The following is a 143,067-nucleotide window of genomic DNA, read 5'->3' as shown; positions in this document are numbered from 1 at the left end:
TAGGTCTTTAAACCCTACATGGCCGAACCTCATCAAGCACGGAATTTGTTCAAATGGCATAAAAGCATAGAAAGTCATAACACATTTCATAACATGTATAAAAGTCAAGTACTATAAGCATACATTTAAATTGTGTCTTAGGTTTCCTAGGTTTTTCCTTTCTTTATCTCATAGCATATGTTTGGCCGAAACCTTCCAAGTCTTTAAACTAGGTTTTAGGTGGCCTAAAGTATGGAAAACCTAAACAAGTTTTATGGCAAAAACATCAAAGGAACTATACATATAAGTTTGGTTTACAAACAAGCTAGGACCCTTGTGGTCATAATTATCATATATCATGCAACCAATTTTCCTATACTCTAATTAAGCATGGGAGCATCAAACAACTTTCATATCTTATTGTCATGGAGGTTTTGAGCATGTTAAAAAAATCTGTTTAAGCTATTCTAAACCATCCACCTTACCATGGCCGAAACATTAAAAGTGATGTTCATGAGTTTCTATCAACATACAAGCATGCAACTCTTTAAGAAACTCTATATTCTATCATATAAACATGGTGAGTTTAAATTCAAAGTCTTCCTAACCCTAAACCCTTCCTTGGCCGAAACTTGTGAGTGGGGTACTTTTGGTTCCAAGTAACCTTCAAGTATGAAAACAATAATGGATCCTTAACCATTTATTTAGAGGGTTTTGTGCAAGTTAGGTAAACAAATAAATTCCCTAGCCCTTATAAAACCTTTTTGGCCGAAACTCTATGGTTAGGTACATCTCTAATCCAGCATCACATATATATAAAAATATGAGAGAAAACCTTCTTACAAAGCATAGAAAAATTATCATGAATCAAGGCTTATATTAAACATTCCTAGGATCAACAAGTCCTTTCTTTGGCCGAATTTTCACAACTTTGTTTCTAGGTTTTAAAATCCACATAAAATCCAAAAACACATTAAAACCACTTGTACCACAGGTGAGGGGATACTTACTTCCTTTTCGCTTGTGATTCTAAAGTGTGGTGATGGAAGAAAGGGTCTCTTCTTCTTGTTCTCCTCCTTTGATTTCCCTTGGTAGCCTTCCTTGTATCCTAGAAGGAACCTTGTTTTGGGGGCCAAAAATGGAGGAGAGGGGGCTGAGGCTCTCGGTGGTGGAGAGGAGAGAATGAGAGAGATGAGAGAAAAATAAAATCTTCTCTTTACATGCTCCCTTTTATGTTAAGGGGGAAGAGGTAGCAAAATTGGTTTTTGCTTTCCTTCTCCCTTAGCCCCTTTTTTTTCTTTTTATTTTATTTATTTATTTGTTCTCATCATTCATGATGAAACAAGGGGGAATGAATCCCCTTAATTGTCCTCTTTAAGTCACGGCAAAGGGAGAGGAAGAGGGAGAGAAAAGAAGGAAGGCAAGTTGTCTTTCTCTTGCTCTTTTCTTGCTTTCTTTTGGCTAGCTTTTACTCTCATCCTTATCATGAGTTTCCCTCCTTTGCTATCAATTTATCATTCCTATCCCAACTGGTTATTACCCATTAATCCTATCATTTACATCATGAGAGGTTCAAGGTTCAATCCTTGACCACTCCCTATTTTTATTTCTTTTTATTTCTTTTTGGTTCAACATTCTACTAATATTTTTCTAAGGCAAATTCATCATTCTCATATTTATCTTAAAAGCTTAGTGGGTGTTACAAGTGAAGCCAGGCAGAAGAGAAATCCTGGTGAGTGAAGCCAGGTGAAAATCCTAGTGAGTGAAGCTAGGTGAAAGACCTGGTGAGTGAAGCCAGGCAGAAGAGAAGTCCTAGTGAGTGAAGCTAGGAAAAAGGGAAGTCCTGGTGAGTAAAGTCAGGCACGGGGAAATCCAGATGTGTCAAGGTTGACCAGACATTTGGTGAAAGTCCAAGTAGGTCAAAGGGATTGACCGGATACTTGGCACGAGGAAGAAAAGTCCAAGTAGGTCAAAGGGATTGACCGGATACTTGGCAAGATGAGGAAAAGTCCAAGTCGGTCAAAGGGATTGACCGGACACTTGGTGAGGGAGTCCTAGCAAGTCAAGGATGACCGGATGCTAGGCATGATGAACCAACAGGTCATGGATTGACCGGATGTTGGTTTGGGGCTTGGGACTTGGTTTTGGGCAAAAACCAATGTCTGGATCGATCAGCCGATCGATTGGCTGATGCCCAATCGATCGGACGATCGATTGGGAAGGTCCCCGCGACAAGCCTCGAGTGGGCAAGTCGCAGAGCGCACAGAACGCCTCTGGATCGATCAGTCGATCAATCCAGAGCTCCCAATCGATCAGTGGATCGATTGGGAGATGGCGATGTTGTGCGATAAGCCCTGGATCAATTAGCCGATCGATCCAGGCAATTCCTGAGAGCACTGAGGCGCTCTGGATCGATCAGCCGATCGATCCAATGTAACGCCCGCCCTCCCTGCTACCCTAAGGGACGGGGCTACAATACTCTACGTATAAATTTTTATTTTTAAAACAGCGAAAGACTTAAAATAATTTTCATAGTTTTAATAAAACTTTTCTTTTAAATTTCTTTTGAACTATACTATCACATGGCATCAAAATCATAACATCAAATCCAGTGGAACCATAATGTCAAGCCACACATGTTTAGGTATCACAAGTCATAAAATACCAATGCATAGTTCTTTAAAGAAACTTTAAGCAGGTTCTTATTTATTTGGTTGCCTAGCCACTGCCACACACATCTTCGTTGCCCCTCCTGCTGCTCCTCTAACTCATCCAGCTTTTTCCTTTATCTGTGGTACAAGGAAAGTAAGCTATGAGCACTCATGGCTCAGTAAGTTCCTTTCCTACTCACTAAAACCAACAATCAGCACATAATCAAGAATGCATCAACAAGTCATAATCTCAACTAATCATGGCATAACATAGCATTCTATTCAAGCATATCATGCATCATAATATAATCACAACTAGTCATAGCATATCAAGCATCACCATGGCCGAAACATATACATAGTGCATTGCATAAAACATAGCTAGACATGGCATAACAAACAAGTATTATGGTATATCAAAGCATGGCCGAAACATGTATATCAAAGCATCATACTATGGCCGAAACATGTACATCAAGGCATCATCATATCTATGGCCGAAATCTATATATCAAGCATCAACAAATCCATGGCCGAAACATGTCTATAAGGTATAGCATGAACATAACATAATCATACCTTATCATGGCATATCATAATCAAGAGCATAACATGAAACATAGCATAATCATAAGGTGTATGCAATATGATTTTGGAAAACATGTATCCGAAAAACATGTGTATGTCTCATGATCTTTAAAACCATTTTCTTTTACATATATACTTGAAAGTAATCTCAACATAAGGGGGATCCCGGCTATGTACCACTTACATATTGCGCGCAACCTTGTAGGTCCAAGGTAGCAAGTCTTGAACCCTACGAGGCAAACATACTAGGCCCTTAGTCCTAGGGGCACTTAGGAGCCCATCCCTAACGAGGTCCTTAGTCCCCGGGGCGCTTATGGAGCCCACCCTTGGTACAAGCCACTCACATATAAAGTAAAGTACATGTCATACATATCATGTATCATAAAAGCATGCATCACTTAGGCACACATCATATCGTAAAAGTATGCATCACTTAGGCATACATCATGTCATAAAAGTATGCATCACTTAGGCATACATCATATCATAAAGGTATGCATCACTTAGGCATACATCATGTCATAAAGGTATGCATCACTTAGGCATACATCTCATCATAAAGGCATGCATCACTTAGGCATACATCATGTCATAACAATATGCATCACTTAGGCATAGATCATAAAACATGCATATCTTAAGCATAAAGCATATCATCAAGCATGCATGATTTAACCACATAGCATATCATGAAAGCATGCATATTTTAAGCACTAAACATAGCATTAAAGCATGCATAATTTAACCACATATCATAACATAAGCATGCATATTTTTAGCACAAAGCATATCATATCATAAAAGCATGCATATCATATCATAAGTCATAAATCACAAGCATACATATTGAGCATAAGGGTGTATCTTGTGATTATCCTATCATAGGAAACATGGTATCATATTTATCTTGGTTTTAAGCTTCCTAAACCCTTGTGGCCGAAACCCTTTAGAGCTCAATTTAGGTTAAACACAACATCCAAGCATGTGGCACCTAAATTATCATCATAACATTTTCATAGGAAGCATTATAAACATGATTAACTTAGTTTCTAAGTTCCTCAAGTCCCTAATTTCATATGGCCGAAACCTTAAGGTGTGAAACAAGGTTCCATATGATATAAAAGCATGGACAACTTTAAATCATATTTATAACATTTTTACCAAGGAACAAGGTAAACACATTTGACACATTTGAAGTAGTTCCTAAGTTCTTTAAGCCCTTAACATATGTCATGGCTGAAATTTAACAAGTTCTCATTAGGGCTACAAACAAGCATACAAGCATGTGAACTTGGACTAACATTATGTATAAATTCATACAAGGCATCATACAATAGTTATGGACGAAACATACTCTAGCATCATTTTAGGTCATAAAACAACATATAGCAATTGAACCTTGGCTTTCTACTTATCATATTTCATGTAGAGTGGCATGAGCATATTTAATTTAAGTCCTAGGGTTTCTAGGGCATCTATTCCTTCATGACCGAAACATTCAAGGGTTCATTTAGGTCATGGAAAAATTATACAAGCATGTGAAACAATCAACACATTATCCTATTTTCATAAGAAGTACTTTTAACACATTTGGTTTCATTTCTAAGGCCTCTAGGTCTTTTAAACCCTACTTGGCCGAAACTCACAGAATATAAAATTGCTTCAAATAGCCTAAAAGCATGAGAATTTATACAAGTTTCATAGCATGTATAAGGACAAGCATAATGAGTATACATATGAATTGTGTCTTAGGCTTTCTAGGTTTCTTTTTCTCTTTTTCTTTTATTTTTTTTTCTCATGGCCGAAACCTACCATTCCTTAGCTAGGTTTTTAAGTGGCCTAAAGCATGAAAAACCTATGTAAGTTTCATGGAAAAAGTTACTAAGAAACATATATACAAATTTGTTCATGAATAAGCTAGGACCCCTTGTGGTCATACATATTATATGTCATGCAACTAATTTTTCTACACCCTAATTAAGCATGAGGGCATTAAACAACTTTCATATCTAAATAGCACAGAGGTCTTGAGCATATTAAAATTTTTTTTAAGCTTTTCTAAGCTATCCATCTCATCATGGCCGAAAACCCCTAAGAAGGAGTTCATGAAATTCTAGCAATATTCAAGCATACAAATCCTTTAAGATCTTTGTATTCTATCACATGAGCATGGTTATTTAAATTTAAAGGTCTTCCTAACCCTAAACCCCTTCTTGAACGAATCATATGTGTGGGTTTTCTTTTAGTTTCAAATATCTTCTAAGGAAGAAAAACTAATACATGATCCTTAATATTTTATAGGGAGAACCTTGTACTAGTTGGGTAAAACAATAAATTTCCCTAGCCTCTTAAGAATATTTTTGGCCGAAATTCTAGGGTTCAGTACTCCTCTGATCAAGCATCATATAGGTATAAAATCATGAAGAAGAACCCCTTTACATAGCATAGAAAAATCTATCATGTAGTGAAGACTAGTTTAAACACCATTAGATTTTGAAAGCTCTTCTTGGCCGAATTTTCTCAAACTTGTTTCTAGGTTTTAAAATCTTCATAAAATCCGAAAAGCACATAAAAGCCTTGTACCACAGGTGAGGGGAATCTTACATCCTTTTTCGCTTGTGGATCTAAGGTATGAAGAAGAAGAAGTAGCCTCTTCTTCTAGTTCCTTTCCCTTGATTCCTTTGCTAAGTCCTCCTTGTATCTTAGGCTTTCTTAGGGAAAAATTTGGCTTTGAGGCTGAAGATGGAGGAGAGGGGGAACTGAGGTTTTGGTGAGGGAGAGGAGAGAATGAGAAAAATGAGAGAAAATAGAACTTTCCCTTTACATATTCCCTTTTATGTTAAGGGGGAAGAGGTAGCAAACTTAGTTTTTGCTTTCCTTCTCCCTTAGCCCCTTTTTTTTCTTTTTTTTATTTTTATTTATTTATCCTCATCATTCATGGTGAAATAAGGGGGAATGAATCCCCTTAATCCCTCTTTAAGTTTTCGGCAAAACCAAAGAGGAAGAAGGAGAGAAAGGGAGGAAGACAAGTTGCCTTTCTCTTGCTCCTTTCTTGTTTTCTTTTGGCTAGCTTTTACTCTTACCTTTATCATGAGTTTTCCTCCTTTGTTATCAACATATTATTCCTATCCCAACTGGTTATTACCCATTAATTCTATGAAATATAATATAAGGGGTTCAAGGTTCAATCCTTGACCTTCATTTCTTTTTATTTCATTTTATTTCTTTTTGCTTCAACTCACTTCCTATTATTTTTCTAAGGCAAAATCCCACATTCATATATTTATCTTACAAGCTTAGTGGGTATTACATCCAAAGCCTCCCCAATCGATTGGGAGCAATCCAATCAATCAAGATTCGACCGTTGTGTCGTATTTAGGTTGCTGGCGAGCGTCTTCTTCGGCAGAATATATACGATTCATCTCAGATCCTTTTCTGTGCTTTCATCTCTTCTCCACAAAGTTCAGATCGCCAGTTCTTGAAGGTTTTTGGAGGTCTTCCAAGTCAAGAGGCGGATCTATAGCTGAGGAAGAAAGCTAGGGTTAGGGTTTTCTATACTCGTTGTAAGCTTTTGCTTGTATTTGTGTAACCTTTCTTCTTGTAGTGTGAACTTGTAGGGCTCCTCCGCCTTCGGTAGTTACCGAAAAGGAGTGTTTATTAGTGGAGGTGTGTGTGAGTGTGTGGATCCTTGCACTAGTCACCTCCTTTGGAGGTGGATACCAAGTAAATCTACTTGTTAGCATTGTGTGTGTTGTTTCTTGTATATTTCCGCTGCACATCTTTGAAGAAACAAGCAACGCCGACCACAAGCACGCGACAAGCTATTCACCCCCCCCCCTAGCTACATTTCGGTCCCATCAAGTGGTATCAGAGTGAGGCCGCTCTTCACCGGAATCATCGCCGGAAAGGGAAAAAGCTAGAGGGTGAAGAAGTTGGAGCAAATTCATCAAAGTTAAAGAATTCAAGAAGCTCAACTTCAAGATGCAATTCCAAGATGGACTTGGATTTGACACAAGGGTGGCTCCACCATACGTTTCAACAAACTTTGATCTTTGGAAATCAAGGATCGAGAATTTCTTAATGGTGGAGATAGAGCAATGGTTTGCTCTCATAGAAGGTTTCGAAGCTCCAAAGAACTCGAAGGGAAAAGTCCTCAAGAAAAGAAAATGGAGCAAAGAGCAGATTCAAAGGAGCGAGGCAAATGATAAAGTGACCAAGTTTTTGGTCAACTTATTGCCTAGCCACATTTTGGCTCAAATTGGAGAATTCAAGGATGCCAAGGAGCTTTGGAGGAAGTTGGTAATTATTCATGAGATCCCCTCCACTGTACCAATCCAAGAAAAATCCATAGAGGGTGACTCATTGGAGCAAGACCAAGAGGAGGAGAATTCCGAAGTTGAGAGATGCTCAACTTTCGAAGAAGAAGTCCAAGAAGAAGCTTCATCTTCGAGGGAATGTAATGAAGGGAACAAGGAGGGAGCATACTCCTTGTTCCATGTACAAGATGATGAAGGCACCACCTCTAGGATTGAGGGGGAGTGTAGATCATTGACCCCGGAGCAAAAAGAAGTTTCTACATCCGGGTCAAATGGAGAAGAAGAGGATGAAGTAGCTTCCACCTCCACAAGTCGAGTCAAATCTACTGGAGAAGTATCATCATCAGATCAAGAGGAAGCATCTACCTCCGGATCAAATGGAGGATCATGTGTCATCCCTACACATGAAGGTATAAGTGTGTCAATTAATAATAAAAATCATATTATATGTTTTGAGTGTAGGGAGAATGGGCACTACAAGAGCAAGTGTCCCAACTTGGCCAAGAAGAAGAGCAAAGTGGCACCAAAGGGCAAGGAGAATCCCAAGGAGACCATCCCCACAACAAAGAAGAGCAAGGAGCACATTGTGTGCTTCTTGTGCCAACAAAGAGGGCATTACCGAAGTCAATGCCCTAAGGGGAAGAAGGTGGTGGTCAAGGCTCTTGGAGGAAGCACAAATCAAGGGGGAGCCTCCAAGGTAAAGAGAAAGGTATCATTTATTGAGCCTATCCCCTTAAATAATGGTAAAAATCATGCTAGGTCTAATCTTTATCATTTTAATGCTATTTACCATGAAAATAGGAGACATGATAAAGTTAAGGATAATCATGTAGCTTATCATGCTAAAACCTCTCAATCTAGGTTTAGAAAGGTAGATAGGAATTTAGGCAAGAACCCTAAGGATTCTAGGTATTTGCCTAAGAAGAAGAAAAATCAAGGTTTTAGTGAAAAACCTAAGGTTGAAGAATTATGGAAGGAAAATCAAGTCTTGAGGTCAAGACTTGACAAATTAGAGAGGACTCTTAGAAAAATCACAAATATGACACAAGGGTCCAAGAGTCAAAACCTAGGTCTAGAAGTATCAAAGTCATCCAATGGTCATAAGGGTTTGGGATACAAACATAAAACCAAGAAGGATGTAATTTCTTACCATAGGGTTCCATATAGCTATGGAACCAACCCTAAGCCTAGTGGGCAAGCCAAAAATACTAGGGAGGTCACCCCTAAGAGTATTTTTGCAATAAATGTGACTAAGACTTCCAAGAAGTCTAAGAAAGTCACTAAGAAGGTCACAAGGGAAGAAATCCCTAGAATTGACCTAGAGAAAGTGACCAAGGCTTCTAAGAAGTCAAACAAGGTCACTAGGAAGGTATCTAGGGAAGTTATCCCTAGTGAGTACCTAGAGCATCCAAGGAGCACCAATAGGTTTTGGGTTCCTAGGAGCATCTTCTCTACCCCATAGATGGGTTAGATAGTGTCAACTCTAAGTGGAAGGGTGGTTAACCCAATCATGATGAGTTTGACACTCAAGGAGCATTTTCAAGGTTATTATTAACCTTTGAAAATGAAATGGATTTATGGTTTACTCTTGGAAAGAGTAAAATGTGTCATATTTTCAGAAATTGGATGAAATTTTAAATGACACAATTTGAGAAAATCATAAGAACTACCAAGTTGGGATTTTGGTATGTTCTTAAGGAATTAAAGGCAATCCGGGCCTCAATATCAAATGATTACTCTTGTGGAAGAATGAAATATGTCAACATTTGAGGAATAAGCTTAATTTCAATTGGCATAAGTTAATCAAGAGAACTAGAAATGCCAATTCAGGTTTTGGCATTTTCTTGAAATATAAGGGGCAATCTATGTTTAAATTTTTAGGTTAGCTAAGGTTTAAGGATACTTAGATAGGTAATCTAGGTATTTTATCTATGCTAACTTGCCATGCTTTGTTTGCCCATCAAATGTCATGACATCATATTTATTTATTTGTGGTTGCACTCATACCTTATGATGAAAAACACAAAAATACCATGTCATGACATACATACATCATGTAGTTATAGTAAATTTTCTTTTGAAAATTATTTCTTTTTGATGTATGCCATAACATTATCATGCATTATGTTTATTTCCTTAAAATTAAGGACAAATGGCATTTATCAACAGGTGGTATCAACAAGTGACATCTTAGGTGGATGTTCAATATCCACAAAATGCCTAGATAGATATGCATGATCCCTAGATTAGGGCAAAACCAAAATCTACATCTCACAAAGACCTATAAGGTGACTTGTATGTGTTTTAGTGCACATTAGATACAAGTGAGATGTTAGGATGATGAACAAAACTCAAGATGTTGATTTAGTACATTCTTTTGAGTTTTAGATTCATCAAAACACATAGTTATGTGTTTTCCCATCATTGGGAAAGCTAATGTACAAGTCATGTGCATTAAGGCCAAGGAACATGGTGGGATATTGATTTTGAAAATCATTTTAAAATGCTTTTGGAAAACCTTGGTGAAGGCTATCTTTTGATAGTAATCACCATTGAAAAGTTAAGCACAAACTTGGAAGAAAACACTACGATTTTTACAAGTTTTCAAGTTTGTGTCAATCTTTGAAAATATGATGTATTTTCTTAGAAAACTATTTTTTTCATGATAAAGTATACCCTAAATAATGTCTATTTCTAGGGGTTTCTGAAATTCACTGAAAGTGAATTTCAGAACTATCAGGCCTTCAATCGATCACCCGATCGATTGAAGGGTCTCAATCGATCGGGCGATCGATTGAGAGCAGGCTTCTCGCGAACAGAAGCCTTCTGGATCGATCCACCGATCGATCCAGTCCTCCTGAATCGATTAGTGGATCGATTCAAGCTGGTTCAATCGATTGGAACCCAACTCCAATCGATTGACGATGCTGATTTTGGCTGGGAAAGCTTATTTTCAGCATTTTGAACCTATCTAAGTCTAGGGAACCATTCCAAACCCATAAAAATACATTTGTATACATAAAAAGGGTGTTTTCATGTTGAAAACAAGGATGGATTGGTTAAGGGAGACTAAGTAGAAGATTACGTTGAGGTTGATTCAAATTTTGAACTTTTGAACCTCAAAACTTCTAAATTTGGATTTCCTAAAGGTTTAGGGATTCCAAGTCATTGTTGGTGCAATGACAGAAGGTGCGACCATGTCTTTAGGGGGAGGTACTTTTTAAAGACATGAAAATTATTTTTCATACACCTTGGAAGATGGTTAACCTTCTATCATGAAAATGCTCAAGGTTGGGCATTTGTTTACAATGGAGAGTGGATATCTTCATTGTTTAAGTTGTAAATGCTCAAGGTTGGGCATTTGTCTACATTGGGGGAGAATGTACGATTAAAAATAAATGAAAGGTATGGGACTTTCATTATCGTGTTGATCACAACGAGTGAAGTTGTGAACAACGATGAGCAACCCTTCTGGGGGAGAGTCTCAAAGTGGAGAGTTTTCAACAAGTGAATTTGTTGATGTGTGCCAATAGGGGGAGAATGAAAGGGTGTAAGTTAGGCTTTCTTTATCTAAGAGGGAGTTTGCCCTCTTAGGGGGAGAATAAAGGGTTTAACTTATGTATTCATTACCTAGTGGCATGAAGAAGGTTTAGGCTATGGGATTAGCCTAACTTACAAGTGGTATTGTCAAACATCAAAAAGGGGGAGATTGTTGGGAGATTGTTGGTGCAATATTCCCCAGGTCAGGGTTGACCTAGTTTGACTAAGCTTGAATTAGTTCAAGCTCGAGTCTTAATATTTATGTTTTGATAGTTTGACAATATATGTTGACAATACATGTTGACAATACATGTTTGACAATACATGAAGATTGTAGGTGCAATTGTTCATGTGTGAAGGAGAGTCAAGTAGGTCAAGGTTGACTGGATACTTGATGGGGAAATCCTAGTGAGTGAAGTTGTTTGAAAGTCCTAGTGAGTGAAGCTAGGCAGTTTGAAAGTCCTGGTGACTGAAGCCAGGTAGAAGGAAAGTCCTGGTGAGTGAAGCCAGGCAGAAGGAAAATCCTGGTGAGTGAAGCCAAGTGAAAGACCTAGTGAGTGAAGCTAGGCAGTGAAGAAATCTTAGTGAGTGAAGCTAGGTGAAAGACCTGGTGAGTGAAGCCAGGCAGAAGAGAAATCCTGGTGAGTGAAGCCAGGTGAAAATCCTAGTGAGTGAAGCTAGGTGAAAGACCTGGTGAGTGAAGTCAGGCAGAAGAGAAGTCCTAGTGAATGAAGCTAGGCAGAAGAGAAGTCATGGTGAGTAAAGTCAGGCACGGGGAAATCCAGATGGATCAAGGTTGACCAGACATCTAGTGAAAGTCCAAGTAGGTCAAAGGGATTGACCGGATACTTGGCACGAGGAAGAAAAGTCCAAGTAGGTCAAAGGGATTGATTGGATACTTGGCAAGATGAGGAAAAGTCCAAGTGGGTCAAAGGGATTGACCGGACACTTGGTGAGAGAGTCCTAGCAGGTCAAGGCTGACCGGATGCTAGGCATGATGAACTAACAGGTCATGGATTGACCGGATGTTGGTTTGGGGCTTGGGACTTTGTTTTGGGCAAAAACCAATGTCTGGATCGATCAGCCGATCGATTGGCTGATGCCCAATCGATCGGCCGATCGATTGGGAAGGTCCCCGCGACAAGCCTCGAGTGGGCAAGTCGCAGAGCGCACAGAACGCCTCTGGATCGATCAGCCGATCGATCCAGAGCTCCCAATCGATCAGTGGATCGATTGGGAGATGGTGATGTTGCGCGATAAGACTTGGATCGATCAGCCGATCGATCCAGGCAATTCCTGAGAGCACAGAGGCGCTCTGGATCGATCAGTCGATCTATCCAAAGCCTCCCCTATTGATTGGGAGCAATCCAATCGATTGGGATTCGATCGTTATGTCATATTTAGGTTGCTGGCGAGCGTCTTCTTCGGCAGAATATATACGATTCATCTCCGATACTTTTCTGCAATATCAGCTCTTCTCCACAAAGTTCAGATCGCCAGTTCTTGAAGGTTCTTGGAGGTCTTCCAAGTCAAGAGGCGGATCTACAACTGAGGAAGAATGCTAGGGTTAGGGTTTTCTATACTCATTGTAAGCTTTTGCTTGTATTTGTGTATCCTTTCCCTTTCTTCTTGTAGTGTGAACTTGTAGGGCTTCTTCGCCTTCGGTAGTTACCGAAAAGGAGTGTTTATTAGTGGAGGTGTGTGTGAGTGTGTGGATCCTTGGACTAGTCACCTCCTTTGGAGGTGGATACCAAGTAAATCTACTTGTTAGCATTGTGTGTGTTGTTTCTTGTATATTTCCGCTGCACATCTTTGAAGAAACAAGCAATGCCGACCACAAGCACGAGACGAGCTATTCCCCCCCCCCCCCCCCCTCTAGCTACGTTTTGGTCCCAACGTCCTGCTGACGAGGGCTCAAGGTGGGGCCACTATCTCCTACTAGTGGGGGAATAAACTCAGGAGTTGTGTCAGTAATAACCCAATTAGCGGGGTTGCAAACTGAGGTACACTCGGGATAAGGTAGAGGTATCGGAAAACCATCCTTTTTAGGAAAGGAAAATTCAATCTCATCCCACAAATCATCTTCATGTCAAGACAAGAATCGATATCGACATTGTTCTTTCCATGAATGACTTCCAATTTATCAAGTTCAGAACCCAAATTTATAGTTATTTGGGTGATCAAACTGCCAAAGACTATCAACCCCGAGATTGCTTTCTCGGCTCTCACAAGGTTTTATAAAAAATAGAAACTGAAATCAAAATCAACTTTATTGAGCATAGCCCAAAAAGAGTAAAGTTTCACCTTTCTAACTACTCCATCACTATCCCTTCTACCAAATATGGTTTTACTCATAACAAGGTGAAGGTATCTGAATACGGGATTTTGTATATGGGAAGCCTTATCTCTAGAGGGCTCATAAGAATTGTTTGACCTGGTATTAGAGGTCCAAAACTCATTCTAACTAAAAGTCAAATCAAATCTACAAGAACCACCGGTAGGTAAGCTGAAATAATTATTAAACTCACTAAATATCCATTAAAATTCTATATTCATTAGTCTAAAGCTGATATTGCCAATATAATCATCTTAAAAAGAGAAATGGATATCAATTGAACTTAAAAACTTAAGGACAATGCATGGGTATGTTGGTAGATGCGTGTACATCATGTCATTCCAATCAAAAGCGCTAATCAACCAATTTACATCATCCTTAATACCCAAAACATCCATGGTAGTTGGATCCATATATCTAGTACACATAATTTTTCTAACAATAAGAGAATTATATCTAAATTTATGTACTTCATTTCTAAAAATAATACAATACTCATTGTCGTTACCTTCATCGCGTGCACTCCTCTTGCCTTTGCCCTTTGATGTAGCTTTTTCCTTGCCTTTGTCCCCTCCTAGTTCTTTTCCTCTACTAGATTCGCCACTTTCTTGTCAGATTCTTTTCAAAAGATGAGACATGATAGTAAGATAAGGGAGAGTGATTGATTTGTGATTGATTGAAGAAAAAGGAGGAGAGATCTTGTGAGAAATAGTAGATCTTGAGGAAGAAGGGGAAAAAGATTAGGGTTTCTTGGATTTGAAATTAGGTTTTGGATCTAGATCTAGATCTGGATCTTGGAGAAAATGAGTCTAAGATCTAGACTTGTGAGGTGGATGAAGAAGGATTGAGAAGAAAAAGGATTGGAGAGAAGAAAGAAGTGAAGAGGGTGATCTTGGTAAGGTAGTGCGGCGGACACGGCCTCGACATGGTCGTGTCTTAAAGACATGGCCTAGTCAAGGGCATCTTCACACGGCAGTGTCGATTGACACGGCCCGGTTCTTTCTCCTTTCAGTTTGATCCACACGGTCATGTCTATTGACACGGGCCATGTCGGCTTCCTCTCTGCTAGCTTCACACGACTGTGTGGAGTCACACGGTCATGTTCTTCTTCCTCTTGACTGGGTTCACACGGCCGTGTGAAGTCACATGTACAAAATTTTTGTACAGTGGAACCGATAGGTTTTCCGAGTAGCAACCAACAATTGGTATCAGAGCTAGGGTTTTGCCTCTGTGTATTTGGTATTAGTTTAATTATGCACATGTCATACATAATTTAGGCAGGATAATAGTAGAATGTGCTAACTTTGTGGATGCAGGATCCAATTATTATGGCTTATAGATATTGTGTGTGTGATTGGACCCTTGGACATGTCAAGGGCATTTTATTGTGTGTGCATGATTGTATTATAAAATACAGCAGGAGCTGTATTTAGTTTTATTAGGATTTTATTTTTTAATCTAGTTATATGTACATTCCTTTTATGGAATTTAGGATCGATGGATGTAAATTTTATTTTATGTTCGATCTAGTTTACATGTACATTCCTTCGAGGAATATAGGATAGAAAAATGTAAAATTCTATTTATGTCGCGGATCGAATCTTGCATGGCGTGGAACCTTTTGAGGACCAGAGGCGCAGCGGAACAAGGAGCAAGATGGATGCGACAACTAGACCCAGTGGCGGTGGCCAAAGATGGCAGCAGCTAGGGTTGGCGACACACGGAGGACAGCAATAGATAAAAGCCATAATAGTTGAAAATCAGTTTTTCTATTTATTGCTTTTTATGCTGTGCTGTGCGTGCTTGTTAGTATGCATGCTAAGTAGGCTAGCATAGTCAAAATTCCTCACTTTAAATAACTAAGTAGGAGAGGGATTTATTTTTTAATAAATTCCACGGTCTCCATTACTGGTTTATAAGTGATGCAACAAACTTGCACGTTGGCTCTGAGTGCCTTCCTCCATATCGGATGAGCTTCTTTACGGATCACTAGCTTAAACTTCCATTTTGGATGACTATAGGAAGTTAATTAAGAGCGTGTGATCTTCCCCATCGGAAGGGGAACAATCTTATTGATGGAGTTAGTGTCAAGTAATGGTATACACTTAGGCACGTCTAATAGTATCCTCCCCATCGGAGTCACTGCTATAATTTGTGTGACCGAAGAAAACCAACTATTAATTTGTCAAATAAATAGGTTGACAAGATAATAAAATTAAAAACTCCTCTTACAAATGTTTGATTTTGTATACGTCCACACTATCGTGGCATACAAAATTCAACGGTGTTTGAGGTAATTTTATTTTATCATAAAGATTTATTGACAAGATAATTAATGGGTAAAACCCTCCTCTTACAAATGTTTAAATTTTGTATACGTCCACACTATCGTGGCATGCAAAATTCACGGTGTTTGAGGTGTTGGTGAATTTAATTAATATTGTTTGAGGAATCAATGTTATTTTAAATTCAAAAAGTTTTGACCAAATATTTGATTAAAGACAGATCAACTATTAATTTTATTCGTCATAAAGTAAAGTTGACGAGATAATAAAATTAATGGATAAAATCTCCTCTTTGATTTTGTATACGTCCACACTATCGTGGCATACAAAATTCATGGGGATTTTAAAGAATTGATCTTGACCAAATATTTTTTGTGATTGTCAATTCCCTAGTTGTTATACTATAGAAAAGACTTAGTAGTCCCAATTGTAATGATTGGAAATAGGACTTGGACATTAAGGTAGACTGTCTTCTTAGAACTAAGAACAATATAGGTGTATTTAATTCATTAGTTGAAACATGTTTAGTGGTGTTATCTACTAGAACCTGGAGTGTAGATATAGATGCCATTAATCATGTCCGCAATTCATTGCAGGGTTCCAGGAAACCCGACAACTAAATGAAAATAAAAACACCGTCCACATGGGCACTGCTGTAAAAGTGGTAGCCGTTGCAGTGGGAGATGTTTATCCTTTGATAAGAATAAAACATGGATTTTTGAGTAATTGTCTTTACGTACCAAGTTTAGAAAGAACTAGTTTTCAGTTTCTAAACTATTCAGAGAACTTGATATTTCGCCTCTTTTAATAAAGTTGTTATCAAGAAAAAGAGGGAAGTTATCTGTTCTAGTACGTTGGTTGACAATTTATAAATCCAATAACTCTCACGATGCAACAAATGGAAATTAGTAACACATCTTCTAACTTTAAGAGAAAGCAACCTTCGAAAATGAACCAATTATATCTTTGGCATCTAAGGCTAGGTTATATTAACTTGAGTATGATTCATTGGTAGCTGATGAACTTTTGGGTTCATTGGTGGTGGAAATCTTTCCAACCTGCGAGTCTTACTTAGAAGGAAAAATAACCGAGAAGCTTTTAAGTATAAGGGGTATGGAGCCAAAGATACATTAGAATTGGTTCATTCTTATTTGTGTGATCCTATGACTATCCAGACAAGAGGTAGTATCGAATATTTCATCTATTTTATAGACAACTATTTAAGATACAAATACATTTACTTAATGTGCCGCAAGACTAAGTGCTTTGATTAGTTCAAAGAGTATAACGCTGATGCGGAGAAACATTAAAGTAAAAGTATCAAGTCACTATGGTAAGATCGTAGTGGCAAGTACCTCTTGGGACAATTTAGGAGTCACTTATCAAAAGTAGGGATTCAATCCCAACTAACTGCACCTGGTACACCCCAACAGAATGGTGTAGTAGAAAGAAGGTATAGGACTCTTATGGAAATAATTAGATTGATGATGAGTTATTCAGAAAATTACCAAGTTCGTTTTAAAGATATACTCTGAAAAAGAAAGTGAACATAGTACCTTCCAAAGTCAGAACTCTCTACTCATATAGAATTGCTGAATAGGCGTAAGCCTATTTTGAAGCATATTCAGATTTGGTTAGTCCAGCACATATGCTGAAGAGAGACAATGATAAGTTGGATAGGAATTCACTTGGTTATGGGTTATCATAGAGAAACGAAAGTAGGTTTATAGTCTTAAAAATTAGAAGGTCATTGTTAGCATCAATGACTGATTTTTAGAAGAGAACTATATAAACTACAAGTGCATAAGTAAATTTGTTCTTAATAAAAGACACGTCTAATCTAGTACCAATTGTACAAGATAAAATATCACAAGAAACTGCAATACGTATCACAATTGATACACAATTATAGATAGTGCATCATCGTAGTGGGAGGGTTGTCAAAAAACCTAAAAGATTCATGTTTTGGAAAAATCTTTAGACTTGATCCCAAATGAACATGAGCCTGATCCCGGACATATGATAAAGCACTCCAAGATAAAGATGCAGCATCTTGGCAAAGAGCAATGAATACAGAATATATGTATTCTAATCAAATCTGGAAGCTTGTAGAACCATCAGATGGTGTAAAAGCCATTGGGTGAAAATAGGTCTACAATAGGAAAAGATGGATAGACAAGAAGGTGGAAACTTTCAAAGCAAGGCTTGATGAAAAAGGAAACTTTTTCACTAGTAGTCATGCTTAAGTCTATCCGGATTCTTTTATCTATTTGGCAAGTGGATGTCAAGACAGCATTCCTTAATGGAAGTCTTGAAGAAAGCATCCATATAAAGCAACCAGAAGGGTTCATTGCAAAGGGCAAAGAGCATCTTGTGTGCAAGCACAATCAGTCTATGGACTGAGGCAAAGCTTCAAGGTCTTGGAACATCCGGTTTATCAAAGTAATCCTGACCTATGGATTTATTTAGTAACCGTATAAGTCTTGTGTATACAAAAAGTGTGATGGAAACGTGGTGGTATTTCTTGTACTATACGTAGATAACATTTTTGGTAGTTGGAAACAATATCAAAGTGTTGTCAGAAGTAAGGGTATGGTTGTCCAAACAATTCGATATGAAGGACTTGGGAGAATGTATATATTCTTGGGATCAAAGTAATAACATATCACAAGAAAAGAATATTTTGTTGGATCGAGACCACGCTAGAGGGGGGAAGAATAGCGTTCGTGGCTATTTCTTTCGATTCATAAAACAAATGAGTAAAAGCGCAGCGGAATGAAGAAATAACAAACACAGAGAGACAAGGAGATTTACTTCGTTCGGAGCCTAAGACGACTCCTACTCGAAGGCCCGCGATCCTTGATCGCTTTCCGTGGGCAACAACTATAAGCACGATAAAAATATTACAGACTAATTACAATTCAAAGCAGTAAACAGATTATACCGACAACAAAAACTAAATCTGAAGCTCCGGGTTGTCGGGGTGTCGTTGCAGCACTTTCTGGATCGAGTCGTTAGCAGCTTGTCGCAGAGAGATTGCTTCGAAAATTGTTATACTGAAGCTGCACCTCGACCCTTCTTTTATATGAAGTTCCGGGCGCCTGGATCCCTTCCGGGCGCTTGGAGTGTGACGTGGCCAACCAACCAGGATGCTCCACGTGGCGAAGTCGTGGCAGGGATAAAGTTTGGTCCCGGGCGCCCGGACCTCCGGGCGCCCGGATCCATCCCGGGCGCCCGGACAGCCTTTTCTAGCAGGTTCCTCACCTGGAAACAAAGGTTAGTCCGAGCAAAATCCCCTGCAAGACAGTGTTAGAATATGATAAAACATTGTAAAGAAGAATTGACAGTCTTCGGACTATCCGAGTCTGACTTCGGATTTCCAACCGGAAATCCTAGGTCGACCCGACGCCTACTGTTCCCTCTACGGGGAGCGCGTCCTCACCTACTCCACTCAGGAGATTTACCTGTTTCCAGTCGATCCTCCAGATTGACTGGACTTTTGCTTAGCACTCGACGCTTCCGACTCGCTCCCCGATCCGTCCAGTCTTTCACCTGGTTCGCGACACCAGGACTTTCCACCTAGGGTTACCACCCCCTAGGATTTTTGCCTGAAGCCATCGACCTGCCAAGACTTTCCGCATAGGGTTACCATCCCCTATGACCTAGGGTTACCACCCCCTAGGGTTTTCCACCTGCCTAACCGCAGCTAGGACTTTCCTGAAATACTCATTCAAACATGTTAGATCACACACTAACTTAACTTTGAATCCTTTGCCATTATCAAAACTAAGGTTCGATCGTCGGATGCTTCTGCACCAACAATCTCCCCCTTTTTTATAATGGCAACCGAAATTCAATGTTAAGTAAAAATTATGCAGTTATATATAAGCACAAGAAGCATGATATAAAAAATAAGCATAAACATAGCTCCCCCTTAATACAGGCTCCCTTTAAAATATTTTCTTTGAATTTCTATTTTATTTCTTTCTTTGAATTTCTCTACTCTCCCCCTTTGCCATATATCAAAAATGAGCTAGTTTTGAAAAACCTAATTTTTCAAGATAGAATTTTAGCAGAAAACCTTTTAACTTAGGCAAGGAGCGAGGTAATATAGCAATATTTTTCAAAATTTTTAACCTCAGAAATTTAACAAAGTTTTCAACTTCAGAAATTTAACAAAGTTTTCAACTTCAGGAATTTAACAAAGTTTTCAACTTCAGAAATTTTAAGCAAAAAAAAGTTTTTAACTTCAGAAATTTTCTAACAAAAATATTCGACTTCAAAAATTTGCTAACAAGATTTTCAACTTCAGAAATTTTCAAACAAAATTTTCAGCTTTAAAGATTTTCAAGCAGAATTTTCAAAAAAAATTTCTTGAAAGAAAATATTCAGGTTTTTAAAGAAAATTTCCAAAGGAAAAATTTTTTCAAAGCTTTAAATAATTTTCAAAAACCTTGACAAATTTTCGAAGATGTTTCAGCTTAAATAACTTTTTAAGAAAACAATTCAGAATAGAGGATACTAGAAAATTTGGAGAAAGTTTTTGAAAAGGCTACTTTGAAATGTGTTTCAAAAATACTTAAGGCAAAGGAGAAGCGATAACCTTATTTGCTAATAGCTTGTCATTTTGTTTTAGTAAGGTATCAGAGCCCTAAAGTCCAAGCATGAGTAAAGATTTGGTTTTGATCAGGTATCAGAGCCCTTAAGTACAAGCATGCTTAAACTTTAATATTGCCTCTAGAGAACATCTTGCCAATTAGCTAAGTTTAGAAAATAATTTAACTAAGTTTAGTTAGAGAAAACTTAATTAAGCTTTGAAAACATTTAGCTTATATAATTTGAAGGTCAGGTCATAAATAATTTTAATTTTTAAAATAGCTTGAATTTTCGAAGATATGCCGAAACTAGTTTTTAATTTTGAGGTCAAGTCAAAAATTTTAAAAAAAAACTAATTTTAAAACCGACTCAAAATCACTCCCCCTTAATTAATGCCTTAATTAATTTTTGAGTTCAGGAGTTCAAGCATGAGAGGTCAAAAAATTATTTTCCTAATTTTCCATCTCACTCATTCTAGATTAACAAGCATGTTTAGCATATGAGTGAGTGTGAGATGGAGTTTACTTTAATTTACAACATTGAAAGTATCAGTTAGAATTCCAAATAGGTGACCATTATTTTGAAGATTTAAAAATTAATTGAGTTTAGAATTTTAAAGAATTTAATAACTTCTGAAAAGGGTTTTAAAATTAATTTTTTTTTCAGAGGATATTTCAAATGATTTTTAAAGGATTTTTCAAATAATTTTTTAAAGAATTTTGAAATTAAGTTTTAAAGATTTTGAAATGATTTTGCAAATATTCTTCAAATAATTTTTTAAATAATTTTGAAATTAAGTTTTAAGGAGTTTTAAAATGATTTTGAAAGGATTTTTCAAATAATTTTTTCTAAAGAATTTTGAAATTAAGTTTTAAAGATTTTGAAATGATTTTGAAAAGATTCTTCAAATAATTTTTTAAAGAATTTTGAAATTAAGTTTTAAGGATTTTTAAAATGATTTTGAAAGGATTTTTCAAATAATAATTTTTTAAAGAATTTTGAAATTAAGTTTTAAAGATTTTGAAATGATTTTAAAAAGATTCTTCGAATAATTTTTTAAAGAATTTTGAAATTAAGTTTTAAGGAACTTTAAATGATTTTGCAAATAATTTTTTAATAGAATTTTAAATAAGTTTTAAAGATTTTGAAATGATTTTGCAAATAATTTTTTAAAAAAATTTTAAATAAGTTTTAAAGATTTTGAAATGATTTTTCAAATAATTTTTTAAAGAATTTTGAAATTAAGTTTTAAGGATTTTTAAAATGATTTTGAAAGGATTATTCAAATAATTTTTTAAAGAATTTTGAAATTAAGTTTTAAAGATTTTGAAATGATTTTTCAAATAATTTTTAAAAGAATTTTAAATAAGTTTTAAAGATTTTGAAATGATTTTGCAAATAATTTTTAAAAGAATTTTAAATAAGATTTAAAGATTTTGAAATGATTTTTCAAATAATTTTTAAAAGAATTTTAAAAGATTTTGAAATGATTTTGAAATTGAGTTTGAAAGATTTTTTGAAATAATTTTGAAATTGAGTTTAAAGTACTTAGTCATCTCACCCGATCTAAATTTTCGATCAGGTAATCCTATAATTGTTGTGAGATGAATTGAGGTTCAGTTTAAGGAGTTGGTTTAACTTTGTGTTAGATTCAGGTTTAGCTTTGGGTTTAACAAGTAAGCATTCTTTGGATAAATTTCTGGGCTATGGTGAGTCACAAGGAACTCATTAAAGTAACCATGCCTTCGAGGTTTTCCAAATAGTCCTACCCATTGAGCTTAATACTAAACCTTGGTCTAACTAGTTAGGATCCATTTAAGGGTAGCTTCGGTCAGTTCCACTTGGCCAAATGCACCAGGTCGAAGCCATATCTTCCTAGACATGCGATGCCCAAGCTTCCCTAACGTACTATCATCCAAAACTTCACCAGGACCGTGGGTCAAGTTAAACCTAGCCCATTTTATCTAACCTTAATTACTCTGTCGGGTAGTCTGCTCTTGGTTACCCTTATCGGGTGGATTAAGTTCGGAGGTGCCAGATAATCTGGAGCCTTCCTTTGGATTTTAATTTGATTAAATTCTAATTTAACTTGATTTTAATTTGATTTAATTTAATTTGCATTTTAATTAATTTAATTTTGATATTTTGAATTTCTGAATTTAATTTCGAATTTTGAATTTTATAGGTTAATTTTAATATATTTTTTTAATTTAAATTTTTAATATCGTTTTTCTTTTTGCTCCCCCTGGATCTTGGCCTCGATATGGTCTATCGAGGTAGTGTATTTGATCCTTCGGGACCCAGTATTGACCAAGTCCAACTTGATTGATCAATTTGGACTTGGGGACCCATGCTTGGACTGAGTTACTACTTTGTTTGTATATTAAGGATAAGTAAGATTTATATTTACTTTTATATCCCAGCCCAGTTCTGTTGTAAATGGTCCTTTGTGTCCCAAGAATTAAGTCCAAGTTCTTGGAGCCCAAAGAAAACCGTTCTAAGGTAGTTTTTAAATCTTTAACCTGATTTTTTAGACTTGAATTTTCTTCCTCAATTTTTTGAACTTGAGTTGGAAATTCAGTCTGACTCTGGTCAGGTAAGGGTTTAGTGTCAGCCACTTCTTTAAGGACAGTTATTTCCTTTAGAAGTGACTTAACTTTTAGGTTTGACTTAGCTAATTTGCGCAATAAATAACTAACTAAAATGTTTAACCGGGAGATGCTTACAGCGGGGTCTGGTCCTTCGGAAATGGATACGGATCCGTGGCTTTGCTCGGACTCCACCTCAGACTCGCTCTCGCTTCCGGATTCGACGATTTGGTCCCGGGCCATTAATGCGAGTAGACTCGTCTGTTCGAGCTCCTCGTCGTCGTCCTCCGATGAAGATTCGTCCCATGTTACCTTAAGGACCTTTTTCTTTCTTTGCTTTTTGACCTCCTTCAGGTTAGGGCAGTTGGATTTGATGTGCCCTTTTTGGTTGCACCCGTAGCATGTAACTTCAAACTTCATCTTTGAGTCTGGTTCATCTTCCGACTCCGGTTCCGTTCTTCGTCGTGATCTCGGTTCCCGTGTTCGACTTGTACCTGCAACCAACGCAATACCTTTCTCGGTTGGCTGTGCATTAGTCTGCTCATGAAGTTCAAATTCACAAAATAGTTCGTCTAATTTTAATGAAGACAAGTCCTTGGAAACTTTGTAGGCATCTACCATTGATGCCCACAATGTATTCCTTGGAAATAAGTTTAAAGCATACCTTATGACGCCCCGATTCTCTATCTTCTGCCCGATTCCTTGAAGAGAATTGAGGATGTCTTGGATTCTCGCATGTAGGGAATTCGCCGTTTCGCCTTCCTGCATCTTTAGATTATATAATTTATTAAGTAAAAGATCTCTTTTACTTACCTTGGCGTCATTAGTGCCTTCGTGGAGTTCGACTAGCTTTTCCCAGAGCTCCTTTGCGGAAGAGAACGGGCCGACCCTGTTGAGTTCTTCTTTGGAAAGGCCGCACTGGAGGGTGTAGGTAGCTTTGGCGTCGGCTTCCACCTTTTTGATTAGAGGGGCGTCCCACTTCTCGCAGGGAGTTGGTTTGCCGTCGTCATCGGAAGGTAGCTGAAGACCCATCTTAATGATCATCCATGTTTCGAACTGGATATTCAGATACGTCTCCATTCTTCCCTTCCAGTAGCCGAAATCATCTCCGGAGAATAGTGGGGGACGAACAGTACTGAACCCCTCTTGTTGAGCCATTTGTATTATGCAACAAGAACAACAAAAATATATGTTCCAAGACTAAGTCTTGGATTAGTAGTGCGGGAATAAAGAATAGTAACAATAACGAGCTCGAGTGGTGTTGTACCAACTTCGAGCAAAAGCCGATTCGATAAAAGAATTAGAATAAAGCTATAAGGCTAGATTCTAATTGACTCCAAAAAATATAAAATACCACGAAAAATTTGTTTTGAAAGGTGGTTGCACCAATTCAAAACGACCCCGCTCTGATACCAATTGTTGGATCGAGACCACGCTAGAGGGGGGGAGAATAGAGTTCGTGGCTATTTCTTTCGATTCGTAAAACAAATGAGTAAAAGCGTAGCGGAATGAAGAAATAACAAACACAGAGAGACAAGGAGATTTACTTCGTTCGGAGCCTAAGGCGACTCCTACTCGAAGGCCCGCGATCCTTGATCGCTTTCCGTGGGCAACAACTATAAAAATATTACAGACTAATTACAATTCAAAGCAGTAAACAGATTATACCAACAACAAAAACTAAATCTGAAGCTCCGGGTTGTCGGGGTGTCGTTGCAGCACTTTCTGGATCGAGTCGTTAGCAGCTTGTCGCAGAGAGATTGCTTCGAAAATTGTTATACTGAAGCTGCACCTCGACCCTTCTTTTATATGAAGTTCCGGGCACCTGGATCCCTTCCGAGCGCCTGGAGTGTGACGTGGCCAACCAACCAGGATGCTCCACGTGGCGAAGTCGCGGCAGGGATAAAGTTTGGTCCCGGGCGCCAGGACAGCCTTTTTCCAGCAGGTTCCTCACCTGCAAACAAAGGTTAGTCCGAGAAAAATCCCCTGCAAGACAGTGTTAGAATAAGATAAAACATTGTAAAGAAGAATTGACAGTCTTCGGACTATCCGAGTCTGACTTCGGATTTCCAACCGGAAATCCTAGGTCGACCCGACGCCTACTGTTCCCTCTACGGGGAACGCGTCCTCACCTACTCCACTCAGGAGATTTACCTATTGCCAGTCGATCCTCCAGATTGACTGGACTTTTGCTTAGCACTCGACGCTTCCGGACTTCCTGCTGGACATCCGCTTCCCGGCTAGTCCAGTCTTTCACCTGGTTCGCGACACCAGGACTTTCCACCTAGGGTTACCACCCCCTAGGATTTTTGCCTGAAGCCATCGACCTGCCAAGACTTTCCGCATAGGGTTACCACCCCCTAGGGTTTTCCACCTGCCTAACCGTAGCTAGGACTTTCCTGAAATACTCATTCAAACATGTTAGATCACACACTAACTTAACTTTGAATCCTTTGCCATTATCAAAACTAAGGTTCGATCGTCGGATGCTTCTGCACCAACATATTTTACTTATCCCAAGCTTCATATATCGGAAAAAAAATCCTTGCTCGTTTTAAGTATGCAGAACTCCAAGAAAGGTTTCTTACCTTTTGGGCTTGGAATAGCTTTATCTAAAGAGATGTCTCCGAAGACATCAAAGGAGATAGAGGAAATGAAGGCAGTTCTTTATGCTTCGGCTGTCGGAAGCCTAATATATGCTATGCACGAGATCAGAAATCTATTTTGCCAAGGGCATAGTTAGCAGATATCAAAGTAACCCTGGACAAGGACATTGGACTGCAGTAAAGCATATATTGAAGTTCCTTAGAGGCACTTGAGATTATATGCTAGCTTACAAGGTAGTTAATTTGGTCCCTGTGGGTTGTACGGATTTTAACTTCCAATCGGATAGGGACAATAGTAAGTCAACCTTGGGGTTTTGTGTTTACTTTAGGAGGTAAAGTCATAACTATGGATGAGTGATAAGCATAGGTGTTTTTCTGGACTCCACCATAGAAGCTGAGTATATGGCAAGCCTCTGAGGTAGTCATAAAAGATGAATGACTCAATAACCTCAAGATAGACTTAGATATGATTTCTTGTTTGTTCAAAGATTATTACAATTTATTGTATTAATAGTGGTGCAGTAGCAAACTCGAAGAAACCATGAGTCTATAAGGCAAGTAAACACAATAGAGAGCAAGTACCACCCAATACGAGAAATCGTATAAATGAGGAGAAGTTGTTGCTGCCTAGATTGCATTAGATGATGACCTATAGATCTTTTCACTAAGGCCCTTAAGGCAAGAGCTTTTGATGGGCATGTTGAAGGGTTGGGATTCAGATGTATGGCAGCAGATATGGCAGCGTAGTCTTTTAGTATAAGTGGAAGATTGTTAGGATGTATACTAAAAGCCTAGCTTTTGGTATAAACATTTATCTAGAAATAAGAATCACATCGGTCAAATGTCTATATTTATGATAAATGTAGTTGTTCAATTAATTTATATTGTAGATAACATGGTGTGTGGTGTCACACACAGAGGATCATGTTATCAGTATCTTATAAATTATAAACAGTAGATCACGACCAAGATGGAAAGGAACAAACCATTGGAAGGTCGTAGTGTAATTAGGTATTAGTTTATCTTAACTATATAATTACACTAGTACACTTAGAGTGTATTGAGTAGGACCATTAGAGGTCGTTTCTTTTATTCTGACTTTATAAAGGAACAAAGACCTCAGTTATTATGGAAGTGTGTGCTCTTAATCCTAATATAATAACAAGCACATATATTTAATATTTATTTCTTTAATTTATCAATGGGTGAGATTTAGTTTGATAAATCAATAAGCCCGATAAGTTGGGAAATGATATCACTTGTAGTGTGCGTTGTTGATTATAGAAGGAAACTGTGTCCTAGTAATCTAGGTTGAGAATATCCCCAAGAGGAGCTCATAAGGATTGTCATGTTTAACCCTGCAGGTGGACTTAGTCCGACATGACGATAAGGTTTAGTGGTACTACTCTTGACTAAGATATTAATTAAATGAGTTGTCAGTAACTCACTTAATTAATGGACATTCGACATCTTAAACATAGAGAGACTAACACACTCATAATAAGAAGGAGATCAAAAATGTAATTTGGGATTGGTGCGGTAGTTCAATAATAGTTCTCTAGTGGAATGAATTATTATTGATAAAATTAAGTTGTGTGTTCGGGGCGAACGCGGGATGCTTAATTTATCGGGAGACTAAAACCAATTCCTCCTCTCGGTCTCTATCGTAGCCTCTTAATTATAGAGTACTATACGCACCTATATACCCACCTTCTTACCCATCCTATAGGGGTCGGCCAAGCTAGCTTGGAGACCAAGCTAGGGCCGGCCATGGCTTGGTTCATGGGTGAATTCATGTGGCCGGCCCTAACTTGAACTCAAGCTTAGGTGGCCGGCCCTATTAAAATAAAAAGGAATTTTAATTTTAAAAATTTTTCTTATGTGGATAATGTAACACCCCAAATTTCACGATTTGGAGTCCTAAAAGTTCTTATTAAAATCTAGAAATGCTTTAGAAAAATTCTAGAGATTTTTAGGAATTTATAGAATATTTTAATGCAATTTTTGGAGGTCGTTTGGTATTTTTACTAAACGAAAGAAGTTTCGACAAAAAAATGTCCAAGCTGAGGCTTGAAACGGCAACCCCTGACCCGAGCAAAACCCAGCTAACCAACTGGGCTAGCAGTTATTACTTGATCAAATAAGGGTCGAATTGTATTTAAGTAATAAATAGTTAATAGCAGAATAAAAAGAGAATAAAAGGCTCGGCTGGGGATTTGAACCTGCGGCCTTTGGCTCAGTCAAATCCCGGCTGACCAGGTGATCCAACCACCGATTCTGTTTAGAAAAGGTAGGAAATTTTATTTAAGGAAGTTAATGGAATCCGGGAATATAAAAGGGAAACTTAAGGCTTAATTGTCCCGTGACCTAAACCTAATCTTTTCCCTCCTCCCGATTCTGTCTGCGTGCGGCGCTTCTGCTCGGGCGACGACGAAGAAGGAGCTGGGTTTTGGTCTCCGGCAGCCGGCCTAGGATCAAAGCCGAGAGTTTTCTACGCCATTGTGATCCTCTCGTCGAGGAGAGCTTGTGGGCACGAGGAGGAACCGGGAACTCAAGTATCTCGGAAACCCTAGAGCTGCCTTTCTCCTTTGGTAGTGAGCTCAAGAACAGCAAGGTAAGTTGCTACTCACCTGCAGTAGGATAGCTCTGATTGTTCCTTTCTTTTCCGAAAGCTTTGGGATAAATTGTAGGTGGTTTGTGTTTTTGATCGGATTCTTGTTTTCCATGATTTCGTAGCATGTTGTTAAGGATGGTTGGTTTTGTTTTTCTGCCGTGAATCACATAAAGAAGATAGAAGGGTTTTTGTTTTGGTGTTTCCTTGCTTGTTCGAGTTTTGCTGTGAAGCATGTTTAGGAATTTTGTTTGCTGCCGTGAGGTTCAGGGAAGAACATGAAATGGTTTAATTCGGAGCATGCAGTTTAGTGGCATTAGGAAGCATCTTAGTTTAGATTTTTCCTTTGTTTTGGAACTTGCTGTACAGAATTGAGGAATTGATAGAGCTTTAGTTTCCTTTCATGTTTTGGATCATGCTATATATAATTGTTGCTAGGGATTTAGTCTTCCTTTCATGACTTCGGAACAGTTTTGGATTGGTTTCAAGATTGTTTTTATTTCCTAAAGATTCTTTAGACTTATGATTTAGCATGTTGTTGGACTTTTCTATTTGTTATTAGTTAAGCATGTGTAGTTTCTTTATTACTAGAAGAGCACGAGCAGTATTGAATTATAATGTTTCTCCTTACTATTAGAATAACATGAACAGACTTAGGTTTGGTTTATCTTGAAGCTTGCTACCATAAAACCAGATTTAGTTGTTTAGATTCGGAAATGAGAGCATGAAACATCCTAGTATTTGATTTTCTTCTTTGCTGCCATGTGTAGGAACAGGCCTTTTTATGAGCATGCAGTAGAGTGGTTTTGTGCTGTTAGCATTTTCATTGCTTAGTTTTGATACAGATCCTTCCTTATTAGTTTTATGCATGCAGATATCAAGTTTATGTAACTCCAATGAGTAGGAACAACTATGTCAGTTCACATTGCAGTTTGGGGTTTCCTTTGCATTCATTTTAGCATGCTTAAAGATCTCAGAATTGTTTCCTTTGTTTTAAATCTGTTGTAGCATGTTTGAAGAAGTTAGATATGCTTTCTTTTGATTTGTCTCTGATATAGCATGCTTATAGAAGTCAGATTTTCTTTCCTTTAATTTAATTATGTTGTAGCATGCCTATGTTCTTTTTAAGAGTTTAAGAAAAATATAAGAAAGATAAAGAAAAGAAAGAAAAAGGCCGAGGCCTTAAGTAGATCTCAAAGTCAAGACTTTAGGGATTTTGACACACAAGGTGCTTAAGAAAATGCCGAGGCATTATATAGAAGTATTAAAAGATAACAAGTATTTTACTTTTATCAGTGGCACTGTACTGGACTCTCTGTCCTTGGGCTGGGCTCCCATAGTCGTCCCTAGGTTTAGATAACCTAGTAGTAGCGGCTCGGCCGACGGTCGACGGTCGACGACCATAGGGTCGCCAAATGGGCCGCCAAATGGGCCGCCGAATGGGTCGGGTCGTTACAAAAGTAAAAGCACAGTTGCCGGGCCCAAGAGAAGTTGATTATTATTTTGAAGTATTATAAGTATAAGTTTTTGAAAGTTTTACATAAGTATAAAGTATTAAAGAATAAGTCTTTAAACAAGTGGAATAAGATTCAGAAGGTGTTTAGAATTCAGTAAGTTAAGTTCTTTATTCTACCATGTTTATCTAGTGGATGAGTAGTTTTCATCTTTACCTATTAGATGAGTAGCATGATTAGCGAGTAGAATTACATGAGTAGATTCTTAGCTTTTCTTTGCTATTAGTTTGACATTAGCAGTTATGTTTATGCTTTATTTCTTTTTAGAGCATATAGTTTTTAGTTCCTTTCGTATACATGCACATTCGTGATTTTGTGAGTTAGATTGCGCTTACTAAGCAAATTTTGCTAATAGACTACACTTCCTCTTACTGCAGATACAGGAAAGGAAAAGATATAGAAAGGAAGGTGACAAGGTGGCGCGGATGGTGTGTGATGCCAGGACTATGGAAGCCTTGGGACTTAGTTTAAGAATTTATTAAGATTGTCATTTATTAAGAATGTATTAGATGAGTCATTTAGTCTTCCGCTGTTAGTTAATTGTATGTTTTTATTTTGTTTCCGCTATTTATTACTTGCATGATTTGATTTCATTAAACTGCGTGGTGATGTTATTCCTTTTGTGTGTTTGATATGTGTTCCAGCCGCCTGTGGCTGTGTATATTATGTTATGTATGTCAGTTTAAGGTCACCGGTACAGGGGAGATTCTGCCGAAATTTTTCGGTAGGGTTTCCATATCATACCGGTTAAGTAGAGTTAGTAGATAAGTAACGGTCATTCTTAGAGAGTAGTAGTAGTAAGAAGGGTGGTCGTTACAGATAACATGATTTAAAAGAGAGTTTAAAAATTTAAATCTTTCCTTTTATAAGATTCTACAAAAGATTAAGAGAAGAGCTAAATTTCATTCCTTATTTGTAGATTAAAAGGTTGATTTTAATTTTGGTAAAAACTTTACTTTTAATCATGTTCATGATTTAAAATAAAGTTTAAAAATTAAAAATTCTCTTTTATTAGTTTCTACAAAAGATTAAGAAAAGATTTAATATCTTTCCTTATTTGTAGATTGAAAGGAGATTTTAATTTTTAGAGATAACTTTCCTTTTTGGAAATTATCCACATGTTTAAGAGAAAGATTTTAATTTATAAAATTTCCTTTTTTTTAACCAATCATGAAGGGATAAAAATTATTGGAGAAATTTTTATAAATTTCCGGAAACAAATTTGGAAGTTTTAATTCTTGTTTTAATTAAAACTCTCCTTGTTTTGGGGAAAGAGGTGGCCGGCCATTGTAATTGAAAAAAGAAAATTGTTTTAATTAAAATAATTTTTATTTTTCATGGCAAAAGAATTAAGGAAATTTTTATTTAAATTTCCTTATTTGCCAAAACCAAGGATTATAAAAGAGGAGGTAGAGGTGCTTTCATGGGGAACGACTCTATGCTTTTTCTTCCTCTCTTTTCTTCCTAGGTGTGGCCGACCCCTAGAGGTTCCCCTTCCCCTTCTCTCTTCTCCTTCTTGTGGCCGAGACTTCATCACCTCTTGGAGACATAGAAGTGGCCGGATCTAGCTTGGAGAAAAGGAGAGAAAGGAGGCTTGTTTCTTGCATCCCTTGGAGCTTGGTTGGTGGAAAAAGTTCTTCATCCTTTGGAAGTTTTTGCTTGGCCGAAACTTGAAGGAAGGAAGAAGAAGGTGCCTTGGTGGTTCTCATCTCGGAAGATCATTGTCCACACAATGTCCGAGGTTAGAAGAGGAATACGGTAGAAGATCAAGAGGTCATTAAAAGTTCACAAAGAAAGGTATAACTAGTAAATGTTTTCCGCATCATACTAGTTTTATTTCTTTGTAAAAATACCAAATACAAGAGGCATGTGATTCTAGGTTTCAAATTAGTTTTCGATGTTGTGTTCTTTTGTTTTCTTTTCAAACTTGTGCTTCGATTGTTCTTTTTGGTTAACCTAGAGTTATTTAAGGAAATTAAATATTAACTTTCCTTAAGAGGCTTTGTCTAGGTGGTGGTGGTTGCTCCCATATCCAAGAAGGCCATGTGCCTCGCCATGCAGTCCTGGATGCCAAATTTGGAAATTAATATTTAATCAACTTTGTGACCTAGGTGATTTGGATCGAACGTGTTAAGTTCCGCAGGAGATCCAAGTCTAAACCTAAAAGAACAAATAAATTAAACTTAGGATCAAACGTGTTAAGTTCCGCAGGCGATCCAAGTTTAATTTAAAAGAACACATGGTAGCTAGGAAAAGGTTCAGACCTTTGTACAAATTTTTTGTACAGTGGAACCGATAGGTTTTTCGAGTAGCAACCAACAGTGTGAGGTCACACGGCTGGCTCTGTAGGGTGTATAAAGGTTGAGTTTTCTCCTTTTTGACTTCGCCTACGCCTCCACACCTATGAGATGATCATGGCTAGCTCATGGAGACTGCTCACAACCTGGAAATAAAATTAAGAAACACTTAGATAAACTAATTAAGAAAAGAAAATTGTAAACTAAACTAACTAAAAAGAACCTTTGGGTTGCCTCCCAAGAAACGTTTGTTTTAGGTCTTTAGCTCGACCCTGTCTCTGGTGACACGGATTATACCCATGGAGGCACGGTTTTCCCTCCTTGGGTTGGTGTTGCTAATTCTTCCTTCATTTTGGCCCCTAGCAGGGCAGATATACTTCTCGTTCTTTGTTGGGGGCCTTCTCCCAATTATTATCGGATCATGTACTACATCCGAAGGCCTCCCATGAGAATGGAAGTTCCATTCCTCAATTTTATGGGCATCCGCCCCACTGCAATTGCTTACAAGAAAAGAAGAGACATGATTAGGAGATTCAGATAGATTAAATTCTAACCTTTCTTTACCAACAACCAGAGATAACTTATAATTTTTTATATCTATAATAGCTTCGACAGTTGTAAGAAAGGGTCTTCCCAGAATTATTGAAATATTGGGATCCTCCTCCATGTCTAAAATAACAAAATCGGTGATGCAAGTGTATCGTTACATCGTCAGTAATAAAAGAATATCAAATCCATAGGGACTGGTTATAACCACTAAAGATGTCTCAAAATGAATTAGCTAAACAATCGATCAAAGAATTATATGATCTAAGTACCAATTAGAAAACAGAAATAAAAGGTAGATGCAAAAAACTAGGTTTAATGAAGGTTCTAGGAGTTTTGGTTTCTTTGTGATACTCATCAATGTAATATGACCTACCAATCCTCATACTCAATCACAATGTATTTGTAAGAAATCACCGATTATTTCCTGCAGAAAACATCGGACAAGGGACTCTTGTCTACACCTCAAGCAATCAAATAGTTATGACTCCTATGAAGTTCGTTAGCGAGACAGCCCTGTCATGACGCCCCTCGGTCATACAACATAGAAATTCTTCACTAATCAATTTACATTAAGACATAGAATTCAGTTCATCTATCTATCCCACTTCTTTGTAGGTTCTTACTTCACCCCTTCAAGATGATCCCCTAAATGTTCGTTAACGGGGCAGCCCTGTCACGACATCCCTCGGTCATACAATCTAGCAAATTACTCTCCAAGATTCCTCAAGAAATACAAACAATCAATCAAGAATGGTAAATAGATTCAAAACACAACAATCCACTCAAGATTGAATTGATACAAAACATAACAATGTCATCGAAACAAGAAGATGGCAAATCCTTGAAATCTTACATCAATTGACATCACAAATACTCCCTCCATCCTAGAACAAGGAGATTTACTCCATGATACAAAAGAAAAGAACCGAAGACAAGAAGATCGTAAATATTTCTATCCAAATCAAGATGATAGAAAAGAAATGCTTATCTAAAGATGATGAGTAATCTTCGAAACCAATCCTTGCTACCAGAGTCGAATCTTAGATGGAAACGTCTCTTGATCGCCGGCAAGAAGTGAAAGAAAGTCTCAAGAATTGGATCTCCCTAAAGGGAGAGCCTCCTCTTTTCAAAGAGGAGAAAGCCCTTTATATAGAAGAGGGTGTTTGGGCGCCACACGACCCGTGGCACGGCCGTGTGAATCTCACACGGCCTTGCCTACTTCCTTCTCGGTCAGGATCACACGGCCGTGTGACTCTCACACGACTATGCCATGCCTTGTCTTGGGTAGCTTGCACGATCGTGCAGATCTATACGGCCTAGACAGTCTCTATCTCTGGAAATGTCACACGACTATGTCATGCTTGGCCTCTGGAAATGTTGCACGACCATGTAAATCTACATGGTTGTGTTCTGATTGGCTTCAAAAGTGACACGGCCATGTGGCTCCCACACGGCCATGTTGTTCTCCTCCTCTGTTGAAGCTACACGACCCTGTCAGCTCCACACGGCCAAGGCCATTTCCCTTTGGCATGGTCGTGTGGCACTCATGGTTGGTGTCATTTTCCTTCGTTTGTTCATTTCTTCTCCAAATTCGACTCCTGTAGACAGAAAAATACACAAGAACATATCTCCAAACAAAGAAGAGTAAATATGCTAAAAGCAAGCGAGTATGGAAATGTATAGATAAAGCATGCATAAAATATAGTAATGTGCGTCAAAACATGCTAAACAAGCGTACACAATCTACGCACATCACACATCTTCAACATTACCCATAGGGTACCTACAAGAATGGTCAGCTAACCAAAGTACCATAGTAGTTATTTTAAAGTTTTTGAGACCTAGCTTATTATAAATTGAATATGGAATGAGGCTAATACTTGCCCCCCAAACATAAAAAGCTCTATTTATAAATTTAGTTCCTATAGTGCATGGAATTGAGAAGCTTCATGGATCTTTAAGCTTTGGGAGAACAGTTGACAAGAATAAAGTGTTACATTCTTCCATTTATGCCACAGTCTCGAATTCTCCTTTCTTTCTTTGATTGGACATGATATCCTTTAAAAATTTGGTAAACATAGGCATTTGATGAAGAGCATCCATCAGAGGGACCTCAATACAAAGCTCTTTGACCTTTTCTAGAAATTTATTAAATTCTTCATCCTTTTGGGTCATAGCTAATCTTTGCAGAAAAAGAATTATTTGACTTTGAAGTGGTAGTGGAAGAATCCCTTCAGCATTCTTGGTAATCTCCTCATTATCTTCGATCTTAATTGGGTTTGGTGTGGGAGGAGAGGGCTCTTCTTAAATATCAATCCCTTTAGGAGCAGTTACTTAGGGATCTCCCAAGGTTCGTCCACTCCATAGTTCTATTCTGTTGCAGTGTTCCACTGGATTTACATCAGGCTTACCTAGGAATGCTCTTGGTGCTCTTGAAGAAGATGACGCTATCTGGTAATTTGGCTATCTTGCATCTTTTGATATTTTTCATTGTTATCCATTCTTTGAGTGAATTGCTTGAGTTCATTTTTTTTTCATTTCCTTTTGCTCGGCAAGAATTTCTTCAAGCATCTTTTCTATCCTGGAAAATTGATAGTCTTGTGATGGTTGTTGTTGATAGCTTTGTTGTCCAAGTTGGTAACTTGGCCTTGCCCTGTGGATGGTCCTTGATCTTGATTGTTCTGGTAAGAAAAGTTTAGATGATTCTTCCACCTAGGGTTGTATGTGTTAGAGTACGGATTATTTTGTCTTTGATTATAACTCACTATTGCATCACATTACTCAAGTTGATCCATTTGTGCAGAGATGGCCCCCAAAGAATAAGTGTCTTGAGCATGATCCGTGCTTTCACAAGTGTCACATACACATACAATTGCATTGGTCGTACTAGTTCCCATATTCTCAAGCTTTTTAGTCAGAGCATCTAATTTTGCAAACATAAGAGTAATTGTATCCACGTCAAATTTTCCTGATACTTTGATAGGGTTTCTAAAGAAAGAGCCTCCACATCTTTCTTATGCCCACTGATGATGGTTCTGAGCTACATTCTCTATAATATCTTCGACCTCATCTAGACTTTTGTTTATTAATGCCCCTCCAGCTACAGAGTCCAGGGACACCTTCATGTGATAGTTGATTCCATTATGAAAAGTGTGTAACACTAACCACTTCTCAAGTCTATGATGTGGTCATTGCCTAAGCATATTTTTGAATCTATCTCATGCTTCAAATAATGATTCTGAGTCTGACTATCTAAAACTTTCTATAAGATTCCTCATGTGAGCAATTTTACTGGGAGGATAGAATTTATCAAGAAATTATTTCTCGCATTGTTCCCAAGATGTGATGTTGTTAGCTGGTAAGGAGTTAAGCCACTGTTTGGCTCTATCTCTTAAGGAAAACCCAAATAACAATAACTTTACTGCTTCCACTAGAACTCCATTCATTTTCATAAAACTGCAAATTTCATAAAAGACTTCTAGGCGTTGGTTTGGGTCTTCATGTGGTTCGTCTCCAAATTGATTCTGTTGAGCTATTGTGATCACCACAGGCTTAATCTCAAAATTCTTGGCTTCAATAGGTGGTCTGGTGATGCTAGACCGAAGCTCATGTGCGTATAGTGTTGCGTAATTTTTGAGAGGTTTGTTTTCCATTTCAAATTATTCTTGTTCTTCTTGATGTCTTTGCAAATTTCTTCTTCTTTGGCATGTTCTATCAATCTCAGGATCAAGTGGTAGTAGATTTCCTGCAAAATTAGATCTTCACATACAAGAACAAGATTATAAATATTCCAAACACAAATTATGAATGCAAAAGAAATAGAATTTTTAGTTTTTTAAAGTACAATCAAAATGCTGAAAATCCAAAGTGTAGAATTTAAATTGTAAAAATAAAATTACAGAAATAAAAGTAAACAAATGCAAGATGTAATTACATAAATAAAACTATAAAATATTTACAATATAAGAAAAGAAAATATGTTTAGACTAACTCAAATGATTATCTTCTAAGGTTATAAGCGTAGTCCCCGGCAATGGTGCCAAAAACTTATTATGTTACTGTAATTGCACAGTTACGTCATCAGTAATATAAAAGATTGTCGAACTCACATGGATCGGTTATAAGCACTAGTGATCTCTCACGTAGAATTAGCTAAACAATTGACAGTTGCAAGTTACATGCTAAGTAAGAGGAACAAGATTAAGAATAGGAAAGAGAGAGAGAAACTTGGTTTTAGAAATGTTCTAGGAGTTCAATTTCATTGTGATGTTTATCAATGTATCATGGTTCACCAATTGTCTATCCTCAATTCGCATGCACCTGTAGGAAGTTAAATTCGTTACTGACTCTCCCCTGCAGTGGACAACCCGACATGATATTTGGATCAATATCTCTTGCTACTAAATAGGAATGATTCCTATGAAGTCCATTAACTAATTACCCCTGTTACTAGGGTCCCTCAGTCATGCATCACAAGAACACACTCATACTTAATAACCATGAGATGAAGATGAAAATTACATACAAATACCTACTTCCTTGTGGAGAGTAGCTTCTCCTTTTAAGGTGATACCCTAGACGTCCGTTAACGGGTTACCCTTGTCACTAAGGCCCTTGATTATACAATCTAGGACATTTACCTACGGGATCAACAATTCTACAAAACCATTCAATCAAATATGAGAATTAAGCTCAAATACATGCATTCATATAAGATCAAATAGATACAAGGCATAATAATATCATCTAGATAGGAAATCGGCATATCCATGAGTTCTTACATCAAACCACACCATAATTACTCTCTTAATCCTATAACAAAAGATCTACTCTATGGCAAGAAGAAAAAGATCCAAAGATATAAGAATTACAAGCATCCAAACCCCAACTAGAAGAAGAAGGGAAGAGAATCTTATCCAATCATGTAGAGTGGTCTTCAAATCAAATCTTTTGCTTCCGGAGTCGATAAGGTGATGGCAACAACTTCAAATCGTTGAACGGAGACTGGGAAGGACAGAAATCGACACCAAGATGGATCTCCCCAAAGAGAGAACCCTTCTCCCCTTGGAAAGGGAAAGAGACCCTGTAAAATATCGAAGATAGGCGAATATTAATAAGGGAATTTATCGGAATTTTTGGAAAATTTTCGAAAAATTTTCGGAGCTCGTACGGACGAGATAACGGGGATAAAAACGGGGCCCCGGAAAAGCCTATTTAGGCTACCCCGCTTTAAAGAGGAAAAGTTTTATTTTTATTTTTTTCTTTTCTTATTTATTTCCTCTCGTCACTGTTCTTCCTCCCCCCGCGTGCCCGAGCCCCTCACGCGATTTCCCTTCTCCTCCGAGCCCTAACCGCCGAGCGGTTTTCCCTCGCCTCTCCTCCATTTCCTTCCCGAGCCGCCGCTCTTCCTCACCTCACACCGAGACCCCCTTCCTCCTCCTTGTCCAAGCGACGGCGACGCGCAAGCACAGCCGAGCAGAGACCTTCCTTCTGCCCTAGCCGACTTCACTCTCCGCCGTGCCGATCTCCTCTCCTCCGCCGACGTCGAGCAGTGTCGGCCTTCTTTCCTCTTCCTCCTTCCCGAGTCGCCACCACCGCCGACACCGCACGAGCAGTGCCGATCAAGCTGACCCCTTGTGCCCTAATCACTGACGCCGACGCCTTCCTCCTCTCCTCTGCCCGATGCCGACGCTGTGAGAGTCATCACCGGTCGATTCTCTGTGCCGGCACCCGAGCCCTAGACTCACTCAGCGCCGCCTTTGCTCGTGCCCTAGTTTGGTTTTCACTGTCGTGCCCTAACTCCGCCCGTTGTAGTCACCAACTTCTGATTCTTGCTGTTATCATCGAAGAAGAGGTAATGGGAACAAATTTTTACTGGAATTTAATTATTAGTAGAGTGTCTTGTTATTTCTTGATCATTTCTTCTTGATCCGGTTGGTGGACAGCAACTTGATCAGGGCAGTAGGTTGTTACTTCTGGCCAGTAGGTTTGATTTGGGGATGTTGGAGTTTGACGTGGCAATCTTGCTTTAGTTGAGGACATCAAGGAAGAGGTAAGGTCAGTAGGTTATGTCTTGAATTGGATTGTTTTTTTTATCAGTGTGTTTCCTTCTTGATTGTTAAGTGTAAGTGGATTTCCATCCACTCACCTTGTTCCAGCAGCAAACACACTCCTTGATTGTGGATCAATCACGGCTGTGAATTGAGGTAAGGGTAGAAATTTGATACGTTTTGTAGTTAGATGTTTATGTGTTAAGGGAATTAGGTTTGGATTTAATCAAATGGGTTGATTGGGGATTTAGTTCCTAACCCTAATTAACTATTAGATTTAAAAAGGTAAATTGAGGATATGTGATTAGGGTTTTACCCTAAATTAGTCCTAGGGATTTTATTTAGCTGTTCTTATGAAGTTAGCAAAATAAAATATTTGTATATTGTTTGGCGCAGGATTCTGATTCGAGACGGGTGTCTCGACTTTGGATTTGACTAGATTGGACTTTACGATTGGAGGCGGGTACTTTTGACTTTATGTCTTTGATATGCATAGTAGTGAATTTAACAAATAGCAACAATTATGTTTCTTAATTGTTTTGGTTAGTCACTACCCGATACCTGTTACATGTTTAATTGATTGCTTGTTTTGCATCTCATGTTATTGCTTACCTGATTATACATGATTAGGGGTAGTGATATAACCATACTTCACCATGTTCAGGACCTTGGTGTGATACCTTTTCTGATCTGTGTACCCTTGATATGATTTATTGACTATGGTGCACATCATATATGTATATAGATTGGTTCAGTATATTAACATGCTTAGTGTCATGCACCATTCGTATGATTGCATGCTGTGTGATAGATTGCTCCATTATTGTCGAGCACATCACCAGTTTCATCACTGTTCGGTGCTCCGTTGTTAACGCTCATGGGTAGTGTGACGCAGCGTAGTAGCACGTCAGTTTGCTCGTTCGGTGCTCCGTTGGTCCGCTCATGGGTAGTGTGATTGCAGCGTAGTAGCACGTCGAGATCCCTTCCCGTCATTGTGTACCGGGAGATGAGAGCATTCCGCTCCCCCATTTATGATTTGGGGTAGGAGTATGTGTGTACTCCGATAGCATCCCGTCCACTCGGTCACTCATCAAGAGTAGTGATGCAGAGTGCACGGTTGTCACAGCCCTACCCACTCGGTCCCACTATTGGGTGTGAGATGGCTGACTGGCGTCAGGGGTGACCATGACTGCATTGGCATCATACACATTGATGCATTTATTTCTTGTGATTGTGTTTGCTGCATTTATTTGCTGCATATTGGTTGGATGCCCATGCTTGACATGCATACAGGATTATGACACCCTCGGTCTGACGACCCTATTACCCTTGTACCAGGTCCTGGTTAGTACAGTATTCTCCTGTTCATTTCAGATGGCATTTACCTTTATTACGTCAGGAGACTGTATGCATGATTAGTGCTAGATGTTACTTCCTTACTATGTATATCAGTTGTTACCCACTGAGCATTGGACTCACCCCCGCCTCCATTATTATTTTCAGGTTGATGCTGTCAGGAGAGAGTTCCAGTCGCTAGTCCCCTGCAGACCACGAGGGCTTATTGACCTTTTGGTTTTCTTCTTTACTAGACTATGTTTCGAACTTGTTATGTTTTGGATACTTTGGATCTTGTATGGATTGTTTACTTGTGGATGACTTTTATTTGGATTTTCTTTTACTACATGCCTGCCTAGATGGCAGAAGAGGTAAGTTGGTTTTATCGTCGGTTTTGAGCTTTATGAGTGTAGTTGAGTAGGGTTATTTTCGAGTCATCGTACTACTATTCAGTTTGATTGTTATTAAACTGCGTGGTTGTGTCAGCCAGAGGCTGAAATTTATATAAACTGCGTGGTTGTCTGTGTTGTTGTATTTTTATTATTGCTATTATTCCAGCCGTATGTGGCTGAGATATATGGTGATGTAGAAAGTTTCAGATTGTCCGCCGTACAGGGGAGATGCTGCCGAAATTTCTTCGGACAGGGACTCCTCCGGGGCGTGACAATTTAGTGGTATCAGAACTTAAGTTTTACGATCTTTGTTTTCGTATTTTGGATATTTGTGATAACCTGATACCAATTGATATGGTATCAGAGCGTCAAAGTTTGGCGATACTTGTTTGATTTCCGTGTGTTGGATTTTCGAGATTTATTGGTATCAGAGTGTAATACCCACGAATTTCTTAAGCTAAGTATGTGAAGATTTAAGATAGAACCAAAAATATATAAAAGAAAAGGAATTGGTCAAGGATTGAACCTTGAACCTTTTTAAGCTAGGGATTATGGAATTACCACTAGACCATCATAATTTATTGTTAAAGGAGGAATGGAAATTCTAGATAAAGTTAAGAGCATGATAAAAAGAAGGAAGCAAGAAAAATTCAATTAGTTTTCTTTCTCCTTCTCTTGATTAAGAAGAAAACAAGAAAAAGACAAATTGTCTTCTTCTCCTTCCTTCTCCTTTAATTTTCGTGGGTTGATGAGATGAGGGATTTGGAGAGCAAAGGGGGATGGATGAAGACATTTTTCATCATTAAGAGAATAAGGGATGAGTTAAGAAGAAGGGAAGGCAAAGTTTCTTTTTGCTTCTTACTCCCACCTAGCATAAGAGGAAAAACAAAGAAGGGATTTGATTTTTCTTCCCTTTCCTCACCATTGTCGTGACCTAGAGCCTCCCCTCTCCCCTTTCCAAAAATCCAACTAAGGTTTTCTCCCTAAGAAAACCAAACCACAAGAAGGGGTCCTCAAGATCTATCTCTCACAAGCAAGAGAAGCAAAAGGGAGCACTAGAAGGAGAAGCTCTCTTCTTCCTCTTCACAAAGGGTATCTTCTCTTAGGGAAAAGACCAAGCAAGAGGATGTGAGTATCCCCTCACCTGTGGTACAAGTTGTTATATGATTTTGTTCGAGTGTAGATGGATTAACAACCTAGGGTTTCTTTTGGAAACTTTCGGCCATGACACCTTGTAAGGCCTATGGAAGCTCAAAACCAAAACCAACATGCTTAAGGTTTTTCTCATGATATGCTATGAATATGACCTTGATATTTCATGCTTGTATGTGGCTTGGAGTTAGGTAATACCCCACCTTAGGGTTCAGTCATGAAGAGACTTAAAAATCTAGAGAAGCTCAACTTAAAGACTATCATGCTTATGATCTCTTCTATGACATGATATGAATATTTTCTTGTCGTTTCATGCTTGTATGTTGCTTGGAATTTGTAGAACCTCACCTTAGGGTTTCGGCCATGAAAGGAATAAAAACCCTAGAAGAAGCTCAACTCAAAAAAAAAAAAAAAAAAAAAAACCAACATGCTTATGAACTTCCCCATAATATGTTATGAATGTTCCCTTGATGTTTTATACTTGTATGTTGCTTGGAACTAGTAGAACCTTACCTTAGGGTTTCGGCCATGAAGGGATTAAATACCTTAGGGAGGCTCAACCTCAAATCTAGCTTGCTTATGATTTACCTTATGATAGGATATGGAGATAACTTGATGCACTTGTGATTTCATGTTGCTTAGGGTTAGGTTTTCACATGGTGAACTTTCGGCCAAAATGAAATGTAGAGCTTAGGCAAGCCTAAATTCAACCCTAACATGTTTATGTTCTTCTCCATGATATGCTATGAAATTTATAGGGTATTCACATGCTTGTATTTGGTTGAAAAAAAAAAACTTAGAGTCACATTGATGGCATTCGGCCACCTATGATTTGTGGACTTAGGAAGCTTGAAACTTAAACTCAATATGCTCATGTAGTTGCCTATGATAAATGCATGGAAATTGTTTAGGGTTCACATGTTTACATGCTATTTGTAACCAAATTTTGGACCTTGTATGTTTCGGCCAATGTGGATTTCTAAACCTAGGAAGCATAGAACCTAAATCAAACATGCTTATGATGTTCTTTATGATAAATGTTATGGAAATGAATTAGGGTTTATATGCTTGTATGATTTCATGCAACCTAAGTGAGCCTATGCATGTTTCGGCCACCCTTAGTTGGTTGAGGATTGAGACCAAATTATGACTCATTATGTGCTTCACCTTGCAATGATATGAATTAGGAGAAGTTAACTCGTGATCCATGCATGATTATGTTTTCTTTTTCTTCCATGATATATTATATATGCTCGTTTAAGTATACTTATGAACCATGCATGAGAATGATACCTATGTTGGCTATGTGCCCAATTGTGATGGCTACGTGCCCAAATATGATGGCTATGTGCCCAAGACGAGTATGATGGCTATGTGCCCAAGTATGCATGGCTATGTGCCCATTTATGCATACCTTATGAATGGCATGAACATGATATGCTATGAATGACATGAATGTGATATGCTATGAATGACATGAACATGATATGCTATGAATGACATGGACATGATATGCTATGAATGACATGAATATGATACGCTATGAATGACATAAATATGTTATGCAATGATAAAGATATGATATGACATGTATTTTACTTTGAATGGCTTGTACCAAAAGGGTGGGCTCCTTATGCGCCCCTAGGTCGAATTACGGGCCTAGTAAAGGGTGGGCTCCTTACGTGCCCCTAGGTCGAGCTACGGGCCTAGTTTCCTTGTAGGTTCAAGACTAGCTACCTTGGGTCTACTTAGGATGCGCGCATTTATGTATGTATATGGTTCTAAGCCGGGCCCCTCTCATGTTGAGATTATTTTTAAGTACTATATGATATTATTTTAAGACATTTCACACATGACATAAATCATGTTTTGAAAGGCATATAGCACATGACATTACCCATGTTTTAAAGGACATCTTGCATCCATGCTTACGATATGATATGAAATAATGCTTACAGTTATGCTATGATATGATGCCTTGATGTTATGAAAATAAATGTCATGATACTTTCACTTATGCTATGATATGATTCATGCCATGATATGATGTTTACTTATGCTATGATATGATCTATGACATGCTATGATGTTCACTTATGCTATGATATGATCTATGCCATGCTATGATGTTCACTTATGCTATGATATGATTCATGCCATGATATGATGATTACTTATGCCATGATATGATTTATGCCATGATATGATGTTACTTATACTATGATAAGATTTATGCCATGATATGTTGTTTACTTTATGTTACGATATTATTAAAAATTATGCCATGATATGATGTGTTTTTAATTATATGATGATATGAGCGTCATTTATTCTACGATGTATGATATGATGATTTTACATGATATGTTGGCTTTTGTGAGTAGGAAAGGATCTCACTAAGCCTTGAGTGCTTACAGATACTTTTCCTTGTACCACAGATAAAGGTAAAGGATGGATAAACTAGAGGAGCAGCAGGAAGGGGCAAGAGATGTGTGATGGTGACTTGGCTAAAGAAATAAAATGACCTGCTTAAGTGAACTTATGAATAATATGTTATTTTATGTTGATGTCTTACATGATTCCCTATGCATGTGTTAGAAATGAATAATATGACTTTTTAAGTTGAACCATGCTATTTCATACTCATATGCTTAGTATGATTTTAGAAAAAAAAAAAAGAATATGCTTCCGCTGTATGTATGTATATGTATGCTAAGTCAAAGTGAGTAACCCCGCCCCCCACTAGCAGGAGGAGGGGGCGGGCGTTACACAGAGAGGGTGTGATACCTGCTTTTAGTATTCTGGATATATGTGCTAACCCTAGTTTGCGAGTCAAACTGGGTAGTTATTTTTGGTTGCACGGGTTTTCCATTTCGTATATGTTTTGGACTTTCGTTTCGGATTTATATGGATTTCCGGTGATTTTCTCGTACGAAATTCCGAGATCAATTTGGGGACTGGACAGCGACAGAACATCTCCAGACAACAATTAGGTATGAAATTATTTTGGTAATTGTTGATACTTGTAGTAATATCTGTGATATAATTTAACAGATATGAGGAGATCTACACATATTGCTGCGAGACGTGGTGCTGGACGACCACGTACGAGGACCTCGGGATCTCTGGATATGCCAGAGATGCCTACTGTTGATGAGCCTGTCAGTCAGGAACAGACTCAGGGTACTGCGGGCGCGTCGGGCTCTCAGACCCCGATGGCTCCTTTAGAAGTACCTACTTCGGCTGCACCGACGGTATCCACTCCTACGTTATTTACGGTACCATCAAGGGTACCATTGGCATACCCGACACCTGCTCCAGCGCAGCCTACGGCGTACCCGGCACCACCGCCACCTGGACCCACCGTGTATCCGGCACCAGCAGCACCTGTGCCCCTAGTACATACAGTGTACCCAGCAGCACCTACATCAGGGATATCGGCTGCTCCACATCCGGTACCATTACCTACTGTACCTCCAGTCGCGGCCACCTATGTTCACCCTACAGTGCCACCGATGGCATATGCTCCAGTTTACCCAGCAGCACCGGGAGTACCTCCTCCGGTTTATGCAGCGGTACCACCTGTAGCACCAGCTCCAGTGGTTCCGCCAGTCCCGACAACCGCTCCGACACACCTCACTTACATTGTTGCGGCACGAGCCAGGATTCCAGCGTTGGCAGAGTCGATGAAGAGTCGATTTACACTCTTCCGAGGAGACCGTGATCCGAGTGTGGCCCTGTCTTGGATTGAGACTATGGAGCGGACCTTCTTCTATATGGCTTGCTCCGAGTGGGAGAAAGCAGAGCTGGCTGCTTTTCATTTACGGGACGCGGCTGACACCTGGTGGATTACTCAGCGTTCCATCATCGGTGAGCAGAACATCACGTGGGCCAGATTCAGAGAGGCTTTTGAGAGTCGTTTCTTTTCATGAGTTTATCAGATGGCTCGCCGGCAGGATTTTCTGAGTTTGCGACAGAACAACCGGTCGGTGACAGAGTATAATACAGAGTTTGACAGATTGGCCAGATTTTGTCCAGAGCTAGTTGTTGAGGACAGTTCACGTATGCAGCAGTTCATTCAGGGGCTGGATGGACATTTGCAACTAAGACTTGCCGGTCTTGGTATCACATCTTATGCAGAGATGTTGGACAGAGCCCTCATTATTGAGTCAGCTCAGCAGAGAGTTTTTCCGGATAGGAAAAGAAAATAGCCGAGTCAGACATCTGGACAGATCCAGTAGTCACAGGCTACACCACAGCAGAGCAGGCGCAGTCGGTTAGATCAGGGTACTTCTGGGGTATCTCGTAGGTCTCATAAATTAGGGTAGTCTTCTTCAGGACGTTTCCGGTCTCCACAGCAGAACCGGAAACAACCCGCCAGCGACATTCGGTGTTTCAGATGTGGGTCCAGAGATCACATCACCACAGCCTGTAGTATGGGACAGTAAGTTTGCTTTTATTGCAAACTGTCTGGGCACCAGAGTCGAGATTTTCAGCTGAAGGCTCAGCATACTTCTTCCAGAGTTACTGCTCAGGGAAGACAGCACAGTCAGGCAGGGGCTCAACGAGGAGGGCGGAGATTTTCACCCTCACATCGCCAGCAGGGGACAGCTTCCCCTTCAGCAGCTGCATTTGGCATGCTTGGAGAGGAGTACCCCAGTACTCCTATAGTACCCCAGAGCTCCGTTCCGGGACCTCATTATCTGACACAAGGGCAGTATCAGTCGCAGCCCCAGCCACATGCTCAGTATCGGACGTAGTCTCAGCCATCGGTACAGTATCAGTCGTCACCCTTGCAGACTTCTCTGGCGCAGTATCCAGTACCACTTCAGTGGCAGGCTCCTGCCTAGACGCAGTAGTCGCAGGCAGCGTTACCACCTCTTGCTCCGCCAGAGACTTGGCGTATTCATGCGATGACTAGAGAGGATGCGCAGCGAGCCGACGGATCCGTTTTCCGCGGTATGATTTCTATTTATGCCTTATCTGCAGATATACTGATAGATACTGGTAGCTCGCATTCTTTTATATCTCGTACTTTTATGTGGGAGATTGGTAGATTACCCACTTGCAGACCCCAGCGATTGACTGTCTCTCTACCGTCTGGTGATACTTTAGGCATCACCCAAGAGGTCGCCCGTTAGATTTTGGCAACCTAATACTTACGGTGGATCTTTTAGTATTGGAAATGGTCGATTTTGATATTATACTTGGCATGGACTGTTTGTCAGCATATCATGCTACAGTTGATTGCCAGACGAGGGTGGTCACATTCAGGCCTCCGAACCAACCCTCGTGGGATTTCACTGGCATCAGAGACGACAGCATATCGATCATTTCGGTGATTCAGGCTCAGAAGCTGCTGTCACATGGCTGTCGGGGTTTTCTGTTATCTTTGATTAGTACTGAGGACAGCGGTAGTTCGCATCTCTCCGACGTTCCGGTAGTCCGAGAGTATCCGGATGTATTCCCATAGGAGTTACCAGGTTTGCCTCCCAGAAGGCAAGTCGAGTTCGCTATTGAGCTAATTCCGGGGACCGCACCGACATCGAAAGCTCCATATCGTTTGGCACCAAAAGAGTTGAACGAGCTGAAGGTTCAACTCCAGGAGCTTTTGGATAGGGTATTTATTCGCCCTAGTGTTTCTCCATGGGGTTCTCCGATATTATTTGTCAAGAAAAAGGACGGCACTATGAGGTTATGTATAGACTACAGACAGCTGAATGCAGTGACCGTCAGAAATAAATATCCTTTACCACGGATCAAGGATTTGTTTGATCAGCTCAGAGGTACATCAGTGTATTCTAAGGTTGATCTGCAATCCAGATATCATCAGCTAAGAGTCAGAGACTCAGATATTCAGAAGACAGCTTTTCGTACTAGATACGGTCATTATGAGTTTTTGGTAATGTCATTTGGGCTTACAAATGCTCCAGCGGTGTTTATGGACTTGATGAACCGCATCTTTCTAGAGTATCTGTATCAGTTTGTTAACGTTTTCATTGATGACATATTGGTCTACTCGCATTCCGAGGAGGAGCATGCACAGCATCTTCACATAGACTTGGAGACACTTAGACGACATCAGCTGTACGCGAAGTTCAGCAAGTGTGCATTCTGGCTATCCTCAGTCGGTTTTCTGGGACATGTGGTCTCTAGCAGAGGTATTTCAGTAGACCCTCAGAAGATCGAGGCTGTCACCAGTTGGGAGCAGCCGAAATCAGTTCAGGAGATCCGCAGTTTTCTGGGACTAGCAGGATATTACCGACGTTTTGTCGAGGGTTTCTCGCGTATTGCTATGCCGCTGACACGTCTTACCAGGAAAGGCGTGAAGTTCACGTGGTCCGAGGATTGCGAGACCAGCTTTCAAGAGCTGAAGCGGAGATTAGTGTCGGCTCCAGTTTTGGTTTTACCTTTTGGAGAAGATGGATTTGTACTCTACACCGACGCGTCTCTTCAGGGTTTGGGAGCTGTTCTGATGCAGCACGGTAGAGTAGTCTCTTATGCTTTTCGACAGTTGAAGGAGCATGAGAAGAACTACCCAGTTCATGATCTGGAGTTAGCTGCCATCATCTTTGCTCTGAAGCTTTGGCGGCATCATTTATACGGTATTACATTTGAGATTCTCACTGATCATAAGAGTCTCAAATATATTTTCACTTAGAAGGAGCTTAATCTCCGACAGAGGAGATGGATGGAGTTCCTGAAGGACTACGATTGTACCATTAGCTACCACCCGGGGAAAGCCAATGTGGTTGCAGATGCACTCAGCAGGAAGTCTAGAGGGACTTTGGCTTGCCACCGAGTTTCAATTACAGACTTGGTTCAGGGTTTCTCCAAGTTAGACCTTGAGGAGCAGGGACATACAGAGCAGAGTATACTTGTTACCATGGTTGCTCAATCGTCGATCAGGACGAGGATCCGAGAGGCCCAGGCTGGTAATCAGCATTTGCAGTTCATTAGCAGTCAGATAGCTTCCGGGCAGCAGACCGAGTTTACACGAGACGAGGAGGGTATTATATACTTCCGAGGCAGATTATGCGTATCTCAGTCTCATCCGGTCTTACAGGAGCTACTTCAGGAGGCTCATCGTTCTCGATTTGCGATCTATCCAGGCGAGACCCGCATGTATCGAGATTTGAGACGTTCCTACTGGTGGAACGGTATGAAGAAAGACATCGCGGATTTCGTAGCTAGATGTCTTGTTTGTCAGCAGGTGAAGGCTGAGCACCAGAGACCTGCAGGATTACTTCAGCGGATTCCTATTCCTGAGTGGAAGTGGGATCACATTACCATGGACTTTGTGGTGGGTTTGCCGAGGACACGACGAGGCCATGACGCGATTTGGGTAATCGTTGATCGATTAACCAAATCCGCACACTTCTTAGCGATCCGGAGGACTGATTCCCTGGATCGATTGGCAGATCTATATTGCCGGGAGATCATCAGATTACATGGTGTTCCTTTGACTATCATTTCAGATAGAGACCCCCGGTTCACGTCTCGTTTCTGGCAGAGTCTGCAGCAGGCCTTGGGCACGAAGCTCCGATTTAGTACAGCTTTCCATCCGCAGACAGATGGGCAGTCAGAGCGGACCATTCAGACTTTAGAGGATCTGCTAAGGTCATGTGTTATGGATTTCGGAGGTAGTTGGGAGGACCATCTGCCATTGGTAGAGTTCGCCTACAACAACAGCTTTCATTCGGCTATCCAGATGGCACCATTTGAAGCGTTGTATGGTAGGCCTTGTCAGACACCCACCCTCTGGGATGAGGTTGGAGAGGCCCAGCTGTTGGAACCTCATAGAGCTCAGTAGAAGGCAGAGTTGGTCCATATTATCAGACGGAGGATGTCAGAGGCGCAGGACCGCCAGAAGAGTTATGCTGATCGGAGACGCAGACCTTTGGAGTTCTCTATTGGAGATCATGTTTTTCTATGAGTTTCACCCACGAAAGGGGTGAAGAGATTTGGCCTCAGAGGTAAGCTAGCTCCGCGGTACATTGGCCCTTTCGAGATCTTGGAGAGGATCGGAGCGGTAGCTTACCGGCTAGCGCTACCACCGTCCTTGGCAGGCGTCCATGATGTATTTCATGTATATATGCTGAGGAGATACGTACCTGACCCGACGCATGTGCTGATAGATGTCTCAGTTCCAGTTCAGCCTGACGTCACTTATGAGGAGGTTCCGGTACGGATTCTTGACCGGAAGGAGCGTCAGTTGCGGAACAAGACTATCGGACTGGTTAAAGTCGGATGGCAGCATCATTCGGATGAGGAGGCTACTTGGGAGCTCGAGGATACTATCCGAGCTCGATATCCCCATCTTTTCACTTGAGGTATGTGATTTAATTTTACCGTTCAGCATTTATACTTTATATCTGTTGTTAGTACTTGCTAATGGTAGATAATGAAATTTGAGTACTAAATTTTTATTAGTGGGGGAGAATATAAAATACCGAAGATAGACGAATATTAATAAGGGAATTTTCTGGAATTTTCTGGAATTTTTGGAAATTTTTCGGGAATTTTTTGGAGCTCGTACGGACGAGATAACGGGGATAAAAACAGGGCCCCGGAAAAGCTTGTTTAGGCTACTCCGCTTTAAAGAGGAAAAGTTTTTTTTTATTTTTTTTCTTTTCTTATTTATTTCCTCTCATCACTGTGCTTCCTCCCCCCGCGTGCCCGAGCCCCTCACGTGATTTCCCTTCTCCTCCGAGCCCTAACCGCCGAGCAGTTTTCCCTCGCCTCTCCTCCATTTCCTTCCCGAGTCGCCGCTCTTCCTCGCCTCACACCGAGACCCCCTTCCTCCTCCTTGTCCAAGCGATGGCGACGCGCGAGCACAGCCGAGCAGAGACCTTCCTTCTGCCCTAGCCGACTTCACTCTCCGCCGTGCCGATCTCCTCTCCTCCGCCGACGTCGAGCAGTGCCGGCCTTCTTTCCTCTTCCTCCTTCCCGAGTCGCCACAACCGCCGACACCGCACGAGCAGTGTCGATCAAGCCGACCCCTTGTGCCCTAATCACTGACGCCGACACCTTCCTCCTCTCCTATGCCCAATGCCGACGCTGTGAGAGTCATCACCGGCCGATTCTCTGTGCCAGCACCCGAGCCCTAGATTCACTCAGCGCCGCCTTTGCTCGTGCCCTAGTTTGGTTTTCACTGTCGTGCCCTAACTCCGGCCGTTGTAGTCACCAACTTTTGATTCTTGCTGTTATCATCGAAGAAGAGGTAATGAGAATAAATTTTTACTGGAATTTAATTATTAGTAGAGTTCCTTGTGATTTCTTGATCATTTCTTCTTGATCCGGTTGGTGGACACAACTTGATCAGGGCAGTAGGTTGTTACTTCTGGCCAGTAGGTTTGATTTGGGGCTGTTGGAATTTGCCGTGGCAATCTTGCTTTAGTTGAGGACATCAAGGAAGAGGTAAGGTCAGTAGGTTATGTCTTGAATTGGATTGTTTTGTTGATCAGTGTGTTTCCTTCTTGATTGTTAAGTGCAAGTGGATTTCCAGCCACTCACCTTGTTCCAGCAGCAAACACACTCCTTGATTGTGGATCAATCACGGCTGTGAATTGAGGTAAGGGTAGAAATTTGATACGTTTTGTAGTTAGATGTTTATGTGTTAAGGGAATTAGGTTTGGATTTTATCTAATGGGTTGATTAGGGATTTAGTTACTAACCCTAATTAACTATTAGATTTAAAAAGGTAAATTGAGGATATGTGATTAGGGTTTTACCCTAAATTAGTCCTAGGAATTTTATTTAGTTGTTCTTATGAAGTTAGCTAAATAAAATATTTGTATATTGTTTGGCACAGGATTCTGATTCGAGACGGGCGTCTCGACTTTGGATTTGACTAGATTGGACTTTACGATTGGAGGCGGGTACTTTTAACTTTATGTCTTTGATATGCATAGTAGTGAATTTAACAAATAGTAACAATTATGTTTCTTAATTGTTTCGGTTAGTCACTACCCGATTCCTGTTACATGTTTAATTGATTGCTTGTTTTGCATCTCATGTTATTGCTTACCTGATTATACATGATTAGGGGTAGTGATATAACCATGTTTCACCATGTTCAGGACCTAGGTATGATACCTTATCTGATCTGTGTACCCTTGATATGATTTATTGACTATGGTGCACATCATATATGTATATAGATTGGTTCAGTATATTACCATGCTTAGTGTCATGCACCATTCGCATGATTGCATGTTGTGTGATGGATTGCTCCATTATTATCGAGCACATCGCAGTTTCATCACTGTTCGGTGCTCCGTTGTTGACGCTCATGGATAGCGTGACGCAGCGTGGTAGCACGTCAGTTTGCTCGTTCGGTGCTCCGTTGGTCCGCTCATGGGTAGTGTGATTGCAGCGTGGTAGCACGTCGAGATCCCTTCCCGTCATTGTGTACCGGGAGATGAGAGCATTGCGCTCCCCCATTTATGATTTGGGGTAGGAGTATGTGTGTACTCCGACAGCATCCCGTCCACTCGGTCACTCATCAGGAGTAGTGATGCAGAGTGCACGGTTGTCACAACCCTACCCACTCGGTCCCACCATTGGGTGTGAGATGGCTGACTGGCGTCAGGGGTGACCTTGACTGCATTGGCATCATACACATTGATGCATTTATTTCTTGTGATTGTGTTTGCTGTATTTATTTGCTGCATATTGGTTGGATGCCCATGTTTGACATGCATACAGGAATATGACACCCTCGGTCTGACGACCCTGTTACCCTTGTACCAAGTCCTGGTTAGTACAGTATTCTCCTGTTCATTTCAGATTGCATTTAAGTTTATTACGTCAGGAGACTGTACGCATGATTAGTGCTAGATGTTACTTCCTTACTATGTATATCAGTTGTTACCCGCTGAGTGTTGGACTCACCCCCGCCTCCGTTATTATTTTCAGGTTGATGCTATCAGGAGAGAGTTCCAGTCGCTAGTCCCCTGTAGACCACGAGGGCTTATTGATCTTTTGGTTTTCTTCTTTACTAGACTATGTTTCGAACTTGTTATGTTTTGGATACTTTGGATCTTGTATGGATTGTTTACTTGTGGATGACTTTTATTTGGATTTGCTTTTACTACATGCCTACCTAGATGGCAGAAGAGGTAAGTTGGTTTTATCGTCGGTTTTGAGCTTTATGAGTGTAGTTGAGTAGGATTGTTTTCGAGTCATCGTACTACTATTCAGTTTGATTGTTATTAAACTGCGTGGTTGTGTCAGCCAGAGGCTGAAATTTATATAAACTGCGTGGTTATCTGTGCTGTTGTATTTTTATTATTGCTATTATTCCAGCCGCATGTGGCTGAGGTATATGGTGATATAGAAAGTTTCAGATTGTCCGCCGTACAGGGGAGATGCTGCCGAAATTTCTTCGGACAGGGACTCCTCCGGGGCGTGACAAACCCTCTTATATAGTGTAGGGCACGAGCCTAGCACGGGCCATTCCACAACCGTGTGGAATCCACACAGCCAGCTTCTTCTTGGCCATGGGTCAGGTGACACGATCGTGTGATTTCACACGGCCATGCTCTTCTTTTCCTTTGGACAAGTGGCACGGTCGTGTGGGATCACATGGTCGTGTTCTGCTCCTCTTTTGGTCAGGCCACACGGTTGTGGCCATCTTCTCCTCTATTGCTTTGACACAGTCGTGTGAGATCTACGGCCAGTGTCATTTGGTTTCATTTTCTCTCCGTATCATCTGTGAGTGTTTTTTTCACTCTAAAAGTGATTCGTGTCAACAGAAAAACACACAAAGATTAAATTTTCGATAAAAAAGAGTAATTATGTTGAAAATATGACAAGATGTGTAAAAATACATAAATCAAGCGTAAGTAAAGTACATGAATGTTTGTCAAAACATGTATAAAAGTGTATATAATCTACGCGCATTAGAGGAGAATTACACCAACAATCTCCGCAGATGGACAATTGCACTTACAATCTTCATACATTATCAAACATCAAGTCTCAAGCTTGAGTCAACTCAAGGTTAGTCAACCTGATCAACCTTGACCCAATAAAATTTCACCAACACCTCCCCCCCACCCCCCTCACATGCATAACGATCTTACAAGGATTGCACCCCCCCTCCATATTTGGAGACAAAATCCTTGCAAATATACTATAACTAAGGATCGAATCGTAAATATTTGAACAATAACTTAATACTCTTTTGTTGTACCATAATTTTAAGGACAACTTAAGCTTAATTAAAGCTTGATTTAAGCTTTGTTCAGTTAGATATTATTAGATCATTTAAAATTGTTAGATATTGTTTAGTTAGATTTAATATTTTAAATTTATTTGATTATTTTAAAAACTTCCTTATTTATTTATAAATTTGAAAAGAAGTTATGATAAATATCATATTCATAAATAATTCTCAATTTTTATTTATATATATTAATAAATTAAATACATATTGAAATTTATTTATTTAATTTAATGGATTAGTCAAACTGGTTCATTTAATTAAAATTTCATATTCTTTTTCTTTTACATTTTATTCTTTTTCCATAGCAAAATAAGGAACTGACTAGCATTCTCTCTTCCCTAAACTCTATTTCAACCCCTCTATTGAAGTTCCCTTCCTCTCAAATTGACAGCATAAGATAAAGATAAGTATATCATCAATGCCCAAACATTGACAATGTGACGTGAGGAACTCTTTCAATTTCTACCTGCCTCAAGGTGACATTTGCAACACTTTAGACTGCAGCAGAAGCACAACACTATTACAAAATGGCCGATACTGCTGTAACAAGCAAATATAACAGACCGCCGCTTATATATGGAGGGGTGGTGTATTCAATGCATAAACAAATTATGATAAGATTTCAAGCTATTAGATGCATTGATTAAGAGATGTATTATTCAGCTGGGTAACAGAACAGCTTGACAAAATTGAAGAAAACTAGTTTCTTAAAATTTAATACATCAACCGGGAGAGTTCCACAAGCTATCTACCTTTATCGCAAAACAACAGATTCTTTTTGCCCATATCAAATGAGCATGCAAAAAATGGGCCAATCATAATACCAGAATTAATGGCGTAGAGAAAGTACTCCCGTAGTGATCCTACACTTCCAGAGATCATTGTTCTCGCTAGTGAACTTCACTGTCAAACCCAACAGAAACATTATTCCAACAGAACGAGTCTGTGGCATGGCAGCTTATCTGGGTGGAGGGGGAATGGATTTGGCCATACCAACCCAGACAACAATACCCACTGCCAGAATTACCCAGCCGAGTATGTCATACTTCAGGTCACTGTCCTTCTTGGGCGTCTGCAATTTTGACAGAAGAATACTTAACATCCTTGCATAATCTCCAAGACATAAGTTACATCGAGCATGAGGCATAAAGAAATTATAGAATTGGTGTAGCTGGTTAAACACTGAAAAGGAGTAGAACACTTTATCTCACCTTTTCACATTATAATGGGTACGTAAATAACACTTGCCTTATCTTTGGGGGATTAGTAGAAAAACAAATTCAAGTAGGTATCAACAAAACAATGCATAACTTTAACCAAAAATAAGAGAATTTGACCATCGCATCCTTTGTTTATCTATGCAGAAAATAAGCAACTGATAGGAGTATTCTTCTTGGAGTTCAGTTTTGATACTAGTTATCCCACCACTCCGCATCCTCCCCAAGCTTTGGCGCCATTCTCATCAAAGACTCCTACCCCGTTGTTCATCTTGAATTGGGTTCCAATTGGATTTTCATGCCTTCGTGCTTCGTCATGCATCGTCAGTCTCACCATTTAAAAAAAGATATATTATTATTACCGTACTGTTGTAACTCTCACAGCAAAAAAATTATATCGACCAAGCAAAAACAATCAAAAACAAAAAGAGAAAAAAAAAATTGAGAACAAAAATAAAAGGAAAAAAAAGCAAAAAAATATTTGTGTTGTTCCCATTACATTGCCACGACAAACACTTGTAGCAAAACCATGAAGATCCTGTCGCTTTCATCTTGTCGATTACATACTCCCTCTAAGGCATGATCATCGCTAGCTCATCACAACGGCAATGACCATCGTGCACTGGCTTTCTCAATTCATGCATCGTCTTCCTCAATTTGTAGATCGTCTTCAATTGCAAACAATATACTGACACATGATCAAGAGCCAACAAAATTCCTAGAATGATTTAATTGCGCTTTCACATTTTAGTTTGCAAGAAAACGGTTGTCTCTTCTAAATTCAACAAAGAGCAAATTAAGTATCTCCATCCATTACTTCAGTTCAAGACTAATCAACTTCAACATAATGAATCTCGAATCATCTAGGTATAAACACAGTTCCTCTTCCAAAATTTAAATTTGATTTATTTAGTCGGTAATTTTAAATTGTTCACATTTAATTAGTTTTTTCTCACAAATTCATGCATAACATCATTTCATAAACATCTAATATCATCATATTTTTTCCAATTTAATTTAGACTTCATTCATTAAAAAAATATATATTTCCCTTTTAGTTTAATCATCATCCATAAAAAATATAATTCCTATTTAGTTTTGTTATCATCCATCAAATAAAATTTTTCCTACTTTATTTAATCATCATCCATCAAATAAAATATTTCCTATTTTGTTTAATCATCTTCCATCAAAAATAATATCATCAATTTAGTTACTCTACTTGCATGTTAGCATATCTCATTCTCTCACATTTCATTTTATTTATCACATTATTTTATTTTATAATGATCATTACACTTGTCCGTATTTGAATTAATTTATGAAAAAAATAACATATTTACCACTAAATATATGTGAGATTTAGATTTTAGGAATGTGCACTATGTGGACAGATACGGCAAATAAAATAGAACCTCCAAACGAATGTTAAAATTAAAAATGCTCGCTGCTGACATGGAGATCAGAGTCCAAGGAAGGTCAACTTAAGCAGCCTAGTCCCAAGATAGCACCCGAAAGCCTATCTGAGAAGCAAGATTAACCACCCCCTCTCTCATCCATACAATAGGACTACCAGGTAGCATTTACGCAGAATGGAAAGATGGGTTACCTTATTATGATGAGATGCCTCGTTACATGGACCAAAGGCAAAGGTGCTATACAAGGGGTCCCTTCTCCACGTGCAGAGTGGCTCTCTAATAATTTTCACAATTACTTGGATTTAGTCTCAAACTAACTTAAGCGTCAGAATGACTGCGCCGGGACTCATCCCTGGCCCATCTACTTACATTTCCTTCTCCCTTTGTCTTCTGTGACATGGTAGGCTAGCTCGAAAATTTGGACTTCCCCACTTCAAGGTCCCCTTGCGATCACCATGTAAGTCACCTCATCAGTCGTACATCTTCACTGATTTCAAACATAAATAAATTTGGCAACGTCTGTGAGAACTATATCTGATTCTAAAATGTGAATATGGAAGACAGGGGAAGACTCATAACCGTCACCTTAATGCAGGAGGATTTTGATCTACTGGTAGCCGCGAAGATGCAAGCGGTGTCGCAACAGCAACAGGCAATCAAGCTTCCTTTGTTAAATGCCCTTGCATTATCTATAACCAGGCCCCCCAAAGCAGACCGAAGGGTGCGGCCAGATCAGCCAATTGGCTCCCCCCCCCCCCTCCGCAACCACTAACCGATGTCCCTCCTGCTCCATAGCAACCGATAAGTTTCCCCTCCGCCCCACCACCCCCAATCGCATATCATCGGGCCTTGTTTCGAACGTCATTTGAAGATCCTATGCGTCCAGAACGACCATAGGGATCTTCCTCCGTAGATGCTCCCGCTCGGGATCCTAGAAAAAGAAAGGCCCCAATCGCTATTGGTTCCTCTGAACGGCTAGGTACACTTTCTCTGCAGAGATTTTGGAGCACAAACTACTGCGACATTTCCAGCCGCTCACCATAGAAGAGTACGGAGGTTCAACTAACCCAAAAGAACATCTGCTCAAATTTGAAAACGTTGTCATGTTGCACCAATACACTAACGGTGTTAAGTGTAGAGTGTTTTTGACGACACTCTTTAGTGTCGCTTAAAGATGGTTCAGTCGGCTCCCTACGGACTCCATCAGCAGCTTCAAAGATTTCAAGAAGGCATTTTTTTACCATTTTGCCAGTAGTCAAAAATACCACAAGAATATTTTGAGCTTGTTCTCCCTCATACAAAGGACCGAAAGAGGCATTAAGAGCTTATATCAAGCGATTTAATCAAGTCATCATGGATGTCTCCTCTGCCACTCCGGAGATTTTGGTGAGCGCCTTTTCTTAGGAATTTAATGATGGTGACTTCTTCCGCTCCTTGGTGAGGAAGCCTCCCAAAAACTTCAACAGCTTGTTAGGGAGGGCAGTTAAGTACATTAATGTGGAAGCGGTCCAAGTAGCCCGGAAGAAAGTAGTCACACCTATTCTAGCCTTTACTGTACAACGCAAGGCTCCCCTCCTCCCGTCCAGCACAAGGGACCCATGACAAACCATCACTATCAGTCCCAGGGACCGAATATGATTCAGCATGTGGAGGTTATTTAGACGTCATTCACTGAACCTCGTCAATGGGTCCCCTCCTTCTGTACTTACCACTGGTCAGGGACTCATAATACCCAAGACTGCTACCCGTATAACCAAGAGATGAGCCAAGCGACTGACCAAGGATTCCAACACCAATAGCTAACTCAAAATAATAGACGTAATCAGTGGCCGAGTGAACCTCCGGGGAGGGGACCCACCAACTCCGATCGGCCAAATCAAGCACCCCAACAACAAAACAGTTTGGCCCTGTCCTCCCTATAGCCGAACCCGAGCACTCTCAAACTCGACAAGAAGAAAATCGTGGTAACACCACTCGAGGAGATTTTGGCATGATAGCGGGCAATCCGACCGATAGGAACCCTAATAGGGCAAGAAAGTCCCACATGTGTCGATTGTTAATTGCCCTGATTATCAAAATTGTTATTGCTAATTATAATGTATACAGGACTTTTGCTGATACTGGTAGCTCCATGAACGTCATCTTCAAGAAAACGTTTGACCAATTGCAGATTAAAAGGAGCGAGCTCCAGCCCATGGCGACACTGGTAACGAAGCACAGCCGCTCAGGCAAATTAGACTTACTATTTCTCTCGAGGAGGAGCCACTAATAAAGACTCAACGGTCCACATTTATAGTGGTGGACGCGCCTTTTGCATATAACGTGACCTTAGAAAGGCATAATGTGGCCTTAGAAAGGTTAGCATTATATGAGTTCCGCACAGTTGTCTCCATCTTCTACTAGAAGACCAAGTTTCCAATAGATGATTTAGTTAACAAAGTAAAAGGAGATCAACTAATAGCGCGTAGATGTTATGTAAATGTCATCAAAACCGAAGCACGAAAAGCCCTCAAGATCCAGCAAGCAGGCGCGAATGTGATACATGATACACCCCTAGCCCCGCTTCAGGAGGAAAAAGTACAGATCCGCATAAACTAACCGGATGCCACCACTCGGATAGCAACCAACCTGCCCCGACCTACCCCAGAACTCAAAAAGGAACTAGCCAAGAGGGGAGGTTCTAGAGAGAGAAGCTCCAACTTCTCTCTAGAACCTCAAGTGAGCTTCCACCACCCAACCTCCCCTTAGAGAGAAGACCCATGGTGGGGGAGGGGGATCTCCTCCCTCCCCTGCCGATGATGGCCGCCGGCCACTGCCAGCGTCGGAGTTGAGGGGCCGACCCTGGCAGAAACATCTTCGACAAGGGGTTCTTCGGTGGGACAGCAAACATCAAGAGAGGAAGTGTGTGGGGGCTGCACTTCTTTGGTCATGCAAGGCTACCACCACCAGCCTGGGAATCCAGTCAACCTTTGTTTCGGACTGTTCCAGCAAGTTTCCAGTGAAGGTGGCTGCAGAAACTCTAAACAGTTCTTCGCCGGTGTTGGCCACGAAGTGCGCCGGCGAAGAGGCCGGGCACGGGGGGGGAGAGCGGCAGGAGGGTGGACTGCGGACAGCTCATACGCGGCGGAGATCATGCGCTATTCCTGCTCCATCTACACAGCTGGTTCTTGGAGGAGTTGGCCGGAAAGCTTCCAGTTTCCGGCGGCCGGCGGAGCTGACAGAGGTGCTGGAGAAGACAAGGGAGAAGCTCATCCTTGGGGGCACTTGGGAGAGGGAGCCAAGTTGGAGGGGATTTCAAAATTCAAATTTCAAATGGCCAAGCTCGAGCGGCAGGATTCAAATTCAAATTCAAGGTGGATTTCGAATTCAACGTGGGTGGCAGGTTTCAAATTCATGGTGAAGACGTGAAGCTCCAATCTGACGTGGAATAAAAGTCAAAGGTGGTTTTAAATTCAGCCATGGATTTAAAATTGCAAGGGAACTTCAAATTCAACGTGGATACAGGAGCACCGTGGATTTCGGATCCAGCGTGGATTGCAATTCAAGTTGGATTTCAACTTTGGAAACTCCCTCTCTGTTTTGGTCATTTGGGAGGGAAGCTTTAATGATACCGGGTTTGGGTTGTGGAGCTCCACTTAAATCACAACCCAAAACCCACTAACTAAAGCTTACCTCAAAGCTGGTGGAGACCTTGCTGCACTCCGGCGCCGGCGGCAAAACAGCTTCCGGCAGTGGACTTCAGAGCACGGTGGACCAACATGAAGGTACTCCTAGCTGGTGGGGAGGATCTGGAGGCCATGCATGGAGCATAGGGCCACTTTTGAGGGCTGTTTTCTGCCCAGCACAGTGGCAGCAAGGGGCTGGGGTGGCTGGCCAGCAGGGAGCACACCGGCGGAGGAGGAAGCTGCGGACGGAGGGGGCTGCGACTAGGAGCAAAGGAGGAGGCTACAAGGAGCTGTCCAAACCAGATTTCTTGTTGCATTCATAAGGGGCCTTAATGGACGATCGCCGGAGATCGACTTGTGATCGAAGGAGGAGTTGCATGAAGGGTTGGGGCGTGGATGGGCTGCCGGAGTTCCGAAGAATCATCGAGTGGCGGGAAGGATCAGTTTCAAGTGGACAGTGGCTGCCCGGATTATGACTGTGACTTGATTGAGGAGCCTTGGTGTGCACATGGGTCGCTCACCACAAGTTAGTATCTGGAGATCATTATCGGATTTGGCATAGATGGTCGGAGACATGGGAGGAAGCATGAACAGGATGGACCGAGGAAGATGAGATGCCTTGACTGACATGATAGCACGGACAGTGATAGAGTACGTAGATGTGTGAGATCGGTGTGAGATATGTACGACTGTGATTGTTTGTGTGATAGTGTTGGGATTGTGATAGTATTGACAGTGATGTAGGTTGGTGTATTCGCGCGTACACCAACCTTATACGGTACTCGAGTTCCCACAGCCAATACAACATTTGTCTGGAAGTGACGTATTTGGGATCATTTGTACCTTCGACATGTATGCACTTTTTCGATGATCTATTTACCTATTCATCATAAAAAAACAAAAAGGAACTAGCCACATGTTTGACACGCATCAATGATATATTCGCTTGGACATCGCAAGAAATCATGAGCATATCGCCAACCGTGATGGAGCACAGACTCCATGTCCTCCCAGATGTCCGGTCGATCAAGTAAAAAAAAAGGAACCGTTGCCGATCAGAACAAGATCATCAGAGCGGAAGTCGACAAGCTGTTAGAAGCAGATCATATTTGAGAGATGCAGTTCCCGGCTTGACTAGCCAATGTGGTGATGGTATCCAAGCCCGAGAATAAATGGCGTCTCTGCGTTGATTTCCAAGACCTGAACAAGATATGCCCAAAGGATTATTATCCTTTATCCCGCATTGATCAAATGGTGGATTCAACATCCATATGCAAATTAATATGCATGCTAAACACTTATCAAGGTTGTCACAAGGTGTCGCTCACCAAGGAGGATCAGGAAAAGATTAGCTTCATCACTGTCGACGGAACTTATTGTTTTAATGTTATACCGTTCGGACTATAAAATATAAGGGTCACCTATCAACGGCTCATGAACAAAGTCTTATGAGATTATATTGGAAAAACATGGAGGTATATATCAATAACATCTTGATTAAATCCTACCGATCAGCAAATCTGGTGGCGGATATTGATGAAACATGCTAATAAATGTTTATTCAGAGCCAAAAGCAGTCGTTTCCTTGGTTATGTGGTGACCAAGCGAGTGATTGAGGTCAACCCAAGTAAAGTGCATGCCCTTCGTAATATGGCTCTGCCGCACAATCTAAAGGAAGCGCAACGGCTGACTGGACTAATCACTGCGTTGTCCTGGTTTATCTCAAAATCATCGATCGGAGCCTCCTGTTTTTCAAGATACTTTACCGAACCACTAAATTTCAATGGGATGCGGAGTGTGACAGGGTTCTGGAGGAACTTAAAGACTATTTATCAAATCTACCTATCCTCGCTAAGCCCGTGGCTATAGAACCACTGTGAGTGTACTTATCCATTACTGATGGGGCTGTCGGATCTGTCCTAGTGAGACTAGAGAATAATGAGCAATAGTCAGTGTACTTTTTAAGTCATTTATTGAAAGACGCTGAATGTTGCTACACCGCTCTCGAGAAATTAGCATTTGGGCTAGTTTGGCAGCCCGAAAGCTATGACCTTATTTTCTCTCATCCAATCATCATGCTCTCGACAGAGTGCTTATTAACCCAAAGCGGAGATTAATCAAGTGGACCACGAAGTTAAACGAATACGACATATAATATCAACCCCGAGGCTCAGGCCCTTGCTGACTTTATGGCTGAAATATCGAGCCCTGAGCCCGAAAAAACTTGGAGAATTAATGTGGATGGATCGCCAACTCGACAAGGCAGTAGTGTGGGAATTCTCATGATATCACCCCGGGAAGACCGAGTGCAACTATCTGTTCGGTTCGACTATCGAGCCATTAATAACAAAGCAAAATATGAGACTTTGATAATCTGACTACAAGCCGCCAAGGATGTAAGAGCATCTCGCATTTTGATACACTCGGATTCTCAATTGGCAGCTCAACAAGTAGCGGGTAATTTCGAAATCAACAGCAAAAGCTAAAGATGTACGTAGAAGCCTTCGAAAGATTGAAGGTGGGATTCCAGAAAATAACACGGCAGAAGATTCCCCAGGCATAGAATCAAAAGGTCGATGAGTTTGTAAAGTTGGCTAGCTCCTTAATTCCTTGAGTGCTAGATAAACTAGTGGAGAAAACACTATTGATAGCTCATATCGATCAACAAGTATAGAGATGCAAGATGATTAGAGAGCTCCATTGATCTTCTTCCATCAACAAGGAGTCGCACCAGCCGATCCGAGCAATCACGAATGATAAAAAAGAAAATCGGTCGGTTCACCATGATAGGAGATCACTTATACAAAAGAATTTTCTCTCATCATTTGCCGATCTTCGACCAGAATACGTGGAGTATGTTCTACAAGAGGTTTATCAAGGTATCAAGGTTCTTACAGGAGCCACGCTAGAGGTCGATGGCTTGCTCGAAAGATCTGGCTAGCCGGATATTTTTGGCTCAATCTGCAGGCTGATTGGCAAAACTTGTGGCTACCTGTTTATCATGTCAAAAACATCAGAATATTCAACATAGTCCTACAGAGCTTTTGAAGACCTCAATCGTTTCTTGACCTTTGGACCAATGGGGGATGGATATCATAGGGGCATTCTCAATGGCACCGACGCAGAAGAGATTCTGTCACCGTAGATTATTTCTCTAAGTGGATGGAGGCAATAGCCTTAGCGAAAATTATAGAGAAGATGGTCATCAAGTTTCTATGGCAAAATATCCTCTACCGGTATGGAATCTCTCATAAACTCATTTCAGATAATGAAAGAAAATTCCAAGAGCGGAGGATTCAAGAGTAGTCCTCAAGCTATGATATTTTGTAAGCTCACTTCTATAGGATATCCTCAAAGTAATGGTCAGGCGAAAGTTATCAATAGGGAAATCATCAAAGGCTTTAAAGTCAAGCTGGATCACATAGGAGGAAGTTGGATAGACGAACTTCCTAGTGTTCTGTGAGCTTATCACACTACTCGCGAAAGTACAGAGATAACCCTTTTCTATCTCGTTTATAGAAGCGGTGGTCCCGGTAGAGGTCGGCCAGGAATCTAATCGACGATGATTGTATGATGAAGACAATTCTGGTCGGCATCTCATGGAACTAGTTCTGGTTAGCGAAAGCAGAGAAAAAGCAAACACTCGGCTGATAGCATATCGTCAAAGGATAAGACAAAATTACAATCGGAGGTTATCCCCAGATTCTTTCAAATTGGCAATTTGGTATGGAAGAGAATAAGGTCAGTTGGAGACATTAGCAAACTAGAACCTCGATGAGGCAAATGTACAAAATCATCCAAAAACTCGATTCGGATGCTTATTATCTCCGGAATGTCAACAGGGAGAACTTAGACCAACCATGAAGTGGCAATCATCTTCAACCCTATCAAACTTAAGAGTATGCTTGTACTAAATTTATATCTTGTTGAGTATTTATGCTTAATGAGAATGCAAGTCAGCTTCACTCAAAGAGACACTGTCCCAAACTCTTATGCCTTATGGTCAAGTTATAAGTAGGGTTCCCCATGCCTAATGACCATCCGGTCGGATAAAAATTCCAAACCCTTGTGCCTTAGGGCCAAGTTATAAGCAGGATCCCCTTGCCTAACAACCATTCGATAGGATAAAAATTATAGACTCGTGTCTTAGAACCAAATTATAAGCAGGGTTCCCCGTGCATAACGACCATCCGGTCAGTAAAGATCAGATAAAAATTCTAGACTCTTGTGCATTAGAGTCAAGTTATAAGTGGGACCCCTCGTGTCTAACGACCATCCGGTCAGATAAAAATTTCAGACTCTTGTGTCTTTTGGCCAAGTTATAAGCGGGGTTCCCCGTGCCTAACGACCATCTGGTCGAATAGAAATTCCAAACCCTTGTGCCTTATGACCAAGTTATAAACGGGGTGTCCGTGCCTAACGCCTATTCGGTTGGAAGAAATTCCAGACTCTTGTGCCTTAGGGCCAAGGTATAAGCGAGGTCCCCATGCCTAATGCTCATCCAGTCGGAAGAAATTCTAGACTCTTGTGCCTAAGGCCAAGTTATAAGTGGGGTCCCCGTACCTAATGACCATTCGATCAGCCAAGTTATAAGCGAGGTTCTCCATACCCAACAACCATCCAGTCAAATAAAATTACTCTGGTGTTGTATAGCCAAGTTATAAGCAGGCTCCCCGTGCCCAACGACCCCATCCGGTTGGATAAAATTCCAGACTCTTGCGTCTTGAGGCCAAATTATAAGTGAGGTTCCCCGTGCCTAACGACCATCCGGTCGGATAAAATTACAGACTCTTGTGTCTTGAGTGGCCAAGTTACAAGCATGGTCCCACACGCCCTTACAGAAATGGTACTCAGTCGCCTGCTCAACGTTCCTACGCGTTGGCTCTACAATATCCAACCGCTCGATCGACAATCATATTTATACTTGGCAAATTGATCGTAATTCACTCTTAGCCGCCTACCCAACATCAAAACGTTTAGCCACTTACTCGGCCTTATGATATTCATCCACTCGCTCTATGCTAAAGCAGGAGTAAAGCAAGAGAATACGGACTCAACCCTACTATATAGTGTTGGTTGGCTGAAGCCAACGTTCACACTAAGACAGTCAGTTGGCGTTCACGCCTAGACACACAATAGGAAATTTGTTCGTGCCCTCACTAAGTGTTTCGCATAATGCTCTCATTTCTACTAGGCTGCTTACCTAATATTACCATCGTTATACTTGATGGATACTCCAACGGGCGTAACAACAAAATAAACACAGGATAGAAAGGCCAGTTACCAAACATAGACTAAATAGTAAAGGCAAAGTTCATTATATTTTTTCAAACGAAAAGGGAGAAAGTTTTACAAACTAGGTACTAAACAAAATCGGAGAAGGCATTGTCACGAATATCATCGTAAATTTTATGAAGGCGAAGGAACTTTTGCTAGGAGCTCGACAGTGAGATGACCAACCTCTCTTAGCTACTTGATAGCACCTTCCACACCAAATCTAAACATCTTTATCGTTCTTTGGCTCAAGAGCATGTTGAAATCTTGGGACGGAAGGTATTCCACCCTCTGCTTCCTAGCACTTAGCCTCCCCAACCTTATAACATTCCAGCTCGGCTTGAGAGAATCCAACTCGACTTCTTTGGTTGTCGACACAGCTGTTTTACCGGCCAGCTCGGACTCGTGGGCTGCCTCCGTGCACTCTCTGACTTTAACTTGGACTCTGATGTGTTAAGCTCTAAGGCTGATGAGATGGATTCGTTCTTCTCCTCCTCTAAAAGCATTCCGGCCCGACGCAGTTCTATTTAAGCAAGTAACTCTGCCTTCAGAGTCTTCACATCCGTCTAACTTTCTTCCAGCTCTTGGGGGGCCGCCTCTAATTTCGCCACCTGTTTCTCTACCTTGCTACGGGCACGGGTTAGGGTTAATTCAACTTAGTGTTGGCTCATGCCCAACCCGACTGTCCAAAACTGACAAAGAAACATTAGTTTCTTAGGAACCATTGTTAAAAGGTTAAACAAACTAGTAATTTACTTTCATCACATCTTGGACAAAGCGATCCGCCACATCCATCGCCATCTATTTCCTTAGAAGATCCACGCCTTCTTGCCAAGCATCTTCCATCAGCCCCTTAGCTTTACGACTCTGATCTTCTTGGTAGCATTTGGCTCGGGCAAGGAAGTCCTTCTCAGCGAAGGAAGCAGCCCGATAGCACAAAGGGTTCGACGAAGGGGCCCTCTAGGCTATTCAGAAAGGGGGGCAAGGATGCTCTCACGAGTAGTTTCAGTCGAAGGCTATAGAGGTGCAAGAGCGGGTGTGACTGATCGATGAGCAACCGATCGAAGATGAATTAATAGCCCAGTGACTATTTACACTGCAGTGTTGTGGGAAGGGGTTCTCCAACAATTTTCATGGTTCATCACCACTATTTTCATAGTTACTTGGATTTAGCCTTAAAACTAACTTGAGTATTGGAGTGACTGCGTCGGGGACCCATCCCTAACCCATGTATTGACATTTCCTTCTTCCCTTGTCTTCTGTGACGTGGCAGGCTAGCTCGAAACTTTGGACTTCCCCACTTCGAGGTCCCCCTGCAGTCAGTGTGCAAGCCACCTCATTAGTACATATTTACCAATTTCAAATAGGAACATGGACAATGAACTTAAGGATTATAAAGATTATTTTTCAAATAGGTCTTGGAATCAATTACAAGTGTAAAATACCTCGTTGAGTGTCTAACCTCCCCATGCAAAGGGATGTTGCGCTAGGGCAAAATGCCCTACGTGATTTATCTGCTTGTATCTTGTCGTGGGACTGGTGATAATGGACCGCTTGGGATGAGCAATATCACCTTCTCCAATAACGATTATTCTTCCTATACTACTAAATTAAGGAATGAGATCACAATCATATCATCCCATGCCTAAAGAAGAACCTCATTTTTGTGAACCATGTAGTAGGGCAGATGCTCCTACGTTTAATTGAACTACAGAACCTAATGTATTTCTTGATTGGTTAGATATTAAAAATTATTTTGATCAACATAATTTTTACCTCCATTAAACAAGTAAGATTTGTCAAATTCACACTGCATGAGCCCGCTAAAATTTATTAGTGATATGTTCAAAGCATTATAGACCAAGACGAACAAGAACCCATCACATATTGGCATGAAATGAAAAGTCAATTAACAAAAAATGTCCCACTAAACTTTAAGAGAGGATTGTCTAACAAATATGTAAAAAGAAAACAACCTTCTTCAAGTGAATTTAAGACATCACTCAAAAAACTTAGTTCTCTTACGATCCATGAGCTTGCCACTAAAATATAAGAAATGTGTTCAAATAAACCTCTTCACAACCAAATCTTGGAGAAATCGTCTCAAAAATATTTAGAAGAGTCCTCTAGTGATAGTTTTGGATAAGCCCTTTAATGATGAAATTTTAGAAGAACCTCTTATTAACTTGACTTCTTTGGAGTCTAATCAACTAGATACTAATGATGACTTTAACATAATATACTACATTCATGTAATCTAGAGAAGTCAAAAGAAACTAAACACAATAAACATATGATTTAGTAATGCTAGATGACAATTTAAAAATTTACAATCACTTGGTATGTTACTTCCATATTTACTTATATCTTTCAAGCTTGTCAACCAATTGAATTAAATATCTTATTTTCTTCTATCTACCAAACCAAGACTCCACTTTGCATATTAGAAATATATCTATCGATACAATAATAGAAATTGTACTAAGATTATTATAAATATTTAATGGTATGCTAAATTTTCATATTGAATTTATTAATTTAAATTTTTTCATCACATCTACATTAAAAGCATTCATACCATGCATATCTTCTTTATTTGGTTATATAGTGAGAAAAAATTATTACAATGCTTGTTGATAACCAATGTTTTGGCGTATTATTTTGCTCTCATACTCTATGTATCTAATCTTCTCGTATGTTTAAATTGTTATCTATATCATACTTTATGAGCAAGGTTAATTTCAAGATTCATTACAATTTTCCTACATTTAGAGCATTATTTCTTAAGATTTGAACTTAGTTTTGTAGGGAATTAAAGGAGAGCTCAATCAGAGTCAAAAGAGGAGTTCGAAGCACATCATAACAAGGAACACGACCTAGTCGTGTCCCTCACTACAACGCAACCGGAGCTAACCTCAGTAGCCAACACAGCCTGGTCATGCCCAATGGCATGTGGCTGGGTTCACTTGGAGGAAGTTGAATCATTAGGAGATATAAAAGGGCATTCCAGATCTAGGGCACAAAGAGTCATCATCTTCTTCCTCCTCCATCTCCACCACCATCCGGATCACCATCATCTTCCGCCGAAGAGGTCTCTCCGGCGATGCTTCACAATCATCACCATCTCCCGTGGTCGTATCCATCTTCACCCCAATTGGGAAGGTTTTCTCGCAAGGGAACACATTGCTTGAAGAGGAGAAGAGGGTGTGGAGGTCTTCCACCTTCTTAGCTTCTACAAGTCCATCTACAACCAAGAAGTATGCGTGGAGGTCTTTCGCCTCTTCTTGTCCGCATCAAGCCCTTGGTCCAGTTGGAAGAGGAGCTCCCATCTTCACCACCAGAATCCTCCTTCGACAAGTCCCCTGCCCAGTTGGGAGAGATGCTTCCGTCTCATCCGTCATCTGCCACCCATTTCATCCGCGAGCTTCGAGGTCCCAGAACTCATCCACAAACATTCATTCCTATCGGGGAAGACTCCATCATTTGTACGACTTAGCTTAGCTTAGTTGTTTATGCTTGCAATGTGTTTGGTTTAATTCTCCTTATGCTTTTACCACTTTAGTTAATGCATGTCAATTCATGTAATGATGTTTCATTAAATGCTTTAAGTTCTTGTTCGTCATTTGGATGCAAGTAGGTTAGGTTAGGTTAGGTTAGATTAGGATGCTTTTACTTTATCTTTTCATTAATTCCTTTGCAATAGTAGTTTAGCTAGGTTAAATTAGATTAGGGTGCTTTTCATTCATTAGATTTAGCAACACCCTCATTTACAACATAAAAACCCCATTTCCAAATTGATCTTAAGATTTATCATTCACCGTTACATTCCTTAAGAGACGATCTGAGTTGCCCTATACTGCATTTATTAGGTGGGTTCGATAATTATAATTGGACTTGTTGTACAACATTTGAGGTATTATCACTAGTTTATTTAACTTTCCAACTTATTTTGCTTAAAGAAGTTTGAGCATTCATCTTCGTAAGTTGATTTTGTTACTAGTTTTGCGGAATTATCCTTATCATTATTGCATTCGGACAACATGATTTCAATGAAAGCATGAAGTTATTCTCGTCATACAACAAACTCAGATATTTTCTTATTTGTTGAAAATGATGATCAAAAAAGAATATTTCAAAGTCAAAGTGCAAAAGAAATAAAGTGCATCAATTTCTTTTCTATTGGAAGGGACGTCACAGAAGAAAAATAATGAAGAAATATTGCTAAACAAAATTATTGAAGTAATTATTCATTATGCTTGGAAATGAATATCTAAGAAGAGAAGTCGACAACTCATCAGGAGTAGAGTTTTTCTCAATGGGGAAGAATAATACAAACAAGGAAAAGATTAATGTAAACAAGGAAACAAATATTGCAAGAAAGAAAAATTTTGAAGAAAATAAATTAAAGATAAATTTCATATTGGTTCATCCACAATAAAAGGAAAGAAATTGAAAATCTTCAAGAATATAAAATATTCAAAATTGGCACATCTATAATAAATGGAATTAAATTGAAAAATATTTAAGATTGACGCATCTACAATATATTAGAGATTTGATTTTTGTTATTTGGTAATAAATATTTTCTATTTTGGTAAAAAAGATAGGGAATAATTATAATCCCTATTAGATTGGCATATTTCCTTTATTTAGAATAGTTTTCAAATTTAGTTAAATCTATAAACAAAGGTCCAGAGTCTTGTATCTTAATCATCTTTGAATTAACACAATTTTCAATTTGACTTCACTGTGTTAGTTTTTCCTTTGTGTATAAGGCTATTTCCTTATTTACTCAATCAATTTCATTCTTAGTCCTGTGTGGTTCGACGATTCGAATTTGTGTTGTGGCAGTCTAGTTCCACTAACGCATCTATAGACTTCGTTGCGAATTTCTGATCTCACTAACCAAATGTTTGGCCTTATTGACCCATCTAATAAAACATAGATAATTCTAGAGCAAAGTTTTATAAACAATAAGTTATATTAGTCCTTAAAATTGAATAAAACTACAATATGGGAAAGCACTAAAAATAAATGGCAAAAATTTTATATGTGAAAGCACTAGAAATAAATAAGTGGATAAATAATGGACTAAAAGATAAAAAGTGAAATCTTTAAAACTCCAACCGAGTCACATGCTCCATAGGTTCAACTTAATATTATGCATTACAGTGTGGCTTATTTGTGAACATTGATATATAGCTATTTTACATCAAAAATATATATATATATATATATATATATATATATATATATAAAATGATACTTATTAGAATTTATAGACGAGATTCAAGTGGTTTATTTCTTAGAGATCAAAATTAAGTTTAAATAATATGAACACATACACAATGTGAATAATGCTTAATATGTTAAAGTTAAATAATGCTTTTTCCAGTATTTTAAAAATCGGTCTAGGTACTATGCGCTAGCCAGCAGCACCAAAAACATGCTAGTAGGTCAACCTAGGCAACCTTGGCGCCTAGGCAGTATTGGACGGCCCAAGGCGCTGACTAATCAGTTGAATCGTCTAGGTGCTACGGAAAGTGCAGGGTTTTCATGATCTATTTTAGTTTGGGCTTTTATATTTAAAGTCAAATTAAAAAAAAAATTGAAATGTAACCTTAAGTTTGTGTCCGATGATGATATTGAGTTTATGTTCGATAAAGAATAAGTTGTTGAAAATTATGGAGAACAAAGTAGAATAAATTTGTGATATTTTTTAGTTGTGTAATTTTAAACTCATTTTAAATTTGATGTCATTGTGTTGGAGTTATAGAATGTAATTTATTATATAATTTATGTTGATACCATGGAATCCGCCTAGCGATGCCAAGTCCTCGCCTAGGTGGCCTAGGCGCTGGTCTGGCGCCCGACTAGCACCTTGTGAATTTTAGAACCTTGGCTTTTTTACATGCTAAGTATAAATAGTATTTAACGCAGTAACCAATTGTTTAAGAGAAACGTTAATGCTTAAATGTGGAGTTATGAAATATCTATCTTGACAAGAAATCGTCGATATGTTAAGATTGTCTATAACAAGGGCTATAGTTTAGTTGGTAGAACACCTCATTTACACATGCGCCAATGCTTTTCAAAGGAGCGAATTATGCAATGAACATAATTGATTGTATTGAAAAATTGATGAACAATAGCCTTACGACAAATATTTGGTAATTAATATTTTCTATTTTGGTAAAAAATAGGGAATAATTATAATCCCTATTAGATTGGTATATTTCCTTTATTTAGAAGAGTTTCCATATTTAGTTAAATATAAACAAAGGTCTAGAGTCCTGTATTTTAATTATCTTTGAATTAATATAATTTTTAATTTGACTCCTCTGTGTTAGTTTTTCCTTTGTGTAAGTAGGGTTATAAACGAGTCAAGTTGAGCCGAGTTTTGGGGTGTTCAAGCTTATTTGATATGGTAATCAAGTCGAGTCAAGCTTAAAATGAACTAAGCAGTTGAAATAATTATTCAAGCTTGGCTTGGTTTGATTTATTTTTTACGAGCTTGAGCTTGTTTGAAGCTTGGTTGGAGCTTGGTTCGTTTAGATGTTATCGACCTCTCAATTCAAGCTTGGCTTGAGCTTAATTCAAGCTTGGCTTGAGCTTAGTTCAAGCTTGACTCGTTTAGATGTTATCGAGCTCTCAATTCAAGATTGTTTGATTGTTTAAAACTTTTAATTATTTGATTAATTATTGAGTTTGATAATTCAAATTTATTTGTTTATTTTATTTTATTGTTTATTTATCATATTGATAAAAGTTTTATTAATGAACATTGTTCACGAACATTATTTACATTCCACGAACGTTTAAGAGCTAAACAGATATATGTTCAAACTTGTTTGTTTAGTTTAACAAGTTGTTCAAGCTTATTTATTTAATTGATCTTGTGTATATTGAACGAACATAAACAAGCTCTTATCAAGTCGAACACCAAGCTTGTTCACGAACGCTTGGTTCATTTACAGCCCCATGTGTAAGGTTATTTCCTTATTTACTCAATCAATTTCATTCTTAATCCTGGGTGGTTCGACGATTGGAATTTGTGTTCTAGCAGTCTAGTTTCACTAACACATCTAGACTTTGTTGCCAAATGTCTGATCCCACCAACCAAATGTTTGGACTCATTGACCCATTTAATAAAACATAGATAATTCTAGAGCAAAGTTTTATAAACAATAAGTTATATTGTCCTTAAAATTGAATAAAACTACAATATGGGAAAGCACTAGAAAAAAATGGCATAAATTTTATATGTGAAAGCGATAGAAATAAATAAGTGGATAAATAATGGGCACTAAAAGATAAAAGGTGAAATCTTTAAAAACTCCAACCCATTCACATGCTCCATAGGTTCAACTTAATATATTATGCATTACGGTGTGGCTTATTTGTGAACATTGATATATAGCTATTTTACATCAATAAGGGTGTCGACGTATATATATCAGATGATACTTATTAGAATTTATAGACGAGATTCAAGTGGTTTATTTCTTAGAGATCAAAATTAAGTTTAAATAGTATGAACACATACACAATGTGAATAATGCTTAATATGTTCAAGTTAAATAATGCTTTTTAACATGCTAAGTGTAAATAGTATTTAATGCACTAACAAATTGTTTAAGAGAAACATTAATGCTTAAATGTGGACTTTAAATCTTGTTATTCCTTCTAGTTCTTAATTTAAGATAATAAGTCATGCACGTCTTTCTAGATTATCCACTTTATAATTATCTGCTCAATTTTTTTAGCTTCCAATTTCAAGTTGGTCATTATGACACTTGCATTATGAGTCATGATTTTTACCCTTAGGTATATGTTTGGGTAAGTGTATAGTTTATTTTTTTACCCTTAGGTATATAAAGTGCATCAAGCAAAGCTTGCCTTTCCCTAGGCTGAGCTTAGATGGCATGTGACAACCCTACCTCCACTTTTCCACCTCTTGCCTTGCTTCCTCTATTCGTTTGCATCCCACCTCTGCTGCAGGCACCATATGGGTCCTCTCACCCAATGCGATGCATGGCAAGTCGGTCCCCCCAATTCTCCTGTCTTCTTCAGTTGGGCTTTTTTCCGCTTTAATAGTTTATGCTAGCACACCTCACGGCAGCATCTCCTCATCCTTTCTATTGCTTGTTTTTCCTTAGCATCTATAACCTTTAGACAAAATAACCAATACCATCTTCCTTCAGTAGGATCCTGATCCACAAAAAAACTTCTACTCACCAGAAAGAAAACATAGAACGTAAGAAACCACCCAACCATTGAACTAAGGTCTAAACATCTTGTTGGGTGGTGCATTGCTTCAGGCAAAGACCAAAAAAAATGCAATTCACAGCACCAAAATTCAGATTTCAAAGCCAAAGTTGCAATCTAGCCACACTATGAAAGAAGAATCAAGAAGGCAAAAACATCTTTCCTATTGCCTCAAGTTGCAATACTTGAATCTATTGTCAAGTCTCTCTACCAAGTCCAATACTAAAGAGAAGGTAACTACTCTCTTCCAGTGTCTTCTTTTCTCTTCTCTTAAGAGTAGAGATGAGATCATTACTTCTCTCTCTCTCTCTCTCTCTCTCTCTAAGATAATCTCTTGAGGAGAAAATAAAACTGTAATGCTGGTCCTAGAGTCATAGACAGCCAAAGTTAAGAAGAAAAAGGGTTGAGAGTTGAGTTAGTCCTAGACATGCAAAGTGAAAAGACTAAACCTATGAATATAAAGCTTTACCTTTTTTTCTCATTAGGCTAAATTGTGACCTGTAAGTGACATGAGGTGCCTTAATTAAACACTTGGACAACTCAACATGCAAAGACTAGGCTAGGAGGTCGTCAAAAAGTTACCATCACATTAGCATCTGGATGTAAATGTAAAATTACGAATGATTTGTTCTTCAATATAGCTCAATGGGGGATAAGAATCATGTAGCAAAGCCCACATAGTTGGGACAATCACAGTTTCATGATGTTGATGATCTCACTAGAACTAACCAAATTTACTCGTTTTTTTTAAATATTTTAAGATTTAGGAGTAATCTTACCTTCATTTGCAACCCCACAACTTTTTCACTGCATTTTTTGCAAATTTCAATTTGCAACAGTATGCTAGTTTTATATCAAGAAGGGGAGCCTTGACGCAACGGTAAAGTTGTTGTTTTATGACCAAAAGTCACGGGTTCAAATCCTAGAAACAGCCTCTTGCAAAAAGCAAAGTAAGGCTGCGTACAATGGATCCTTTCCCAGGACCCCGTATGACGGGAGCTTCGTGCACCGGGCTGCCCTTTTATTCTAGTTTTATATCAGCGTATTAGGCAAGAAACTTATATTCTTCCTAAGATTAAATTCTTCATATTTCTTCATCCAATGTCTCAGTGAGCTCTTTCAATCTCTTTTTTGTAACAAATTGAATAGTGAGCTCTTTCAATCTCTTTTTTGTAACAAATTGAATATGATTGATGTCTATGTGATAGCTTGAGAGGGAGTATTAGATTAGTTCTATCCCTACTAGTTATTTGTTCTCAACCTCCCTATCTATAGAAGGATTTATTCAACATTAAAGCATTCAAAAAACCTACATTTCATTTTTGGATAGTAGATAATACAGCAAAAAAGAGGAGCCAAGGGGAGCTTTGGCGCAGGGATAAAGTTGTTATCATGTGACCTTGGGTTCAAGTCGCAGAAATAACCTCTTGCAAAATGCAAGATAAGGTTACATACAATAGACCCAATGTGGTATAACCCTTCTCTGGACCCGTACTTATGGGAGCTCCGTGCAACAGACTGCCCTTTAGATAATACAGCAAAAAAGGATACAATACTAGAAAAAATGTTAGCCATTGATACTAAGCATAGAACTCAAATATAATTGATTTTCAACTAAATAAAAGACTGGCATGTGAAATTGTGCAACATTCTAGATTATAGTAGAACACTACCTTTGTAGTTGAAGCAGAGGTTGTTCCTTGTGAAGCTGGCTGACTCGCCATCTGCTTCTGGAGCTCTTTATGCAATTCAGGTGCCTGAAGATATTTACAGTTTACAATAGGTTTAAATAACTGCAGCAACAATGAAATACAAATTGGCTAATCCACAAAGGAAAGCACTGCCTCAAGCTAAAAGTGATTAATTAAACTTCCTACTACAACAGTAATCATCATCATCTAGTGTTGTCCGTACTAACTCTTAAGAAGGGCATACAACATTCATATCCTTCCATTATACTCAATGTAAAGCAATATCGCTAATAATATTATTTTTTATTACATTAGTATGCTTGGCCTCCCTCAACATCTTACACTTATTCTAGATAACTCTTCTAAGTATACAATCTATTAGTCATCTTTGACTATTTTCATACCATCTCAACCAAATTTCTCACATTTGTAGATGTCATCTAAACGAGCAAGACATATCCTTAGTATGCACAACAATAATCAAAATTCGAGACATGCCAGCTCAGTCAAGCACCAATTAATCAACAACTCCCAGTATAATAGCATTCATTTGATGAGGATATCATCAACTAATCCAACTAAGGTACACTACAAAAAAGAGTTGAAAATTATCTTGAACATCTAATGCCTAACCTCACGAGTAGCAAGATTTTAATTGGTGCCAAAAGAGACTCCATTGCTAAATGATGCAAGCTTACTCCCAGTCACATTCAAGTTGTATCAGTTTCTCCCTCATTGGCATCCTAAATGATATTTATGTATGGAATCAGACCTCGAATTGATATGTTTCACTACAAACAACTAAGATACTATAATGTCAACTAGAAAAAGTCAAACTCTGATTGTAATTTTGAAAATCACAAATTCTCATGGTTGTCACATATACTTTGGAGCATGGTTTAAAATTTCGAGCCGTGCCGATACAGTTTCGGTAGTTTTTAATTTTAAATATAAATGTAAGGCAAAACAAATAAATATATTTTTCTTTTAAGAAAATTGATATATGAACAACTCAAATTAAAATTGATACATCATAATACAATACCTTACTAATACCAAAAGGAATGACGTGAATCAGATTGAAGCATTGGTTCTTGCAACATTCTGGTTAAATCAACTCCATAGTTTTCCAATGTCCAGATTAAATAATCATCCCATGACATGCAATATTGATATTGATTTCTCCACATGTCCATCAGCATGTCTCGATTGACCACTAAAAGTTGAATTTGAACTGGCACCACTGGAATTGGAACTGGTACAGGTACAGGCACAGGATAAGGATAAACATACGTCCCTGAGCTCTAATATGATGGATCACCATATGATGCATCAGAACTATAATAAGAAAGTTGAGAGTACGATGAACTTTGATCAGAATCAATCTCAGGTAAATTCTCCCGCATATCATGATAATCATGAGCTTTCTTTTGTTTGTCACCCTTAGATCGACGTTGATACTGAGATTTAATAATTCTACCTCTATGATCTTTATCTTGGGTTGCATTTGTGTAATCTTTCTCACATGTCCAAGGCTCCGGTGCCGGAGTAGGAGGAACATAAGTGCTACAGCCACCAGATGCATCACCACTGCCATCGCTTCCATTAGTACTTGCACTGCTATTGACATCACTAACATCATTTCGAACTTCTCGTCGGACTATAGTGTCAGAAGGTGATGATGTTTCATCACTATCATCATGCTCTTGCTCATCAATTGCATTGAGTGGATTTTCACTAATTCTCAATGGGCCACTTTCTTTAAAAGCAGGAGTTTTGACTTTTCTTTTCTCTTGAGTAAAAATTGCAGGAGTTTTACCTTTGTCTTTATCTGCGGACTTTGGTTGACTTTGAGGTTGAGATGATTGAGAACGTCTCGGTCGTGATCCGGAAAATCGAAATTCTTAGTCAAAAGCCTCCTCATTATATTCTTCGCTGACATCTCCTCTAGCTTGTATTTTTTCAATCTCTTGAGTAAGAAATTGAGATGGTCGTGGTGGATCTCCAGTTTCATCAAGTAAGGGATTCTCAGCCTCCACGGCACTCCACCAATCCATCATTGGATCATCCTCAGTTTGGATAAATCCAATATCAAATGGGTCTACATCACTAGATTCTTGTTTTTCCAGTTCTTGTTCTTCTGTAATCGCTCTTAGTTGAAGACGCATATTATAATGAACGTAGACCATTTTCTCCAAGCGACGATAAGAAAGACGATTGCGTACTTTTATATGAATGAGGGAGAAAGTTGACCAATTTCTTTCGCAACCACTTGAAGACGTTGTCTGTGAGAGAATTTGTACTGCAATCTTTTTTAAATTTGGGGTTGATCCTCCATATTGTAACCACCACTCAGCTGTAAGATAAATAAGAATAAAATTAAAATAGTATTTATATTTATTGACAAAAATTAGTAATAATTTTTTCTATATTTACCTGCATCCATTTTATATCTGCATGACACTGCAAAAGAATCGCTAAAAGAACCATATGCTTCTCGAAATAATCGACTTTCATTAATAGCCTCAGCAGCTAATTCTCTATTTTTTTTTAGTCTTGATATTACATTTCTGAGGGCTACTAATAGATCTTCATTTGTGGCAAGATTATAACGATATTGATATGCCGGATTGAGATAATAACCTAAAATAATTAAGCATATATATAATTATTAATAGTAATATTAAAAATTCTTTATCATAAAAAATACGCACCTGCTAAATGAATATGTTTTCCCATTTGGTTGTCCCACCTTGTAGTGATTATATCAATATAATATTGATACTTGGTTTGAGATTATAGACGTCTCTTAATTTCCTCTTTTGCTTCGTGAATTAGACGGTAGACGTTGCCCATTTGTGGCTTTTTGTCCATATCAACTTTTCGTAGAACGACGTACAAGGGTTCCACTGCTATAAGAATATCTGAAATATAGTCCCAAAATCTAGCAGATATAATAATTTTTTGTAGCTCCCTTCCTTCAGTAGAACTAGAGTATCGAGAGGTTTCCCAATCTTCAGAAGTGAACATGGCTTTCAATCCAACTTTTTTATGAAATAATGATTTTAATAGGAGAAAGTGAGTTGCAAACCTAGTTGCTCCTGGTCGTAGAATCTCCCCATTAATAAATTTCCTCATTAATCCGTGAACCCAATGATGATTATAAAGGAATTTTGTTAACGATTGACCTTTTTTCACTACCTTCTTTACTATATCGAGTTTACCAATATCTGCCATCATCAAATCAACAGTGTGCTGCGCATGGTGTCCAAAATAACGTTTGATATTTTTGCTCCAGTAATTCTCCAGCCCTCTTGAAGTTGGCACCATTGTCTGTAATTACCTGCACTATATGTTCTGCACCTATCTCTTGAACTACGTTATCCATCAAATGATATATATAAGATGCATCATGATAATCTGCAGTTGCATCAACAGATTTATGAAAAATCACCTTTCTATTGCAGTATAGCAGAAAATTAATAATGCTCATCCGTGTAGGTCCTGTCCAACCATCACACATTAATGTAACCCCATATAAGCTCCATTGCTTCTTGCATGATAGGATCCAAGTTTTGATTTCCTCCACTTGTTCATCTAAATAAGGACCAGCAATTTCATATGCAGTCGGAGGTTGAATACCAGGTCCAGATTTTTGAATGTTGGACACCATGCTGCGGTAGTATGTGCTATTTGCTGCATTGGGAGGAATTCAATTAAAATGAAAAAATTTAGCAATACTTTGACTATTGATTTCTTCTTCTCCCTTGTATAAGCATCATCAATCCTAGTCTGTTTGCTAGCTTGGTCCGGGAATGCTAGTGGATCAATATCAGCAATATCAACTGCACGCCTTCGTCCCATAGAAGGAAAGAAACGACCGATACCACCTTGTGTTGAAGTAACACAAACACTTTCACTCCTCCCCAATGTTGCTGCAGCAGTTGAGCCACTTCCACTAGCACCAGCTGAGCCACTTCCAATAGCACCAATACCACTATGTTGCATATGTCACTCATATTCATATTGAGTTCGAGAGGCACTAAGAGCTGCTAAAAATTCTTCATCATTTGGATCTTCAACACGACCTTCAAATTCATCATAGACTGGTGCTTGAGAGCTTCGCCTATCAAGCATTTCACGTTGTTATTGTTGTTTATGCTTTAATTCTTTTTTACCATCAAGTTCATCTTTCATTGCACGACGAATTTCTTGAGACACTTTTGGGCATCTAGAGACATCTGGATATCCACCAGCAAGATGTTGTTTTAGGCGTGTGATCCCACCACCACGTCTAATCATATCGCAATGCAGACATTGCCAATGAAATCGATTTTCTAATCAACATGCATGTCTCCAAGCTGGATCATAAGATTGTTGTTTTGGTGTCATTACCTATGCGTTATAAAAATGTAAATATTCATAACTATAAAAATTAATAAAATTAAAATTTTAATTAATAAATATGATAATTATATTATTATTTATCAATTTAATTAATTATCAATTAATTTATATAATATATATCTATATAGTTAGTGTTTATATATTTTGTACCATATATAATAAAAATTACTATTTATATATTTATATATTATTTTAAAACTAAATTTATTCAAAACATCTAAAATTATATATTTTTAAAAATATGATTAATAAATAAATAATTTAAATTATTTAATCAATTAATAAACAGTTTAACAATTTTTCTTATAAAATTTTTTAATATATCACAAATTAAATTATTTAAGTAAACATGAAATAATTAATTTTGATATATATAGAGAATAATTAATAGATAAAATTTACTATAAATTAGTTAATAAATAAAAATTTTAAATTACTTATTCAATTCATAATCAATTTATTTTCCTCATAAAATTTTCTAGGATATCACAAATTAAATTATTTAAGTATACAGGTAATAAAGTATGTAGATATTAAATAATTAATAGATAAATTTTAATAGATTTTTTGATAGATTTTATTTGTATTTTTAAAAAATAATTTTAAAATATTAATTTAGATATAATTATCTAAATTAATTATTAGTTCACTTAATTAATTAATTATTTATTTATTTATAAAAATATACTAATTCATGATGATTTATTTAGAAAAAATACATTACCGTTTAATAAAATATATGAAAAATTAACAAAAAAAAAAGACTAAAAATATGTATAAAATAAGTAAAAATAAAATGCAAGTGAGTTATAACATGCCTAAATAAATTTTAGGTCATTAATGATCAAATTACTAATATTTGACTAATTTAAGTTAATTTACTTAAGATAATATTAAGGAATTAATTAGAAAATTAAAAATTAATAAAAAGGATATAAACTTCGATACTGAAAAATAGCCAAAATTAAGTTAATTTTTTAAAACTCCAACTCATAAAGGAAATTGGTCATCTATTTAAGTTATAATCTACTTTATATAATTCTGTTTATAAATATTCTATATAAGTTTTATATTAAATAATTAAATGATTTAAATACTATAATTTATATTACAGAAAAATTAAATTTATTTAACAGATTCAAATTTATTTTAATTTTCAATCATTTATAAAATTTTTAAACTATTTATAGATTTTATATGTTTTATATTAAATAATTAAATTATTTAAATACTATAATTTATATTACAGAAAAATTAAATTTATTTAAAAGATTCAAATTTATTTTAATTTTTAATCATTTATAAAAATTTTAAACTATTTATAGATTTTTAAATTATTTTAAAATTTTAAATTATTTTATTTATAAAATTAATTTAATATTTAATTTTTTTAATAAATTATAAATTCAAAGTTTTTAATTAAAATATTTTTATTTTTTATAGTTTTAATAATAAATAATAATAATAATATGAATTTATATGTCATAATTATATTAGTTAATTATAATTTATATAATAATTAATTAGAAATTATACATATTTTAAATAATTTATTACATATGTATATAATTTTAATTTGATTTTTAATCAATTACAAATATGAATTTAAAATCTAAATACTTTTATTATTAATAAAAATAAATTTATATCTTATAATTATATTAGTTAATTGATAATTTATTTAATTAATATTAATTTATATATATAATTATCGCTATACCATAATTAATTAGAAAATAAAAATTAAAAATTATATATTATATATATATATATATATATATATATATAATTTTTTATAAAAATTTAATATAATACTGTTATAATAATTATAACAATTATAAGTTATAAACGAAATCCTATTCCTTTATAATATTATTATAATATTATTATAATAATTATAACATATAAATAAATCTTTTATTTTAATATAACGGTTTTAATTAAAACCGTTATATTAAAATTTTTATTAAACGAAACCCTATTCCTCCGCGAAGTCGCGATCATCGTGATTCCGCCGCCATCCTCCTCCTCTGCTCTGCTCGCGATTCAGAGCTTCTCTACTTTTAAATTGACAATTTACTTTGTTACCTACCGAAGATATGTGATCGCCGCCTCACCGCCTCGCCGCCTCGACCCAATCTCCGTCGCTGATGCTTCCAAGTAAGTTTTCGTCGTTTATATAAGTTTTTTCCCTGATTAAAGTGATCTCGTGATCGACAGAAGGAATCCAATCGATTCCTTTTGTCGCGCACTGTGCCGCAACTGGACGCACGCGAAGGCGCATGCGATGACGATCCGAACTTCACACCCTCGTGCTGTGTCGGTCGCGTGCTGTCTCGGTCGCGTGCCGGTGCCGATCACCTGTCGGAACGATAAAAGCCGTGAGTTTCGGGGGGAACGGTTCAGTATTTAAAACCATGCTTTGGAGTCCAATTTAAGCTACTGCCTCCATTACCATATAAATGAGAACACGTGAGCCGAGAAAAAAAAAATAGCCATGGAAAATGGCCTTAAATTTCCAACTATAATATTCAAAGCTTTGTTAGGCTCTATCTATATATGATCATGTCCGAAAGTCGGGAAGACAAATGTTAGGACGTGTCGCTCTTGCTGACCTATGGTAGACTTCGCTCCCGCCTGCAACACAAGCAGCGTCAATGCCGAGCCAGGGAAGGGATCCCGGCGATGACCCTCCGACGCTCAAGTCAATCTCCGGCGAAACAAGAAGAAGTAAAGAGAACTGTAGCGTAACAGTAGAAATCGCAAGAGAAGCATACCTCCGCCGATGTCTGGACCTCCCCTTTATATAGGGCTCCTGTAGCGTGTGTGCACGCTTCTTAAAGTGAGTACGCTATCCCAAGCTTTCCCTGAAGAGGCATGTTAAAGTAAAGTGTCCCTGACATAATACCTTAACAAGTCGAGCATATCTCTGAAGTGACAGTGGAAGCTTCCGCCGTACGATCCTCTGTCTGACCATGACGTCTGTCAGCGGCACTAGCCTCCAAAAGGATGTCGAAGGATCCCTTGTTGTGTCTGTTGCTTGGCCGAACGGAATGACCGCTCGGTCAGGATTCTGATATCCTTGCGTCTGCTGCCACACCGAGCGAGATAGCCGCTCGGCTGAAAGTCTTTTGCCCGAGCGTCGTCCGTTGCTGGGCCGAGCGGGATGGTCGCTCGGGCGAAAGCCCACTGTCGCGCCGAGCGGAAGAGTCGCTTGGTTGAAAGTCCTCGGTCCGTGTTGCCCGTTGCTAGGCCGAGCGAGATGGCCGCTCGGCTCGGCTTCTACGTGTCCCTTGAGCGTCAGTTTGATGACTCTGTGTCGGAGATGGTGGATCGGTGCTTCACACCCGGTCGGAATATGACTCGCCCAACCGGCCAAGACCGTCCATCCATTGACCGTCTTGACTTTGACCTCCATTGACTTCCACCGTGACGACGGGGCGGGGTCCCTCACCATCACCGCATCACAAGCCTCCTCTCCAAGTCTAGTTGAAGGAGGTTGTAGTCCGACTAACTTGACCATTGTGTGAGCGAATTCCCTCCCGATCGGCCTTCATTACTGTATGGACTCCGATCAGGATAGGCTCGATCCTCGCCAATCGGCCTTTTAAAGCTTGTCGTTCGGTCACGGGCACGCTCCCTCGATCCGATCGGGCGAACAGAGGTTTACACTTGTAGAACTTTTTCTTCGGGCTGTCTCAGGCAAGCGCGGACTATGCTGACGTCACCTCGATTTCTTGGGAATCGTGCAAATCCCCTCTTATTAAGGCAGAACAAGTTCCCACACCTGCATTAACTGCCGAACCGTGGGAGCATGCCACGTGTCACGTCCATTGCCGCCACACGCCTGACGCGACAGGCATTGATTGCGACGTTTGGCAGTTTAAATTCGACAGTCGGATCCTGGCCTAGGTTTCCGTGACCTAGATCCGACGGCTCTAGTTGGCCGAGCTCGGGGTTTATAAACCCGCTTCGTCGTCGCTTCTACGCACATCCTCGTTCTCGTGCTCTCCGACTGCGCTACTTCGGTGTTTTCTCGGTGACCTTCCTCGGAGATCCTTCGTTCCCTTTCTCCGGCGACCTCCTGTCCTGTCCAATAAGCTCTCTCCCCATCGTGTCTACTTTTGGGCATTTTGACTCATCTTAGAGTTCTGGTGAAACCCCTAGCAGTTCTTTCCTTCACCGGTTGTATTTCTTTCCTCCGACTGCCCCCTTTTTCCTGTATTTTCACGATGACCAGCTCTTCGTAGCCGTCAGCTCCCATCCCTGGACTCTGGTATATCACCATAGAATCTAGGCTTGATGAGGGTGACGCTAAGACCCTTAAGAACGCTTTCGAAATCCCATCCAACCACGAGTTCATTCTGTCTTCCTCGTCCGATCGACCAAATACCCCGCCGACCGGATGCATCTGTCTGTTCAGGGATCACTTTACCGCCGGTCTACGATTCCCTATCCATCATTTCATCGTCGCAGTTTATAAATACTTCCGCATCTCTCTTCCCCAACTCGTGCCGAATTCCTTGTGTCTTCTGTTCGGCATCATCGTCTTGTTTCGACTGCACAGCATCCCTCTTACGCCTCAGGTTTTCCATTATTTTTACCACCCGAAGTTGTCCGAGCCGGGGACCTTCCTCTTCCAATCTAGGGTCGGTTTAGTGTTTTTTGATAAAATGTCGACCTCCAACAAATACTAGAGGGAGTACTTTTTCATGTGTCTTCCCAAGCGGCCGGAATTCTCAATCCGCTGGTAGCTCGAAGTGGCACTGCAACCCCCACTGAATAGCTACAAGAATCAATCGGACTATCTGAATGCTGCGGCGATGCTGGCCGGTCAGAAGTACGACATCCACAAATTGCTGCTTGAGAATGTACTCTACATCTTTGGCCTCAGTCCGATCCGCACCTGGCTCCCGACCAGCCTAGGTATGCGACCACTTTACCCTTTCCCTTTGATGCTAACTGATTTTTCTTTTTCTCCTACAGCCGAAGTCATGATGCGCGCGCGAATGGCCGGCAAGGCTAAGCTGTCAGACGCCACGATTGAGCCGACGACTACTGAAGAGCTAGCGAGCCGAGGTCTGCAACCGGTCGGCTCCCATGAAGATCCGCTCGGCCTGAGCGAGGAGGCGCCCGTGGAAGTGGGCGAAGGCGAAGCCAACCATGCGCCGAGCGACGGAGCCACCACGAGCTCACAACCTCCATCCGCACAACGCCCCATCATTCCTGTCGAGGAGCCATCAAGTTCGGCCTCCTCCGACGTGCCACTGACTAGGCGCAAGAGGCATCGAGCGGAGCCATCTTCGCATTCCACTACCTCGGGCGTGCGACCAGTCAAGAGAGTCGAAACTTCGACTCCGTCTCCGCTTCCAGAAATTGCGGAGTCATCATCGTCCGATCGGACGCCCTCCCTGGCCGAGCTACCGCAAGGGACCATCGCTGCATCGCCCGTGGCCTTCATGCCGCCCCCATCGAAACCTCTGGCGATTAAACGGTCCGGTATCTTACCGGCTTTCGATCGGGAGGCCTCAGCTCACTCGGCCCCGAGGGGCCGATAATCTGTCCCGGCGATCCTCCATTTGCCAACGGAGGACTACAGCGAGCCGAGCACCTAGTCCCGGACCCCAGAGCATTAGATCCTCATCCGGGAGCCGCTCGCCGAAGTCTGGGAGGATGCTCAGGCCCATGCGGCGATGCTACCTCCAGGCACCCTAGCCAACAGTCCCACCCAAATGGTTATCGGAGTAAGTTCTTTAATGTAAACTCATGGCTTACCTCCGTTCGGCTATAATCTTTTCCTGTTTTCCCGCAATACTGGTGGAGAACCTAGTCATGTGCCACATGCTTGCATTTTTGGAGGATGAGTTCAAAAAACTCAAGGTCTCGAGCGGTGCCTCCTCCTCCCAAGGGCCACCGATCTCTGAGGTCGAGAAGCTAAAGGCCGATCTGGAGAAAAATAATAAACTTCTGGAGGCCGATCGGAAAAAATCCGCAGATCAGGAGGTGATGCTGGCTCAGCTCAATAAACAAGTCACCACCTTCGACAAGAAGATAGAGTGGGTCACTGCCAAGAAGCAACAGGCCATCGATGACCTTGAACTAAAGAACAAGGAGGCCCGAAGCCTAGCCCAGAAGCTTAAGGAGGCTGAAGATTTTTTGATGGTCGAGCGGAACAGTCGCTCGACCAAAGAAAAATCCCTCCGCAATCAGATGGCCTCCAAGGATGTCGTGCTAGCCGCCGCCAAGGGTGAGCTGGAGGGATCCCATGCGACGCTGGAGGGATCCCGTGCGACGCTGCAGATTTACCAAGATGCCGGGATTTGGTTTGAAACCATGAAGCAAGCCTACCTCCGTTCGAACGCATTCTGCGACAGATTCATCGATCAGACCCTTCAATTGTTCGACTTAGCTATCGAAGGGACGATCAGTCAGCTTCGCGAGGGGGGCCACCTGCCGACCGCTGTGACCAGCAAGGTCATAAGCCGGGACAAGCTGACAGTCACTCTGCCCGATGACGTATTAGAGATTACCAAGAGTGAGGCTAAGGGCTCTATCCTTGTAATCTCCCTTTTGTAAACTTAAGTATTAATGCATGTTTGGTCGTTCGGTTGGGCTTTTTCTTATTGTGTTTGCTCTCTGGTCTTCTTTTGGTTGCATTGTAATCCCATAATTCCTTCGCTCGGCTGTGGTTTTTATGTGCGTCTGCCCGATTTGCCTTTCTTTTTAAGTCACGGAGCTTAAAGTATTTTGGTACATTCTCCCGAACGAGCCGTTCATATGTAATTTTGGGGGCTTTCGGGCAACCCTTATTCGTAGTCAGTCGTTCGTCGGCCCGCGTAGACTTGGGTTTATCATTGCCGATTGGTTATTTGATAAAGCCCCAGGTTTAACGTCACCGCTCAACGATTCGAAGTAGGCCCGTGTTTAACGTCATCGCTCGACGATTTGGTGTAGATTCGCGTTTAAGGTCGCCGCTCGACCATTAATGGAGACGAGGGTTTAAGGTCGCCGCTCGACCGCTAGTGGAGACAAGGGTTTAAGGTCATCGCTCGATCGTTGATGGAAACGAGGGTTTAAGGTCGCCGCTCGATCGCCGGTGGAGACAAGGGTTTAAGATCGCCGCTCGACCGCTGATGGGGACGAGTGTTTAAGGTCGCCGCTCGACCATTGATGGAGACGAGGGTTTAAGGTAGCCGCTCGACCGTTGATGGAGACAAGAGTTTAAGGTCGCCGCTCAATAGTTGGTGGAGATGAGGGTTTAAGATCGCCGCTCGACCGTTGATGGAGACGAGGGTTTAAGGTCACCGCTCGACTGCAGGTGGAGACGAGGGTTTAAGGTCGCCGCTCGACCGTTGATGGAGACAACCATTTAGCGTTGCCGCTCGACGGTTTGATGAAGACTCGAGTTTAAGTTTGTCGATCGACTGTTAATAGAGACGAGGGTTTAACTTCGCTGCTCGACGATTCGATGAAGACTCGAGTTTAAGGTCGCCGCTCGACCGTTGGTAGAGATGAGGGTTTAACGTCGCCGCTCGACGGTTTATTATAAACCCGTGTTTAACGTCGCCGCTCGACGGTTTGTTATAGATCCGCGTTTAACGTCGTCGCTTGACGGTTGTTGGGGGCACGTGTTTAATGTCGCCGCTTGACGGTTGTTAAGGACACGCATTTAACGTCGCCGCTCGACGGTTTATTTGCACTCGCATCTGGATTTAAGGTCGTCGCTCGACCGTTGATGGAGACGCACTTAAAGAGGCCTTCGATTTTTTATTTAAACTTTGCCCTGCATTCGGCAAACATACAAAAGCTATAAAATACAGGCTTCACTTGCGCACCTCTCATCCAGCCCTATAGGGTTGAAGATGGTTCGCGCTCCAAGGCCTCTCGAGTTGCCTCCCTCCTTCGTCCTCCAAATAGTAGACGCCCGAACGGAGCTTCCGCGTGACCTTAAACGGTCCCGCCCATGGTGCCTCAAGCTTGGCGACGTCGTCGACCGGATTCACTTTCTTCCAGACAAGGTCACCGACCTGGACAGACCTCGGGATCACCCGCCGATTGTAATTCTGCTTCATGCGCTACCGGTAGGCTATCAGCCGAACGATAACTTTTGCCCTCGCTTCGTCCACCAAGTCGAGCTCCATCAACTTCCGTTCAGCGTTCCCTTCGTCATAGTGCTGCACCCGATTGAATTCTACCCCGACCTCCACTGGGACGGTTGTTTCGCCATTGTACACCAATTGAAATAGGATTACGCTGGTCGCCTCTTTCGGAGTCATGCGGAGAGCTCATAGCACACTGGAGAGCTCGTTGACCCAGCTACCCCCATGTGGTCGAGCCGAGCACACAAAACTCTGAAGATCTCCCGATTGGAGACTTCCGCTTGCCCGTTGCCTTGGGGGTAGGCCATCGAGGTGAATGACTGTTGGATGTCATAGCCTTCACAGCATTCTTTGAGCTCCCGACCAACAAACTGCCTCCTATTGTCGGACACGAGTCGGCGCGGGATTCCGAACCGACAGATAATGTTCTGCCTAATAAATTTGGTGACCAACTACTCAGTGATTCTGGCAAGCGGCTCAGCCTCGACCCACTTTGAGAAGTAATCCACTACCACTAGCAGGAACTTGCGCTGACCGATTGTCATAGGGAAAGGCCCCACAATGTTCATGCCCCATTGGTCGAACGGGCACGATACCGTGGATGCATTCATCTCCTCGATCAGTCGGTGCGGCATGTTGTGGTACTTCTAGCAGGATAGGCAAGTGGCTACCGTCCGAGCGGCATCCTCCTGAAGGGTCGGCTAGAAGTATCTAGCCAGAAGTATTTTTTGAGCTAATGCGCAGTCACCCGGATGATCTCCGCAAGAGCCTTGGTGCACCTCATTCAGGATGTAATCGACGTCTTCTGATCCGACACACTTGAGCAGGGGTCGGGAGAAGGCTCTCTTATAGAGTTAGCCGCCGATCATCGTGAGCCGACCGGCCCTTTTCTTTATCAGGCGAGCATCCTCCGGATTGGTAGGTACAGTTCTCGAACACAAGAACTCTGTCAAGGTAGTCCTCCAGTCGTTCGGGAAGGTGATTCCCTCCATACGATCGATGTAGGCCACCAGTGAGACTTGCTCGATCGACTGACCTATGATGATCGACGTTAACAAGCTGGCCAGCTTTTCTAACTCATCCGCCGCTTGGTTTTCCGATCGGGGGATCTTCTGTATAACCACTTCTTGGAAGTTGGCCTTCAACTTTTCAAAAGCCTCTACATAGAGTCTTAGCCGTGTGCTGCTTATTTCAAAGGCCCCAGATAGTTGCTGTGTGGCGAGCTAAGAATCCGAGTGAATGAGGACTTTATCCGCTCCCACGTGTCGAGCTGCTTGCAGGCCAGCTATCAATATCTCATACTCTGGTTCGTTGTTAGTAGCTCGGTAGTCCAGCCGGCGAACAACTGCATCCGGTCTTCCCGAGGTGAGATGAGGATTAAGCCGATCTCGCTGCCCTGCCGAGTGGACGAGCCGTCCACATATATCTTCCACGTCGCCGTCGGCTCGTCACTATGGACTTCTATCACAAAATCTGTCAGAGCTTGAGCCTTGATCGCCGCACGGGGTTGATATTGGATGTTGAACTCGCTAAATTCCATCGTCCACTTGATTAGCTGTCCGGAAGCCTCTGGATTGAGGAGGACTCTTCTTAAAGCACTGTTAGTCATCACTATTATTACGTGTGCTAGGAAGTATGGGTGAAGCCTCCGCACGGCAAGTATCAGTGCATAGGCCAACTTTTCGAGACCCGTGTAGTGAGATTCAGTATCCTTCAATATATGGCTCAGAAAATATAAAGGTTGCTGATCTTGGCCGTTCTGCCTGACTAAAGTCGATCCAACAACATGTTCGTTGGATGATAAATATATCCAAAGTGGCTCACCTGCGACTGGCTTAGCTAAAACGGGTAGTGAGCTCAAATACACCTTTAGCTCCTCCAGCGCTCGATCACACTCGGCGTCCTATTGGAATTTTGTGGCTCGACGCAGTATCTTGAAAATGGTAAACTTCGATCAGATGACTTGGATATGAACCGGGACAACGCCGTGATCCGACCGGTCAGCCTCTGAGCTTCCTTCAAATTCCGAAGCGGAGGCATGTTCTGTAAAGCGTTGACCTTGCTGGGATTGGCTTCGATGCCCCGCTCGGTGACGATGTAGCCTAGGAAGCGACCACTCTTTGCGCCGAACAGACACTTGCTCGGGTTCAGCTTTATTCTATATGCCCTCAGCGTCTGGCAGGTTTCGTTGATATCTGCGCATAGGTCAGCAGCTCGGAGGGATATGATGAGTATGTTATCGACGTATACCTCCATATTACGGTCGATCTGCCGTCGGAACACTTTATTCATTAGCCTCTGGTAAGTGACTCCGACGTTCTTTAGTCCGAACGGTATAACGTTGTAGCAATATGTTCCATCAGCCGTAATGAAGCTGACCTCCTCTTAATCCTCGCGGGTGAGCGGCACCTGATAGTATCCTTGATACGCGTCGAGCATACAGATCAGCTCGCAGCCCGCCGTCGAGTCCACCAGTTGATCTATCCGGGGCAACGGATAGAAGTCCTTTAGGCATGCCGTGTTTAAGTGGCGGAAGTCGATGCAGACCCGTCATTTGTTGCTCGGTTTAGAGACCAGTACCACATTAGCTAGCCAGCTCGGGAATTGGACCTCCCTGATGTGACCGACCTCCAATAGTTTTTCTATCTCCGCCCGGATGATCACGTTCTGCTATGCGCTGAAGTCCCTTTTTCTTTAATTAACCTCCCATAGAATTGTGGAATGGACGTAAGCCTAATTTGAAACACATTCGGATTTGGAATAGTCCAACACATGTGCTGAAGGGAGACGTTGATAAGTTGGAATCACGTACAAAAGTTCGCTTGATCGTGGGATATACTAGAGGAACGAAAGGTTGTTTGTTTTATAGTCCTAAAGATCAGAAGGTCATTGTTAGCGGTAGTGTCTACTTTATTACCAACGGTACAAGATGAGATACCATAAGTAACTGCAACACATGTCACAAATGATGCACAATTACAGGTAGTGTCTCGTCGTAGTGGGAGAGTTGTTAGGCAACCTAATATATTCATGTTTTTAGGAGTCTTCGGACTTGATCCCTGGTGAACATGAAGCTGACCCCTGAATATATGATGAAGCACTCCAAAATAAAGATGCAGCATCTTAGTAAAGTGCAATGAACTCTGAAATAAAATCTATGCATTCTAATCAGGTCTGGGAGCTTGTAGAACCATCAAATGTTGTAAAAGCAATTGGATGTAAATGGGTCTACAAAAGGAAAAGAGAACAGACGGAAAGGTGGAAACCTTTAAAGTAATGCTTGTTGTGAAGGGGTATACACAAAAAGAGAGAATCGATTATGAGGAAACTTTTTCGCCGGTAGCCATGCTTAAGTCTATCCGGATTTTTTATCTATTGTTGCTCATATGGATTATGTAGTTTGGCAAATAGATGTCAAGACAACTTTCCTTAACGGAAGTCTTGAAGAAAATATTTATATGAAGCAACCAAAGGGATTCATTGCGAAGGGCAAAAAAACATCTTGTATGTAAGCTCAATCGGTCTATTTATGGACTGAAGCAAGCTTCGAGATCTTGAAACATCCGGTTTGATGAAGTGATCCAGTCTTATGGATTCATTCAGTATCCGTATGAGTCTTGTGTATACAAGAAAAGTGACGAAAACATGATGATATTTATTGTACTATACGTAGATGGCATTTTGCTCATTGGCAACAATGTCAAAATATTGTCAAACGTAAGGGTATGGATGTCCAAGCAGTTTGATATGAAGGACTTGGGAAAATGTGGGCATATTCTTGGGATCAAAGTAATAAGGGATCGCAAGAAAAGGATGTTGTGCTTATCTCAAGCTTCATATATCGATACTATCCTACCTCGTTTTAGCATGCAAAACTCCAAGAAAAATTTTCTACCTTTTCGGTATAGAGTACCTTTATTTAAAAGGATGTGTTCTAATATATCAAAGGAGAAAGAGGAGATGAAGGCAGTTTCTTATGTTTCGACTGTAAGAAGCCTAATGTATGCGATGCTATGTACGAGACCGGATATCTGTTTTGTCGTAGACATGGCTAGCAGATATCAAAGTAACACAGGACTGGGACATTAAACTGCCATAAAGTATATATTAAAGTACCTGAAAAGGACTATAGATTATATACTGGTTTACCAAGCAGATGATTTGCTCCCTGGGTTACATAGATTCTGACTTCCAATCAGATAGGAACAATAGTAAGTCTACCTCAGGTTATGTGTTTACTTTAGGAGGTGGAGTCATAGTATGGAGGAGTATTAAACAGAAATGCGTTTCAGACTCACTATGGAAGCTGAGTATGTGGCAGCCTCTGAGGCAGCCAAAGAAGTTGTATGGCTCAGAAACTTCTTGATGGAGTTAGATGTGATTCCTGGTTTGTCAAAGTTATCACAATTTATTGTGACAACAGTGGTGCAATAGCAAATTCGAAGGAACCATAAGCCCATAAGGCAAGTAAACACATTGAGCGCAAGTACCAACTGATACGAGACATCGTAAAACGAGGAAAGGTTGTTGTCGTCAAGATTATATCAGCAAATAACTTGGCAGATCCTTTCACTAAGGCCCTTCCAACGAAAGCTTTTAATAGGCATGTTGAGGGGATGGGAATTAGATGTATGGCAGCATTTATGGCAGCATAGTCTTTTAGTATAAGTGGGAAATTGTTGGGATGTATACTATAACCCTAGCTTTTGTATGAACATCTGTTTTGAAATATTTTGAAATGAGAATCACTTTGATCAAATGTTTACATTTTATATTTATATATATGTCAATGCAATTGTCCATTTAATTTATATTGTAAATAATATGGTGTGTAGTGTCACACAGAAGATCATGTTATCAGTTCTTATAAATTATAAATAGTAACTCATAACAAAGATGGATTGAGACAAACCATTGAAACGGTTGTAGTATAATTTGGTATTAGTCTGTCTTGGCTATAAAATTACACTATGTGTGTATTGAGCAGGACCATTTATGGTTGTTCAATTTGTACTGACTACATAAAAGAATAGAACCTCTGCTATTATGGATGTGCGCCCTCTTAATCCCTATATAATAACAAGCACGTATATTTAGTATTTATTTCTTTAACTTATCAATGGGTGAGATTTATTCGTTAAATCAATAGACCCGATGAGTTGAGAAATAGTATTGTTTATATGGTGTGTTGTTGATTATAGAAGGAATTTGTGTCCTAATTATTTAGGCCGATGATGTCCCTTGAGGAATTTATAAGGATTATCTAAACCTGCAGGTGGACTTAGTCCGGCATGATAATAAAGTTGAGTGATACTACTCTTGGAATCAGATGTTAATTAATTGGGTTGTCAGTAACTTAATTAATTAACAGACATACGATATCTTAAACACAAGGAGATTAACGCACTCATGATAAGAAGGAGCCCATATTATAATATGAGATTGGTGAGGTAGTTCAATAATAACTATTTAGTGGTATGGATTATTATTGATGGACTCGGGTTGGATGTTCGGGCCGAACACAAGAAGTCCAAACCCATCATGAGACGTAAACTAATTCCTCCTCTAGGTCCCTGTTATAGCCTCTATATAAAGTTTCGTATTCACCCATCTATAACTTGGTTTGGTTTAACTTGGTTATAGAAAGGGAGATTTTTTCTAAACAGAATTATGTTATTTTTCTTTTTTTGTAACCGACGGCAAAAGTTATAAAAGGAGTAGGTGGTGCCCCCTAAAACCTAATTTTCCACAATCCTCTTCCCTCCTTGTGGTCGGCGCCCCTCTTCCCTTGCTAGGGCCGGTGGCACATAATTCCCACAAGCCTCCTCCACCTTCCTAAGGGTCGGCACCCCCTTCATCTCTCCTTCCTTAGGGTCGGCGCCCCTTCCTTGCTAGGGGCCGGCGGCTCTTGCTTATCCTCCTTGGTGGGTGGCGGCTTGAAGAAGAGGAAGAAGAAGAGAAGGAAGAAGATTAGAAGATGTCCCATCCTAGAGCCTCCTTTTGTAGCCAACGGTTTGGAAACCGAGAAGAGAAGGAGGGTGGTGTTGTCTTGGTAGATCGTCGCCCACACGACGTCCAAGAAGAGGAGAGGAATACGACAGAAGATCAAGAAGTCTTTAGCTACAAAGAAAAGGTACAACTAGTTTTTAATTCCGCTGCATAATTAGTTTTGTTTTCTTTGTATCGATTTTAAATACCAACATAAGAGGCCAGCGATCTTGTACTTCGATCAAGGTGTGTTTTGATCATTCAAGAACTTGCTTGATTGATCAAACACATGTTTGATCGAACATGCGGGTTGCTAGGAAAAGTTCTGTTCTTGTACAATTTTTGTACAGGGAAATTTAAACATAACGGAATTCCAGCGCCTTCAGAGATGTCCGGCAACTCATGTGTTGACCAGGCGAACACATCGTGGTTCTCTTTGAGGCAAGCAATCAGCTATGCCTTCTTCTTCTCTTCCAAGTCGGCAATGACGAAGGTCGTGGCTTCCGACCGGCTAGGGTGGATCTGCACCTCCTTTTCTTCATATACACAAGTGGAAGGTTTTTCGGTAATAGCATTCACCTTTAGTCGTGGAGTCTTCCGAGCTGCTTTGGCCTCGGCTTTGACTATCTCCACGTAGCAGCGCCGAGCGGCCCTTGACCTTGCCCACCTAGTCTTCCACCGGGAACTTTATCTTCTGGCAGTAAGTGGATACTCCCGCCCGAAATTCGTTGAGTGTCGATCGGCCCAAAATAAAATTGTAGGCCGATGGTGCATCGACAATTATGAAGTTGGTGGTCCGGGTCCTTCTTAATGGCTCCTCTCCTAACGAGATGGCTAATCTTGCCTGGTTGATCGGCAAGACTTCATTGCCCGTGAACCCGTAGAGCGGGGTCGCCATGGGCAGCAGTTCGCTGCAATTGATCTGCAACTGATCAAACATCTTCTTAAAAATGATGTTTACCGAACTCCCCGTGTCAACGAAGGTCCGGTGAATGGTGTAGTTGGCGATCACCGCTCGAATAATCAAAGCATCATCATGAGAGATTTCGACCCTTTCCAGATCGCTGGGCCGAAGCTAATCTGAGGCCCTTCGGCCCTCTCCTTGCTGTACCCTACAACATAATCTCCAACCGCTGAGCGTATGACTTTCTAGTCCGGTTGGAGTCGCCAGCAGTCGGCCCTCCTGCGATCATGACTATCTCTCCCCGGGAAGCGTTGTTCCTGTTTTCTTCTTCCCGGGCGGACGGCCTATTTCGCTCGGCCGGGATCCTAGAGAGATAGGTTTCCTCCCCCCGCTGATGGTGATGGCGCTCGGGCTCCCTTCTCTCTTCTCGTCGCTCAGTTGAGCGATGACGATCCCGTCGATCAAACGATGGGGAGCGACGGCGATATCCCCATGGGGCCGATCGGCTGACGATTGGCGTCAATCCCCGGCAATCCCGTGTGTTGTGCGTCGCCGACTAGTGGAATGAACAAAACATAGGCATCCATACCTTGCCCTTGGACGCCTTAGGCCGACTAGATGTCACATGTTGTACGACGTGCGCCCTGGTCTCTTGGTGCATCTGTGCTCCTTCAGCCCTCGGCCCCTTGGGCGGCAGATAACTGCTAGCTGGTCGACGCTCGATCGACGCCGAATGCTCAGTCGACGCCTCCTTTCTTCTGGCCGCCTGAGCTTCTTCCACATTGATATATTCGTTGGCCTTTTTCAGCATGTGGTTTAAGTCCCGGGACGGCTTTCTGATGAACGACCGAAAGAAGTCCCCTTCGGCGAGCCCCTAGGTGAAGGCATTCATAATGGTCTCGGACGAAACCGAAGGGATATCCATGGTCACTTGGTTGAAGCGTTGGATGTACGCTCGAAGCGCTTCCTTAGGCCCTTGTTTCAGGACGAAAAGGCTGACGCTTATCTTCTAGTAGCGTCGGCTGCTGGTGAAGTGGTGCTGGAAGGTGGCTCAAAAGTCTTTGAAGCTTCGTATCAAGCCGTCCGGCAGTCTTCTGAACCAACGTACGCCGATCCGGAGAGAGTCGTGAGAAAGACTCTGCACTTCACTCCGTCTGTGTACTGGTGCAGCGTTGCCTCATTGTCGAACCGATCCAGATGATATCTGGGTCGGTCATCCCGTTGTACGTCCCGATCGCCAACGAGGTGTAATGTCGGGGCAGAGGGTCTTGTAAGATCTTCTCTGAGAACTGCTTGTTGATCCGTTCGGGGGGCGCAGCGCCTCGGGGCGTTTTTCCTTTCTGCGCGTCCCGAACGGGCGCCTCGTCCGAAGAAGATCCCCACTCCTGATGTGCTTGAGCTATCTCCGAAGGGGTTTGGAACAGAGCTCGATGGAAGGGGATCGGCGCGAGCAGCACTACCCCTTAGGTGTCGGTCAGTCTTCAATTCTGTCCCCATACAGAGAGTTCTTCTGCTCGGTCTTCTTGCCCCGCTCGCCATCAGTCGCCAAGGTTGCAGGTTGCGGTGCTGACCGATCGGCTAGCGCTTGTTGTTGTCGTTGCTCCATCATCTTTGCTGCCCGTGCTTGCACGAGCATCTCCAGCTCTTCTTGAGTGAGCGTCACATCCAACGTCTTCCATTTCCTCGGCTCGAATTCAAGTGATGTTACGGCGTCAAATATGATCCTATCCGAAAGTCGGGGAGGCGAATGCTAGGGGTGTGTCGCTCTTGCTAACCTATGGACTTCGCTCCCGCCTACAACACAAGCAGCGTCAGTGCCGAACCAGGGAAGAGGTCCCGGCGATGGCCCTCCGACGCTCAAGTCAGTCTCCGACAAAGCAAGAAGAAGTAAAGAGAACTGTAGCGCAATAGTAGAAATCGCAAGAGAAGCATACCTCCGCCGATGTCTGGACCCCCCTTTATATAGGGCTCCTGTAGCGTGTGTACACGCTTCTTAAAGCGGGCACGCTATCCCAAACTTTCCCTAAAGAGACATGTCAGTAAAGTGTCCCTGACACAGTACCTTAACGGGCCAAGCATATCTCTGAAGTGACAGTGGAAGCTTCCGCCGTACGATCTTCTATCTAACCATGTCGCTTGTCAGCGGCATTAGCCCCTAAAAGAATGTCGAAGGATACCTTGCTGTGTCTGTTGCTTGGCCGAACGAAATGGCCACTCGGCCAGGATTCTGTTATCCTTGCGACTGCTGCCACACCGAGCGGAATAGCTGCTCGGCTGAAAGTCCTCTGCCCGAGCGTCGTCTGTTGCTGGGCCGAGCGGGATGGCCGCTCAACCGGAAGCCCACTGTCGCGCCGAGCGAGAGAGCCGCTCGGTTGAAAGTTCTTGGTCCGTGTCGCTCGTTGTTGGGTCAAGTGGGATGGTCGCTTGACTCGGCTTCTACGCGTCCCTTGAGCGTCGGTTTGATGACTCTGTGTCGGAGATGATGGGTCAGTGCTTAACCCTTGGTCGGAATATGTCTCGCACAACCGGCCAAGACCGTCCATCCGTTGACCGTCTTGACTTTGACTTCCATTAACTTCCACCGTGACGAGGCGAGGTCCCTACCATCACCGCATCAAAATAGATTAATCAAAGTAGAACCTACTAAAGAAAATTCATTGATGCCCCATACACAAGAATTAAATCATGGATCCAATTTGATTTGAGTTCATTAAACAGATATTAGACTGCCATTGGTTGGGTGGATGGCTGAAGTTTCTGTGAAAGTGATCTTTAGGAAGAATAAGAAGGTAACTGACGACAGAAAATAATTTTTTTCCAAAATCCATGTTCAAATGCTTTTGAAATGTGATTAGAAAAAGATCAGCAAACACAGAAACTCGTCCATGACATGTCAAAAAAAAAAGAGTGCGGAGAAAGTGAAGAAGAAGAGTAAGAGAACTCAACTAAAGTTCTAATTAGTTAAAATACTGTTCTGTGCCAATAGGCCACTCATTCCACTACTACATCAACATGTGAAACATGTTCGAGATGGCAAAACGCTTCGGAGACATCAACAATAAGAAACCTTGCGAGGCACTAACCACAATGACAATGATGAAGCTTTTGTGAGTTGTTTGAGATGACAACAAAGCTTCAATAATGACCTGCTTGAAACAACAAAGTTTCTACAACCTATCTAACATGACAAACTCCCCAAGGCTTCTACGAGCTGGCCAAGACAATGAAGTCACTCAGCTATAGACGGTAAAGATGATGGCCACTACAACACGTGATGCAACAATATGAAGAGGTAAGGTCATTAGGGATTTTAATTCTTTCTTTTCTTCACTCCAATTCTTTCCTCTTCGTGTCTCAGTGTCTTTGGCATCATGTGTTGGCACTATCAACACTGCGAACACGGCACGGGATTTAAACCCAGCTCAAAACAAGATTTCAAATCTTTGTTCCAACAAGACAAAATCCAAAATCCCTAGTCTTAATATTGAAGAGTGAATAAAAATGAATTATTCAATCCATATACAGACATCCAAATAAACCATAATTTGATATATTTTCAATGTTAGAACATGCTTCATTTTTCCAAACTAATATTTTTTTAGTGTGTCCCAATTAAGAAACAAGTTTGGTAAGTTTGAGTTGGTTCTAGTAAGCAAAAATTAAATTGTATTATGTTAATCAAAAGAGAACCATTATATATGGACTCTAGTGTAACTTAATAAGTATATAGTGGTACTAAATATGCATTTATAACTATTATATCGTACACTCCCCCACAAGCTATAGTTATTGATGAACTTCCAACTTGTTAAATGAAAATATGAAATAGAAAGTCCCATAATAGAAAGATAAAAAAACAATAAAGCAATCAAAAATATGATGAAGACATAGTGCTGATACGATGATACAAAATTTGAGAAAATTTCTGGCTAAATTGATTTTACTTAAGAAGAGTAAACATTGTCTTCTTTACTTGCATTGAATATCCCATAGAATACTTAAGGAGAGAAATGGGATTGGGGGAGGTAGGACATGACTTCCAATTCCCTTTCCTACCCCAAGTAGGACATGCCTTCCAATATTTCATGGAATACTTAAGGAGAGTTTAGGTGATAGAAACAAAAAAATTGTCTCAAGTTAAAGTAATAAAGCCAACCCTACCTACACATACATCGCATGAACCTCATGCATTGTGTGCCCTTCTTCTTTTTTTCTTTGAAAATAATATGAACAATTGATAGTCACTTTTGACTAAAATTTGAGTATAAAGTACATGCCTATGAAACAAATAAAATGTCCATTAGGTAAACTAAATGGCTAGTAGCCTAGTAGGATATCCTAATCTAGATAAGAATCAAGAAGGTTCTGTAGGAGTTAAAAGAGTAGAGTGTGGAGCATATCTGATCCTCCAATTGACAACATAAATGGTGCAATATGGGCACCAAATTGCTACAGGAAGAAGATGACAATGATGAGAAAATAAAGATTTCCATTGTGTGTGATTGCATAGAAATAGCACTAAACTTCTTTGAGTTAAAGGAAAGGTTCATTACTCATTAAAATGTATGGATATGATCAACCTGCCCAAACCATTAATCTGACAATTAAGCCAGAACTAGAAAGTGCACACAAAAACCCCCATTATGAATAGACTAGTCAAACCATTCAGGAAACCAAATAACGTCTATATTCTGAATTTTTTTGGAAATGAGAATAAAAATATACCTTGGCTGATAATTCCAGGGATTTAAGATATAGCTCATTTCCAGGATCCTACAATAATGTGAATTCTCATTGCAGCAAAAGACAAACAAATAGCAAGAAGAACTGGACGTCTGCGCAGGAAAAGTGTTACCAGCTGCACAGCCTCACGAAAGCATTGAGCTGCCTTCTCAAAACAAACTGCAGCAGCCAGCTGATCAGGCGTGTAGAACCCATGAGAAGTATGCGCGTTTCCCATGCACCAGAAGGTGTCGTGCTTGCTAGGATTTAACACCAAGGCTTCCTGTAGTTTTGATATAGCATCTGCCACAGAAAATCCAAAAGCGGAGCTCAGCTCACTTTTTAACCTAATTTCCACGTTACCAATAAAGTTTGTGAAAATCATTCTATAAATTCACATTGAAATCTTCGTTACAGACCTTCAACCATCTTTACGCAATCGTTCCCACTCTGGAACGTAGATAGTTCAAGAAGCGCTCCTCCCCACCTCGTGAGATTCTGAAAAAACAAAGAATCCCAAAATAAGTTAGCAATGAACAAAGAGAATGAATGTATAAAGAGGGCCTAAATGGACAAAGTCAGTGGAACAAACATCGGCATCGAGGGGGTTCTTGGCGTAGCCGGCCTCCGCAGCATTGCGAGCATGCTCGAAGAAGATGAGACGCTCGAAATCATTCTGCTGCAGATCCATGAATATTGGCCCTGTCCAACCCCGCTCCGACTCGCTTGGGTGGGGAATTAGGTTTCTGAAGGGCAAATACGATGCTTCGTTGGAGGGTGGCGGCGGCTTAGTTGGTCGTGAGTCATCCCATTCAACTCCACCCGGGGGCGTGATGTCAAAAATAAATCCAACCCGACATCAAATTCAAATCGATCTAAAAAAGATCAAGTTCGAATTGAATATTTTCAAATTCGGATCGAATTTATATTAGAAGATTGGAGAGTTAAAATTTTTTGAATTAGATCGGGTCGGGATCGAATTGACCCAGGTTGATTTAAATATAAAATTTAGTAGATTTTTTAGGGTTAAATCGAATTTTATTTTGAAAATTAAGATATTTTTATGTATATTAATATAATGTATGATAATGATAGAGTATTGAGATAAAAGTAAAAAAATTATAGAAAAAGTAGTCCAAAAAAATCGTTTTGAATCAGATTTTTGGGTTATTTGGGTTAATTCGGGTTGACCGGGTTGGTTGGATTTGAGTTTGGGTTCGAGTTTAGGTGTTTTGGGTTGAACTCATGTTCGGGTTGAGTTCATGTTGCGTTAAAAAAAAAACTCAATCCGACCCAATCCTATCCGAGCCATTCGAATTGGCACCCTTAACCTAGAGTTAGGTGACACAGAGAAAAAAAACACTTAATTTTTTTATTTATTACATTAATAATTTAAAAATATAGTAGAAGACAATTATGACAATATATTTTTTATATAAAAATAAATTAGAAAAAATTATTAATAAGTTTTAAAATTATTTTTAGTGTGAAAAAAATATTAATGTAATTTTATGTTAGGTTAAAAAAATAATATTAATATAATTTTATTTTAAGCTTCATTAACATTAATTAATAAAAGGTCTAGATTTTTAATAAAAGTGTAAGAATATAAAGTATTCTAGATTTATCCTATAACTGAATTAAAAGGAAAATTATCTATTTTTAAAAATAATTAATTATAATAAAAAAACTAAATCTAATTCTCTTGACTAATTAAATATCCAACCAGATAAATATTTATATTAAATTAATTAGATCAATTAGAGCCAATTATGAAATGAAATAACTCAGTAGTTAATTATTATTTTAATTTCAAATTGTATTTTTGTAAAACAAAACCAAAGAAATACCTTTTGCTTCTAAATTCATAACTTCTGCTTGGCAAAAGTAAAGATTTTATAATAGTAAACAGCACTTTTACTTATCAATTTATTTTGATAATTATTTATAACCGAATCGAATTTATGTAACTGGTAAAAAAATTTTATGAATCCATCATTTCTAAAATTAATCCTATCATAAAACTTTGAATCAAATTACTCAAAAATTTCATTAATTAACTAAATGGGCGTTTGCCATATTATTGTTTCTCAAATGTAACAATAATCAAAGAAAATAAAATATGAAGAACTTGTAGACGCAGCCTTTGTAGGCCCTCAAGCATTGCTTTGTTTCAGCAGTCTATATTATTGAAAAATAATATAAAAAAAATTATTCACTATTCTCCAGCAAAATCATACATAAAGTTTATAAATCAACCTCAAATGTTAATTTCTAAATATCTCTATTTTATTTTAGTTAGCATCCGGTACCTAAATTAGGCCAAATTAATTTTGAAAATGATCAACTTGATTTTATAGAAAAAATTTTTCGACTATCAAGATAAATTGAGAAATGTTCACAATAAATAATCTATTAACCCAACGTTGTTAGGTTAATAAGGTTTAAAGTATCTGGTTCCCCGTAAGGAAGCTAGGTCGGTCACTTCTTAAGGTCCCCGATCGATTGCTATAAAGATTTAAAGTCTCCAGTTCCCCCTAAAGAAGTCAGTCCTGGTCACTCCTTAAGGTCTCTGGTTCCCCCTAAGGAAGCCAGGACGGTCACTCCTTAGGGTTCTCGATCGACTGTTATGGAGTTTTAAAGTCTTCGGTTCCCTTAAGGAAGCCAGGACGATCACTCCTTAGGGTCCCCGATCGACTATTATGGAGGTTTAAAGTCTCCAATTTCCCCTAACGAAGCTAGGTCGGTTACTCTATAGGATCCCCGATTGACTGTTATAGAGGTTTAAAGTCTCTAGTTCCCCCTAAGGAAGTGTTATGGAGGTTTAAAGAAAAGTATGTATCTCTCCAAAATAATGTTGCCTGCATTTTATCTGACATTTATATAAGAAATGTTCGAACAAAACACATAAATGATTTATAGGCATATTTGTTAAGTTCTATATGGTTGCAAATGATTATCACTCCTAGGTCACTCGAGTTTTCTCCCTTCTGCATCCTGAAGGTAATAAGCGCCCGATACATGTTTTTATATGATTTTATAAGATCCTCCCTATTAAGGTTCTAACTTATTAGCATCTCTCACAGGCTTGATGCGCTTCCATACCAGATCCCCTACCTGAAAGAACCTTGGAATAACTCTTTTGTTGTAATTCTTTCTCATCCATAGCCGATAGGAAATGAGTCGGGTTGCTGCTTTGTCCTGCGCTTCCTCTATTAAATCAAGCTCCAAAAGGCATCGATCCGCATTATTGTCATCATAAAGCCTTCTCCGATCGGACTCCACTCCAACCTCGATTGGAATTACTGCTTCCCCGCCATAAACCAAATGAAAAGAAGTAATTCCTGTAGCTTCTCAAGGAGTAGTACGATGTGCCCATAATATACTGGTAATTCATCTACCTAGCTGCCACCCACATGATCTAACTTGGTTTTAAGTCTTCTGATAATTTCTCTATTAGTTACTTCAACTTGTCCATTGCTTTGTGGATACGCCACAGAGGTAAAAGCTTGTGTAATACTATAATCAGAATATCATTTCTTAATTCTCCTTACTTGAAATTATCTTCCATTATTAGAAACTATTTTGTGTGGCATACCAAATCTGCAAACAATGTGCTTCCATAGAAATTTGATAACTGCATGTTCAGTAATTCTTGTCAATGGTTCTGCTTCTACCCATTTAGTGAAATAATCCACTGCTACTAACAAGAACCTCCTCTGAGCAGGTGCTGATGTGAATCCAAAGATAAAGATATCTCAAGAACCCATAATGAATGGAAGAAGAAAGAAAGAAAGAACTAAATCGATAAGATTGATGAAAAGAACATCGACCCAATGCATAGGAAAGCATGAACCTTGGTATAAAAGATGGTAGACGCCACAACCTTGAGATGGAGGTTGATAAGTCTTCGAATGTCATAAGGAAATGCCTTGATAAGTTCTAATTCAATGAAAAATCAACAAGTGAGAGCCTCACCATGCTTTGGATTGAAAATATGTCAAAGATACATGTGTGGTTGTCACCCCCTTTATTTATAGCTAAAAGGTGGCAAAAGAACCCTAAAAGACCAAAAGAAAGCTCATTTAGTAAAGGCCTATGTAGACTACTTAGCCATTTTAAGCTTATGTCTTTATTACAACCCAAATAAAAGTAGAAATTGAGTCTAAATTAAGCTTACATATCCCTACTACATAGACATGAGACTTAAGTGCTAATTAAGCTCATCTAAGGCTTGAATTAGCTGACTATGCCGAATGACTTGCTCTTGGTTAAACATTCTTCAATGGTGGCTTTGGCCTTCACATCTTCAATTAGTACATTAAGTACTTCCTTAATCTTTCTAGCTTTAGCCCTTATAATTGGCCCTCCATTGATGCATAATGGATCATCATTAATATCTAGAGTTGGTTGACCATGATCCATATCGTTAGCTTGTTGCTCTCTTTCTTTGACTCCATCATTCCCCCTTTCCCAAAAAGGATTCGTCCTTGAATCTTAATCACCTACATCAAAGGGAGAAAGATCAGAAACATTAAATGTAGCACTCACATTATACTCACCTGGTAAGCCAAGCTTGTATGCATTATCATTGATTCTAGCAATGACTTGAAATGGACCATCTCCTCGTGGATGCAACTTAGTACGATGTTTAGTAGGGAATCTTTCCTTCCTCATATGAACCCAAACCTAATCTCCGGGTTCAAAGATCACTTTATTTCGTCCCCTGTTGGCTTGCGTAGCATATTATTCAATCCTCTTTTCAATTTACAATCAAACATTTTCATGCAATTGCCTCACAAACTCAGCTTTTCTGGTACCATCTAAACTGGCACGCTCAGAGACAGGCAAAGGTGACAAATCTAAAGGAGTTAAAGGGTTGAACCTATAGACCACTTCAAAAGGTGAATAATTAGTAGCAGAATGCACAAATCTATTATAAATAAATTCAACATGTGGTAAACAATCTTCCCAACCTTTTAAATTCTTTTAAATAATAGCTCTTGATAAAGTAGATAAAATTCAATTTACTACCTCAGTTTGTCCATCTATTTGTGGATGACAAGTTGTAGAAAATAAAAACTTTGTTCCCAATTTTTCCCATAGTGTCTTCCAAAAGTAGCTTAGGAACATTGAATCACAATCTGAAACTATGCTCCTCGGTATTCCATGAAGCCGTACAATCTCCTTAAAAAATAGATCAATAATATGGTTAGCATCATCTGTTTTCCTACAAGGAATAAAATGAGTCATTTTAGAAAATTTGTCCACAATGACAAAAATAGATCCATACCTTGTTTATACCCTAGTAGTCCTACAACAAAGTCCATGGAAATATCAACCCAAGGTTCACTAGGAATTGGTAAAGGTGTATACAATCCATGAGGTAAAGATCTAGATTTTGCTTGCCTACATGTAATACACTTCTCACAAAAATTGACTACATCTCGTTTCATGTGTGGCCAAAAGAAATGCTCTACCAACACTTCTAGAGTTTTTTCTTACTCCAAAATATCCCATTAGTCCCCCACCATGAGCTTCTTGGATTAATAATTCCCTTAATGAAAAATTAGGGACACACAACCTATTCACTCTAAAAAGAAATCCCTCGTCTATAAAACTTCCCAAATGCAGCATGTTCACAAACATCAAACATATTTCCAAAGTCAAGATCATTAGAATACAGATCTTTAATGTATTCAAATCCTAACAATTTAGTGTTCAAAGTAGAGATCAAGGTATACCTTAGAGATAAAGCATCTGCAACAATATTTTCCATACCTTGTTTATATTTGATCACATAAGGGAATGATTCAATAAACTCTACCCATTTTGCATGACATCTATTCAACTTACTTTGGCTCTTCAAATGCTTCAACGGTTCATGATTAGTGTGAATGACAAACTCTTTGGGCCACAAGTAATGCTGCCAAGTATCTAAAGCCCTCACCAATGCATACATCTCCTTGTCATAAGTTGGATAGTTCAAAGTTGCTCCGCTGAGTTTCTCACTAAAATAAGCAAGAGGTCGACCTTCTTGTGTTAGCACAGCTCCAATACCTATTCCTGATGCATCACACTCAATTTCGAAAGTTTTAGCAAAGTTAGGTAATGCAAGTAATGGTGCAGAACTTAGCTTCTCCTTAAGTAAGTTGAAAGGTGAAACTTGTTCACTATCCCAATAAAACCCAACATTCTTTTTAACAACTTCAGTCAAGGGTGCAGCTATAAAACTAAAATTTTTATCAAACCTCCTATAAAAACTTGTCAATCCGTGAAAGCTACGTACCTCAGTTATCATTTTTGGTGTTGGCCACTCACAAATTGCCTTAACCTTTTCGTCATCAACTGCTATTCCCTTAGCACTAACAATATAACCAAGAAATTCTATTTGACTAGTGCACAAAGAACATTTTTGAAGGTTAGCATATAATTTTTTATTTCGCAAAACAAGTAGAACTTTTTGTAAATGATTAACATGCTCATCTAAATTCTTACTATAAATCAAGATGTCATCAAAATATACTACAACAAAGTTCCTAATATAAGCGCATAAAATATGGTTCATTAATCGCATGAAAGTACTAGGTGCATTAGTTAGCCCAAATGACATGAGTAACCATTCGTACAAACCATACCTAGTCTTAAAAGCAGTTTTCCATTCATCTCCCTCACGTATTTGAATTTGATGATAGCCAGACTTCAAATCAATTTTAGAGAAAATGCAAGAACCATATAGTTCATCTAGCATATCATCTAATCTAGGAATAGGATGACGATACTTTATCATAATTTTGTTGATAGCCCTGCAATCAACGCACATTCTCCAAGTTCCATCCGTCTTAGGCACAAGCAAAATAGGAACTGAACAAGGACTCAAACTTTCTCGGACATACCCTTTTCTCATCAACTCTTCAACTTGCTTTTGAAGCTCCTTCATCTCCATAGGATTGCTCCTATAGGCTGGTCGATTAGGAATGGCTACTCCTGGGATGAAGTCAGTTTGATGCTCTATTCACCTAAGTGGTGGCAATCCATTAGGAACTTCTTCAGGAAAGACATCATTAAATTCCTACAAAAGAGATTTAACAACACTAGGCAAATAAAGGTTAAGATTGTTAGTGTTGAAATAAGTCTCCTTGTACAAAAGTACAATCATCGGCTGTTTAGAATAAAAAAACTCTCTTAACCTCTTTTTCTTTTGCATAAAAACTCCCTTTTTTACGCTCTTGCTCTAGATTTTTTGTTTCTTTTTCATTCTTTTTTTCACTCCTCTCATCCTCACTTTTTCTTTTCTCACACTCCTTTTCTTTTCCATTTTTTTCTATTACAATCTTTTCTATTTTCACTCTCTTTTTTTATCCGCAATTGATCTTCATATACTTGCTTAGTAGTTAATGGTACAAGAGTTACAAGTTTACCATGCATCTTAAAAGAATATTTATTTGTGAAGCCATTGTGCATGACCCTCCTATCAAATTGCCATGGTCTACCTAAAAGCAAATGACTTGCATGCATTGGTACTACATCACAAAGAACATCATCATGATACCTACCAAAGGATAATGAAACCAACACTTTCTTAGTGACCTTAACTTCCACGCAATCATTCAACCATTGTAGTTTATAAGGCCTAGGATGTTTAGTGGTAGGTAAGCATAATTTCTCAACCAAGATAGTACTAGCAACATTAGTGCAACTTCCCCCATCTATAATCATACTACATACCTTGTCTTTGATATGCCAACGAGTATGAAATATGTTGTCTCATTGTTCTTCATCTTCTTCCTTCACTTGCACATTTAGAGCACGCCTAGTGACAAGGGCTTCACCTTCGACGGGATACTCTTCTACATCACTTTTCATCAATGGTGGCATGACATTATCATCTTCTGACTCACTCTCTATTTCAATATCACCATTTTCTTTCAAAAGCATAATTCTTTTGTTTGTATATTGTGAAGCTATATGTCTTCTTCCTAAACATTTAAAGCATTTAATATCTCTATTTCTTGAAGATTGGATAGAATCTTTACCTTTGACCAATGGAGAACTAGCATCTTTGTTCTTCAAAAACTCGGTTTTACTCTTTGATGCAAATTTATCATCACTTTGGTTCCAACTAGATTTCTAAGTGGATGAATTTTGACCATGCTTGATTGAACTCTTCCTTTTGAGTTGCCTTTCAACTTTCATGGACATATGCACCATATCTTCCAGCTCCACATAATGTTGCAACTCCACTACATTTGCAATTTCTGAATTCAAACCTTGTAAAAATCTTGCCATGGTTGCTTCTCGGTCCTCCTCCACATTGGCTCGAATCATGGAAATCTCCATCTCCTTGTGATATTCTTCCACAGTTTTGAATGCTTGGGTTAGAGTTTGTAGTCATTGGTACAAATCTCGATAGTAATGTGATGGCACAAACCTCTTTCTCATAATAGATTTCATCTCTTCCTAAGTGTCAATGGGTCTCTCGTTGTTTCTTCTTCTGCCTAGAATAATATGATCCCACCAAATAATAACATAATCAATAAATTAAACAGTAGCTAGTTTTACCTTCTTCTCTTCAGAGTATGTGTGACAATCAAACACTAATTCAACTTTCTTTGCCACTCCAAATATACGTATGGATCACTTTTGCCTTAAAATGAAGGAATCTTCATCTTGATATTTTCCAAGTTTCTATGAACATAATCATTCATTCTTTCTCTTATACCACCAATTCTAGCAAGACCAGATCTGTCACTAGAAACTCTATCATCAATATCCTCAGATACGCCATCATCATTATCATCATTGTTGTCATCACGGTTATATTTCCTTGAATTTCATGTAGGAACTCTACCAGCTTGACTATTTTACAATCCTAAAATTACAGCATCTTGTCTCTCTAATCTGTCGAGGATTTGATTGAATCTGATTTCCAAGCGTTCCAGGTGTTGTCTCTGTTGGTTGCTACTCAGAATACCGTCCTAGTTCCCCTGTACAAAATTTTGTACAAGCATAGAACTATCCTAGCTACCCATGTGCTCTACTAAAGTTAAATTTTGATTGCAAATGATGCTTAACATTATTAATCCAAATTTCCCTTTAGAAGTTAAACTTGGATTGGGAACAAAACTTAACATTCTTACTCCAAGTTCAACCGATGTGATCTTCCTAAGTTAAACCATATCACAGAAGTTATCAAATATCTATTTCCAAGATCGACTTCCAAGTTAAACATGGCGAGGCACTAGACCTTATTGGGTATAGGATCATCCACCACTTCCTAGACAAAGCCTTTCAAATAAGTCGAATATTTAACTTCTTACAGTAAACTAGGTTTAACTACAAAGACCTCAATAGAAGAACAATATTGAAACATGAAATCGAAACACAAAATCGATAACAAAAATGATAATATAAAATTGATAGCCTCTTGTGTTTGGTTTTTCAATATCTATACAAAGAACATGAACTAGTTATGATGCGGAAACAAATAACTAATTATACCTTTCTTTGTAACTTATAGACCTCTTGATCTTCTATTGTATTCCTCTCCTCCTCTTGGACGTCGTGTGGGCGACGATCTACCAAGATGAAATCCACCCAAACTCCTTCTTTTTCTTCAAGACTCTTGAGCCACCAAGAGATGTCAAAATAGGAAACTTTCTTCTTTTCTTCTCCTTCTTCTCCTTCTAATAACCGACAACCAATATAGAGTCTTCTCCTTTTTCCTTCAAGTTTCAGCCACCAAGGAATATGGATGCCGACCTTAGAAAGAAGAAAAGAAGAGAAGAAGGAAGGTGCCGCCAACCCTAAGAAGAAAAGGAGAGGGAAGAGGGTCAGCCACAAAAAGGAAAAGTGAGATGGCTCTAGGTTGTGTTCCTCATGAGGCACCATCTCCTTCTCTTTTATAATCCTTGGTCATGGCAAAAAAAGGAAAGCTTTAAACATAATTAAAACATCCTTATTTGTGGTCTCCCTTTAAAAAAGGGAATTTTAACGATAATTAAAATATCTCTTTTCTAAATTTCCTATTGTACATGGCAATAAAGGAAAGTTTTAAAATTAATCTGTCTTTTAAAACATGTAGACAACTATAAAAAGGAAAGATTAATTAAAAACTTCTCCTTTTAAATCATGGTTATAAAAAGAAAAGTTTTAAACAAAAATTAAAATATCTCTTTTAAACATTATAGATAACTACAAATAAAGAAAGATTTTAACAAAATTAAAATATCTCTTTAATCCTTTGTAGATAGCTATAAAATGAAAGATTTTAAAATTTTAAAACTCTCTTTAAATCCATGAGGATGGCTATAAAAGGAAAGTTTTTAACAAAATTAAAATCTTTCTTTTAACTATTGTAGATAACTAAAAAAAAGGAAAGATTTTAACAAAATAAAATCTCTCTTTTAATCATTGTAGATTACTACAAATAAGGAAAGATTTAACAAAATTTTGTTTACAAAACTTCCTTTTATTTTACTTTGGTTGACCCCATGCTTGGTCGGGCCCTTCTTGGGCTCCTTGAAGGACTTGGTCAGCCCTAGCTTGGGCTCCAAGCTTGGCTTGGCTAGCCACAACAAGATGGGTAAGAAGCTTGACTTTAAGTGGATATAAGACTTTATAAATAAAAGGCTACAACAGGGACCGAGAAGAGGATTGGTTTTGGTCTCCCGATGAGCTTGACTCCGAGTTTATCAAGTTTATCAATAATAACTCATACCACTAAAGAGTTATTATTGCACTACCGCACCAATCGCATATTACAATATGGGATCCTTCTTATCATGAGTGCATTAGTCTCCCTGTATTTAAGATATCGAATGCCCATTAATTAAATGAGTTACTGACTGTTAGGATCCTTCGTACGGCTAGAGAGGGGGGGTGTGAATAACCGCCCCAAATCTCTCGCGTTTCTTCCTACAATTTGTTAGCGCAGCGGAAACCACAAATAGAAACGAAAGGAAGAATACCAAACCTTAACACAAGGATGTAACGAGGTTCGGAGATTAGGGCTCCTACTCCTCGGCGTGTCCGTAAGGTGGACGAGTCCAGTCAATCCGTCGGTGGATGATTCCCCGGAGAACCGGCTAATACAATATACTCCTTGTGGGTGGAGAAACCTCGCCACAAACGTTTGCAACAGCAAACAAAGAGTACAAGAAGAATAGCAAGAACAAAATGAATGTAAAACAAACAGGCTTGCCTTCTCGTCGACTGGGGTCCCGGATGAAGTAGCAACTCCACGGACAGATGCAACAGCAAACCAGTCGAGCTCAGCAAAGCTCGGAGCACCAGAAGAAGCAGAAGCTTCAGGCAGGAGAGCACTTCCAGAAGGAAGAAGAAGTAGCAGAGAGAGTCCACACCGAAGTCCTGTAGCCCTCTTTTATACCTGCGAAGAAGACAGCGAAGAAACTAGCCGTTGCGTCGCAACGGCTAGAACCCTGATCGGTCTACGGACCGATCAGTTCGCTCGATCGGTCCCCGCATCGACAGTGCACGTAACCTTCAGGCAGATTTGATCGGCGGGATCGATCAAGACACCGGATCGGTCCACGACCGATCCCAACTCGGCCGTGCTTCCGCGACATCGTCTCCTGATCGGTCGCCACGACCGATCGTGGAATCTCCGATCGGTCCGGACCGATCAATACAGAGATCGGTCCACGCACCGATCCCACCTCTCTACCGCGCTCGATCTCCTTCGATCGGTCTCCGGACCGATCGATAACCATCGCAGCATATCGATCGGTCACCGATCGGTCACCGCACCGATCAGAAACATCGAGATCACCGATCGGCAGACCGATCCAACTCCTAGGTTTAGAGTGCCCTCTAACCTAGTTCGGAGAACGAGCTACCGAGCCCTCTCCGACTCCATATGCCAAGCTTCACTCACTTGGACTTCTCAACACCGGATGTCCGATCACCCTTGATCCATCCGGATTTTCCCTTGCCTGACTCACCAGGACTTTCCACCGGCTTCACTCACTAGGATTTCACACTGCCTAACATCCCACTTAGGACTTTCTCATTCACCTAGCTTCACTCACTAGGATTTTCACCGCTTCACTCACCAGATTTTCCCAATGCCCGGCTTCACTCACCAGATTTCGAATGCCCGGCTTCACTTACCAGGACTTTCACCTTCACCTAGCTTCACTCACTAGGATTTTCACCGATTCACTCACCAGGATTTCCATCCGCCCCCACTCACTGGGACTTTTCCCGTGCCAAACTCCTGTTTGGACTTTCCCACAAGTCTCCATACTTGGACTTTTCCAAGCCAAGTCTCCATACTTGACTTTTCGCGTGCAAGCTCCCTGCTTGGATTTTTCCGTGCCAAGTCTCCATACTTGGACTTTTCCAGTGCCCTTGGACTTTTCCGCCAAGTCTCCATACTTGGACTTTTCCTCGTCAGTCAACCAGGTCAACCTTGACCTGCGGTTGCACCAATAATCTCCCAAACATCTATTCTTGTCCCACATCAAGAATAGAACTCTCTCACGAGTGTCAAACATCAACATGCAACACAACTAGGTCAACCTTGACCTAAGGTTGCACCGACAATCTTCCCAAGTCAAACATCAAAATACAACTCGAGTCATGTCAACTCGAGTCGGGTCAACCAGGTCAACCTTGACCTAAGGTTGCACCAACAATCTCCCCCTTTTTGATGTTTGACAAAACCATAATCAAGTTAGGTTAACCCGATAACCTAACTTAGGTTTTCCAACCATCTTCCAATGTCCAATGTTCTTTCCTTGAACATTCTCTGGACATTCTCCCCTTAGGTTAACCCGATAACCTAACTTGGGTTCTCCAATAATTCTCCCCCTTTTTGACACACATCAAAAAGATTACCAATGTTCTTCCTTGAACATTCCTTGTCATTCTTTCCCTAGCTTAGGTTAACCCGATAACCTAACTTGGGTTCTCCAATAATTCTCCAATGAACACTCTCCCCTTTTTGACACACATCAAAAAGAAAAAGGAGGGTATCAAGGTCAAGAGTTTCTTCCTAATGAAAGTCCCATACCTTTCATTTGAAACTCTTAATTTCCCCCGTGATACTAAACTCAACAATCAACTTAGTGATAATCCCATATCACTAATCCTTAAAAGTCTTTTGGAGTAAAAACTCCCCTAAAAGTCAACTCCCCTTGACAAATCCCTAAAGGTCAACTCCCCTTGACCATTGCACCAACAATGTCTTGCGAGTTTCAAACCTTTAGAAATCCACAAAACCCAACTTCCACCGAAATTTCGGACCAACAAATGAAAATCGAACCGCACGCATCGATCGGTCCCGCATCGATCGAATCCCGATCGGTCCCGCACCGATCCACGCCATCGATCGCATCGATCGCCACCGATCGGTCACCGTGCCGATCGGCTTCTGGATCGGTCCGGACCGATCCACACTCAAATCGAGATTTCTGATTTCCCTTCCCGGAAATTTAGAAACTCCTAATAAATTCCAGAAAATTCTAAAAATCGTAAAATTTTGAGGATACACTCCTCATACCATATACTATCACGGAAAAATAATTTTCTATGAAAATAGTTTCCATTTTTCAATCTTGATACAAAGTTCAAAAACTTTGAAATAGTTCAAGTTTAACTCAACTTTGTATCATAATGTTCAATGATGAATGCTATCAATAGGAAAGCTTCATCAAGGTTTTTCAAATCAATTTTAAAATGCTTTTAAAATCATTTGAATTTAGGACCATAATCTTAGGGCTAGATGTACATGACTTGTACACAAGCTTTCCCTATGATCCTCCTTTTCTTGAATTAGGCTCATCTAGGTACAAAAACTATGCACCTTGATCCTAACTCATGATCCTAATATCTCACACACATCTAAGGTGTATCAAACCACATTCAAGTCAATTTGATGTGAGATATGAGTTAAGGTCAACTTAGGCTAAGTTCTCATGCATTTTCTAAACATCAATTTGATCTCAATATCAAATTATATGTTTGTCCTTAAATCAATTTCATTGATTATAATGCAAGAGATGATGACATGGCATATAATGATATCATAAGTAAAAACATGTGCCAATGTCATGATGTCATGACATAAAGTTTGAAACTAAACTAACACATGACATATAATAACCTAAGCATTATCATGGCATTTCAAATGATCATAAATTAAATATGATGTCATGACATGGCATATGGCAAACAATCATGGTAAGTTAACACAAATAAAATACCTAGATTACCTATCTAAGTATCCTTAATCACTTAGCTAACTTAAATTCTAATCCTAGATTGCCCAAAGTGCTCCAAGAAAATGTCAAAACCCAAATTGACATTTCTTGATCTCTTGTTTGATTTATACCATTTAAAATTCTACAAGAGTAGCACTTCTAAGTTAAGGCCCGGATTGCCTTGATTACCTAAGAGAATATCAAAATCCCAATTTGATATTTCTCTAGGTTTTTCTAAATTGTGTCAATTTAAAGTAAGATTAATATATTCTCACTTTGGCACAACTTACTCTTCCAAGGAGTGAATGACAAAGATGATTCCATTTCATTTTCAAAGGTTCCCAAAAACCTTGAAAATGCTCCTTGAGTGTCAATTTCCTCAAAGTTGGGTTAACTACCCTTCTTATTGGAGTTGACACTCTCTAACCCATCTATGGGGTAGAGAAGATGCTCCTAGGAACCCAATACCTATTAGAGCTCATTGGGTTCACTAAATATTCACTAGGGATGACTTCCCTAGCAACCCTCCTAATGACCCTCTTAGGCTTTAAAGCCTTGGTCATTTGGGTCTCATCAAGGTCAACTATAGGGGTGACTTCCCTTGTGACCTTGGTGGTGGTCTTCCTAGTCCTAGATTTTGTTCCATAATCGAATGGAACATTATGGTAAGTGGGCTTGACCAATTGGGACTTAGGTTTGTGACCCAAACCTTTCTTGTCCTTGGGCTTTGAAATTTGACCCTTAAACCCTAGAGATGACTTCTCCAAGTTCTTAAGAGCCTTTTCCAAAGTATCAAGTCTTGACCTCAAGACTTGATTCTCCTTCTCTAATACCTCAATTTTTGATTTGTCATTTTTCTTTGAGGCATTCCTAGGCATGTGTCTAGTTGATTTGGGATTCCTACCTGGGTTCTCCTTAACCTTAGATGAGGTAATTCTAGGGTTGGCATTCCTAGTAGTATCCCTATCTAGGTTGACATGTTTAGCACCTAAGCACATGTGTTGATTTCTAGTGTTAACATGCTCATCATTATTTGCAATAGCAATAAAACTACTAGCATGTTTCTTATTTGAATTGCAATAGTATGCCTTAAAAGGTACCTTAGGGTTTGCCTTAGCTCCCCCTATCGATGTGCATCCCTTGTCCTTGTGAGGTTGCCTCCCCCTTGGACAATGGCTCCTATAGTGTCCCCTTCGCTTGCATTGGAAGCACACTACGTGCTCCTTGCCTTTGCGTATCGGGACTCCGGCTTTCTTGACCTTTGGTGCCGGTGGAGTCTTTCTTACCCTCTTTGGACACTTACTCTTGTAGTGCCCAAATTCCCTACACTCAAAACACATTATATGCAATTTACTTGAAATTAACATGTTTGAGTTACCTAGGTTTGAAGATGGATGAATGCTCTTTTCTTCATCCCTTCCGGAGGTAGATGCTTCTTCTTCTTGCTCCAATCTTGAAGAAGTGCTCTCATCCTCTTCTTCCTTAGATGTTGAGTAACCCTCAACTTCTAATTCCTCTCCTCCATGGTGTGAGCTACTTAGCTCACTTGACTCCTCTTCATGGCTTGAAGTGGAGCTCTCCTCATGGAACTTGGCCAAGTTGTTCCATAACCCCTTGGCGTTGTTGTAACCACCTATCTCACACAAGATGTCATTAGGTAATGAAAACTCAAGAATTTTCGTTACCTCATCGTTGATCTCGGATTGGTGGATTTGTTCCTCCGTCCACTTCTTCTTTTCTAAAGGTCCTCCTTCTTTATCCATCGGAGGATTGAACCCTAATTGTACACAACTCCAATGCACTAAGTTAGTCATAAGAAAATACTTCATTCTTACCTTCCAAAACGCGAAATCGTCGCGGTCGTAGAAAGGCGGAATTGTGACATCTTCTCCGAAACGATCCATTCTCTAGCGCTTGTGCTCCCACGGGTGTGAATCCGATGAAGAGCGACCTCGCTCTGATACCACTTGTTAGGATCCTTCGTACTCGGCTAGAGAGGGGGGGTGTGAATAGCCGCCCCAAATCTCTCGCGTTTCTTCCTACAATTTGTTAGCGCAGCGGAAACCACAAATAGAAACGAAAGGAAGAATACCAAACCTTAACACAAGGATGTAACGAGGTTCGGAGATTAGGGCTCCTACTCCTCGGCGTGTCCGTAAGGTGGACGAGTCCAGTCAATCCGTCGATGGATGAGTCCCCGGAGAACCGGCTAATACAATATACTCCTTGTGGGTGGAGAAACCTCGCCACAAACGTTTGCAACAGCAAACAAAGAGTACAAGAAGAATAGCAAGAACAAAATGAATGTAAAACAAACAGGCTTGCCTTCTCGTCGACTGGGGTCCCGGATGAAGTAGCAACTCCACGGACAGATGCAACAAAGAAACCAACCAAGAAAATCGCTTGGGAAGCTCACGAAGCTTCAGAATGCCGAGCTCAAGAAAGCTCGAGCACCGTAAGCGTAAGCTTCAGCAGAGAGCACTTGAAGGAAGAAGAAGTAGCGAAAGTATCCACACCAAGTCCTCAGAGCCTCTTTTATACCGCGAAGAAGACAAGAAACTAGCCGCTGCGTCGCAACTAGAACCTCGATCGGTCTACGGACCGATCAGTTCGCTCGATCGGTCCCCGCATCGATCGCTTAGTGCACGTAACCTTCGCAGCATTCGATCGGCCTGCGGATCGATCAGCCACCGGATTGGTCCACGCACCGATCCCAACTCCGCCGTTTCCGCGACATCGTCTCCGACGGTCGCCACGACCGATCAGGAATCTCCGATCGGTGGACCGATCAGACACCGATCGGTCCACGCACCGATCCCACCTCTCTCGCCTCGATCTTTCGATCGGTCTGCATCGATCGATAACCATCGCAGCATATCGATCGGCACCGACGGCCACCGCACCGATCAGAAACATCGAGATCACCGGATCGGCCTCAGCACCGATCCAACTCCTAGGTTTAGAGTGCCCTCTCTAACCTAGTTCGGAGAACGAGCCACCGAGCCCTCTCCGACTCCATATGCCAAGCTTCACTCACTTGGACTTCTCAACACCGGATGTCCGATCACCCTTGATCCATCTGGATTTTTCCTTGCCCGGCTTCACTCACCGGGACTTTCCACCTGGCTTCACTCACTAGGATTTCACACTGCCTAACATCCCAGTTAGGACTTTCTCATTCACCTAGCTTCACTCACTAGGATTTTCACCGGCTTCACTCACGGGATTTTCCCGAATGCCCGGCTTCACTCACCAGATTTCCAATGCCCGGCTTCACTTACCATGACTTTCACCTTCACCTAGCTTCACTCACTAGGATTTTCACCTGGATTCACTCACCATTTCCACCGCCCGCTTCACTCACCGGACTTTTCCCCATGCCAAACTCCTGTTTGGACTTTTGCCAAGTCTCCATACTTGACTTTTCCGAGCCAAGTCTCCATACTTGGACTTTTCGCTGCAAGCTCCTGCTTGGATTTTTCCGTGTCAAGTCTCCATACTTGGACTTTTCCAAGCTCCCTGCTTTGACTTTTCCGTGCCAAGTCTCCATACTTGGACTTTTCCCGAATCAGGTCAACCAGGTCAACCTTGACCTACGGTTGCACCAATAATCTCCCAAACATCTATTCTTGTCCCACATCAAGAATAGAACTCTCTCACGAGTGTCAAACATCAACATGCAACACAATTAGGTCAACCTTGACCTAAGGTTGCACCGACAATCTTCCCAAGTCAAACATCAAAATACAACTCGAGTCACGTCAACTCGAGTCGGGTCAACCAGGTCAACCTTGACCTAAGGTTGCACCAACACTGACAACTCACTTAATTAATATCTAGCTACAAGAGTAGTACCACTCAACCTTATTGTCATGTCGGACTAAGTCCACCTGCAGGGTTTACATGACAATCCTTATGAGCTCCTCAAGGGGACATCATCAACCTAGATTACTAGGACACAATTTCATTCTATAATCAACAACACACCATATAAATAATATCATTTCCCAACTTATCGGGTCTATTGATTTAACGAGCTAAATCACATCCTTTGATAAATTAAAGAAATAAATATTAAGTATACGTGCTTGTTATTATATCATGATTAAGAGTACACACTTTCATAATAACAGATGTTTTATTCTTTTATGTAGTCAGTATAAAAGAAACTACCTCAAATGGTCCTGCTCAATAAACTTATAGTGTACTAGTGTAATTTTATAGTCAAGATAAACTAATACCAAATTATACTACAACCACTCCAATGGTTTGCCCCATTCCATCTTGATTGTGAGCTACCATTTATAATTTATAAGGAACTGATAACATGATCTTCTGTGTGTCTCCTCACACTATGTTATCTTCAATATAAATTAAATGGACAACTACACTTAGCAAAAATGTAGACATTTGACCAATGTGATTCTTATAAATGTTTATACAAAAGCTAGGCTTTTAGTATTCATCCTAACAACCTCCCACTTATACTAAAAGACTATGTTGCCATATATACTGCCATACATCTAATTCTCATCCCCTCAACATGCCATCAAAAGCTCTTGCCTTAAGGGCCTTAGTGAAAAGATTTGGGTTATCTGCTGATGCAATCTAGGTGACAACAACTTCTCCTCGTTATACGATGTCTCGTATTGGGTGGTACTTGCACTCTATGTGTTTACTTACCTTATGGGCTCGTGGTTCCTTCGAGTTTGCTACTACACCACTTATTATCACAATACACTGTAATAATTTTGGACAAATCAGGAATCACATCTAAGTCCATCATGAAGTTTCTAAGCCATACAACTTCTATGGCTGCCTCAGAGGCTGCCACATACTCAGCTTCCATGGTGGAGTCTGAAATGCATTTATGCTCAATACTCCTCCATTATTATGGCTCCACTTCCTAAAGTAAACACAAAACCCTGAAGTTGACTTACTATTGCCCCTATCTGATTGGAAATCTGAATCCGTGTAACCCACAGGGAGTAAATCATCTGTTTTGTAATCCAGCATATAATCTCTAGTTCTTCTCAAGTACTTCAATATATGCTTTACAGCATTCCAATATCCATGTCCTGGGGTTACTTTGATATCTGCTAACCATGCCCACGTCAAAACAGATATCCGGTCTCGTGCATAGCATCGCATACATTAGGCTTTCTACAACCGAAGCATAAGGAACCGCCTTCATCTACTCTATCTCCTTTGATATCTTTAGGAGACAACTCTTTAGATATGGGTACTCTATGCCGAAAAGGTAGACAACCTTTCTTGGAGTTTTGCATGCTAAAACGAGCTAGGATAGTATTGATATATGAAGCTTGGGATAAGGAAAATATCCTTTTCTTGTGATCTCTTATTACTTTGATCCCAAGAATATGTCCGCATTCTCCCAAGTCCTTCATATCAAATTACTTGGACAATCATACCCTTATTTCTGACAACACTTTGATATTGCTGCCATCTAACAAAATGTCATCTACGTATAGTACAAGAAATACCACCACGTTTCCGTCACACTTCTTGTATAGATAAAACTCATCTGAACATGCAATAAATAATAAGACTGGATTATTTTATTAAACCGGATGTTCCAAGATCTCAAAGCTTGTTTTAGTCCATAAATAGATCGATTGATCTTACATACAAGATGCTCTTTGCCCTCCTCAATGAATCCCTCTGGTTGCTTTATATGGATGTTTTCTTCAAGACTCCCGTTAAGGAAAGCTGTCTTGACATCTATTTTCCAAACCTCATAATCCATATGAGTGACAATTGATAAAAGAGTCCGGATAAACTTAAACATGGCTACTGACGAAAAGGTTTCCTCATAATCGATTCCCTCTTTCTGAGTATACCCTTTTACAATAAGCCTTGCTTTGAAAGTTTCCACCTTCTCGTCTGTTCCTCTTTTTCTTTTGTAGACCCATTTACACCCAATGACTTTTACACCATTAGGTGGTTCTACAAGCTCCCAAACCTGATTAGAATACATAGATTCTATTTCTAAATTCATTGCTCTTTGCCAAGATGCTGCATCTTTATCTTGGAGTGCTTCGTCATATGTTCGGGGATCAGGTTCATGTTTACCTAGGATCAAGTCCGAAGACTCTCCCAAAAACATGAATCTTTTAGGTTGCCTCACAACCCTCCCACTACGACGAGGCACTGTCTGTAATTGTGCATCATTTGTGACATGTGTTACAGTTTCTTGTGGTATCTCATCTTGTACTGTTGGTACTAGATTAGATGTGTCCTCTCTTATTTCCTTAAGAACAACTTTACTCATGAGCTTGTGGTTCATTACATAGTCCTCTTCTAAAAATCGAACATTAGTACTAACAATGACCTTCTGATCTTTAGGATTATAAAATAAACCACCTTTCGTTCCTTTAGGATAACCCACAAACAAGCGAACTTCTGTACGTGATTCCAACTTATCAGTGTCTCCCTTCAGCACATGTGCTGGACTACCCTAAATCCAAATATGCTTCAGACTAGGCTTACACTCATTCCATAATTCTATGGGAGTAGAGGGTACTAACTTAGAAGATACCATATTCAGAATGTACACTGTTATTTCCAGAGCATATCCCCAAAAAGAATTTGGTAATTCTGAATAACCAATCATTGATCTAATTATTTTCATAAGAGTCCTATTCCTTCGTTCTGCCACACCATTCTGTTGGGGTATACCAGGTGCAGACAGTTGGGATTGAATCTTATCCTCTGATAAGTAACTCCTAAACAATCCTAAAAGGTATTTGCCACTATGATCAGACTGTAGTGTCTTGATACTTTTACCATGATATTTCTCCACATCAGTCTTGTACTCTTTGAACTCATCAAAGCACTCAGACTTGAAGCGCATCAAGTAAATGTACCCGTATCTCGAATAGTCATCTATAAAAGAGATGAAATATTTGAAGCCACCTCTTGCCTGGATAGTCATGAACCAATTCCAATATATCATTGGCTTTATACTATTAGAGCAATCCCAATGGTCCGTGAGACCATGTGTTTTGGTGTTTGGGCAAAGAGTTTAAGTTAGGTTCACCCTTGTATTTGATATGTGTACTTGAGTTGTGTTGGACTACAGGATACACATGTGACTCAGGTTGATGGCTTCGGGTCCGGTGAAGGATGGCATTGGGGACGAGCTGCGGGCTTGTATGCATCCGAGGGACCGTGGACAAGGCAGCAAGGACAAGGGTCGAGGGAAGCGACTTTGAGGCATACGTGAAGGATGACATTGGGGACGAGCCGTGGGCTTGTTTGCATCTGAGGGACGAGAGCCAAAGGAAGTAGGCTTGAAGGAAAGAGGTCAAGGTTGCAAAGAAGAGTCAAGTGAGTCATAAGGGTGAGGGTTCGAATGCTGAGAGATTGTACTCGGGGTAAAATCCTAAGTTTAGGGTTTATTATAGCAGTACTGTAGCAGTTACTGTAGCAGTCGACTGGTATTTTCAGCAGTCAATTGGTGTAGTCGACTGTCCAATCGACTGGCAGCGAACAGAATGTTTCTGTTCGCTCGGTTTGTGTGGAGCAGTTGACTGCTAGTTTTGGCAGTCTATTGGTATTGAGGCGTTGGGATGTAACGGTCGAATTTTCACAAAGGGCAATCGACTGCTAGTTTTAGTAGTCGACTGGTAGGCGAGGTTTCTAACCCAGGACCTATATAACCAAGCCTTGGGAGCTTGGTTATAGTTGACGAAATAGAGGTGGTTAATCTCTATTAGTAGTCTACTAGTCTCAAGAGTCTTGGTTGGTGTTGTGGTGAGGTTTCTCCACCCACAAAGAGAGACTTGTGATAGTCGGAGTTTGCCGGGGACTAATCCACCGACGGATAGGGATCGCCCACCTTACGGACAGCCGTGGAGTAGGAGCCCTAATCTCTGAACCACGTTAAATGATCGTATAGCTTGGTTTGCATTCTTATCTTTAATCTTTATCTTGTTTGACTAACCTTGTAGAAAAGTAATCAATTTGGGGGCACTGTCTATCCAACCCCCCTTCTAGCCTGCCATCGATCGCCTTACAAGTGGTATCAGAGCGAGATCGCTCTTCGTCAGACTAACCGCCGAGGAAGCAAGAAGATGACCGGCTTGATAGAACCTCCGAAGTTCGAAGGAGGAAGCTTATGGGACATCACGTTTTGGTTGGTGAAAATGAAGAACTTCTTCGAGACGGATTGGGACACGATGATGGTCGTCGAGGAACCATTCAAAGTCCCGAAGGACAAGAAAGGAAAGAAGCTCTGACCACGACATTGGACGGAGGAGCAAACCACACGATCGGAGGTAAATTCAAAGGTAATATCAATGTTGATTGAAATTTTGCCCTCTGACGTGATAAGTCGTGTAGCTGAATACAAGAACGCCCACGAGTTGTGGAGTAAGTTGAAGAAAGTTCTAGGAGAGGAACTTTTTCCTACACATGAAGAGGTAGAGCCCAAAGAGATGGATTCAATTACTCAAGGAGAGGAGGTTGAGCAACCGGAAGTTGAGCCATGCTCAACATCCGAAGAGGAGAAGGATGAAGAAATGTCATCCACTAGTGTGGATGAGGAGACATCCTCAAAGGTTGAAGAAGAATCCAAGACAAGTGAAGTGGATGAAGAAGAGGTCTTGGAAGTGGTCAACCTAGCAAGCACCTCCACCGAAGTCAAGTCAAAGGACCACATCATTTGCTTCGGTTATAATGAGAACGAACACTACAAGAGTAGGTGCCCAATGGGTAAGAAGAACGTAACTCCTAAACCCATTCAAGTTAATTTAAATACTAACAAGGGTTGTAGGAATGAAGAAGCCCAAAGGAGGAGATTGCGTATTGTGTGCTTCACATGTGGGGAGAAGGGACACTACCACACAAAATGCCCTAGGAAGGGAGAGCTCAAGAAGTTGGAACAATTGAAGAAATGGGAGAAGAAGAAGAAGAGCTCAAGTCAAGAGGGAGCTTCAAGGGTAAGGGAGGTATACCCTAATTTGAAATGCAATTCAAATTTTCATTCCTCCTTGCATGCTTGGAAAAATAATGTTAATCATTATATGTCCATGCAAATTTTTGGATTTAAATATCATGATAGGAATAGGGTAAGTGTAGATCAAAACCCTAGGAGACCAATACATGATAAATCTAGAAATGGTAGACCTAAGAAGACCGAAGACATTAATCCCAAGAAGGGGAGACATATGCCTAGAAAAATGGGTAGGTCTAGGAATGCCAATGTGAACAAGTCAATTCTAGGGTTAGGAACCTAGAAAGGGAAAATCAAGCTTTGAAGGCAAAGATTGATAAATTGGAGAAAACCCTAGAAAGATTCAATGTAGGATCTAAGGGTTTAGGTATGGTGTTGGGTATCCAAAGACCCAACAATGATAGATCGGGTATAGGATACCAATCTAGTGTCTCCAAGGCTAAGGAAATGTCTTACGCTAGGGTTGCATATGACTATAGCAAGGAGAAGCCAATAAATGGCAAGAGAAATCCATTTAAAGGTAAGGTTAAGTTAACCAAGGACAAGGAGTCCAAGGTTAAAAAGGTTAGGTTTGTAGGCCAAGTGTCACCTGAGGTGCACCGATGTATCCTAGCCATTGTGGATGAGTCTGTTGGAGTGTATACTGAAAGCCTAAGCTTTGTAAACATTCATTATGAATACAGAATCACATTTGGTCAAATTGTCTACATTTGTTTGTAGTTGTTCATTTAATTTATATTGTAGATAACATAGTATGTGGTGTCACATACAGAAGATGATGTTATCAGTACCTTATAAATTATAAACAGTAGCTCACGACTAAAATGGAAAGGAACAAACCATTAGAAGGTCGTAGTGTAATTAGGTATTAGTTTATCTTAACTATATAATTACACTAGTACACTCAGAGTGTATTGAGTAGGACCATTAGAGGTCGTTTCTTTTATACTGACTTTATAAAGGAACAAAGACCTCAGTTATTATGGAAGTGTGTGCTCTTAATCCTAATATAATAACAAGCACATATGTTTGATATTTATTTCTTTAATTTATCAATGGGTGAGATTTAGTTCGTTGAATCAATAAACCCGATAAGTTGAGAAATGGTATCACTTATAGTGTGTGTTGTTGATTATAGAAGGAAACTGTGTCCTAGAGATACTAGGTTGATAATGTCCTCAAGAGGAGCTCATAAAGATTGTCATGTTAAACCCTGCAGGTGGACTTAGTCCGACATGATAATAAGGTTGAGTGGTACTACTCTTGGACTTAGATATTAATTAAATGAGTTGTCAGTAATTCACTTAATTAGTGGACATTCGATATCTTAAACACAGGGAGACTAACACACTCATAATAAGAAGGAGCCCAAAAATGTAATTTGGGATTGGTGCGGTAGTTCAATGATAGTTCTCTAGTGGAATGAATTATCATTGATAAAATTAAGTTGTGTATTCGGGGCGAACACGGGATGCTTAATTTTATCGGGAGACCAAAACCAATTCCTCCTCTCGGTCCCTATCGTAGCCTCTTATTTGTAGAGTTCTATACCCACCTATACCCACCTTCTATACCCACTAATCGGTCAAGCTAGCTTGGGAACCAAGCTAGGCCGGCCTATGGTTGGCCCTAGCTTGAACCCAAGCTAGTGGGCGCCAAAAAAAAATTAAAAAGAAATTTAATTTTAATTTTATTATTATGTGGAAGATATAATTTAAAGAGAATTAAAATTAAAATATCTCTTGTAAAAGATCTACAAAGATTAAAGAAAGAGATTAGATCTCTTTCCTTATTTGTAGATGGAGAGATGTTTTATTTTCTCTTTAAAATTATTCACATGTTGATAAAATTAAAATTATAGAAATTTCCTTTTATCAACCATGAAGAGATTTTAAAGAGAAATTTTATTTTTTAAAATTTCCGGAAACAAATTAGGAAGTTTTAATTGTTGATTAAAACTTGTCCAATTTGTTCTCCAATGATGTGGCCGGCCATTGAAGTTTGATTTGGAAAATTTATTTTATTTTTCTAAATTAAATCATGTCAAGGAAATTGAGGAAATTTTATTGTAATTAAATTTCCTAATTTGCCTAGGCCAAGGAATATAAAAGAAGGGGTGAGGGTGCCTTCATGAGACACAACATCTATTATTTCTCTCCCTCTTTTGTTCCTTGGTGTGGCCGGCCAACCTCTCCCTCTCTTCCTCTTGTGGTGGCCGAATCTCCCTCTTCCATTGGAGCTCTTGTGGTGGCCGGATACTACTCGGAGAAGAAGAAGAAGAAGGAGAGAAAGCTAGCATCTCTCGGAGTTTGGTTAGTATTTTGGTTTTCCTCCTTGGTGAAGTTTTTCCTTTGTGGCCGAACCTTGCTTGGAGGAGAAGAAGGTGGTTGGTGTTATCTCATCTTGGTAGATCGTTGCCCACACAACGTCCGAGGTTAGAAGAGGAATACGGTAGAAGATCAAGAGGTCTTTCTAGAAGGTATAACTAGTAGTTTTTCCTTTTCCGCATTATGCTAGTTATTTATGGAAATAATACTAAATACAAGAGGCTTACGTTCTAGTATTTCGAATATGTTTTTCGATGTTGTGTTCTTTTGTTTCTTTCTTTTCCTTGTGATTTGATTGTTCTCTTTGGTTAACCTAAAGTTATTTTAGGAAATTAAATATTAGCTTTCTATTAAAGGTTTTGTCTAGTCGGTGGTGGTTGCTCCCATATCCAAGAAGGCCATGTGCCTCGCCACGTCAGTACTGGGAACCTTTTATGGAAATTAATATTTAATGGAATTAATAACTTAAGGAGACTTGGGTCGAACGTGTTAAGTTCCGCAGGAGATCCAAGTCAAAACCTAAAAGAACAAATAGATTAAGTTTTGGATCAAACGTGTTAAGTTCCGCAGGCGATCCAAAATTTAATTTAAAAGAACACATGGTAGCTAGGAAAAGGTTCAGACCTTTGTACAAAATTTTTGTACAGTGGAACCTCTAGGTTTTCCGAGTAGCAACCAACAATTGGTATCAGAGCTAGGGTTTTGCCTCTGTGTATTTGGTATTTAGTTTAATTATGCACATGTCATACATAATTTAGGCAGGTTAATAGTAGGATGTGCTAACTTTGTGGATGCAGGATCCAACTATTATGACTTTTAGTTATTATGTGTGTGATTGGACCCTTGGACATGTCAAGGGCATTTATTTGTGTGTGCATGATTGTATTAAAATACAGCAGGAGCTGTATTTAGTTTTATTAGGATTTTATTTTTGATCTAGATACATGTACATTCCTTTTATGGAATATAGGATCAAAATGTAAAATTCTATTTATGTCGTGGATCGAATCTTGCAAAGCGTGGAACCTTCTAAGGACCAGAGGCGCAGTGGAACTAGGAGCAAGATGGATGCGTGGCGGTGGCCAAATATGGCAGCAGCTTCGGATGACAACACACGGAGGACAATTAAAGATAAAAGCCATAATAGTTGAAAATTAGATTTTCTATTTATTGCTTTTATATTGTGCTGTGTGTGCATGTTAGTTTACAAGTTTAGTAGGCTAGCATAGTTAAAATTTCTCATTTATAAATAACTAAGTGGGAGAGAGTTTTTTAAGTAAATCCCATGGTCTCCATTACTGGTTTGTAAGTGATGCAAACAAGCTTGCGCGTTGGCTCTGAGTGCCTTCCTCCATAACGGATGAGCTTGTTTGCGGATCACTAGAACAGACTTCCATTTTTGGATGACTATAGGAAGTTAATTAAGAGCGTGTGATCTTCCCCAACGGAAGGGGAATAATCTTATTAATGGACTTAGTGTCAAGTAATGGTGTACACTTAGACACATCTAATAGTATCCTCCCCAACGGAGTCACTACTATTATTTGTGTGACCAAATAATACCAACTATTAATTTTATTTGTCAAAAAGTTAGGTTGACAAGATAATAAAATTAATGGGTTTAAACCCTCCTTTACAAATGTTGAATTTGTATACGTCCACACTAACGTGGCATACAAAATTCACGGTGATATGAGGTGTTGGTTAATTTAAAATAGTATTGTTTGAGGAATCAATATTATTCTAAATTTAGAGTTCTGACCAAAAGTTATTTGTGATTCTTAGGATGACTTTCAACCCACTATCCATCATACTTCAACAAAATAGACTTACTGGACCTAATTACATAGATTGGAAAAGGAACCTCGACATTGTTCGATCACCGAAAGCTATAAATTTATCGATTGAACCTTGTCCTGATGCACCCACCGGTGAATCTACCCAAGAGGAGATTGAATATCATAAGAGATGGGTAAAGGCGGATGAGATCGGTGTTACATTTTGGCTTCAATGTCAAATGTATTGCAACATCAACATAAAGATTTACCAACGACTTATGATATTATGAACAATCTCAAGGAACTCTTGGTCATCGGGATAGGGCTTCTAGACAAGAAGCTATGAGAAAGATAATGACCCACCATGCAAGAGGGTACTCCTGTAAGGGATCATATCCTAAAGATGATGGCTTATCCGAACGAGACAGATCCTTGGAGGAGAAATTGATGGGAAACCCAGATCGATATGATCCTCCAAACGCTACCTAGAAGTTTTGAGCGTTCCACTTGAACTATAATATGAATCGGAGGATTTATTCATTAGGGAAACTACTGACAGAACTTCAACCGAAGGATTATTTCGTCACAATTCTCAAATTCACTATACCGAAAATGGTTCTACTTCTAAATCGAGAGGAAAGAAGAAGAAGAAACAAGTGGCTCAAGAAAGAAGGTGAATAAATCTTAGTCGGATTTAAAGTCGAGTGAAGAAGCCAAGGGCAATGCTTCATCCGCAAGACATCGAAGGCTGGATCGTCCTCGTAGGAACCAAAACAAAGGTATATCTCATGCTCTAGTTGTTGAAACATGTTTAGCGGTGTTATCTACCAAAGACCGGTGTGTAGATACGGAGCCATCGATCATGTCTGCAATTCCTGCAGGGTTCCAGAAACCCGACGACTATCTGAGATTACCGTCTACATGGGCAATGCTACTAAGGTGGCAACTGTTGGGAGACGTCTACTTGTCTTTTAGTAGAAATAGAAATTTGGTTTTAAGAAATTGTCTTTATGTACCCAGTTTTAGAAAGAATTTAATTTCAGTTTCTAAACTGTTTTTAGATGGATATTCAGTTTCTTTCAGTAACGATGTAGTTATTAAAAGAAATAAAGTGATTATCTGTTCTGGTGCATTAGTTGGCAATTTATATATTTTAAATCCAATTTCTTCCACAAAGCAAAACATGGAAATTTATAACTCATCTTCTAATTCTAATAAGAGAAAAGAACCTTCAGAAATGAACCAAGCATATCTTTGGCATCTAAGACTTGGTCATATTAACTTAAGTAGGATTCAGAGGCTTATAGCCGATGGACTTTTGAGTTCATTAGAGTTGGAAAATTTTCCAACTTGTGAATCTTGCTTAGAAGGAAAAATGACTAAGAGGCCATTCAAGGCCAAGGGGTATAGAGCCAAAGAAGTGTTAGAATTGGTTCACTCTAATTTGTGTGGTCCTATGTCTGTCCAGGCAAGAGGAGGTTTTGAATATTTTGTCTCTTTTATAGATGATTATTCAAGATATGGATATATTTACCTAATGCGCCGCAAGTCCGAGTGCTTTGATAAGTTCAAAGAATACAAGGCTGATGTGGAAAAACGATTAGGTAAAAGTATCAAGACACTACGATCTGATCGTGGTGGCGAATACCTCTTAGGAGAGTTTAGGAATTACTTATCAGAAGCCGGGATTCAATCCCAATTGTCTGCACCTGGAACACCCCAACAGAATGGTGTAGCAGAACGAAGGAATAGGACTCTTATGGAGATGGTTAGATCGATGATGAGTTATTCAGAATTACCAAATTCATTTTGGGGATATGCTCTGGAAACAGCAGTATACGTTCTGAACTTAGTACCTTCTAAATCAGTTTCTTCTACTCCCATAGAATTGTGGAATGGGCGAAAACCTAGTCTAAGACATATTCGGATTTGGGGTAGTCCAGCACATGTGCTGAAACCAGATGCTGATAAGTTAGAATCTCGTACAGAAGTGCGTAGGATATCCCAAAGGAACGAAAGGTGGTTTATTTTATAGTCCTAAAGACCAGAAGGTTATTGTTAGCACCAATGCCCAGTTTTTAGAAGAAAACTATATAATGGATCACAAGCCCAGTAGTAAAGTTGTTTTAGAAGAACTTAGAGAGGACATGTCTACTTCAGTACCAACAGTACAAGATGAAGTACCACAAGAGACTGCAACACGTGTCACACAAGATACACAACCACAGACAGTGCCTCGTCGTAGTGGGAGGGTTGTAAGGCAGCCTGAAAGAGTCTTCGGACTTGATCCCGGGTAAACATGAACCTGATCCACGAACATATGACAAAGCACTCCAAGATATAGATGCAGCATCTTGGCAAAAGGCAATGAATTCTGAAATAGAGTCTATGTACTCTAATAAGGTCTGGGAGCTTGTAGAACCACCTGATGGTGTAAAAGTCGTTGGATGCAAGTGGATCTACAAAAGGAAAAGAGGGACAGACGGGAAGGTAGAAACCTTCAAAGCTAGGCTTGTAGCGAAAGGGTACACTCAGAAAGAGGGAATCGATTATAAGGAAACCTTTTCACCGGTAGCCATGCTTAAGTCTATCCGAATACTTTTATCCATTGCTGCTCATATGGATTATGAGATTTGGCAAATGGATATCAAGACAGCTTTCCTTAATGGAATTCTTGAAGAGAACATCCATATGAAGCAACCAGAAGGATTTATTGAAAAAGGCAAAGAGCATCTAGTGTGCAAGCTCAATAGGTCCATTTATGGATTAAAGCAAGCTTCAAGATCTTGGAACATCCGGTTTAATGAAGTAATCCAGTCATATGGATTTATTCAAAGTCCGGATGAGTCTTGTGTATATAAGAAGTGTAACGGAAACGTGGTGGTATTTCTTGTACTATATGTAGATGATATTTTGTTAATTGGCAACAATGTCAAGGTATTATCAGACGTAAGGGTATAGTTGTCCAAACAATTTGATATGAAGGACTTAGGAGATTGTGCACACATTCTTGGGATCAAAGTTATAAGGGATCGTAAGAAAAGAATGTTGTGTCTATCCCAAGCTTCATATATAGATACAATCCTTGCTCGTTTTAGCATGCAGGATTCCAAGAAAGGTTTCTTACCTTTTAGACATGGAGTAGCTCTATCTAAAGAGATGTCTCCAAAAACATCGAAAGAGATAGAGGACATGAAAGCAGTTCCTTATGCTTGGGTAGGAAGCCTAATGTATGCAATGCTATGAAGAGACCGATATCCGCTTTACCGTGGGCATGGTCAGCGATATCGAGTAACCTCGGACAAGGACATTGGACTGCGTGAAAGCATATATTAAAGTACCGAGAAGGACTAGAGATTATATGCTAGTTTACCAAGCACGATCCGCTCCCCGTGGGTTACACTGATTGATTTCCAATCGATAGGGATAACGAAGTCTACATCGCTATGTGTTTACTTTAGAGGTGGAGCCATTTCATGGAGGAGTGTTAAGCAGAAATGCGTTTCGGACTCAACCATGGAAGCTGAATATGTAGCAGCCTCTGAGGCAGCTAAAGAAGCGGTATGGCTCAGGAACTTTCTAATGGACTTAGATGTGATTCCTGGTTTGCCCAAAATCATCACAATTTATTGTGATAATAGTGGTGCAGTTGCAAACTCGAAGGAACCACGAGCTCATAAGGCAAGTAAACATATAGAGTGCAAGTACCACCTGATACGAGATATCGTGAAGCGAGGAGAAGTTGTCATCGCCAAGATTGCATCAGCGGATAACCTGGCAGATCCTTTCACTAAGGCCCTTCCGAGAAAGCTTTCGATCGGCATGTGGAGGAATGGGAATCAGATGTATGGTAGAAGATATGACAGCTTAGTCATTAGTATAAGTGGGAGATTGTTGGAGTGTATACTGAAAGCCTAAGCTTTGTAAACATTCATTATGAATAAAGAATCACATTTGGTCAAATTGTCTACATTTGTTTGTAGTTGTTCATTTAATTTATATTGTAGATAACATAGTATGTGGTGTCACATACAGAAGATGATGTTATCAGTACCTTATAAATTATAAACAGTAGCTCACGACTAAAATGGAAAGGAACAAACCATTAGAAGGTCGTAGTGTAATTAGGTATTAGTTTATCTTAACTATATAATTACACTAGTACACTCAGAGTGTATTGAGTAGGACCATTAGAGGTCGTTTCTTTTATACTGACTTTATAAAGGAACAAAGACCTCAGTTATTATGGAAGTGTGTGCTCTTAATCCTAATATAATAACAAGCACATATGTTTGATATTTATTTCTTTAATTTATCAATGGGTGAGATTTAGTTCGTTGAATCAATAAACCCGATAAGTTGAGAAATGGTATCACTTATAGTGTGTGTTGTTGATTATAGAAGGAAACTGTGTCCTAGAGATACTAGGTTGATAATGTCCTCAAGAGGAGCTCATAAAGATTGTCATGTTAAACCTTGCAGGTGGACTTAGTCCGACATGATAATAAGGTTGAGTGGTACTACTCTTGGACTTAGATATTAATTAAATGAGTTGTCAGTAACTCACTTAATTAGTGGACATTCGATATCTTAAACACAAGGAAACTAACACACTCATAATAAGAAGGAGCCCAAAAATGTAATTTGGGATTGGTGCGGTAGTTCAATGATAGTTCTCTAGTGGAATGAATTATCATTGATAAAATTAAGTTATGTGTTCGGGGCTTAATTTTATCGAGACCAAAACCAATTCCTCCTCTCGGTCCCTATCGTAGCCTCTTATTTGTAGAGTTCTATACCCACCTATACCCACCTTCTATACCCACTAATAAGGGGCGGCCAAGCTAGCTTGGGAACCAAGCTAGGGCTGGCCTAGTAGGTGGCGGCCCTAGCTTGAACCCAAGCTAGTGGGGCCGGCCAAAAAAAATTAAAAAGAAATTTAATTTTAATTTTTATTATTATGTGGAAGATATAATTTAAAGAGAATTAAAATTAAAATATCTCTCTTGTAAAAGATCTACAAAGATTAAAGAAAGAGATTAGATCTCTTTCCTTATTTGTAGATTGGAGAGATGTTTTATTTTCTCTTTAAAAATTATTCACATGTTGATAAAATTAAAATTATAGAAATTTCCTTTTATCAACCATGAAGAGATTTTAAAGAGAAATTTTATTTTTTAAAATTTCCGGAAACAAATTAGGAAGTTTTAATTGTTGATTAAAACTTGTCCAATTTGTTCTCCAATGATGTGGCCGGCCATTGAAGTTTGATTTGGAAAATTTATTTTATTTTTCTAAATTAAATCATGTCAAGGAAATTGAGGAAATTTTATTGTAATTAAATTTCCTAATTTGCCTAGGCCAAGGAATATAAAAGAAGGGGTGAGGGTGCCTTCATGAGACACAACATCTATTATTTCTCTCCCTCTTTTGTTCCTTGGTGTGGCCGGCCAACCTCTCCCTCTCTTCCTCTTGTGGTGGCCGAATCTCCCTCTTCCATTGGAGCTCTTGTGGTGGCCGGATACTACTCGGAGAAGAAGAAGAAGAAGGAGAGAAAGCTAGCATCTCTTGGAGCTTGGTTAGTATTTTGGTTTTCCTCCTTGGTGAAGTTTTTCCTTTGTGGCCGAACCTTGCTTGGAGGAGAAGAAGGTGGTTGGTGTTATCTCATCTTGGTAGATCGTTGCCCACACAACGTCCGAGGTTAGAAGAGGAATACGGTAGAAGATCAAGAGGTCTTTCTAGAAGGTATAACTAGTAGTTTTTCCTTTTCCGCATCATGCTAGTTATTTATGGAAATAATACCAAATACAAGAGGCTTACGTTCTAGTATTTCGAATATGTTTTTCGATGTTGTGTTCTTTTGTTTCTTTCTTTTCCTTGTGATTTGATTGTTCTCTTTGGTTAACCTAAAGTTATTTTAGGAAATTAAATATTAGCTTTCTATTAAAGGTTTTGTCTAGTCGGTGGTGGTTGCTCCCATATCCAAGAAGGCCATGTGCCTCGCCACGTCAGTACTGGGAACCTTTTATGGAAATTAATATTTAATGGAATTAATAACTTAAGGAGACTTAGGTCGAACGTGTTAAGTTCCGCAGGAGATCCAAGTCAAAACCTAAAAGAACAAATAGATTAAGTTTTGGATCAAACGTGTTAAGTTCCGCAGGCGATCCAAAATTTAATTTAAAAGAACATATGGTAGCTAGGAAAAGGTTCAGATCTTTGTACAAAATTTTTGTACAGTGGAACCTATAGGTTTTCCGAGTAGCAACCAACAGAGTCACCTAGGGAGGTGGCTATGACTAAGAGCTCTAGGGGCAGCCAAAGAGTCAATTTGGGACTCATGGCCAATGGATCTCAAGTGAGTTTTACTTGGGAGTCTAGAGGGGTCATGAAATGTGCCAAGTGGTTTGGAGACAGACTTGTTGGATTATGTTTCATGCTTAGAAATATAATATTGGGGTCATATAGCATGATAATTGATTTTTGATGTATAAATGCCATATAAACCAATGCTAGGGATGCATTGTGGGTTAGTATGGGCAAATACATCAAGAGGAAGCCAAAACTATGACTTTAGGTCAATGTTCAATTGAACCTTTTAGCTAGTTTTGTATTTTATATCAATCTTAGGATTTGTGATAAATATATTTTTTCCAAGTAGACATTGATAAAATAGACATCTCCAAAAAATTTAAGAATTTTTGGAGGTCTGTGGAATTTCTGGTGCATTTCTGAAGTTGGTTAAAAAAGGCTAATTTTTGTAGAAATAGTGTACCAGTCGACTGCTACAGTTAGCAGTCGACTGGTAACAGTGTTTTTGAGCACAGAATGCTACAGTTAGCAGTCGGTTTGTGTGGAGCAGTCGACTGCTAGTTTTGGCAGTCTACTAGTATCGAGCCGTTGGGATGTAAGGGTCAAATTTTCATAGAGGGCAGTCGACTGCAAGTTTTAGCAGTTAACTGGTAGGCGAGGTTTCCAACCCAGGACCTATATAACCAAGCCTTGGGAGCTTGGTTATAGTTGACGAAATAGAGGTGGTTAATCTCTATTAGTAGTCTACTATTCTCAAGAGTCTTGGTTGATGTTGTGGTGAGGTTTCTCCACCCACAAGGATCGACTTGAGATAGTTGGAGTTTGACGGGGGCTAATCCACTAACGGATAGGGATCATCCACCTTATGGATAGCCGTGGAGTAGGAGCCCTAATCTCCGAACCACGTTAAATGATCGTGTAGCTTGGTTAGCATTCTTGTCTTTAATCTTTAGCTTGTTTGTTTTGTTTGTATTCCGCTTCGCAAACTAACCTTGTAGAAAAGTAATCAATTTGGGGGCGCCATCTATCCAACCCCCCCTCTAGTCGGCCACCGATCGCCTTACATATACCCCTTAGCCTTAAAAGGTCTCTTGGTAATTTTTCCTTCTAAGCAAGACTCGCAGGTTGGTAAGTTTTTCCACCACCAATGAACCCAAAAGTTCATTGGCTATTAACCTTTGAATCCTACTCAAGTTAACATGACCTACCCTTAGATGTCAAAGATATGTTTGGTTTATTTCCGAAGGTTCCTTTCTTTTATTAGAATTAGAAGATGTGTTATTAATTTCCTTTTGTTGCATCGTGGGAGTTATTAGATTTAGAGTATATAAATTGTCAACTAACGTACCAGAACATATAACTTCTCTATTCTTATTGATAACAACTTTGTCATCAAAAGAAACAGAATATCCATAGTTTATAAATTGAAAACAAATTCTTTCTAAAACTTTGTACATAAAGGCAATTTCTCAAAATCAATGTTTTTATTCCTATCAAAGGATAAACATCTCCCACTGCAATAGCTGCCGCCTTCGTAGCATTGCCCATGTAAACAGTGATTTCTCCTTCATGTAGTCGTCGGGTTTCCTGGAACCCCTGCAATGAATTGCAGACATGATCAGTGGCTCCCGTATCTATACTTCAGGTACTGGTAGATAATGTAGAGGATCGGTGGCCGGCTTAAAGGGGGGGGGGTTGGATAGATAGCACCCCCAAATACTCGCTTCCTACACTTGTTAGTTTGCGCAGCAGAAATACAAACTAATATGAATACAAAGAAAGCTAAAGACAAGAAAGAAATCAAACCAAACTACACGATCATTTAACGTGGTTCAGAGATTGCTTGCTCCTACTCCACGGCGTGTCCTTGAGGTGGGCGATCCCTATCCGTCGGTGGATTAGCCCCCGGAAAACTCTGGCTATCTCAAGTCGCTCCTTGTGGGTGGAGAAACCTCACCACAACAACAACCAAAACTCTTGAGACTAGTAGACTACTAATTAGGGTTTACCACCACTAATTTCGTCAACTATAACTAAGCTCCCAAGCTTTGGTTATATAGGCCGCGGGTTGAAAATCCCGCCTACCAGTCGACCGCCCTCTGTGGAAATTCGACTATTACATCCCAACGACTCGATACCAGTCGACTGCCAAAACTATCAATCGACTGATCCACACAAATTTAGCCAACAGAAACATTCTGTTCACTGCCAGTCGACTTCATAGTCGACTACACCAGTCGACTGTTGAAAACAGCAGTCGAATGCTAGAGTAACTGCTATAGTACTGATATAGTATTGCTACAGTAACCCTAAACTTAGGATTTTATCCTGAGTACAATCTCTCAGCACTCGAACCCTCACCCTTATTACTCACTTGACGCTTCTTTGCAGCCTTGACCTCTTGCCTTCAAGCCTACTTTCTTTGGCTCTCGTCCCTCAGATGCATCCAAGCCCGCGGCTCGTCCCTAATGTCATCCTTCGCATATGCCTCGAAGTTGCTTCCCTCGGCCCTTGTCCTTGCTGCCTTATCCATGGTCCCTCGGATGCATACAAGCCCGAGGCTCGTCCCTAATGACATCCTTCACCGGACCCGAAGCTATCAACCTGAGTCACATGTGTATCCTGCAGTCCTGCACAACTCAAGTACACATATCAAATACAAGGGTGAACCTAACTTAAACCCTTTGCCCAAACACCAAAACACATGGTCGCACAGACTATTGGGATTGCTCCAACAGATAACACCACTAAATATGTTTCAACAACTAATGAATAAGATACACTTACATTATTCTCATTTATGAGAGGATAGTCCACCTTAGTATCCAAGTTTTGTTTCCAATCATTATAATTGGGACTAGTAAGTCTATTCTCTAGTATAACAACTAGGGAATTGAAAAACATTAGAAATCCAAAGAATCACAAAATATTTGGTTAAGATCACCACCTTAAAACCGTATACAAATTCAAACATTTGTAAGAGAAGGTTTTATCCATTAATTTTATTATCTTGTCAACCTAACTTTAGGACAAAAAAAATTAATAGTTGGTCTGTCTTCTATCAAATATTTGGTCAAAACTTTAGAATTTAAAATAATATTGATTCCTCAAACAATATCATTTAAATTCACCAACACCTCAAACACCATAAATTTTGAATGCCACGATAGTGTGGACGTATACAAATTCAAACATTTGTAAGAGGAGGGTTTTACCCATTAATTATCTTGTCAACCTTAAATTACCTCAAACACCATGAATTTTGTATGCCACGATAGTATGGACGTATACAAATTCAATCATTTGTAAGAGGAGGTTTTACCCATTAATTTTATTTTGTCAACCTAACTTTATGACAAATAAAATTACTTCAAACACTATGAATTTTGTTTGCCACGATAGTGTGGACGTATACAAATTCAAACATTTGTAAGAGGGGGTTTTACCAAGCTTTATGACAAATTAATAGTTGGTTTTTCTTTGGTCACACAAATAATAACAGTGACTCCGATGGGGAGAATACTATTAAATGTGCCTAAGTGTATACCATTACTTGATACTAAGTTTACTAAATAGAATTGTGCCCCTTTAATTGGAGAAGATCACACACATCCTAAATAATTTCCTATAATCATCCATTAAGGAAGTTTGATCTAGTGATATGCAAATAAACTCATCCGATGTGGAGGAAGGCATTGAGAGCCAACGCGCAAGTTTGAATGCATCACTTACAAACTAGTAATGGAGATCGTGGAATTTAATTAAATTACTCTCCCACTTAGTTATTTAGAACGAGGAATTTTAACATGCACACAAGCACACAAACACAAGCACACACAGCATAAAACACAATAAATAAGAAAAATAATTTTCCAACTATTATGACCTTTATCCATAGTTGTCCTCCGTGTGCCATCAACCTTAGCTGCTGCCCTCTTTAGCCACCGCCATCGGGTCTAGTCGTCGCATCTATCTTGCTTCTTTTTCCGCTACGCCTCTGGTCCTCAAATAGTCCCACGCCTCGCAAGGAAATGATCCGTGACAAAAATAAAATTTTACATTTATCGATCATATATTCCACGAAGGAATGTACATATAATCTAGATCGAACAAAATGTAAAGTCCTAATAACTAATACAACTCCTACTGTATTTAATATTACAATCATGCACACACATAAAATGCCCTCGACATGTCTGAGGGTCCAATCACACACAAACACAACATGGCCATAATAGCTGGATCTAGGATGCCTACAACCACAGAGTTAATTTATTTGCACATTCTAGTATTATCATGCCTAAATTATGTATGACATGTGCATAATTAAAATAAAAACCAAACACGCAGAGGCTAAAACCTAGCTCTGATACCAATTGTTGGTTGCTACTCGGAATACCATCCTAGTTCCCCTGTACAAAAATTTGTACAAGCATAAAACTATCCTAGCTACCCATGTGCTCTACTAAAGTTAAATTTTGATTGCAAATGATGCTTAACATTATTAATCCAAATTTCCCTTTAGAAGTTAAACTTGGATTGGAAACGAAACTTAACATTCTTACTCCAAGTTCAACTGATGTGATCTTCCTAAGTTAAACCAGATTACAGAAGTTATCAAATATCTATTTCCAAGATCGACTTCTAGGTTAAACATGGTGAGGCACTAGGCCTTCATGGGTATAGGATCATCCACCACTTTCTAGACAAAGACTTTCAAAGAAATCGGATATTTAACTTCTTACAGTAAACTAGCTTTAACTATAGAGACCTCAATAGAAGCATAATATCAAAACATGAAATCGAAACACAAAATCGATAACAAAAATGATAACATAAATTCGATAGCCTCTTGTGTTTGGGTTTTCAAGATTTATACAAAGAACATGAACTAGTTATGATGCGGAAACAAATAACTAGTTATACCTTTCTTTGTAGCTTATAGACTTCTTGATCTTCTATTGTATTCCTCTCCTCCTCTTGGACGTCGTGTGGGCGACGATCTACCAAGATGAAATCCACCCAAGCTCCTTCTTTTCCTCCAAGATTCTTGAGCCACCAAGGGGTGGTAAAATAGGAAACTTTCTTCCTTTCTTCTTCTCCTTCTAATAATCGACCACCTATGTAGAGTCTTCTCCTTTTTCCTTCAAGTTTCAGCCACCAAGGAATATGGATGCCAACCTTAGAAAGAAGAAAAGAAGAGAAGAAGGAAGGTGTCGCCGACCCTAAGAAGAAAAGGAGAGGGAAGAGGGCCTGCCACACCAAGGAAAAGAGAGAGGGCTCTAGGTTGTGTTCCTTATGAGGCACCCTCTCCTTCTCTTTAATAATCCTTGGTCATGCCAAAAAGAGGAAAGTTTTAAACATAATTAAAACTTCCTTATTTGTGGTCTCTCTTTAAAAAAGGAAATTTTAACAACAATTAAAATCTTTCTTTTCTAAATTTCCTATTGTACATGGTGTTGACGTTCCACAAGTGTACGGAAATGTTGTAAGTAATAATAAAAGATATCGTATCCACAGGGACTGGAATAACCACTAAAGATATCTCAATGAGAGTTAGCTAAACAACTAATCAATTGATTCATAAGACAAAGTGTAACTATGAAAAGTAAACAAAAGAATAAGAAATAAGAATAAGGGTAATGATAAAGGGATGTTCTAGGAGTTTTGGTTTCTTTGCAAGGATATTCAATGTAAATGATCTGCCAAATCTTATTCCTAAATTGTCCATCATTTGTTGAAAGTTATCGGTTCCCTCTTATAATAGACAACCGACCTAGGACTGAAATCAATACCTAGATGTGATCAATTAAGAATGAATCTATGTTGTCCTTACACGGGCTTGCCTGTCACGTGCGTCCCTCGGATAATCAACATAGAATTCATCACTCCTCAAATGCATCAGGATATAATACATAAACATATACAATCTATCCTACCCCCTTGAATAACCCTATTTCACCCCTCAAGATCATCCCTCAAACGTCCTTACACGGGCATGTTCCTGTCACGAACGTCTCTCGGAAAATCGAATGAGAAATAATCTCTACAAGATCCACAAGATATTCAAACATTCAATCAAGCATGGTAATTAGGCACAATCACAACAATCCATATAAGATCAAATTGATACAAACAGGGCAAAATCATAGAAATAGGAAATTGGCAAATCCATAAGAGTTTTACATCAAATCATCCTTATAATTATTCCCTCCATCCTAGAACAAAGAAATCTACTCCATAAAATGAGGAAAGAAATCTGAAGAGAAGAAAATTACAAGCATTCTTGATCCCAAATCCAAGAAAAGGAAGAAAGAAAGTTTATCTATGATGAAGAACTATCTCCAGATCCAATCCATAATCTTGGAGTCGAAACGTTGGAGATCTCCCCTTGAATCGCTGTAAAATCCCTCCAAGATGAAGAAGAATCGCCCTAAATCTTGATTCCCCCCAAAAGGGAGAAGTCCCCCTTTCAAATCTTGAAGAAGGCCTTATATAGAAGGGGGGGTTTGGGCGCCACACGGCCTCGAGGCACGGCCGTGTGAAGCTCACACGACCTGGCTCACTCCCCTCACTACCTATCTCACACGATCGTGTGGTGTACACGGTCATGACTTGCTCCTCCACTGCATCCCTTGCACGACCGTGTAGATCTACACGGCCTACACTGCCTTCGGCTCTGGAGCTCTTATGCGGTCGTGTGGTGCACACGGCCAAGGCATTCTTGGGCTCTAGAAATGATGCATAGCTGTGTAGATCTACACGGTCGTGTACAGCTTCTATTCTAGATGGATTGCAAGGCCGTGTGGTGCACACGGCCATGAACCCTCTTGGCTTCAAACCTGGCATGACCGTGTGATGCTCACACGACCATGACTTCTTCCTTCTCTACTGCAGCCACACGGGTGGTGATCACCACACGGCCTGGGAAACCCCCCATGTCATGGTCGTGTGGCACATAGGGCTTGTGCCTTCCTTCTTCATTCAAGCGTCAAATCTTCTCGAAAATCGACTCCTGCATACAGAAAATGCCCAAAAAGCATATCTCCGAACAAAAATAGTAAATATGATGAAAGGAAAGTTGAAAGTATGAAAATGCATAGATAAAGCATGTTCGAAGTACGTGAATGTGCGTCAAAACATGCTAAACAAGTGTATACAATCTACGCACATCACACCCCCAGACTTAAACCTTTGCTTTTCCTCAAGCAAAATGCCACAATCTAAATTCATATGTTTTACAATGCTCTCATATCCCTAATGCATTCTCTTAACTCTATCAAAAAGTTTCATTAACAAGCATGATCATGGAAATAAGTTAAGTATGGCTCAAGCATAAGTCTTTTGTGCACAGTGCAAGGTAACTCAAAACTCTTCAAGTTTCAATCTATGTCCTAGTCAAGTTGTCATCAAATTTGAATTCCTAATGTTTCCGGTGATAGACAAGTAACCAGTGATAGACATTTACTTGCCACATACTTGGTTCATATTTCTCAATCAACCCAAGGTCTCAAAGGCGTGCTCAATCTCAAGAAAAGCTAAGCAGTCATTTCCCCAGTAACCTAACTCGATCTCAAAGGGGTGACTTGCTAGGTTCCACTCACGACAACTATTTTTTATATCCCTTATTCACTTTTTTTACCCTTTTTTCTATTTTTTTCATAAGCATTTGCATTGTGCAAATCTCATTCACAAATGTACTTGTTGGGATATTATGATTTTTCCAAATGAGCTTACATGATTTGAGCCTCATCCAGTAACCAAAATGAAGTTTGAGAAATCACCATGGAAACCAAGTACTAAACAAACAAGATGAATCATGACTATTTCAATGATATCAACCAGCCAAACTCAAGTATAGTGAAGTGAAGGTAAGATTCTTAAGGTCAAGCCAAAACTAAAACCTATCTCCATATGATACTTAGCTTATAACATGCTACCCAAGATAGAGAAAAGAGGAACATTAAGCATACTACTAGCATCACTTAAAACATCATGAATCTAGATAATGAACGTGCTAACATTTTAACTTAAAGACAAGAAAGCATATAAGTGAAGTTTTGATGTTCTCAAGATGTATGCCACAAAAATATTCAAAATATAGTCAAGTGACTATCAAAGACAAGCAATCAAAGCAAGAACAAATGCAAAGAAAAACTAAACATGCATAGAACAAGCACAAACTGAGAACTAGAATGTATAGAGAAAAAGAAAAATGCAAAGAAAAATCGAAAAGAAATTCAGGAAGGGGAAATGGAAAAAGCCTTAATAAACCATTTCACTTCATCTCTAAAAAACTTACGATATTCAAATAGTTTATTAACATCATCTTGTAACAATCTCATAGAGCCTCTAAAATCTTCATTAAATTCCATATAAGCTCTATAAGAATTCATAAATCGAGAAATCTTTTCACACAATTCTCTCTCACTTTTGAAACATTCTTGCAGTTTTTTAATTTGTTCCTCTTCCATGCGTTCATTACTTGTGAGAAAATTTTTAGTCAAATCTAAATCATTATGAATATTGTCTAGAACAGAATGAAGTTCTTGGAAATTAAAACTATGAACATCACGATTAACCAAAGGAACTCTTTTTGAAGCTAAAGTTGACAATGGCTTAGAACGTTGACTTGCTAATTTCAAATGCCAATTTTCCTTAACATGAATGGTAGTGAGATCATGATTTGGTAATCTTAAAGGGAAATTGTCCTTAATAAGAAGACTATACCCATGTTCTTCACGCCTTATCATCTTTATTGCTAAACATGAATTAAAGTCTAATCTACAAGAATTATCAATAATTTCCAATTCACTTAAATCTGTTGGGAATTTCGGGCCGTAAAAACCGCTTTTTCGCATTGCGGAAACCCCAATTCCCATGCCACCGGATCCGTGCGAAGTAAAATAATTTCATAAAATTTCGAGTACGAGTTTCTAACCCCTAGATCTAAACTAGATTTACATGTTAAGAGATTTACCCTTGATGCGATGCCCTTCGCAATCCCGCTCGTCCAAAGGTTCACCGGATCTCGAGATCGTCAAGTGTACGATCCTCTATGCGTATCCACACGAACAAACTAGGTGGAGAAGACCAAACAAAGGTGTGTTAGCACCTTAGGTTGTTCGGCCAAGGAGGAGGAGAGGGAGAGGAGAATGAGAGCAAGGAAGAAGATGAGAGTTACTTTGCTTGAATGAAAATTAATCCACCAATTCAACCATAAGTGGCCGGCCACTATTGGAGTTGTAACCTCCATTCTCATTTAATGTGACCATTAAAGAGGAGAGTTGTAACCTCCATAAGGTGGCACACACATGTGCTAAACATGATGATGTGTAACACCATTATTGGTCACTTAATGCCAACTCACAAATGAGGTGGCAAATGGTCAAGTCAAACTTGACCTTTCATCTTCCTTCTCAAGTCAAGTCAAACTTGACCAAATCTCTCTCATGGTTGATCTAATCTAACCATTTGATTCAACCAACTTAATATAATGAATCTAATTCATTTAATTAAATTGATTCAATGAGTCATAATCTAAATTAGACTCATTGAACACATGAATCAACTTGAGTCCTACTCAATTAGTTCAATTAGGATTACTCTTAATCCAATTTGATTCATCACATGAATCTAATCCTCTTGGTTCATCATATGAACCTAATCTCCATCTAATTGTCCTTTGTGTGTGACCCTATTGGTTCTTGTGACGTTGGCAATGCAACTAAACTCATTTAGAAGCATAAGTAATGAGCGGTATCTAGCAATACATCATTACTACCCAAGTTACAAGAATGTTGAGATCCAACATCACCTCATGACTACTAATTGTGACTCTTCACAATATATGACATTGTCCTTCTATCCTAGACATCTAGATTGATCAATGTGAGGCATAGACCATGTCATCCTCTAATCAATCTAAATCATGAACTCCAAGTAGACTCACTCAATCAAATGAGTTCAATATCTCATATTGACTTATTTGGGCATGGCCATGCACTTCGTGGTCTCACTCTATCAAGAATATCGATGTCGCTCCCGTCATATAGGAGGGATAGATCCTATCTACATCACTCACATCCCTCTGCATAATTCGTTGCATACCAGTAATCGCCTTTATAGTCCACCCAGTTACGGGTGACGTTTGACGAAGCCAAAGTACGTAACTCCTTA

At 39.7% G+C, this 143,067-nt stretch overlaps 1 protein-coding gene, 1 long non-coding RNA gene and 1 pseudogene across 3 annotated transcripts; 2 read left to right on the top strand and 1 right to left on the bottom strand.

Moving 5' to 3' along the window:
* Nucleotides 1-35,629: 35,629 nt before the first annotated feature.
* LOC121994719 lies at nt 35,630-35,727 on the top strand (annotated as a pseudogene).
* An 18,498-nt stretch (nt 35,728-54,225) lies between these two features.
* Nucleotides 54,226-100,064, bottom strand: LOC121967660 (mitochondrial import receptor subunit TOM20-like). 2 transcript variants are annotated; one of them, XM_042518018.1, is made up of 6 exons: nt 99,862-100,062; nt 99,689-99,767; nt 99,403-99,572; nt 99,273-99,320; nt 75,132-75,215; nt 54,226-54,688 (listed from the first exon to the last, which is right to left on the bottom strand). In XM_042518018.1, exons 1-6 carry the CDS (start codon nt 99,958-99,960, stop codon nt 54,575-54,577), a joined length of 594 nt encoding a protein of 197 aa, XP_042373952.1. In that variant the 5' UTR covers nt 99,961-100,062; the 3' UTR covers nt 54,226-54,574. The 2 variants fall into 2 exon arrangements, with proteins under 2 accessions (XP_042373952.1, XP_042373959.1); XM_042518025.1 differs by lacking the exon at nt 54,226-54,688 and adding an exon at nt 54,737-55,162 and having other exon boundaries at nt 99,862-100,064.
* Nucleotides 59,227-60,697, top strand: LOC121967672. Its single transcript, XR_006107823.1, has 2 exons — nt 59,227-59,691; nt 59,756-60,697. It is a non-coding gene; the product is annotated as an uncharacterized LOC121967672 (long non-coding RNA).
* Nucleotides 100,065-143,067: the final 43,003 nt, after the last annotated feature.

The sequence above is a fragment of the Zingiber officinale genome, chromosome 1B, assembly GCF_018446385.1.
Source record: "Zingiber officinale cultivar Zhangliang chromosome 1B, Zo_v1.1, whole genome shotgun sequence".
In the NCBI taxonomy this organism is placed as follows: Eukaryota; Viridiplantae; Streptophyta; class Magnoliopsida; order Zingiberales; family Zingiberaceae; genus Zingiber; species Zingiber officinale.
This window is presented reverse-complemented; position numbering and strand designations above follow the sequence as displayed.

What these genes read in the sequence shown, in the direction of transcription:
- LOC121967660 (XM_042518018.1), bottom strand. Translation starts at nt 99,960, where the DNA reads ATGGATCTGCAGCAGAATGATTTCGAGCGTCTCATCTTCTTCGAGCAT. An exon ending in TTGCGTAAAGATGGTTGAAG is followed by an intron (nt 99,573 to 99,688) that starts GTCTGTAACGAA and finishes TTTCTGTGGCAG; the next exon opens with ATGCTATATCAAAACTACAG. An exon ending in TTCGTGAGGCTGTGCAGCTG is followed by an intron (nt 99,321 to 99,402) that starts GTAACACTTTTC and finishes ACATTATTGTAG; the next exon opens with GATCCTGGAAATGAGCTATA.